Source organism: Marmota monax, unplaced genomic scaffold, assembly GCF_021218885.2.
Source record: "Marmota monax isolate L192 unplaced genomic scaffold, Marmota_monax_Labrador192_F-V1.1 WCK01_AAM20220418_F8-fsc00009, whole genome shotgun sequence".
Classification (NCBI taxonomy): Eukaryota; Metazoa; Chordata; class Mammalia; order Rodentia; family Sciuridae; genus Marmota; species Marmota monax.
The window spans coordinates 2,319,964-2,464,142 of record NW_026694710.1 but is presented as its reverse complement, the minus strand read 5'-3'; the positions used below and the strand labels follow the sequence as shown (position 1 = coordinate 2,464,142).

Here is a 144,179-nt window from a genome sequence, read left to right as displayed (position 1 = left end):
CAGTCACTAGGGGTGGGTGACTACTTGGATGGGAGATCACCATAAGAATTTTATATCTCCTTAGGTATTTTTCCTCCACTTGCTCAAACACAGAGGAGCTCACTTCTCTGCCTGAACATTCATTATAAATATTCCTTTGCTGTGATGTGAACTTCATGGAATTCTGAATATTTGCTCTTTTACTGGGAACTTTTAAAGGATTCAGTCTTGCTTCTTCTGTTTGACCAAAAATAAGCATGTAAATAAATAAATAAATAAATAAATAAAACAAATAAAAAACCTGTACAGGAATTCTATGTTATTGCCCATAGCTCTGCCTGGAATTGAGGCCTGGTCTCCTTTGCAAGAACTTACCAGCAGCAAAATTTTTTCCCTTACCATTTATTGCTTACTTTCTAATTTGTGTAAATAGGACAAATTTAATACAACTATTTAATTTAGACGGTCTGAAAGGAAGATAGGGAAAAAAAAAAAAAAAACAGCTGAGTTGCATGTGCCCCAGATATTTTACCTTTAATCTTTACTTAGAGAAAAATGTCATGGTATAGCAGCCATGATGAGTTGCAGATCATTAAGATTTGAGGATGGGTTGGTAGAAATGGAGAGAGGCTGACAAGGTTTAACAGATGACAGTGAATCTACCTTTTTATTTTAATCGTTCTTGTAGAAAGGCAGATTTTTTTTTACTAGATCATTCTTTATACGATTTTCTTCATCCCAAGTTGTCTCCTCAATGTGCTACCACAGTTCTTCCACTTGGTAAGAGGAATCATGACAACTTTGTACGGCAGCATTAACTGGAAAACTCTAACCTGACCCCTCTTTCTTGTGAACTCAACACAAATGAACTGATTGTAACAGGATATCAGTAGGAATTTCCCTGATACTGATGAAATAATCCAGAATTGTGACTTAAAACATTTCAGGTATAGTGCATTTTTTCCCGTTCATTCTGTCTGTGGTCTGAGGATGTGTCCTTGGAGGATTGATTAATTGATTGATTGCTTTTCTTTGCAGGAATAAAACAATATAGTACCGGATATTATTTTTTTATTGATTCCAAAAGTGAAAGTGAAACAAATTTATTACAGTGAGTCTTTAAGTGGCAGTAGATCCAAATTAGGTACACATTACAAATCAAAGCAAAAATATTGCATGTCAATCGAATTTATTGAAGGAGAACATCAAACATGTTAGGAAAATGAGATAAGTAAATCTATCATGAATTTATAGAAGTGCATTTCATTTATCACTTTTATAGTTTTTTTCCCTTTGTTTATATATTTATTTGATTATTATTATTATTATTTATTTTGTACTGGGAATTAAACCCAGAGGCAATTCACCCCTGGGCCATATCCCTAGCCATTTTTATTTTTTATTTTTAATTTGTGACAGGGTCTCACTAAATGACTGAGGGCCTCCCTAAATTGCTGAAGCTGGCTTTGAACTTGTGATCCTCCTGATTCAGCCTCGTAAGCCAGAGGGATTATAGGCATGTGCCACCACACCCAGCATTTTTCTAGTATTTTCTTGTTAGTCTCAAAGATATTCCAAAGTATCATATACAAACATACTCACCAAGGCTTCATTTACCTGAACTTGAATTCTTTCATGAAAGCAAATATTTTCAGTATTCCAGTCGGAGTCCTAGGTACTGGGGAACAAGATGAAGAGGGACTAGGTTTTGTCATGCTCTACAGAAGTAGAAAGACTGGTCAGGAAGAGAGATATTTAAACAAATAATTGCTGTCAAGTATAATGACTATGATAATTACAAGGTATAATGGTCGTCAACAGAAAGACTATTTTAGTCTTAGCTCAAGAAACTAAAAAAAAATGCATTACAAGGGAGATGCTTCAGTTGTATCTTGAAAGGCAAGGTAGTTATTATTAATCAAAAAGAAACCCCAATGTTCTGGAAGCAGAGAGTTGAACTAAGGAGTCTATGATCATCTTAGTGGCTGTCTGAGGAATGTAAACAAAGATAGCCCAGTGAGTGGATGCTTATGAAGCTGCTTACCTTTCTGCAGTATAGCATTTCATTAGCCATTCCAAAGAGTGTTTCAATTGCAATTTATAAAATAATAAATGGAAACACACACACACACACACACAGACTGACATTATTACCTTTGATGAGAAATGAATGACATTGACCTCCTACTTGCAGTTGAGAGAAACTGGTTCTGAAATAATTTTGTGGTTAATCTTAACTTTCTTTATCATTCAAAATAAGATTTTGAATGAGCCCTTTTTAAGATTTGGGTTCAAACATTACAAAAATCATGAAATGTCCATGTTTTATATTTTCAAATTAGGATGGGGAAGAAACATGTTGTATTCTTCTCTCTACAATACTGACAATAGTTACAATAGTAGTTTCATTAAGTTTGCATGGATAACCCTATTCTCTATGGTCTATCCTAAGACATGTCCTCTTCAGATTAAGAAAAAAAAATTACTCATATCCTTTGTACATTGCTGCTTTTGATACATGTGAATGTGCATCTGCAGGTGCCAAAGTGTAACTGTGTCACCATTATCTTAGCTGGAAACATTAGGCAGCCCAGCCAATTATGTTGAGTGCACTTACATAAAAATAAATGAGATTTCTGTTCCATTTTAGAGTGATTATCCTCTTGTGGCAATTATCCAAAAATATTTTCTTCAAGGAAAAATAAATGTAACCATATAATTTTGCTGAAAAAGGCTCAGGTTTGCGAATAATAAGGGAAATCAACTAACTGACATGTTACAACATTTGCTTGCATCTCTTAGAGAAGTTATGGCATTTAATTTGCAAAACTGCTTGCCATTCTTATCTGGTGAATTGAATGCTAGCTCCTTGAATCCATAACTTCTTTTTCTGCTGTTTAATTCATAGTTTCCAGTATACGCTACATTCATAGGTATTTAATTTATGAATATATTTAATAAATACTGAAACTAATCATTCCTAACTAAAATTATAAAATCTAGTCTTAGCAACTACAATTTGGCCCTCTGGGATTCCTGTACTCAAAATATGAATGGACAACCCTAGCTTACCTCTTTGGTTGGATGGCACAGACAGCTAGATACTCCTAACAGCTGCAATGTACATGAATATGCTACTCTGAAATAGTGCCATAAACAAAGGGTTCCTCTGAATGTTACAGAAGTACCCACCTTAGAAAATGAGAAAGAGCTTGAGTTCAGACAAAAGAAGACTAAAAACAATTCTGAATCAGATGAATAGGATAGAAGTAGAACATTCTGTCAGGTAAGCTGGTCACTTACTGGAATGAGTGAAACTACTGGTAACACATAAGACAATAATCACACTGTATTTTTGTAAAATAAGTAAAAAGTCACTTACAATTAGAAAAAGTCATATGATTAAAAATACATTTAAAAAATAGACTTTGTGTTTGAAAAATGAACAGCAACCATTCAAAATAATCTTTGGTTTCAATCAGGCCTCAGTCAATTTCTGTGGATCTTCTGTAAGTTATTTTGTATATCTTAACTTCCATTGAAAACAGTGATAATAATAATTGTCCTATAAAGATTAAATGAGATAAAGTATGCAATGCACTTCATAAGAGTGCCTATAAAATACTCAATAGATAGTAATATTTTTCCAAGTATTGTTAGTAGTCTTGAATTTCCATTTGAGTTTAAAGTTACTTTTATACAAATTATGTACTTCAGAAAGGAAATTTAAGCTTTCAAATAGCCCTATATGTAATCCAAAGGTAATCTTTTTTCCCTCAAATTAAAATAATATGTATAACAGAAACTTCTAGAATGTAGTGTCTAGTTGTAGGAACAGCTCAGGAAGTTTTCTTTGCTGTCCTTCCATTTACTTTGAGTCAGTACTCCCTCAACTTGTATAAGATCTCTGTAGTGTTAACATAATTAGTATTCAAGGTACCACCGATGTGTTATAATTCTTGTATAATTGTTTATTTTATTGCTTTAGAAACTGGGGTGAATATATTTTTTAAGATTGAGATTTGGGGACTGGGGTGTAAGTTAGTGGTAGCGCATTTGCTGAGCACATGTGAGGTCTTCATTTTAACATTAAGATTGAGAAACTGTGTCCCTTGAGATAAGTGTCCCTTGTTTCTGTACCTTTCTCTCAAAAATTCATCTTCCTTACATCACTTCCTTGATTCCTAATATCCAATTTTACTATAAACTTTCTTTCTGCTTATCAGGTATAGTCCTAATTGTGGTGAAGTTTCCTTTTTCTCCCCATAAAGACAGCATGAATTGAATTTTTTTTTTTTTTGTAATTTTTATTTGTGACTAAGTGGGAATTAAGTGAACAACTGATTCTTCTTCTATTAAGGTTTACTCATGATTGGATGATGTTCTTCTCCCCAGTTAGACCATTACAGGTAATTTCTTAATTCAAACAGATAATATGAGCCAGGGTCCAGTCAGGAGACAGAAACCACTCCAGTTATATTAACTAAAAGTTAAAATCAATAAGTATTGGAGAACTAAAAGAGGAGAAGTGATATGCTATGGCATTTCACAGGAAGTAGTTGCAAGAAATAGGCTGAAGAAAGACAGAGAAGGGTTTTGAATGATGCAAGAAGGACCCTGAAGAACAGGGATCCAGGGCTCTCTGAGAATGGGTACTGCTCAGCAGGTGTTCTAATATCAAGTACTCAAACTTCAGGTGCTCAAATGAGAGGCCTGGGTCTTGTGATCCTGGTAGACCTCTGAGGAGGGGAACCTGGTTGGCTGTTAGGAGCTGATAGAGGATGAGATAAAGCTGACTTTAAAAGCACTGGGAGAATGCAAACTGAAATTAACTGCTGTTACTGCAGAGAAATACCCTACCAAGCTGAAGAACCACAGCTGGGGTGATGCTCTGGGAAAACAGAACAACAAAAAGGACCAAGTCCCTTCTCCTTCTTCAAGACTTCCCATTTTTTACTATTTCTCTGCTTCAAAGAACCTAATAGCCGGTAAAGAAAAAAACATGAAGTTTGCAGAACCCCAATCCTGCATTACAAAATAAAATATAAAAGGGTGAGTTTAAAAACAAAACACAGTAAAATAGGAGATTCTGAAACATTTAAGGGTACCTGAGCATTTTATTATTATTTTTTCAGTCTGCAGTATAGATGTTTTCCTATATCAGCAATGCTAAACTTTATTAACATCTAAAATAAAGCAATAGTTAAATAGAAATTACTTTGGTTTGAGTATTTCATTTTCTCTTAATAAATAAAGATCACTCCAAATACTTATTGAAAGTGTATTCAGAAGTTGTTCAAGAGTTTTGTTTAGATGCTACTTTCTGCTACAAAATTTAGAATGTTCAAATTATAAAAATTCATGAAGAAATAGCATTTTACAAGATTGTCATTTCATCACCTTTCCAAAATATATTAATGAATGTTATATTTTTCAAATATGCAAGAAATTTGCATATGCTTCTACATTTATCTTGTAATGTTATGATTGTATATTTATTTTTGCAAAATGAAGGTTCTTAGAATGGGAGTTAAATGCACAGAAATTTAATATGCAGTTCATAACTGACAAAAAAGTAAAAATAAATTGAAAATTTGAGACTATCTTTGTGATAGTACCAGAATCTAAATAAGTTTGATTCTAGAACACTTTTAAAGAAATATTACAAAACTTTAATCTTACTTGGAAAACTATGAGTATATTATGTTTTAGGCAGTGCACCTAAAATCATTTAGAATTTATATCTCTCCATCTGCTGTATCTTAAAATTGACTTAATGCACCTTACAGTGTTTTATTGCACTTCACAGTAATCCTCCCCTCATCTCAGATATATACCAGTTTCTTAACATTTTAAATAGAATGTATTTTTTTTCCCTTAAGAATGAACATTTCTCATTACCCACTGCAATCTCTCAGATCACTGAGAAAAGGAATAGATTTACTAAACTTCTGGAGCGGGTATCCAAACAAACCTGAGAACTTATTTTTAAAAGTCATGATAAAGAGTTTTAAATAGAAGTGGTACAGAATGACTGTGTTATCATCTAAATTCAGCTAGACCCCACACAGGTGCCAGAAGAGCACAAGAGATTAATAACTAGTAGACCAGTATATTTTATTCATAGTCATAGTCACTAAACTTCCAGAATCTAAAATTCAGAGAGTGTAAATCTCTAAAGACGTGATAAATGCAAAAGGTGGCAAAAATAGGCTGGAGTTCTAGAATGATGTCTTGACATTCACACATGCCACTGTGTCATCCATTAGCCATTCATCAACTTCCCTTTAGAGAGTAAAGATTCCTTTTCACCCCATCATGATTTATATATGTTAAATAAATAATGTTCCTTCCTGCTTTTCAGGATGATCCTCTTCTTCCTCTTTGAAATGAGGAGTTTAAGAATGGCATGCCAGGATTGACACACAGCTTATAATGAGATAAAATTGTTCCCTCCTAAACAAAGAATTTGGGGCCAAGATTTAACTGAAAATTACAAGAGTGTCAAAATGTTGCTATGTTCATGCAGGATCTCCTCCTCCTCCTCCTCCTCCTCCTTCCTTCTCCTTCTCCTTCTCCTTCTCCTTCTCCTTCTCCTTCTTCTTTGTACTGGGGATGGAACCTAGGAACTCTTAAACACTGAGTCACATCCCTATCTTTTTTTATTTTTTATTTTGAGACAGGGTTTCACTAGCTTGCTTACAGCCTCACTAAATTGCTGAGGCTCTCTTTGAGCTCACAATCCTCCTGCCTCAGCCTCCCAAGTCAATGGGATTACAGGCATTGTTCACAGTGCCTGTCTCTAAGCCAGGATCTTACATTTATAATCACAAGGATCTCAAAACAATAGTTGTCTAAAAGACTTTGGCATATTATCTGTTGCCCCAGCAGCCACAACCAGGACTCAGCCTGGATAGAATAATGTCCTACTTTTGACAAGAGTCCAATTGCACTACTTTTTCTTTGCTGCAGAATCTACCATCAAGTGATCAAGTGATTCTATCTGCTCATCCTACTTTAAGACCTTTAGGGTCTTAAAATGTACTTGAACCTGACTTTTTTTTTTTTTCAAAATAGAAAGTGGACTCAGGGGAACAGATAAAACAGTGATCAAGAAACAAAATAATCCTTTATCATAACAGGGTTTAGGCACTACCTGAAAGCCAGTGACTATGATTCACACCAAAATTGCAACATAGTTCATTATAGGTATTAATCTACCATGTTGAAATTTTATCACAGACCACTTTGAGATGAATGTGAGAACTGGGAAAGTCAATTTAAGTTCATGAAATCTACAGTTCACTGTTCTGTCAATTTGTTTTCTTCTGTTAGTCAGTAAACTACCTGCCAGTTTAAGCAACATGTTCTTTGTCAGAAAATTTGGTGAACTTCAGCTCGGTTTCATGTACCTCCAACTGTCCCTAGGGTAGCCATGTTCTTGTTGCTATGTGTTACAGCTTAAATATGAGGTATTCCCCAAAACCTCATGTGAGAGACAATGCAAGAAAGTTTATAAGTAAAATGATTGGAATAAAGAGCCGTAATTCAATCAAAACTCAATCAGTGAATTGATCCCCTGATAGGGATTAACTGGGTGCTAACTCTAGGCATGTACTTCCACAGGTGTGGATAGAAGAGGTGGGTAATTGGGGGTGAACCTATTTTATCTCTTTGTTATAAATACCATTTGTAGTTTGGTAACTACAAAATATTATGTCCCCATTTCTGGCTTTCCCCCACAAATCATAACATATGCAATTGTCAATATGATGTAAATAGTTGGGCAGCTAACAAAACCCTCAAAATTAAAATGGGCAATGGAAACCTGCTGATCGTCTTCTCCAGATCTATTCTCCATTTTTTTAATTTAATATAGTGAATGAATATAATTTAACTATTTGTCCAATGCAATAATATAATTTACTACTTTTGTTCTTCTTTTGTATCCAATTTATTAGAATAACAACTTCAAAATAATGAATAGTAGGAAGTGTTGGGAGTGATATTGGCTAAATTGCATTATTCTACCGTCTATTGTGTGCATGGATGGATATGTAAGAGCAAATCCCACCAGTATGTATAAATATAAATCACCAAAAAAAAATGTGGGTGTAAAAATTTCCACCACCTCAGCATCACCACAGTGGGAAAGAAAAAAAATCAATTCAATCATATATCTTCAGTTATAGTATAAAAGAAAAATTGTACCCAGCCCCTTAACAAGGCAAGGAAGACTTTTTCAAGACTTCAGGAATAAGGCTGCACTACTTATAATTCACATTATTCTAAAAAGGGTCAACATTTTGAGGCTATCTGTATTAGCTAATTGTCTTTTATCAGAGCTCGATTTCTGTCCTCTCACAGAGAGAGAGAGAGGGGGGTCCTATCTTTCTTGATGATTATATTTCAAAGTGATGGCTCCCAGCTCCTTTAGAAAGACTTTTTTGGGTTATAGATGATTTGCATCTCAATGGGGCATAAAAAGAATTATAATGGCAAGTTTTCTAAAGCAAATTCTCTAAGAAAATGGAAGTCAATGCTGGCTGTTAGGATGAAGCCTGTTTCAAGTTTATTCAAGCTCATAGGAAGTTAAGAATGTTGTTGCCAATAGTATAAGTGTTCTACACAAGGTGAAATCACCCTTTTTCAGGACTAATGACATGTCTTGTAAACGCTCTTGTTTCTTCTTCTTTCACCCTCCTTTTTACTATGGGCATTTGAGTCAGTTTTGCACTGCTGTGACCAAAAGACCTGACAAGAACAATTAGAGGAAGAAAAGTTTATTTGGCTTAGAGTTTCAGAGGTCTCAGTCTATAGACAGCCATCTCCACTGCTCTGGGCCTGAGATCATGGTAGAAAGTTGTGGCAAAGAAAAGAAGCTCACGATATGGTACAAAATATAAAATCCAAAGGCACACACCAAGTGACCCACCTCCCTCAGGAACAGCCTACTGCCCAGTTAACTTAGTTAATGTACCAGTGGATTAATGTAGTGATTAGGTTAAGGCTCCCATAACTCAATCATTTCACTTCTGTACTTTCCTGCATTGTCTAACACATGAGCTTTTGGTGGATACCTCAGATCTAAAGCATAAGAGTAGATAAAATAAAAAAATATTTTTCTATGTAGAGTGTATCTTAAAGAACAGAATAGAATATTTACAATGAATATTTACTCCTCCTAAATGGTGGCCAAACTAATTTCATAAACATATAAATTATATTAATCCTGTGGTTAAAATCTTCACAATGCTTCTCATGTCTTTTAGGGTAAAATTCAAATTCATTATGGATATTTACTAAGAACTCCGAGGTATGTTTCTTTGTGTTTCTTAGTCATCCATTATACGTACAAATTTCTTTTTTCAGACATGCCAAACTATTCTCATGGTTGGCCTTTAAATTAGTCCTTACTATGGTGTATTCATATATGTTTACAGGAAAGTTATGTTAGATTCATTCCACTCTGTATACCATAGCGAGTCTCCATATCATGCACTTTTGCAACACTGGGATCCTAATTAGAATAAGACATACTTCATGTTTTATAAATATGTTAAAATATACTCTACTGAATGGAAAACTAAAAAAGAACAAATAATATTAAAAAAATAAAATAAATTAGTTTTTAGCTTGACTTGTAGTGCTCTTTTTTCTTTAATCAGAAATGGGGTGCTACCCCCCTAGAATAGAACTGAAACAAAAATGCCTTGCCTTGTAGTGCTCTTTATACTTCTACCAATTAATTTATTCTCTCTCCTCTCCATATAGGTCTTTCTATTCTGCTATGATATCTTCCAGGTATCTTTCCCATTGTTCTGGTACAAAGCATTTGGTTTTATTTTGACCCTCTAATCTTTTTAGTCATTGTGGCTTTCTAAGTTAAACTTTTAGAAACACTTTGTTGTTGTTGTTGTTTCTTTGTTTTTGTTTTATTTTGTTTCTGGACAGATTGCAAATTTTTCAAATATTTTTCAAATATTCTACTAATTTTTGTTCCTAATTCTCTCTGTAACTGGTTAAAAGCATATAGTTCTACTCATGCTGCAACCTGAGTATCTTGCTGCCTGGAAATTTCTTTTGCCAGATAAACTAGTTTATTATTTTTCAGGTAAGTCTCCCACAAAGTCTTTGATAACAGACAAAAGGCATTCAAATTCTTTGCCATGGTGTAGCAAGGATAACCTTTAGTCCAATTTCATATATACTCTATATTTTTCTGGAACCTCATTAGCATAAACTTTACTTTCTGTATGTCTGTTAGCATTCTTATATTGTGAGACCTCACCATAATCTCCTATTAAGCCCCATTTCACAGTATTCAAGGCTTTCCCTATAAACTTTATTGAGGTCCTCCCATAAACCAATTACAATATCTATTCCCCATCATCAGATATACTCATAGCAACAATTCTAATTGTTGGTACCAATCTTTTATGTTAGTCAGCTTTCTGCTACTCTTACAAATCCTTGAGTTGAGATAATATATTTTGGTTCACAGTTTTGGAAGTTTCAACCTCTGATCAATTGGTGCCATTGTTTCCAAGCCTGGGTTAAGAGGGTAGCACATAATGTCAGGGAACATGTGGTGGAGCAAAACCACTTATCTTACAGCCAGAGAGCAAAAGAGAAAACAGACAGTCACCAGGGTCAGATCAGGCTGTTTGCTGCATGAAAGCTGCTTCTCGGGAGAGAAGAGGTGGTGGGGAAGAGATCCAGTTTAACACATTGAGCTAGCGGATGGGAAAAGTAGCCAGACTGTTATTCTCATGACCACTTCTCAGAGATCAGGTACACAATGGAGTTTTAATGAGGAGGAAAGGGGTTACAAGGTAATGGAAAATAGGACTGTGTGCTGAGTTGCTCTTGTGGGCTTGATAAGCGTCTTGTCATTCAGAGGATATTTTCCTTTCTCTTCGGCAAGACCTCCACTTTTTGGCTTATTTCATATTTGCAAGTCCAGTCTCTTCCCTGACCCTGAGAATTTTTAGAAATGGTCTCTACTGTGTGTTGAATTGTGACTTTCCTCCCACAAAGAAAACCAAACAAAAGATATGTAGAAGTCGACACCTTTGGTACTGGTGTAATGCATCTGTATTAGTCAATTTCATGTTACAGTAACAAAATACATGAGTTGATTAACTTAAAAAAAAGAAAAGTATATTTTGGCTCATAGTTCTGAAGTTTCTAGTAGAAGATCAAGTGTACTTTTGCCTTGAGTCTATAATGAAAGTGCCAAGGAACATGTGACAGAGGAAACTGCTCACTTCATAAATCAGGAAACTGACAAAAAGAGAGAAGGAGAGAAACCATAGAATCCCACACACCCTTTCAAGGACACACCACTATTACTTAAGGATTTCCCATAAGGTTCCAGCTTCAAATGTTCTACCACCTCCCTCTAGTGGAACCTGGAGGACCAGTGTTTTAGCACATGTAACTTTGGGGTCACTGATCTAAGACATAGCCAGAGTCTTATTCAAAAATAGAGTGTTTGCAGAAGTAATTAAGATGAAAGATTACACTGTAGTAAGGAGAGAACTCACTATAACTCTAATGGTTTCTTTATAAAAAGAGGAAGGAAGTCACAAAGACAGATACACACAGAGGAAGACAACAAGGTGGAGAAACAGAAGATGTAAGAAAAATAGTCAGTAATGGCACCTGAAAAGATTGGAGTTATATAGTTGTAAGCAAGTAACGACAAGGACCAGAAACTAAGAGAAAGCCAGGGAATAGAACCTTTTACAACTTTTCAGAAGGATCCAACCTTGCCAACATCTCAATTTTGGACTTTTTCACAAAAACTAGGAGAGAAAAATATTTCTATTGTTTTTAAACCATCCAATTTTTATGCTTTGGTAAAGTTTTGGGAATAGCCCTTGGGAACTAATAGAATCCCCATCATTTCCTGTGCCCTACTTCTAAAATTTACAGATGTGATATAATCCCTGTGATTGTATTATGTTATATGCTAAAATTGACCTTTGAAAGAGGAGATTTCTAAAAGGGCCTAATCTACTAACAGGAAAAATTAAAAGCAGAATTTCCTCTGGCTGATGGCAGAAGAAGAAGACAGGGAAGGCAGAGATTCAAAGAAGATAAATGGATTGGCAGACTATTGCTGCCTTAAGGAGGAAAGAGGCCAAGCACTAAGAAACTGAAGGGAATCTATAAGCCAAACATTGCTCCTGACTGGCCAGAAAAACAAGGCTACAGACCTACTGTTAGAGGAACTGGGTTCTAAGAACTACCTAAAAGAGCTCAGGAGAGATTCTTCCCTTGAGCCTGCAGGGGAGATTTTAGCCTGGTGACACTGTGGGCAGAAAACATATCTGAGCCTGCCCAGACTTCTGTCTTAAAGGAAATGTGAAATAGAAAGTGAGACTTGTTTTAAGCCTCCAAGTCTGGTAGTTTGTTACCCAGGAAGTAAAACCAATGTACCCTTCTCAGAGGTGTCAACAGCCACTGTTCTCTCCTCAGAAGTCCAGTCTCTGCTCAAGAAATTTCTTCCCCTAAGCTCGTGTGGTGACAACATTGTCCATGAAATGTTCATCTTCATGATCTTTAAACCTCCATGAGTCCCCCTTCCAACATTCTAAATTAAGAATATCCTACCGTATGAATATTTTTTTTTCTTCTTTCCCCAGGCTTGAGAGTAAAAGATCTACATGAAAATATGTGCTTCATATTACTCAATGTCATCTTTCTAATTTTATATTTACTACCAACCAATGTCTGTTCAATCAATTCCTTTTATTAAACTCTTTATGGTAAAATAAGATAGTTTCTGGGTGCCAGCATGAATCCTAATTAACCATGACTGGCCTAGTTCATGCCCTTAGGGAAAAAAAATAACCCCTAATGAAATGACACCATAACTCTCTTCCATGGTATCTATGCATTACCTGTAAAACTTATTCTCTGTTGAATATGATTTTGCACCTGGTTGATTAGGTTTGTCATCTCTGCTTTCTTACAATAATGAAGACTATCTACAAAGCTTAATGTTGTTTCTTTGAATGCCGTTGATGTGTCTACATGTTTTCACTAATGGTGGTGGGAAAAAGGTGATAATTATGTTTTAAAAATCTCAAAAAAGGAACTTGTGAGACACTTTCTCCCTGAGGAGTGGAGAGCTGGGGCTTCTGGGCCAACTGAGTTCCAATACTGAGGCTCCCCCAGCAATACCCCTAGTCCAAGATAACCAGGATAGAGCTCTGGAAACCACTCCAACCCCATGGAGCTAGGAAGGCTCTTTCTTTCAGCAGCACCAAAATAACTGATTAAAGAGCTTTTAGAAAATGGATGCTGAGCTGCATGCAGAGACTGCAGGAACCCAGTGTACAATGCTGGGGGCCCACAGCCAGATCTGGAATCCAGAACTCGTGCCTCAATCTGGGCTAATAACTTTACACCAGGGACTTGCTGATGACTGCAGAATTGTCCTATGCACAAAGGCTGGATCAGGTGCGACACCATGGTGAAGAAGAGTGGATTGGTGGTATCATATGCTCTTCATCCTCTGCTGTAGCTGGAGCTTCCAGCATCTAAAGCTGCAGCGCTGGCGTAAGTAACCTTCACCTGGACACCACTGAAGCCAGAGCTCTGGAGCCTCAGGAGCAGGGTGATGCCTACGCAGAAGGAGGAGGAGTTAAAGAATAAAGTCACTGGTCTCAAACAGTCCTGGAAAGCGCATTTTATTAAGGTAAGACAATCTGGTTCTGTCTGAGGTTGCTTTGGCTTTCTTTCAAAAGTGACTGAGTTACTTAAAAGACCATTTTTTGTTTAATTATGAAATTGTTATTCAAAATGACGTGAATATGAAAAAGTGGGTCATTTAAATTAAGATGCTACTTCTCAGTTCTCAATAAAAAGCAGTATGTCAGTTTAAAAATAAATAAATAAATAAATAATCTTAAAAAAAGTTATGGTAGGTCAGATTCAGGTTCCTTAACAATTAGTCCTGTTTTTTATTTGTTTGTTTTAAATAAAAAATTTAAAAAAAAAAAAACATTTAAATTCCATGCCAGGCCAATAAATGAAGCCAAAAGTGAACCCTGAATTACTCAATCTTAGTATTACTAAAGTATGTTCTAAACTTCATTCAAGACATACTCTAGTAAAGTTTAACATTGAAAAAATAATGTGTAGTATACTCACTTGGGTATTCAAAATGCACACTTTAGTATATATTTGTTAAGAGAAAAGCTGAGACCAGATCCATTGCCCAAAGTTTAGTTGAGCAAGAAAATGCAACTTGGCAACATTGCAGAAGGAAAACAATTCCTAATATGCCACCCCCCTACATGTACAAGTTATATTTACATTCAGGAAAAAGGAAGTGACATTCAGAAACAATTTGTTTGGCTGCAATTAGCATTGCCTTTTATGGATGTGGCCTGATAAATTGACAGTTTGTGATTGGCTGAAGCTTGACTGTTGGGGTTGGTTAAGACATAGTTGCTTGGTACAAATATATATATATATATATATATATATATATATATATATATATATTTTTTTTTTTTTTTCCTAATTGGACCTTTCTAAAAATACTGAGCCCTGAGAGCTTATTATTCTAAGTGCCATTCCTTTGTCTTGTGAGTTGCAATTCTTATCACTCACTCTGAAGATTGTATTTTTATTCTCTTTGTAGGCTTTTAAGAACAAAAATTTAATTGTGGTGAAGTTCAATTTTATCAATTTTTACTTTGGCAGATCTTCCTTGTGATGTTAAGTCTAAGAATTTTGTACCTCATTCTTGATAACAACAATTTTCTTCTGTTTTTAAATAAAAGTTTTATAGTTTTATGTCTTACAAAAAAAAGACATGGTTGCTTGGTTACAAGAGTATACGTGAGTTAATATAGTTTATACATCAAGGTAGCTAACAATTCCCTGTGTACTAAGACAACTTTGGGCCAAATTTTATCACACAAACTTTATTTGGCTGAGTTAGACCAACATTATTTCAGTTTAACATAATTAAAATATGAGAAGACTAGTATTATAAATTTTAGAATTTAAAAGCTTTTTGTATCTCTCAATAAATTATTCAAAAAATATGATTCCCTTTCCAAATAAAGCCTTGGATGTTGGAGCAGAACACTGTTATAAATAATAATCAATAGGTACAAATGAATAATAATAATAACAACATCCCAAAACGTTGTATGTGTACAAATAACATTATTGGGAAGAACATGGTGTATAATAGAATATGGAAACAATTGCTTAAAAGAGAATGCTATCCAACAAAATTCAATTTGATATTTTCCCCTAAACTTCAAACTTATAAGCTTGAAAACTATAAAATCCTGATTCCTTTTTGGGTTGCATAGACAAAGCCTTAACGGACTCTTACATAATCATCACCAAGTAATTATATTCCAGCTGGATGTTTAGTGACTTTCCTTTGACCACAAATTAGTCTGCACAAAATGACAGAAGCCATTTTGTATAACACCTTTTATTATTGCCAGTCACTGGAATGTAGATGAGAAAAAAATGAGTATATTTTGAATAAGAAAACCTACCCATCCACAAACATCAAAATAATTATTTTAAACACTTTTTTTCTAATGCCCCTTTCCTTTTCTCTATATATTACACGTTCATTAAATGCTGTTCTCCACTGTTTGCTTTCTCTAAATGAAGTGGAGTTTATATATGAAGTATTAATAATTAAATTGTAGTTCCAGGCTGCGAATTTTCATACTGAGGCCTTTTCCTGCCTTAAAAGGCATGAGGCCAATTTTAGTACTTCATAAGGCAATTGAAAATAAAACAAGCAACTTTTCAAAGAGCCGCAAAATCTCCACTCAGCTTTTCAAAACCTAATCATTTATGAATGAGCCCTGTTTTTCTTGTAGAGAAAAGACATTAAACTACCATTCCTTTCATAATTATGCACTCATGTAGTAAAAAAAGTCTTCCAATAACTATTTAAATATGACATCACTAAAGAGAAAAAATGAGAGTAAGATTTATTTCTAAATATTTTCTAAAATTAAAAAAAAAGGTAACCAATGAGAAGGATGTGGATAAAAGCATATACCAAGTTCAAGCAACAAAGAAATTGAATAAGTAAATGCAAATTTTTAAGTTATAGCACAGAATATAGAGTGAGAAATTTTACATTAATCATCTTATAACATGATGGGATAATATAAAATTCATTTTCTGCTTTCTGTCTTAATTAAAATAGATTATTGAAGAAAATAGTAGAAATGAAGTGCATTGATAATATAAAAATACCACGAATTAAGTGTACTAGTAAAATGCACACAGAAGGCATTTTTAAAATCATATATACGTGGTATAGTTTGGATATGAGAGGAGCCCCAATGTCTCCTGGGTTAATGCAGGGCTATTCAGCAGTGAAATGTCTGGATTACAATAGCTGTAACCTCATCAGTCCATGCTAGTTTTACTGTAAGCAGGTGAGGATTTGCTGGAGGAATTGGGTCTCTGGGGACCTGCCCTGGAAGGGCTTGACTTCCCTGAAGCCCTTTTCTCTTCCACTCTCTTCTCTGCTTCCAGACACCTCCATGAGTTGTGAAGCTTTGTGCCAGTGGGCCTTTTTGACATGATGTGGTGCCCCTTCTTGGGCCCAGAGCAAGTAAGTAGGCTGTCTCTGTCTGTGGACAGAGACCTCTGAAACCGTACATAGTTAACCAATAGGAAGAGAAATGGATTTTATCAATAATTACATTATATAAGAGACTACGAGTCTCAAATAAATTTTTCCTCTTCTATATTGTTCTTATTAGGTATTTTGGTCATAGCAATGAAATAATATATAACGTCAGTTTTCATATTTTATACTAAGAATCGAGTAAGAATGAAGTGTTATTGAACACAAGGCAAATTTTTGTAATTGTATTGTATCTCTTGTAGACATATAGCAGTTAAAAATTATGAAAAGTAAATGCAATATGGAACTGAAAGTCTGTTAAAGAATTCTTTTGCTTTAAATGATAGACCAAAGTTCAATGTTATCTTCTCTGTTCTAAAAATCACAAGGTAAAGACTATCCTCTCACTATGCCAAATATTTTTGTAATACTGCAGAATGCTAAATTGAGGCTTACGAATACACATGAGTCTTTTACAAATGTACATTAAATACTTTACCTCTGCATTTATTATTGGTATCTCTTCATTTTTACTCATAAGTTATTATTTTTCAAACTCAATTTTCTCATTTTAATAGAATATGCTGAACAAAACTATATGCCACCTTCATCTTTTCACATTGAAGTTTCCTTTAAACATATTTTTATAGAGAAGTCTGCATACAACTCTGTCTCTCATAATCTGTATATTTTCATTTCTTTCCTTTAATTGTTTATATTTGTTCTTTAATTCTTTGATGCTATGATTGTTCTATTCTCACTGTCTTTTGTACCTCAAACCCCTTCAATTTCCCTGTGAATATGTTGATTCTGGAAGTTATATAATGAGGCAACTTTAATTTGTGCTTATTTCACTGAATTAGTCAAAGAACATAAACAAAAGAATACTGTGATTCCATGCTCTCGAATTAGAAAGAGAGCTATTCTTTTCTGCAACATTTTGGATCCCCTGATGTTCAGAGAGTAAGAACTTAAGACAATAAAGGACTTAATGGCAATAGTCAAAGAGGGATGTGATTAAAACATTTAATGGAATCATTTCATGATTTTATTCATTGTCACACTGCTGCATCTTACAGAGATCATTGGAGTATATAAAGGCATGAAAAATAAAAAAAAAATACATGGTTCAGTATTTTTTTAGTTGCACCTAATTTTAATTTTGTAAAATATGACCACATCATTGTTATTGTGTAGCATACATACTATATATACCCTGTTTCCAAAAACCATTTTAGTGATTGATCATTTTTCCTACTTGTGCTTCCCCAATGACCCTGTTATAAGTACATAGTTAACCAATAGAAAAAGAAATGGATTCTATTAATAATTACATTATATAAGAGAAAACAAACAAAAATGGCTCATAAAAAACCCATTGAAATGAATGAACAGGTCATTCAAGTAAACTATGAAAAGACTTATATAGCCCTATGTTAATTCTGTACAGCAGAATTTCAAGTAAAACACATTTTAAAAGTCCTATTGGGACACTGTTGAGCTTTTAATATTCATCTTTATTCATTTTATTCTAAATGTGTACATGGTGTTTTCTCCGTCAGAGATTGGGTTCTTATTATACTTCACAATACATAAGGGTGCCAGCACCCCTCCCTGAGTACTTATCCTTAATATGATGCCAAGCAAGCTAATGGAAACATTTCTTACAGGAGTATTTAGATACTCAGAGGCAAGGGAGGTGGAAAATTAGTTTTTCCCCTGCTATAAAAAGAAAAAGGCACCTATATCCCCTGTTCCTGAAAGGGTCTCCTTCAAGAGTCTTGCCAGGAACCAGAAACTCCCCCTATGCCTTCATTCTTCTGATCTGCTGGTGTTTTAATTTCTGGGCTTCATTCCTTTTGGTATACAAATTCCTGGAGAAATAATATCCCAATCCCCCAGGCACCTTGCAACCTAATCTAGTGACCAAGTTTAGGCTGTGACAATTTGACTCTCCAGGGGAAATTGAAAAGAAAGAAAGTTTTATTATCCTTTGGATTAAGAGACATTAATTAGATAAATTGTTAAGACATAATTCTCATGATATGTGAAATGATTGTAAGACATTAGAGAACAAGCTTTCTCTATCTTTATGAGGTACCTGTTTCAGTGGATTAGGAGTCACTGTTTTTAATAGGAAATATGAGAAAAGAAGTTGTATTTTGTGAAATGATTAATCCCATTCAATGCAAAAGCTATGGTCATATTCCTGTGACAAACACTACAGCAATTTTCAGGAGCATAAACCACAATGTTTGCCTGCAAGGTGTCTGGAATTTCAGTGTCCTTGAAGCCAAAGGCGGGTGAAGGAGTTGAAGTATAAGCCTGAATATACATACTTTAGCACAAATGCATTTATAGAACTGCATTTTGAGTGTTAATAGAAAAAAAGAGGTAATATGAATTTGTAACCTGAAAGTTTGGATATGAATCTCCAAACTGCTAAATTCAGAATGGCAAAATTTTCAACAGGAATACATTCAAGACAAAGAAAATTACATAGATAAATGAATCATGTAAGAATTTGTAGTGTGGGATAATATATATTATCTGAGGTGAGCCAGATTTATGTCTAATTTACCAGCTGTTTTTAATTTATTCATTCAACAAATATATATCTTTAATATTTATCATGTTAAAGGGAAAATTGTAGATAATTGACAGAAGTAAGCATAAAATTACAATTTAATGAATTTAGTTAATAAATTTCTGTATATATTGTACGAATACATATTGTGAAGTGAATTAAAGTAGGATAAATTAATGGAGACTCTGAGGTTTTATGTGCCATCGAATGATTAGAAGACTTCACAGCTAGGGTGACATTAATCATTTGATAAAAATCTTGAATGAAATGAATCCGTTATACCAGTAACAAGGAAAAGTGTTAATAGTGTATACAGTTACCATCTATACTAACAAGCTATTTTCCTAAAAATAGTGGGAAAGACCAGCTTTTAAGAATGATATACATGGGCTGGGGATGTGGCTCAAGTGGTAGTGCACTTTCTTGGCATGCGTAGGGTGCTGGATTCGATCCTCAGCACCACATAAAAAATAAAATAAACATGTGTGTCCACCGAAAACTAAAAAATAAATATTAAAAAAATTCTCTCTCTCTCTCTAAAGAAAAAAGAATGATATATACTCTGATGAATGTATACTTAATACTGGTAATAATAATCTCTTTTTAAAGCAGAATCAAAAAATTATAATTTGTATATTTTGAAGTTTACCCATTAAAACACATACATTCACGCTTTTTAAAAGTTTCACAGTTGTACTTTTATCTCAACAACTGAGCTGTCATTGCCCCAAAGAAATCCTGCGTTCCTTACCAACATCGTCCAACCACACTCTTGACTCCTCACATTCATCTGCTCCAGGCAATTGCTAGTCTATTGATCTGCTGTTAGAAAGCTGTCAATTCTGGACATTTAATTTAGAGACTTGTGTCACAAAAGGACTCATTTGTACTTGTTATACAGTGTTTATCAGGTTCATCATATTGTAGCATCTAATAGTATTTTATTTTTCTGTTATTACTGAATAATATTCCATTGTATGAATATACTATACTTTATCCATTAATCAGTTGATAGCTATTTGGGTTATTTCAACCTTTGTACTATTTTATATAATGTTTCTATAGACATTCATCTAGTTCTGGTGTGAACATATGTCCTTGTTACTCATTTATGAACCTCAGAATGGAATCAGTGAATCATGTGGTAACTTTATGTGTAACTTTTTGAGGAATTACACAATTATTTTCCAAAATATCTATACGATTTTTATTATAACCATCTTAGTGGGTATGGAGTATTTCCTCATGGCTTTGATTTTTGTATGCCTGTTGAAGAATGATGTTAAACATAATTTTTATGTATTTATTGACTAGTTATTGATCTTCCTTTGAGAAATGGCTATTTAGATACTTGATAATTTTTAAATTTTTATTTAATTTTTATTTTTTGCAGTAAAATCATTTATCATGAAATTTGCCCTTTTTAACAAAAAATTTAAGTGTATGATACATTACTGTTGACTCTGTGTACAATGTTTTAAAGCAGATTTCTAGAACTGATGTTGCTCAATTAAAAATTTATGACCACAGATAGAGTAGTTTTTCATTTGCCCCTCCCAGAAATCCCTGGCAATATTTAATCCACTACTAGCCATTATGAATTTGATTACTTTAGATACTTCATCTAAGTGGAATCATATAATATTTGTCTTTCTGTGACTGGCCCATTTCACTTAGCATGCTATCTTCAGTGTCCATCCATGTTGTCATATATTACAACCTTCCTTTCTTTTTTTTTTTTTTTTTTTTTTTTTTTTTTTTTTTTTTCCCCTTTAGGTGCTTTATTCACTCAAATTACTCAATACAGTTTCACACTTTAGGTTCTTTTATTTAACATTTATTTTTTAGGTGTAGATGGACAAAACACCATGCCTTTATTTTTATGTGGTGCTGAGGATCTAACCCATGCTGGGTGAGCACTATACCGCTGAGCCACAATCCCAGCCCTCTATATGTTCTTAAGCAAGAAAATGGCAGTCCTTAATGCTAGGCACTGCAATAGACATAATCAATTCACAGCAAAGAATTCTAGATTAATTTTAAGCATTGCAAACGCACTTAATCATGACAGGCTAATGACAGACATTCCCTCTGCATGCTAATTCTTCTCAAGCCTCCTTGCTGAGCCAATCCCCCTCCCAAACACCCTTTATCTTGTAGGGGAACCAAAGAGTGCTTCTCACTCCCTGTTCTCACTGGTAGGTTTTAGGAGTCTCTGCTGTGTCTCTAACAATTAACTTCCATCTGTCTCTTTTCTTTTTAGTACTTATAAGGTTCTTGGTTAGCACCTGGATGGCCATCTTAAATGACAGCTGCCATTTTAAGGAAAACATTTCACTTTCCTGACCAAGGGTGTTTCTGAGAAAGGCTCACCACCATTCAAATTAAAGAATGCATTTCATTGTGTTCATATGGGCTCTGGTTCTCCTCACAGTTAGATAATTTTCTTCAAATTAAAACTTCCCCCTGGAGTCACATCAATATTGGATTTACTTATTCATTTATTTGTTCACATACATCTGTGGTTCTGGGGATGGAACCCAGGCCCTTCCACATGCTAGGCAAGTGCTTTACCATTGAGCTATGTCCCAAGGACCTCAGTTAATTTTTATGAAGTTCACTCATTTCTGTAGGAAAGCATGGGTTCTGGGTCCCTAGATTGTACAGGTGAAATTGGCCAGTGTTCCAGTAGGGGATCTAGACTCTTTTGATGCAGATGCACAAAGGAATGTGCACCTTTCAGTAGCACTCCAGAGAGTGGAACCCAGTCCCCTTCTGACCCGGCCACCCTTACACACAGTCCTGTTTGTCATGACATCCTACAGTTGTGGGCTGTCTCACAGCACAAATGTACCTAGAGTCAAAAGAAGAGTAATTCAAAGAGCAATCTGGGTACTTTATCCCTAGGGCTGTGTGGGGACACATGCAACTCTCAGTCCTTATACAATTCAAGGAGTCTGGACACACCAGAATAACTTCAAAAATAACTTTTTGGTCATGAAAACCCTTAAAACAACCAGTGATGACACATCTCATATTGCAGATCTTCCTTGCCTTTATTTGATCCCAGAACCCAGCAGCAGAGCAGAATGAATGCTGTTCAGAACTCCCCACTTCACCTGCCACACACGCAAGTTAGGTGTAGAGCCAGAAGAGAGGAAGTGTCATAAAGAGGTGTGAGGCACACAGATCACTGTGTGGCGGACAGATGGGCTGGCTGTGTAGGACCTGGACTCGGCTACCTGTTCCAAGAGTGAGCTGCAGTCTGCTTACACATGGAACTGGGTTCTAGTTCACTGTGTATGGAGAAGCCTTCAAGCCCAAATTAGATCACGTACACAGGCAGCTTTAGGATAACTTTAAAAAAGTTTGGGTGGACCTCCTTCTCCACCTTGGATGGGAAGCTAAGGCTAAGGTCACTGCATAATTCCACCAAACTTAGTCCTCAGCAGGAGTTGTCATTTAGGGGATCTTGGCTAAGGACCAGGCAGCACAGGCAGGGCCACCCATTTGCCCACAGCCACCTCATCCTTACTCATCCTCTCATCATCTTCTGAATGAAAACCTTGTGTCCCCGGGTAGGGAGAGCTGGGAAGTGTTAGGGGAAGATCTGTCAGTTATGAGCACCCTTCTCCCCCACCAGAAGGTGGTAATTTATTCAGTTATTTTAGACACATTCAGAAGTGTTATCTACCTATATAATTCTACTATTTTGATGAAAGCTAATTTGGATGGTTTCATTGGCCATGACTACATTATTTCAGGAAAGACTTGGTAGCAGGATGACAGGCAAGGTTTTGTGAGGCCCAGAGACCCTATTTTATTCTCATTGCATCCAAAGACCAAGATGCCAAGTTTCTAGGTCTATGTGGAGACCCACAAGGATGGGTGTACCTTGAGTGTCTGGGTGGCACTGAGGTCACCTAAGAAGGGCTTTTTGAAATTTTACTGTCCACTTAGGATGCTCCAGGGCTCCTGTGTTCCCCTACATGGATTATGCCACAGTGTAGCCACAGATAATGACCTGATTTCAGTTTGATGCTTTGAGTTTCTGGGAATGAACCTCATTGATCACCAAGTACTTGGTGGTATTTCTTCATCAGCCCCTGGAGAATTCCAGTGTCAAAATCAGAAAACTGGGTAAAACCATCATGGAAGATGTCAGAGGACTAATCTTGAGATTCCATTCATTTCATACTATTTATTTATGGAATATCCATGAAACAAAATAGTTTCTTCATGTGTGCATGAAGCCTAAATCCCATTCTAAAAATCCAGGCCCCTTGTTATGACTCTATACAGACACATATGGCTCTAAACAGAAGGTCCAATCTTCAGGGGCTTCCTTCCAATGTAGCCCCAGCATCTGATTCCTTTCCCCATCCACACTTCAGACAGTATCTGAAATGATGGGCTCTGAGTTTCCTTCATGATCCCTCTACATCCTGGTTATACATCCAATTGCGTAAAGGGCATATTTTTATACACACCCAACTAGGCAGCTGTTGGACAGAAACAGTGAATGAGGCCCTGGTTGTAGATGAACATGTGGCCACATTGAGGACAGGGCACAGTATCGAAAATAAGGACCTTTGGCTGCCTAAGGTCCTTCAATAGTGCTGTGAGCTCAGCACAGAGTTGGGAACATCTCTCTCGGTGGATGGCACCCTGGGCATCGTAGCTCTCCAGAGGGGCAGGGTATATCTCTATGCTCAACCGGCTCAGCCCGGCAGTGTGACAGAGCAGGTCCCTGAGGACCGACATGGAGATGCGATTCCGGAAAAAGCACAAGGTCCTGAGCTGAGAGCAATGGCTCAGGGCAGGCAGGATGGCTTGGAGCTGGGAGTCCGCAATCTCACAGGCGTCCAAGTCCAACCTGTTCAGGGTGGGGGCAACAGTCTCCAGCAGAATTTTGAGTGGCTTCGGACTGAAATTGGTCAATTTGATGTATCTCAGATCCAGGTGCCTTAGCTGGCTGGTGTTTGGGCATCGGGAGAGATAATTCCAGTCAGAATCTGTGAGCGGGCAGTTGGTTATAGAGAGGGTCTCCAGGGGGGTCTTCAGGTTCCTCAGCACCTGTTCCAGGTGGCCCCCAAGGAGGAGGACAGCATCCACACAGAACTTCCGCAGGCAGTCCATCCTGAGGAACTGCGAGGTGAGCTGGGAGAGCAGCCACTCCTGCTTCTCTGGGGAGGTGTGGGCAGGCATGCGGACCTGGGAGACAAGCAGCTTCCTCAGGTTCCTCATCTGGCCCAAGAAAGGAGCAAAATGTTTCTGAATCTGCACAGGTGAGGCCGGACAGGGTGGTGCTCAGGGCAGTGAGGGACTTACTGGATCTGTCCAGGTGTGCAGGGTTCTTGGAGCCTCAGCAGGACAGGCTGGTTCTCCTTGGGCTCCAGGACTCTTGTACAGACTTCCTTTCTTTTCAAAGGATGACTATTATAACATTGTATGTATAAATCACATTTTCTTTATTCATCTTTCAATAGACATTTAGTTTTTTGCACATCTTGACTATTGTGAATACTACTATAGTGAACACAGGAGTGCCATTTCTTCAAGATCCTTTTCTTCAAGATCTCATTTCTTTTGGATAAATACCTAGAATCAGGACTTTTAGATCATATGGTAATTTATATTTAAATTTTGAATATAAACAATAAAAATCATACTGTTTTTGATAGTAAACAAACTATCTTGCTTCTCACAAGCAGTGTGCAACTGTTTCAATATACAAGTATCTCCACATCCTCATTAACACTAGTTGCATTTTGTTTTGTTTCATTTTTAATAACAGTCATTCTGACAAGTGTGGTTTTGATTTGCATTTCCTTAATAATTATTGATACAGATTATATTTTCATAGATGTTTTGGCTATTTCTATGTCTTCTTAGGAAATATGTCTATTCAGTCTCTTTCCTCATTTTATGAATCAAACATTTTTTTTTTTTCATTTGCTGGTTTACTTTTGCAATTAATTTGTAAGAGTTTGTGTACACTTTGGACATTAATCCCTTCTTGGATACATGTTTGCAGATATTTCCTCCCAGTGTGCAGGTAGCCTTTTCAGTGTGTTGATTGTTCCCTCAGCTATGCCAAGCCTTTCAGTTGGACTAGTCCACATATTTATCTTTGTTTTTGGTTCCCTTGCTTTTGGCATAATATTCATGAAATCATTGCCAAGACCAATTGTGGGAGGCCACCCCTGAGCTATTTGAGAGTTTTCACTGGGCCTTGGAGCCAAAGAGATTTTGGTTTGGCATTGCAAGCTATTTTGTGGCTCCTCCCACTTAATGGATTGCATAATACATGTGATCTCTTGTCTTTGCTCAGCTAGGAAGACTGATCCACTAGCTCTGGCATGGGCATAACCTACTGGTAACTGGATAGCCTACTTCCTACCATACTGGCTAAGACAATTCTGCAGAAAACCTTTGAAGTTCCCCCAGATAAATAAGCAAACATGGGCTCTCAAGCTCTCTTTCAAGCGTGGAATCTCTACCCGTAAAGGTGAAAGAGCTCTCCTTGCCCCCACTCTTTAAAACTATTTTCTGTGTAGTGTGATTTTTTGCTGTATTTCTCAGCCAGGCCACTCCACACAGGAGAAAACAGCTTCTGTGGCAGAGGACCAGAAAGTTTTCCCTTATAAAAACTTTAAGGAGTTTTATCATCTGTATCTTATATTTAAGTTTTAATACATTTTGCTTTGATCTTGGGGTTTGATATTGGAGTCCAATTCATTTTTTTCCAAGTGAATATACAATTTTCCAAAATCATTCATTGATGATATTCTTCCCATTGTGTACACTTGCTTTCTTGTCAAAGATCAGTCGACTATATATGTATCATTTACTGTTGGTCCTTTATGTTTCATTGGTCCATATGTTTAGCATTGTGCAAGTATTTACTGTTTGATAACAGTTTGCTTGTTTGTTTGTTTTGATAATGGAGATGGATGCCACAGCTCTTTACCACTGAGTCTTATCCCAGCACCACCCTCCTTACTTTTATTTATTTATTTATTCATTGGTACCAGAGATTGAACTCAGGGGTACTCCACCACTGAGCCACATCTCCAGTCCTATTTTGTATTTTATTTAGAGACAGGGTCTCAGTTGAGTTGCTTAATGCCTCCCATTGCTAGAGCTGGCTTTGAACTGGAGATCCTCCTTTCTTAGCCTCCCTAGCTGCTGGGATTACAGGTGTACATCATCGTGCCTGCCCCCCCCTTGCTTTTTAATATTTTGATGTGGGGTCTCATTAAGTTTCTTAGGCCTCCATAATTGCTGAGGCTTGTCTCAAATTTGTAATCCTCCTGATCAGCTTCCTGAATCACTGGTATTATAGGCATGTACCTCTGCCTGGGTGTTTACTTTAGTTTGCAATATACTTGAAATTAGGAATTATGACACCTCCAGCTTTTATTTTGATACAGTAGGAATTATGACACCTCCAGCTCTTGACCTAGCTATTTGTGTTCTTATTTGGCTCCATGTGAACTTTAGATTTTTTTAAAAAAAATCTATGCAAAAATATAGCAATTTTGATAAGAACTGCATTAAATCTATGCATTACTTTGAATGTTATGGGTATTTTATCAAAATTAACACTTCTAATCCATGAACATAGATATCTTTCTATTACCCTGTGCCTTGTATAATTTCTTTCATCAATATTTTATAGTTTTTAGCATATAAAACTCTTTATCACTTTTTTCAGTGCATGATCTCATGTTTATTACTAGATACTTCATAATCTTTGTTACAGTAACAAATTGAATTGATTTCTTCATTTACAAATTAGATACTTCATTAGAGGGTATAGAAACACAATTGAATTTTGTATTTGATCTTTTATATGGGAACTCTGTTGGATTTGTTTACTGATTCTAACAGTTTGAATTAAAGGGCATTAAATTATTTGGAAATATTATGTGCTAAAGATTTTTATCGGTGAATATTCAGGTTGGTTTTAATTGTATTCCAAAGGAAAACTACTTCAATGAATACTAAGATATCATTTTATACATGGGCAAGTACATATGTGGAGTGTGTATGTGTGTGTGTGTGTGTGTGTATGGGAAAATTTCCAAAAGTTGTATTAGTGGGTCAGAAGGAATGTGCATTACTATAAGAATGAAAAAAAAAATTGGATCAGTAAAAGTACAGCATTCCACCACAAAACAAAACAAAAATAAAAATAAGGTCTTTCTTTTATTTATATCCCTTGTTATATTTTTTCCTCAACAAATTTATTACTAATATAATTTTTTCTACAAATGTTTGAATGTGATTCTGATTGAATTTTATATACAAAATATTTGTCTAAAATACCAATTCCAAACTTTTATTAATTTTATAAACATTCATGGCATCTATATTTTTGGACAAATGTATTTTTTGAATTCATTTAAGAGGTAAGGGAGGGGGACCTAGTGGTGCATGCCTGTAACTTCAGCAGCTCAGGAGGCTAAGACAGGAAGATCCCGAGTTCAGAGTATCCCCAGAAAAAGCAAGGCGCTAAGCAATTCAAGGAAAGCCTGTCTCTAAATAAAATACAAAATAGAGCTCAGTGGTTGAGTGCACCTGAGCTCAATCCCAAGTACCTACCCCACCCTCCCCCTGTCCCAAAAATGTTAAGGGGCAGGGCACTGTGGTACATGTCTGTAATCCTAGAAATTCAGGAGGTCGAGGCAGGAAGATCATAAGTTTGAGTCCAGTCTTAACAAATTAGTGAGACCATGTATCAAAATAAAATAAAAAAGATTGAAGATTTGGCTTAATGGTAAGTAATCTGGGTTCAATCCCTAGTACCAACCATGAAAAAAAAAAGATGTAAAGATTCTGAACTTTGCAAATTTCTTTAGAAAACCTGTTCATGTGTATTTAATCTAGCAATTCTCAAAATTGTTTGACGATTACTATCATCTTTTTGAAGTACTGTTCCTTGGGACACATGTGCTAATATACCAGATAATGAGATTTGTTGGAATATTCTATAATGTTCATTTTAAACCCATTGTGTCTCAGGCACTGGGAAACAAATATGCAAATGAGTTTTGTCCTTGAGGCTTTACAATCTTTTTGAATTCAAGGGCAAACATTTTCTCACAGACTGATAAAGATGAGAACTCAATCAAAAGCAGAATAATCTGAAGGAATCTCCGAGTTATTAAATATCTGTGTGTTATTTATTGATTTTAGATTCATGGATTTTTTTCTCCAATTGTCTTTTATCCAAATTTATTATTTTTTGGAGAAACATGGGAAAAAATTAGTATCTTTAACAATAAAAACAGATCACTATCACTTTATTATTACACAAGCAGAATCACAGTAATAAAACTGAATAGTGTTGTTTTATGACAGCTTGCAGAGGAGGCACGCCATAGTATACAAGGAGAGGAAGAATATTCTCATTTGGGATTTTAATTTCCTAAAATGTTAAATTGACTTGGACAGTGGCCACAGAATATTCCTAAGGAGAATTTAAAAATGCATTTCATAATATTGGTGGGGGGATTGGCAAATAAAACAGGTGAAACATCATTACCAGTATAAAAATGTGAAACAGGACATTTTTGGAAATAAGAATCATGAGTTTTAATAAGTACAAATATTAATGAAAGAAGTGATGATATTATAACACACCCCCCCCCCAGTTTACCCATTCTCAACTGAGAAGGGTTTTGTATCTGTACCCAGCACATCAATACTCCATGGCTCATTTAAGCACTGGGAAAGGAGAGGATGAAGCTGTCTCAAAGAAATAGAGAACAGGAGAGAGGATAATTTAAGGTGGGGATAGGCTTGTTTTTGAAGAATATAGTAAAAAGATTCTGAAATGAAAAAAATCACCAGTAAATACTTCATGGTTTTGCAGTTAGGTTACAGAAAAAAAAAAAAAAAAAAAAAAACAGGATAAGTTACCACAAGTTTCTAGTGTATGATTACATGGATTGTGTGCCTTTTTATTATTTTCACAAATTTCAGTATAAGAAGAAATGGACTTCCCTTGGGAAAAAAAAAGAGGAATTAAGTTTTCACTGAAGACAGAATCAACTGATAATAGGTATTAAAACCTGATATACATTGCAGGAACATTGTAAATAAGTGTGGCACAGACTACATAGTATAGCCAAGTTAGAGAAAGAAAAAATGTTTTGGATTGGAGCAAGCAAGGGTCACCCTTTATGGGCCATTGAATACGACTTGAATTGTATAATAAAAAAGTTATCCAAAAGTGTCACTGAAACCAAAGTAACTATGGAATAAAAGGAGACACAAGTAAATATTTATAATTTGTACTAATATTTATTTATCTTTTTTAAAATTTCAATAATTTTGAACAATGTTTATGCCAGGCACTGTTTCAATGTTTTATAGAGTAATTTATCTAATCTCACAACAGTGCTATGAAGTTAGACTCTAATATTGTCATCACGTACTAAATGAGAAATCTTAAGCACTGAGCCATGGAATTTGAATATTATGTCATATGACTTTTTTTTTTTTGGTGCTATGGATTGAACCCAGGGCCTTGTGCTTGTGTGGCAAGCACTCTACCAACTGAGCTATATTCCCAGCCCCCCATGTCATATGATTTAATTTGAATACGTCATATGTCATGGAAGATTGAATACGTCAGCATCTAGATCACTGAGGTGGATTATACATAGCGATGTTTTGACTTGAGAAACCAAAACCTAACAATTTCACACTGTGCTTTCTTTTCTAAGTCACTCATACCCATACCTACAGACCAAATTAGACATACCATCTCCAGAATGCAGGATTTCCTTCACGGGTGATTTTCACTGTAATAACAGTGCATTCCAATAAATATGTTTATTTTGAATACTGAAAAATACAGTGGTTTTTTTCCTTCTTTTTCTAAAGGATCACTCATGAATGGTCTTGTGGGTTGAAAAGCAGATGACACTGAACTAAAACTACTATGTTTATGTCAAAAGTAGTAAGAAAGATTATAAATTTGTATTTTTGGTTTTCCTTAAGTTCTTTTCCTTGTTTTACCTATTTTAAAAATATGGACCCCTTTTTTCATGGTCATTTATATTTTAGTCTGTCATTAAACCCCAAACAAATATTTAAACCCTTGGAATTCTGTTAATAATTGAACTCTATGCTAAAAAAAAAAAAAAAAACCAAAAAACAGTAACATTAGAATTGACATTGTGCCTCATATTGTAAATGAATGCATAGAGTGAGACAGCATTTATTGATTATTTGCTACTAGAACACTTTATATTTGGCCTCAGTAGTAACTCCCTTGATTGCATATCTTGACATGGTTATCTGATTTTTGCTTTCAAGTGCTACAGTTAGTTTTTTACTGCAAGTCTAATAGAAGAAAATAGTGCTTCCAAGAAACCATTTGGATCATTATTTTTTTCCTTGTCCTGAATTCACATTTAAAAATTCTATTTAATAGGAAAATGTTGCTCCTAATATAAACCACCACAGCCTTGTAAACTAAAAGCCTAGTGGTAAATTTAAAGAACAAACGCCAGCAATCATGCATATGTATGTAGCTCTCTGATTTGCTCTCCACCAACAGAAAATATTTTTCTTATTTAGCTCTTCCATTTGGAGTCACATCTTTGTCACATGGAGTACATGATCTTTGAAAAGTGAAACACTATCTTAACTTTTCATCCTAGCTTGATTGCAAAACTCTCTTGTGGAAAATTAGGTAGTCGAGAGAGTTCATTGACTTGTGCAGATAAAGAGGCATCCTAATAGTCTGAAGAGTTAATATGTTCCCTTGAACACCCTCTGCCGCAGTCTGGCTGGGCACAATCAGGAGCCACTTGTCAAAAGAAACTAACTTTATTTTTAGAACCACACACGACAAACAAAATAGTCTCTCAGGAAAAACCCTCAGAGCCTCAACTGCCACCACCGGCTTTCCCCAAGCCTCTCTCTCCCACACAAGCTTCTCTCCACCTCCCACAATCCTCCTGCTCTTGAGGCCGATTGGCTGGGTCACGTGGGCGGAGCCAAAAAAGTCCCCCAATGAGCAGCTCCGTGGTCTGAAAGGGCAGGGAAACAGTCCAATGAGCATCACCGCAGAGGAGCCAATCAGCTAGATGTTGCTGGGGCCGAGGAGCCAATCAGCTAGATGTTGCTGGGGCCGCTGTGAGCCAATCATCAGCCAGCAGCTGGAAGTTTGCTGGCAGCTGGAAGTTTGCTGGGGCCCCTTTGGCTGTGGCTCTCAACATCTCCCCCTCTCTGTTTAAACAACAAGCATGTGGCTTAGGGACCGTGCCTGTTAGGCAGTCCAATTCAACATATGGTCCTTACCCGTCATCAGATGAACTGACCTCTAGGCGTCAGCCTCCTGTCTTAGGTTGGTACCACTGCAATTGGATCATACCCGTCACTGACTACCGGTCCAGCATACAGCCATACTTGTGGATAGGCCTTTGCACCTGTGGGGGGGTGAGGTTCTTTGCCTCACCTCTGTTGGCCCCCAAATTTTAGACCATCACTAGTAGAGGAGGATGCAAAATGCCATGACATTAAGCCAATTGAGGGCTCCTGAATTGTACCACCGGTGACACCATCAGCAAAAATACTCCAGCACTACCACAATTCGCTGTACCAACAGATAGTTCACAATGCATACAGGTGAGCTCACAATGTGTCCAGGCAAGTTCTGCAAGCAGTTCAGTGATGGCTATTGTAGAAGCTGTAGATTGGTTTTATCTTTCACTTCACCAGCACTGGGATGAAGGTAGGAATTCTGGCAATAATGGCTAAAGAAAAAATTATGTAACATTCCAGAAGGCACTAAAAGAAAACAATTTTCTTAACAATTTACATTGTCTTCACCGGCACTGGGATGAAGATAGGAATTCTGGCAATAATGGCTAAAGAAAAAATTATGTAACATTACAGAAGGCACTAAAAGAAAACAATTTTCTTAACAATTTACATTATCTTTAAGAGAATTATTAAATATAATGAAAAGGAAAGGTGAAAGTAACCAAACAGATCTGTTAACCTTCTTTTTTGTTTACATATTAAAACAATCCTCAACAGTTGTTTACCCAATTTAAATTAAACCATATAAATCACGTGAAAAAAAAATTTGGATCCATTTTATCATGAGCGCTCATCATATATGATATATGGACATACGTACATTCAAACATATAACACAAAACACAAGTGTGCACACATAATATAATACATACAACACATAACATTATAGTAAAGGCCTTATAACTTTTTACAGGTGAAATCTCCATTGCAATGCTTAAAAACTCTATAGTCAAAAAATAGAACTGATCAGCAAAACATTAACCTAGGTCTGTATGAGCTCAAAAAACAAAATAGAACTTCATGATATGGCAAAGGGCAATAATAAAATAGATATTGAAAAAAGCATCCTGGTTCTGTTGCAGATGTAAGAATAGCCAAACTGGAGTTTTGGATATCAGTTGTTATGGATTTGAGCCAAATCATCTTCTTTTTGGTCTGTAGAAATCGCTTTAGTTAATCTTTCTGGAATCCAAATCGGCTGCTGTTCTCCCTGTGGAAACACATAAACAGACCCCCGACTCCAGACAATCACTGGGTCAGGACCTTGGTTAATCTCTCTGGAATCCAAATCGGCTGCTGTTCTCCCTGTGGAAACACACAAACAGACCCCCGACTCCAGACAATTACTGGGTCAGGACCTTTCCATTGTCCTGTTAGAATATCCTTCCAAAGTACCTTGGGCTTATGTACATTTTTTGGACACATATGCCTTTCCGCAGCACTAAGTCCTGATGAATCCAAATTTAAAAAGTTTAGAGTAAAAAGGGTTATTTTAAGTTTATCTTTGGGGAATATATACCCCTTCCCAATTCCTTCTTTTTGCTTTAATAAGTACATTTTAATAGTTTGATGAGCTCTTTCAACTATGCCTTGTCCCTGTGGATTGTATGGGATTCCTGTTATATGAGTAATGCCAAATGTTGAGCAAAATTGTTTAAAAGAGGTAGAAGTATAACCAGGGGCATTATCTGTTTTTAACTGTTTTGGAACACCCACAGTGGCAAAATTTTGTAAGCAATGAGCTATAACATCTTTAGTTTTTTCTCCGGCATGAAGGGAGCCCATCAAAAATCCAGAAGAAGTATCAACTGTAACATGCAAATATTTTAATTTTCCAAATTCTGGCAAGTGTGTGACGTCCATCTGCCAAATATGGTTAGGTATCAATCCTCTAGGATTGACTCCAAGATTAACTTGTGGTAAAAAGGTCACACAATTTTGACATTGTTTTATTATTTGTCTAGCTTGTTCCTTAGTTATTTTAAAACGCTTTTGTAAAGTATTAGCATTGACATGGAACTTTTTATGAAAATTTATAGCTTCTTCTAGTGTAGAGAAAATATGTATGTCATGTGTAGTTTTATCTGCTAAATCATTGCCCAAACTAAGGGCTCCAGGCAATCCTGTATGTGCCCTGATATGTCCTATAAAGAATGGATCTTTTCTGTCCCAGATTAGACTTTGTATAGTGGAAAGCAAAGAGAAAACAGTAGAAGAAGGGGAAATCCTACCAGCATCTTCAAGAGATACTATAGCATTAACTACATACTGACTATCAGAAAATAAATTAAATACAGAATCTTTAAACATCACAAAAGCTTGTAAAACTGCATTAAGCTCTACCTTTTGAGCTGATTGTTTGGGTACTAAAAATGTAAAAGTTTGATCAGGGGTAACGACTGCTGCTGTACCATTATTTGACCCATCAGTGAATATATTTGGAGCATTCATGATAGGTGTTTTTCTTGTCATTTTTGGAAAAATTACAGGATGCAATGACCAAAAAGACAATAAAGGATTAGATGGTAAGTGGTTATCAAATGAAACATTAGATTTGCACATGATTATTGCCCAAGTATTTAACTCATTAGCTAACTCATCAATTTGATTCATAGTATATGGAGTAATAATTTTATTGGGAGAAATTCCAAACACTCCCTTTGCTGCTTTTATTCCTTTGAGTATTAATTGTCCTACAGCCTCAGGATACCTAGTAAGAATAGTGTTAGGAGAATAAGATAAATGTATCCATAATAATGGACCTTCTTGCCAAAATACTCCTGTAGGAATATTTTTTGTTGGTAGTACAATAAATAATAAAGGCAAACTTATATCAATTCTATCCAAATGCATATTTTCCATATATGTTTCAATGATTTTTAATGCCTTTCTTGCTTCAGGCGTTAACATTCGGGGTGAATTTGGATCTGATGGACCTTTTAGGATATCAAATAAAGGTCCCAACTCTCCTGTTGGTATACCTAAATAAGGCCTTATCCAATTTATGTCTCCTAATAACTTTTGAAAGTCATTAAGTGATTTGAGTTGATCTACTCGTATTTGAATTTTTGGTGGACGGACCATGGTTGAGGATAATAGAACTCCTAAATAATTAATTGGAAAATTTAATTGTACTTTATCTATTGCTATCTCTAGATTATAATTTTTTAATAAGTTTGTAAGTGTGGCATAACATTCTAGCAATGTGTTTTTATCTTTGTGTGCTAATAATACATCATCCATATAGTGAAATATTTGTAGTTCAGGATTTTGATTTCTAAGTGGCTGGATTACTTTGTTAACATAAATTTGACACATAGTTGGGCTGTTAGCCATCCCTTGAGGGAGTACTTTCCATTCATATCTCTGATCAGGACCTTCATGATTCAGTGCAGGGATAGTAAATGCAAAACGTGGACTATCCTCAGGATGAATTGGAATTGAAAAAAAACAATCTTTAATATCTATAACTAAAACATACCAGGTTTTTGGCAAAGCAGACAACTGAGGAATCCCTGACTGAGCAGGTCCCATAATAACCATCTCATTATTAATGGCTCTTAAATCTTGCAGTAATCTCCATTTACCAGATTTCTTTTTGATGACAAAAATGGGAGTATTATGGGGAGATACAGAAGGTTGTATATGTCCTTCTGCTAATTGTTGTTTGACCAGGTCATGGGCTGCTTGTATCTTTTCTTTAGTCAGGGGCCACTGAGGAACCCATACTGGTCTTTCTGATTTCCAAGTAATTTTTATTGTCTCAGTGGCCCTTTCTGAAAATCCAACCCATGTCTGTCTCTCCCTTGATCTATTTGTATTGGTGCTGCTATACCTTGTTCTTGTTTTTCTAATCTTTTTCCTTTCCTAAAACCTTGTCTAGTCATAATAGTGGGTGCATTTTGGTTGATGTTATTTGTTAATGTCAAACCTAATTGATCTAGGACATCTCGTCCCCATAAATTTATGGGAAGATGATCCAATACATATGGCTGTATAGTTCCTTCACATCCTTCAGGATCCTTCCAATCTAATACCATTGCACTTCTATGGGGATTAGTCGCCACTCCTAGGCCTCGAAGCGTTTGAGTGGCTTGTTGTAATGGCCAATGTTTTGGCCATTCTTGACGAGAGATGATGCTAAGGTCTGCACCTGTATCCAGTAGCCCATTAAATTCATGTCCTTGAATATTTAGTTTTAGCATGGGGCGAGAATCTAAATTTAAAGAAAGCATAGCCCAATCTACACCTGTGGAGCCTAATCCCTTGGAACCTCTTTCTACAGTACGACTGGAAAATTTATCATGTAGGCTGGGTATTATTAGTAACTGTGCTATTCTATCTCCTGGTGAAATTACTGATATACCCTTTGGAGAACTGGCTATAATTTTTATTTCACCTTCATAATCGGGATCAATTACCCCAGGACTTATCATAAGTCCTTTTAATGTAGATGCACTATGTCCCAATAATAAGCCTACTGTTCCTTTGGGAAGAGGTCCTTTCACCCCTGTGGGAATGATTTGAACTCCCATCTCTGGAGTTAGTACTGCTCTGGCGGAGGCGCAGATGTCCAACCCTGCGCTCCCTCTGGTTTGTCTGATGAGGGATCTGATGGACAATGTGTCCTGGGCACTACCCTGATGGGGTTGCTGGGTTCCTCCAGTGCTCCGTATATTTGTGGTTTTGGGCCCCGGAGCATTGGGCCCCCCTGTCCGTTTTTTGGCAATGGAGCCCGATGCCTTTCTCCACGATATCGTGGATAAACACCTGGTCCTTGTTCGTTTTTTGATAATGGAGTACCCTCTATGGTGGTTTGAGAACGGCATTCATTAGCCCAATGTCTCCCTCTACGGCATCGTGGGCAAATACCTGGTATTCTACTCCTTTGATACCTAGTTTTGTTAAACCCTCCTCCAATGGGGCAATTCCTTTTAAAGTGTCCTGTTTGTTCACAATTGTAGCATGTTCTTGGCCTGGCATCTAAAGCCTGTTTTACTGCAGCTGCCACAATTTGCCCTTGTTCATTAATGTCTCTGGCATCTAAAGCCTGTTTGACTGCAGCTGCCACGACTTGCTCTTGTTCATTAATGTCTCTACATAATTTAATATATGTGTTTAAATCTTCATGTTTCCATGGTCTAATGATATCTCTGCACCAACGATTCGCTTGCTCATAAGCCAGGTGTTTTAGTAATGGCATTGCTTGTTCTGTATTCCCAAAAACTCTGGTAGCTGTTTGAATAAGCCTATCTACAAATTCAGCATAAGGTTCATTAGCTCCTTGTATTACCTTAGATAATTGACCTTGTAAACCTCCATGTCCTTGTAAAGTCTTCCATGCCTTAATTGCCTCTGCAGCAATTTGTGCGTATACGCCAGGATCATATGCAATTTGTTGCTGCTGATCCTCATAAGGTCCCTTTCCTAACAACATATCTAGATTTCTCTGAGGATAACCAGCTGCTGCATTTCGCCTAGCCGTCTCCTTGCAAAATTCCTCATTGGCAACCTTCCATAACAGGTATTGTCCTCCATTTAGCACAGCTTTACACATATTAGCCCAATCTGCTGGCGTCATGTTCAAGTTGTTAATGGATTCGACCAAGCTTACAGTGAAGGGTGCTTGAGGACCATAGGTTGTTACAGCCTCTTTTAGCTGCTTCACTGTTTTGAAATTTAAAACTTGGTAAAATCGCTGCCCTCCTGCCTCAAATACAGGGCATGTTAATATTTGAGACCTTGTCTCAGGATCCCAACTATCAACTGCGGGGGTTGGGGGCCTCCCAGCATATGGAGGTGGTGCTGTTGGTTGGACACTTACGCCCTCTGGTGATAGAAAGGTGTTAGTAGCAGTCTCCTGTAGAGGTGGTGCTGTTGGTTGGACACTTACACCCTCTGGTGATAGAAAGGTGTTAGTAGCAGTCTCCTGTTGTAACTTTCCCCCTGATGGCTTTTTCTGTTTTACACTTTCTTTCTCTGTCTGACTAGCTTGAGAGGCCTTCTCTTTTACTTGAATCTTTTCCTCTGTCTGACTAACTTGAGAGACCTTCTCTTTTACTTGAATCATTATGTCTTCTCCTTCCTCTACCACTGTCTGAACTGAAGGCTTTGGACTAAGCAAACAAGATACGAATGTCCACAATGGCAATGTGCCAACTGGCAGAGTCCCTGGGCTTTTCTTTTCTATTCTTTTTAAATCTTCACCATGATGGTTCCATTGTGATATATTCAACAACTCCTCCTTAAAAAGCCATGGGCTACATTTTTGTATTGTATCAACGTATGCCCTGACTGCTCTTGATTTTACTGGGATGCCTCCTTCCTCTAACAATTTACTTAACACTCTTTCAGTTTGTTTTTTACTAATTTCTGATCCCGTATTTCTACTATAATACAACCCAACAAGATAACGCCTAACAAAACTGAAACTGAGTGAAACAAAATTGGAACAACACAAAATCATTATAATAGCCTCCTGAAATGTCCATCCGTCCTTTCTCCCTATCTGTTCCTCAGATGTGAGCGGTTTTTCTTCCATCTTACACATCTCCAGGGACAGGCAACTTAAAACAAAAGTGAAACAAAATAACAAAAGAAGAATCTTAAAATGGCTACCCATCCTCTCGCCCTGCCCTCAGGGGCGAGCAGTTCACTTACCCTCAGTCGCTCCCCGTGCGAGCCACCAAATGCCGCAGTCTGGCTGGGCACAATCAGGAGCCACTTGTCAAAAGAAACTAACTTTATTTTTAGAACCACACAGGACAAACAAAATAGTCTCTCAGGAAAAACCCTCAGAGCCTCAACTGCCACCACCGGCTTTCCCCAAGCCTCTCTCTCCCACACAAGCTTCTCTCCACCTCCCACAATCCTCCTGCTCTTGAGGCCGATTGGCTGGGTCACGTGGGCGGAGCCAAAAAAGTCCCCCAATGAGCAGCTCCGTGGTCTGAAAGGGCAGGGAAACAGTCCAATGAGCATCACCGCAGAGGAGCCAATCAGCTAGATGTTGCTGGGGCCGAGGAGCCAATCAGCTAGATGTTGCTGGGGCCGCTGTGAGCCAATCATCAGCCAGCAGCTGGAAGTTTGCTGGCAGCTGGAAGTTTGCTGGGGCCCCTTTGGCTGTGGCTCTCAACAACCCTCCTGCTGTCAATTGGCTTTAGGATGCCCTACTGACCCAAAACAGCCATGTACAAATGTACCTTTTAATACCTAATGAAGGAAATAGTAATTTTAACCACTGAAGAAAATTGAAAGCACATTCTACCCCATTGTCTAAGCCATCTTTGGGGTCAAACTTGTCAATTTTGAAATCTGCATTAAATCCCTAGAAAAATGTACAAAGCAATGCCCTAGTAATCTGTAGGGGTCAATGATCAAGTCTCAGTATAGTTGAGAAACTTCTATAACAGTAAAGAATTAGATAGAGACTTTTACTTAAAGATGAAATTGGACAAGAGAAGGAAATAGCTGCATCAGAGACATTAGGTAATTCAGGAGAAATAACAGCAAAAATGGTCCTATTTCTTTCAACATTGTGTTCAAAGCTGAAGTTCCTTAAAATATTAAAATCTGTTGTCTGAAGACTTTTAAATTCTGACCTGGAATAATTTGACACTGTGGGGAAAAGAACAAGTTTTCCTACTCTGGAATATGTAGAAATGAAACCAGCATCTCTATTTATGCTACAGCTTATTAAAGATGCAAATTAAAAATATCAAAAAGCATGGAGATTTGCTTAACCTTTTGCCAAGTGTAAATCTTTAATCTGATCTTAATATGAACTTCATTGATTTTTCTTTAAGTTTAATGATACACTGAACTTGAGAGATGGTAACACTACCTTTAGTGGTCAAGTGTTACATTTACAATTGATAGAAAAAGATTAATTTGAAATCCTGTCAGGAAATCATATTATATTCCACAATATACATCTACTTTAGTGAAGAACTGACAAACTGCAGTGCCTCGAAGGAGAAATTCCACTGAATTAAAATCAAGATTAATGTATTTGGAAATAAATTTGCATTCAACTGTAAAACAATGCCATTATGCCAACTCTTCTTCTTCTTTTTTTTTTTTAATATTGCCACTCATTTCCAAAGTTTCTGTTACTAAATTATAAGGTTATATAATGCAAAATGGAATTGAGTACACTTAAAATACAGCAGAACATTCTATTTGTAAACAATAGCTCTCAATATTTTATTGCTGGGCTATTTTGGAACTTTTTTGTTTTGTTTTCATTTATAATAAACTTAAATTAACCATGGTACATTAAAAATTAAAAATTTACCATGTAGGAAAACAACCTACTGCTATAACCTTTAGAACATGATTTAATTTAGCAATTTCAGAAGTACTATTAATAAAAACAATACAATATCCAAATGACAAGAAAATAGGGCAGTCCTTCATACTTGCAAAAACCATTTCTTTCATCTTCTGTAAGAACTGGATTTATAAAATATTGTCATAATTATTTGAAATCATTTGCATTACCAGAAACAGTAGTTTGAGATTACTTTATCACATTCTAAACCACAGTCTGTCTCTGACAATATAAATTAGTCACTACTAAAAATAAGAAATGGTGATTAATTACCTTAGAGCATATCCACCAGAATTACCAGTCACTGGAACTAGATTTCTTACTGAAACATACTCTTACATCATGTAGGCACATAAGTTATCACTTTACCTATTCTAGATATCATCCATATAATCAGAAAATGAGTCAAATGTCTCTGGGGTAAATTTTGATTTTTCTAGTGGAGAAAGAGTAAAAATGAATAATTATTTCCATGAATATCTGCAGATATAAATGGTTAATTTTATCCATCTCTTGCAGTATCTCAAAGATGTTTGCTCAGGGTAGTTAATATTATAGTCAAATATAACTTCAATTTTTGAAATTCTCATTTGACTATATTCCCCAATTGTTCAAAATTGCTGTCCTTTTTTTTTAAATTCAAGAACTCAGTTCTTAAACTGAGAAATGTATAATATAATGGTTTGATTAATGTATTCACAAAACTAGGATAATATCCACTGATATCAAAGACTATTTTTTTAAAGATCATTCTTGAAATTTAAGTGGATTTTATATTATGAAAATTGAGCCATCTGTTTATTCATGATATTTGAAAAAACATTTCATATTTTCATCTTAATTGAATTCTGATTTTCAATTCCTACTGTATTCAATTTGTGAACATTATATTTCTCTGAGTTGTATAGTCGTTTACTGTTTGCCATTGTAAAAAATTTTGCCAATAATTGAATGCCACTGTCTGTAATCCCTTTGAGTAAGATTGAATAATTTTTGTAGGGAAGTCTATTCTATTTAAAAATATTTTTTCTCCTCTATAGGAAAATATATTAAAATACTCTAGTGGTTTTATTTTCATATTAATTTGTTTGTTTTTTTTTCACACAAGTAATAAAAATCTACATTTTTTCTTTTAATAATTAGTAACTCAGGTTAGTTCACTCAACAAATCAAAATTCTTTGAAATGACTTTTGACTATACTTATCATATAAAATCTTAACAAAGACCTTGGGACCTAAAATGGCCATTTTTATACCTTCCTACCTGTTAGGTTTTATCTTTAGCTCTAGAACTCATGACTACTATTTGTTTCCACTTGAATTATTTAATTCTCTCCAATATCCTTTCAACAATGATCTGTTAAATTAGTGCTTAAGGTAGCCTTGACTTTTTAAACACCCCCCTCAATACATATACATCACAACCACCATCACTATCTTTACTAAAAATCTGCTATTAGACACTTCCATAACATTATTAAGCTTCCCTGTGGTAAAGCAGAAAAAAAAATGTATTTTCCTTCAAACATGAAAATATATGCAACTCTATTTTTGTGTATTTAGTTACTTGATGTGTGTGTATCACAGTTTTCATAGATGTATCATGCATAGAGTATAATACAAATATATAATATCAATGAGACAGAAAGAAAGCACACTTAAAATCATGAGAACAAGGCAAAAGAATGAAAATGAACATTTCCTGACACCTTACTTCTACATTATTAAAGACTATTAATTGTGATTAATGATTACATTCACCCAGTAAACCATATCCATCTTTAAACAAAAAGCTATAAATCATACAAAAAGGCATTAAACACAGTTTGAAGACACTGAACAAACCTCAGAATTAGAGTCAGATATGGAAAACATATAGGAGTCCCATTGAACGAGGAAATTAAAAATACAATTATAATAAATATTCTAAGGGCTTTCCTGGAAAAAGAGACAAGATGAGAGAATGCCAGATAATCTAAACAGAAGGATAAAAATTTTATAAAAGAATCATGAGAAATGCTAGAGATCAAAAGCATTATAACAGAAATGAAGAATGCTTTTGATGGGCTCATTAGAAGACTGAATGTGGCTGAATAAAGAATCTTGAACCTGAGAATATAACAGTAGAAGTTTCTCAAACTAAAAAATAAAAGGAAAAAAAAATGAAACAGGATTTCCAAGAATTATGGAACAACTATAAAATGTCTACAATGACAAAATGTGGGCATAAAAGTTATCATCTTACTAGAAAGAGAAAAAAAGAGATCAGGGATAATAAAACTATCTTTGAAGGCATAAGTGAATGAAATATTTTTCAAATTTCTCTCAAACTGCTTATCACAAATCCAAGAAACCTAGAAGGCATTAAGCAGAATAAATTCAAAGAGAAAGAAACAGAAGAAAGAAAGTAGAACAAAAACAAAAACATAAAAATTCCTGCTCATGTAGGAATATCATATTACAATCAAGAATGAAAAAATTCTCAAAAGATTTCAGGGAAGAGAATTCCCTGTTCCATAATGGCACCAAAACAGAAGTTATATGGGCTTCTATGTAGAAAACGTGTAGTCAGGAAGAGAGAGGAATAGAGAAATTAAGAATATATATATATATATATATATATATATATATATATATATATATATATATATATATATATATATATATTACAGTAAAAGGAACTTTTTTCTACTTCTGAAGTGGTATAGATTTATTTAAAAGCAAATGTGGAGTGGTTTTAAGTGTATATTGTAACTAGAATACTCTCTAATTTTTTAAATCAAAAGTTTGTTTAATGAAAAAAAAACGTGTGAAATGATAGAAAATATTCAATTCCAAACACAAATGGCAGAAAAATATATTTAAAAAGTAAGAATAATGAATAGGGCAACAAATGAAAAACAGTAACAAAGATGATAAGTATAAATCCAATTATATCACAAATGACCTTAAATATCAGTGTTCTAAATATGCCAATTAAGCAGAGATTAGCAGAGTGATTCAAACAACAAGAGTCAAATATATGTTATCTACAATAAATGCACTTTAAATACAGAGACATACTGATTAAAATCAAAAGTTGGTAAGAAGTGTAACATTAACATTAATGAAAATTATATATATATATATATATATATATATATATATATATATATATATATATATATATATATTTCATAGAGAGCAAATTTCAGCACAAGGAAACTTATCAGAGGTAAAGAGGAGACTTCAGTAATTGTAAGAATCATAATAGTCCAAGAAAATATAAGCCTTAATGTGTATGTATCTAATAATAGAAGACAAAAAACTGATAGAACTGCATGAGAAAGTATGTGGATGCACCGTTTAAGTTGGTGTCTCTAATACAATTTTGTAAGAAAGGACAGATTCAGCAAACAGAAAATCAATATTCTTGAACTCAATGTCCCATCAATCAAGTGCCCATCATAGACATCTATAAATTACTTTATTCAATGATAGCAGATTTCATAATCATTTTATGCTCAAACAACACTTACCAAGATAAATCACATCATGGGATGTAAAGCATAAATTTACATATTGCAAATAATTATGTAATTCTCCGTTCAGATGGCAATGGAATGAAGTTGAAATCAGTAACAGGAAAATAACTGGAAAATGACAAAATAGTTGGAGATTAAGAATATACTTCCTGTAACACAAGAGTCAAATAACTCTCAAGTAAAATTTATAATATATTAAACTAATTGAAGACAAAAACAAAGTTTTTAAAATGTGTGGAAGGCAGCTAAAGCAGTGCTTAGAGTCATATTAATAGCATTAATGTATGTATATTAGAAAAGTAACATCTAAAATCAATTGATTAAGAAATGTTATTCATTTTTAAATCATCTCTTCCTGAAGATAGAAGCAGAAGTAATACTTCCTACTAACTTTTTAGGATACCAGAATCATTCTAATGCAAAAACAGACAAGGCCATTACAAGAAAATAAAACTACAGAGCAGTAATTATCATGAGTACACTTGCAATTTTTTTTCAACAAAAATTAGCATATCAAATTCAGTAATGTATAAAAAGAATTATACACCACAACTAAGTGAGATCCATCCAAGTTTATGACACTGGTTTATTTTCAAAAATTTAGTAATGTTTGGGGCTGGTATTATGGCTTAGTGGTAGAGTGCTCACCTCCCACATGCAAGACCCTGGGTTTGATCCTCAGCACCACATAAAAATAAATAAGTGAAATAAAGGTATTGTTTCCAACTACAATTAAAAAATAAATATTTTTTTAAAAATGAGTAATGTTGAACTTCATTGAAACCACCTGCGACAGGTGTGTAACCCCCTAGCCTTCCCTCTCCACACAGCAAGGAAACCTTAAGGGCCACCTCCCAGCTCTCCCGTGAGTGCAATAGCCAGACCAAGGGAATCAGGAGTGGCACGGGACCCGTGGCGCGGAACTCCCAGCTACTGCTCCCACCATTGCTGACAACTGAGGTCTCTTGCACCAGCTACCGGGGGCGTGGCTACCGGAGGGCAAGCAAAATTCGCTGATGGTTCTCAGCCCCAAGCTCTACAAACTTAGGGTCTGAGGGAAGGGCAAACAGGGAGAGTGTGCCCAGTCGTTCATGAAAACAGGGCTCCCGGGAGCAGCAGACCTGGCGTGTAGCCAGTATTGTAGTGAGCGTCACCGGTGAGCCGGGCCTGGCTTGAGGAAAAGTGGGGAAGTGACTAGACACAAGAGAAGGCCCTAGGCACTCAGGATTGGAGACCCGCCCAGTCTGGGAGGAGGAGCTGCTCCACAGTGATTGGTTCCCGCTTATTGAGAGGAGAAGCTTGGCCCGGTGGGCACAGCTCCACCTACTGGAAGAGAAGTTAATCAAACTCTAAGACTGCATTTATTAATTTTTTTTTAATTTGTGTTTTTTTTTTCATTTTCATTTTTTTGTTGTTGTTTTTTAATTTTTTTAAAAATTATTTTTATTTTTTTTAATTTTAATTTTTTTTATTATTTTTTAAATTTTTTTTCTTTTTTTATTTTGTATTTTTTCTTTTGTCTTTTCATTTCTTTTCAATTTTCTTATTCCCCCTTCCTTGAATTCTACCTGCTTACACTCATTCTCTTTAGTGACTTCTTCCCTTCCCTCCTAATACCTTTCCTCCCAAGCATCAAATAAATTTATAGGAGTAAACAGTAACTCAGCAGTCAAACAGAACAAGAAGTAACATGAGCAGCATGAAAAAGCAAGGAAGAAAAGGAGTACAAACAATGCAGGACAGCCTAAATATTCAGGAGGACCTAGAGACATCAGAAACATGGTCAAATAAAGAACTCAAGGAATATCTTAGACAGATGGAATGGAACCTTAAAGAGGATATGAGACAGCAAATTCAAACAGTGAAAGAACACATTGAAAATGAATTACATAAACAGATAAAAGAAGAAGTTAAGCATCTTTATCAGGAGATAGAGATTATAAAAAAATCAAACAATAATTCTAGAAATGAAGGAAACTATAAACCAAATTAAAAACTCAAATGAGAGTATCACTAACAGAGTGGAGCAAGTAGAAGCCAGAACATCAGATAATGAAGACAAAATATATCATCTTGAAAATAGTCTAGCCAACTCAGAAAGACTGGTAAAAAAATCACGTGAAAAACATCCAAGAGATATAGGATAACATAAAAAAAAAAACAAAGTTAAGAGTCATTGGGATAGAGGAAGGTATACAGATTCAAACAAAGGGAATGAGTAACCTGCTGAATGAAATAATTACAGAAAACTTTCCAGAAATAAAAAAGGAAACGGATATACAAATTGTAGATGCATACAGGACACCGAGCATACAAAATCACAGTAGACCAAGGCCAAGACACATTGTTATGAAGATATCCAATATACAGAACAAAGAGAAAATATTAAAAGCTACAAGAGAAAGGAGGCAGATTACATTCAGGGGTAAACCAATAAGGTTAACAACGGATTTTTCATCACAGATGTTGAAAGCGAGAAGATCCTGGAACAACGTATTTCAAACACTGAAAGACAATGGATGCCAACCAAGAATTCTGTATCCAGCAAAATTAAGCTTCAGGTATGACAACGAAATAAAAATCTTTCATGATAAACAAAAGTTAAAAGAATTTGCAGCCAGAAAACCAGCATTGCAAAGCATCTTGAGCAAAACACTACACGAGGAAGAAACAAAAAACAATAACCAAAACCATCAGTGGGAAGTGCCTCAGTAAAGACAGACGGTGGGGGGAAAGCTAATCATGGAGAAACAAACTAAATTAAAAAAAAAGATAAATAATCAAACATGGCTGGAAGTACAAACCATATATCAATAGTAACTCTAAACGTTAATGGCTTAAACTCTCCAATAAAGCGACATAGGCTGGTACCATGGATTAAAAAAACAAATCCAACAATATGCTGCCTCCAGGAGACACATCTGATTGGAAAAGACATACACAGGCTGAAGGTGAAAGGTTGGGAAAAAATATACCACGCACACGGTCCTCGTAAGCAAGCAGGAGTGGCCATTCTCATATCGAATGAAATCAACTTCAAGACTAAGTTAATCAAAAGCGATAAGGAAGGACATTATATACTGTTAAAAGGAACCATTTACCAACAAGACATAACAATTATCAATATTTATGCACCAAATAATGGTGCTGCGACATTCATAAAACAAATTCTCCTCAAGTTCAAGAATCAGTTAGACCACAACACAATAATTATGGATGACTTCAACACACGTCTCTCACCATTGGACAGATCCTACAAACAAAAGTTGAATAAAGAAACTATAGAACTCAATATCACAATCAATAACCTAGACTTAACTGACATATATAGAATATATCAACCATCATCAAATGGATATATTTTTTTCTCAGCAGCACATGGATCCTTCTCAAAAATAGACCATATATTATGCCATAGGGCAACCCTCAGTAAATATAAAGGGGTGGAGATAATACCATGCATTTTATCTGATCATAATGGAATGAAACTGGAAATCAATGATAAAAGAAGGAAGGAAAAATCCTACATCACATGGAAAATGAACAATATGTTACTGAATGATCAATGGGTTACAGAAGACATAAAGGAGGAAATCAAAAAATTCTTAGAGATAAATGAAAATACAGACACAACATATCGGAATCTATGGGACACAATGAAAGCAGTTTTAAGAGGGAAATTCATCGCCTGGAGGTCATTCCTCAAAAAAAGACAAAACCAACAAATAAATGAGCTCACATTTCATCTCAAAGCCCTAGAAAAGGAAGAGCAAAACAACAGAAAATGTAGCAGAAGGCTAGAAATAATTAAAATCAGAGCAGAAATCAATGAAATTGAAACAAAAGAAACTATTGAAAAAATTAACAAAACTAAAAGTTGGTTCTTCCAAAAAGTAAATAAGATCGACAGACCCTTAGCCATGCTAACGAAGAGAAGAAGAGAGAGAACTCAAATTACTAACATACGGGATGAAAAAGGCAATATCAAAACAGATGCTACAGAAATACAGAAGACAATTAGAAATTATTTTGAAAACCTATATTCCAATAAAATAGAAGATAGTGAAGACATCGATAAATTTCTTAAGTCATATGATTTTCCCAGACTGAGTCAGGAGGATACACACAATTTGAACAGACCAATATCAATGGATGAATTAGAAGAAGCAATCAAAAGACTACCAACCAAGAAAAGCCCAGGACCGGATGGGTATACAGCGGACTTTTACAAAACCTTTAAAGAAGAATTAATACCAATACTTTTCAAGTTATTTCAGTAAATAGAAAAAGAGGGAGCTCTTCCAAATTCATTCTATGAGGACAACATCACCCTGATTCCGAAACCAGACAAAGACACCTCAAAGAAAGAAAACTGTAGACCAATATCTCTAATGAACCTTGATGCAAAAATCTTCAATAAAATTCTGGCGAATTGGATACAAAAGCACATCAAAAAAATTGTGCACCATGATCAAGTAGGATTCGTCCCTGGGATGCAAGGATGGTTCAATATACAGAAATCAATAAATGTTATTCACCACATCAATAGACTTAAAGATAAGAACCATATGATCATCTCAATAGATGCAGAAAAAGCATTCGACAAAGTACAGCATCCCTTTATGTTCAAAACTCTAGAAAAACTAGGGATAACAGGAACTTACCTCAACATTGTAAAAGCAATCTATGCTAAGCCTCAGGCTAGCATCATTCTGAATGGAGAAAAACTGAAGGCATTCCCTCTAAAATCTGGAACAAGACAGGGATGCCCTCTCTCTCCACTTCTGTTCAACATAGTTCTCGAAACACTGGCCAGAGCAATTAGACAGACGAAAGAAATTAAAGGCATAAAAATAGGAAAAGGAGAACTTAAATTATCACTATTTGCAGATGATATGATTCTATACCTAGCAAACCCAAAAGGCTCTACAAAGAAACTATTAGAGCTAATAAATGAATTCAGCAAAGTGGCAGGATATAAAATCAACACGCATAAATCAAAGGCATTTCTGTATATCAGCGACAAAACTTCTGAAACGGAAATGAGGAAAAACACTCCATTCACAATATCCTCAAAAAAAAATAAAATACTTGGAAATCAACCTAACAAAAGAGGTGAAAGATTTATACAATGAAAACTACAGAACCCTAAAAAGAGAAGTAGAAGATCTTAGAAGATGGAAAAATATACCTGTTCATGGAAAGGCAGAACTATTATCATCAAAATGGCGATATTACCAAAAGTTCTCTATAGGTTTAATGCAATGCCAATCAAAATCCCAACAGCATTGCTTGTAGAAATAGAGAAAGCAATCATGAAATTCATATGGAAAAACAAAAGACCCAGTATAGCAAAAGCAATTCTAAGCAGGAAGTGTGAATCAGGCGGTATAGCGATACCAGATTTCAAACTATATTACAGAGCAATAGTAACAAAAACAGCATGGTACTGGCACCAAAACAGGCAGGTGGACCAATGGTACAGAATAGAGGACACAGAGATTAATCCACAAAGTTACAACTATCTTATATTTGATAAAGGGGCTAAAAGCATGCAATGGAGGAAGGATAGCATCTTCAACAAATGGTGTTGGGAAAACTGGAAATCCATATGCAACAAAATGAAACTGAATCCCCTCCTCTTGCCATGCACAAAAGTTAACTCAAAATGGATCAAGGAGCTTGATATCAAATCAGAGACTCTGCGTCTGATAGAAGAAAAAGTTGGCTCCGATCTACATATTGTGGGGTCGGGCTCCAAATTCATTAATAGGACACCCATAGCACAAGAGTTAGTAACAAAAATCAACAAATGGGACTTACTTAAACTAAAAAGTTTTTTCTCAGCAAGAGAAACAATAAGAGAGGTAAATAGGGAGCCTACATCATGGGAACAAATTTTTACCCCTCACACTTCATATAGAGCCCTAATATCCAGAGTATACAAAGAACTCAAAAAATTAGACAATAAGTTAACAAATAACCCAATCAACAAATGGGCCAAGGACCTGAACAGACACTTCTCAGAGGAGAACATACAATCAATCAACAAGTACATGAAAAAATGCTCACCATCTCTAGCAGTCAGAGAAATGCAAATCAAAACCACCCTAAGATACCATCTCACTCCAGTAAGATTGGCAGCCATTCTGAAGTCAAACAACAACAAGTGCTGGCGAGGATGTGGGGAAAAGGGTACTCTTGTACATTGCTGGTGGGACTGCAAATTGGTGCAGCCAATTTGGAAAGCAGTATGGAGATTCCTGGGAAAGCTGGGAATGGAACCACCATTTGACCCAGCTATTGCCCTTCTCGGGCTATTCCCTGAAGACCTTAAAAGAGCGTACTACAGGGATACTGCCACATCGATGTTCATAGCAGCACGATTCACAATAGCTAAACTGTGGAACCAACCCAGATGCCCTTCAATAGATGAATGGATAAAAAAAAAATGTGGCATTTATACACCATGGAGTATTACACAGCACTAAAAAATGACAAAATCATGGAATTTGCAGGGAAATGGATGGCTCTAGAGCAGATTATGCTAAGTTAAGCTAGCCAATCCTTAAAAAACAAATGCCAAATGTCTTCTTTGATATAATGAGAGCAGCTAAGAACAGAGCAGGGAGGAAGAGCAGGAGGAAAAGATTAACATTAAACAGAGACATGAGGTGGGAGGGAAAGGGAGAGAAAAGGGAAATTGCATGGAAATGGAAGGAGACCCTCATTGTTATACAAAATTACATATAAGAGGTTGTGAGGGGAATGGGAAAATAAACAAGGAGAGAAATGATTTACAGTAGATGGGGTAGAGAGAAAAGATGGGAGGGGAGGGGAGGGAAGGGGGTTAGTTGAGGATAGGAAAGGTAGCAGAATACAACAGTCACTAATATGGCATTATGTAAAAATGTGGATGTATAACTGATGTGATTCTGCAATCTGTATTTGGGGTAAAAATGGGAGTTCATAACCCCCTTGAATCTAATGTATGAAATATGATATGTCAAGAGCTTTGTAATGTTTTGAACAACCAATAAAAAAATCTTCCAAAAAAAATAAAAATAAAAAAATATAAAATGGAGCCAATGATAACAAAAAAATTGAGTAATGTTATCTACCACATCAATAACTAAAAAAGAAGAAAAAATCAAAAGATCATATCAATAGATACAGAAAATGTATTTTAAAAAACTATCACTCATTCATAATAAAAACTTGAAGCAAATTAGGAATAAATACAGCTTTCTCAATTTGATAAAGTCCATTCATAAAAAATTCTAAAGCTCATATCTATCTCATGGTAGAAAACTAAATCTTTATAAGATCAGGGAAAAGCCCAAGATGTTCCCTTTCAATGTACTTTCAATATTCTATTAGAAATCATAAATGATGTAGTAAGACATCAAAAAAAGCAAAACTATACATATTGAGAAGAAGAAATTAAATCGTCATAGTTCACAAATTATATGATGATCTATATGGAAATTCCCATGTAATCAACAAAAATAATAACAAAGAGTTGTGGAAATACTAAGTGAATATAGCATGGTTCAAGAAAACAGTGAGTATACAAAAGTCAAGCTTTTATTATTTTTTAATACCAGCAATGAACAAGTAGAATTTGAAATTTAGAAAATCACTTTTTATATTACTGTTCCTAAAAAAACATATTTAGGTATGAAGTTATAAATGTTTAAGATCTTTATAAGAAAAACTATAAAAACCTGGTGAAAGAAATCAAAAAATGGAAAAAAAAATGTAGAGGTTTGCCATGTGCATAGATAGAAAAACCCAGCATTGTCAATATTTTGGTTTTTCCCAACTTGAATTCAATTCCATTTCCAACAAACTGAAATTACAACCAAAATTTCACCAGTTTATTTTATGGATATCAACAAGCTGTTTCTAAAAATTGAATGGAGTGTCAAAGCACTCACAACAACCAATTAAGTACTGAAGGGGAAGAATAAAGTCAGAGTACTAACACTACTTAATGTAAAGACTTTCTACAAAGCTAGAGTAAACAAGACAGTGTTAATGTATCTATTAATATATAAGTTAATAGATCAGAATGTAGAGCCCGGACAGGCTTACATAGACAAAGTTATAGAAGCAAAGTTATTGAGCAAAGACTTTCTCTTCAACAAATGATGTTGAAAAAATGGAACAGCCACAAGCAAAAAATAAAATAAAATAAAATAAAACAAAATAGACACAGATCTTACACTGCTTTGGAAAATTAACTCAAAACAGACTATAGCCCTAAATGTAAATGCAAAACTATGGAACTTAAAGCAGATAAAATAGATCTTGGTCTAGGGAACTTTGGATATGGTGCTATTGTTTTTGATGTTATATTAAAGGCCTGACTCACAAAAGAAATAATTCTAAAAAAGGTAGCCTTGTTCAACCTGAATACCATTTAAATTTAAAAACAACAACAAAATACTTGTATATTGTTAAAGATACTCTAAGAGAATGAGAAGACAAGCCACAGATGAGGAGAAACTATTTATAGAAGACTCATCTGTTAGTGGACTACCAAGTAAAATATGCAAAGAACTCTTAAAACTCTGCAGTAAGAAATGAGCAACTCAAAAAATCGACAAAATTCCTGAACAGTCATCAGGGAAGACTTACTAATAGCAAAATAAGTAAATAAAGCTCTGATCAACATCATGCCATTGTAGATTTACATTTAAAATAATAATGAAATGACTTACCTGTTAAAATAGACCAAATCTAAAACATAGACCAAATCTAAAACACTTACATAACATTATTGCAAGCATGTGCCATATCTGGAGCTCAAATTCATTGTTGGTGGAAATGCAAATTAGTACAACCACTTTGGAAGGTATTTTGACCTTTTCTTATAGTATTAGCAAGCTGATACCATACAAACAGCAGTCACATTCATTTGTATTTAATCACGTGAGTTGCATGCTGCATGATCTTAACTGACATCCTAGAAGAGGCAGTATAAAGTTAACAGGTGGGTGGAATTATAGGAGAGGGAGGTATAAGCATAGAGGACATTGACAGCAGTGAAACCAGTCTCTATAATATACAATGGTGAATACAAACTTTTATAAGTTTGTCAAAACCATAGAATGTACAATACCAGGAATGAACCCAATTGTAAACTATGGAATATGAGCAAAGATGTTGGTTGATGTGGGTTCATTCAATGCAAATCAGTGTAAAAAAATGTGTCACTGAAATAAGAAATGTCAGTGGGAGATCATGGGTCATTCAGGTCTCTGATGTTTAGTTTGGGAGATGATGGGCGTGTGGGGGTTCTGGGGCAGAGGTTATATGGAGATTTTCTGTCTTTCGTCAAATTTGCTATGTCTAAAAATACAGTTCACTAATTTTAAAAAATGCATTGTAATTTTAATAAGAACAAAAACTATTTTCATAAGTACTTTGTTTAATAAGGAGCAATATGCTTCCTAATCAGCGAAATATACAAAAAAGCAAAGACTCAAAATAATATTTACTAATTCTCATACTGAAAAATAAAGATAGTCCAGGTGCTTAAACACAGTTAAGAAGTTGTTGAAATTAGATACACAAATAGAAATAAATTTTAAAAAATAGGTGACTTAGGGACTCTCTTGAACAACTGTTTATCCTGAAAATTTTTACTAAATCATTATAGACACAAAGGTAAAATGAAAAGAAGAACTAAGTGATTTGCAACTATCACTCAGGCCTTAAAATAATCAAGTCTTAAACCAACATCCTTAAAAACCTACTAAGTTGTTAGGGATGTGAGATATAATAGAAATATAATACTAAAAGTATCAGATAAATAGAGGGAAGATAGTTCACAGAATACAGGTTTTAAAGGAAATAAGACATGTGAAGCCTGTGTTGAAAGAAAGAGGATGAAAGAGAGAAAGCCTTAGAAAAAAGATGAAATAATGCCCTTAGACAATGATAAATGGAAGGGTAGATGGAGACAAGGCACAAAGAGAAAAACGAAAGAAGAAAAATTAGAGAACAGTTTTGTGAAAGGTCAATTTAACCTTCACATCAAAGTTTAACTCAATTTCCTGGATACATTTTGAGGTTAGTAATTTCTTATTAACTTAGTTTTCTCTGACTATAGCTCGAATCCAAATGTGATTCTTATGAGTGCAGAGAACAGAATGCTGTGTAACTGGCTCATAGGTTTTTGAAGGTTTATGGTCACACTCAGCCAGCAATCGCCACAGCAATCTCATCAAAGATGTGGGCCCATGCACGCCTAAGGTCTAGCAGGGAAGAAGATTAAAATCCTTCATATGCAATAAGGAAGCCTCTGGTTTATAAAACTTTCTCTTTGATTCACAGTTCAGTAGAACAGGAAAAACTTTCAGATTTTGTGATTTCCAAGAAGTTGTCCTGGACTAGAAATTCGAAGTTCAAAGCACGGCTCAGCTGCTTCATAAACACCACTTTGTTTGGGTTGCCTAGCTTCCATGAGCTTTGATGCACATCTGTGAAAAACAGCTGTCTCATATGATTTTGTAAGGATTTCAAAAGGATAAGTATAAAAGCACTTTACTGTTTTACTTAGGTTTATTACATCAGTCAAGTTATTTCTTTAGAAACTATCAACTATGATCATTCTACTTAGTATTAAACACATCGTGCCTAGGAAAGATAAAAATTAACATGCAACATACTTCACAGACTAGCATATTTAATTCTCAACCATTCATTGATGTGGGTTCTACTGCTCTCTAAGTTTATCAGAGGGTAACTGAGGACCTGGGCACAGGTGGCTGGAAATATGTCCAAGCTCAAACAACTAGTAATTGATGCTGTCAGGATTTCCCTGAGGCAGACCAAATTCATATTTATCTAAAATACCTTATATTATCCTTATACACCTCAGAGGAAAAATTGTTGTATTTATTCTTTTGAAATATTGGTCAGTCAGTCCCAAATTCTGTTCTCTAAAAATGTGGAGATTTCTGCTACAAATGATTACATAAGTGATATGGAGCTATGAAAAATTATATTAATATCTGCATCATCTGTCCAAAATGCCATCCATATGTGTATATATAAAATACTATATATAAGCAATTATCCCTTTGAAGTCTTTCCTTAGTAATCTTATTTTCATGGAAAACTACTTTTTAGTAATGAATAGATTTGGGAAGTCACATTCATGACTGTGCTGGAAATTTGTAAATCCACTAATATCAAAAATCATACAAATCTCTTTTTATTCCTTCAGCTGAAATCTTCGTTTTAAACAGCAGATAAATTTTAAAAGGAAAGTATATAGAAGCTTAGTAAACATGTATGCCTATATATATATCTGAATTTCTTCAGCAACTCTGTCAATAGCAGTAAATTGAGTGATTTTGGATGCTAGGCAGCACAGGAAAAGCAAAAGAATGAATCATTAATGTGGTATGATACCTACAAGAGTGGACACTGGAAACTGCAACTATGCATGCTCCCTGTATTCCAGTTCTGCTAGTGGCCTGCCTTGCCCTCACTGCTTTCTCATCCCCACCAGAAAATGAAAAGTTCAATGGAAACCGAAGTGTTTCAGAAAGATTCTAAAATAAACCTCAAATACTTGTTTAGAGAATTCAAGTGATTCAAGTAAGATGTGACAATGGATAAAAAAGTGTCTGTTCAAAGTGGCATCATTCCCCCTAAAAGAACTATTTGAAAGTGATTACTTTCATTTCAGGAAGCTACAATCTCAAATTTAAGTCCCGAATCTTGGTTTACTCGTTCATTTCCAGATGCAAGTTAATATGATACAAATAGAACACAATTAAGTTTTAAGATGAATCCTTTTGGTTGTGTTCATCATCATTTGGGAGTTCTGATAATATATGTAGTCACATATGCATACACACACACTATATATATATATATATATATATATATATATATATATATATATATATATATATATATATTTTATGTGAAGGGTTAAAGTTTCTATTTTCATAAGCTACCTAAAAAACATTCTTTCCATTTTCTCCTTATTCTGTATTTTAGCCCACAGTTTGGAGCTACTTTCTGGTCACAGTGCAAATCTATTTGGTAATTTATATAATTTGCCAAATCTGAACATATTACTTATATTTCTTCTGTGTTAACTCACTTAGGAAAACTACCTTAAAATACCGTAGCATAAAAAAAGCTATGCAATCTGCAGCAAATGCTCTATCGACTTTATAACTTGTGAAAGTGAAATGAACACAGAAATGGCAGTGACACACAAAAATGTGATGAAAAACTCATCATTGTGTTCAACTAATCATTTAGTATCAACAATATTTATGCACAATATAATTATTCTCACTGTCAAGCATTAAGCTTCATTCCATCTTTCTGTGTATCTCCCATGTGATCCTTTCATCCACTGCTCTGTAACTATTGGACAATGATTGAACACATGAAGTCAAAGCTCTATGGGAGTTATCAGTGGCTGTAGACTTCTAAGGTGATTCATAAATCATTCTGGAACAATAAAATACTTACACATAACAGAGGTAAATTTGACAATTTAATTGACACTATTTCCTAAAGGTAGTTTAAAAGAATCTCTACTTATAACAAATAAATTGCATATGGTCTAGAGGAAGTGAAATAAGATATTGTAGTATCTATCCATCTGACAATACTTCTAAATTGCAATTTTCCTGGACCATTCATTTTATTGACATATATGAACATATTTGAATTTTAAAATAAATAAAAAACTGAGGTATAATCACCATGTACTAGAATATGAAGATTTTTAGAATAAAATAGTTCAATGAATATTCCCCAATATGTGGCACCATCATAATCAATATAAAGAATGTGTCATCCTGAAATGTTTCTCCAGGTCTCTCTGTGGTAAAACCTTCACACTGTCAGACCAGGAAGCCATACGTCTGTTTTTGAATCACCATAGATCAGTTGTGCTTTTTCTAGAATTCCATGAAAGAGAGAATCATCCAGTTGGTACGCACCTAAGACTGGCATTTCTCCTTCAATATAATAAGTTTTCTGTTTTTTTAAAAAAATGTCAACTGCAAAACAACCTCTGAGAGTTCCTTTAGGAAGTATTCCTCAAGGAAGCATTGCTATTATAGGAAATGAAGACCTGCCAGTGGGACAAGATGTAAAGGTAAAAGATAATGGTACAGAGGACCCTAACCCTGTGTAGGACTGTAGTTATATGTGTGTATATGACTTTTTTTTAAATCTAAGAAAGTTAAAAAAACATTATATATATATATATATATATATATATATATATATATATATATATATATATATACAGATTTTAGAATAAAATATGTAGAAAAAATATTTTAGTGCAATGTTTGTTTTAAGCTGTGTTATTACAAAATAAGTTTAAAAGTAGGTAGCAGAAACTTTTTAACTCCATTACAATCTTAGGGGATTCCTTCCCATCCTACGTGCAGTTTGTCATTGATTGAAACACTATATAATGGTGCATGGTTGCATATTTTACAAATATACACTCCTATAATCCCAGTGACTTGGGAGGCTGATGCAGGAGGATAGCGAGTTCAAAGCCAGCCTCAGAAAAAGCAAGGTACTAAGAAATTCAGTAAGACCCTGTCTCTAAATAAAAATACAAATAGGGCTGGGGATGTGGCTTGGTGGTCAAGTGTCCCTGAGTTCAATCCCAGGTACTGCCCCCTAAGAAAAATAATGGGTTTATGGCCTTGGGATAAATTAATATATCTATAATATTTCATAATATAATTGCATGTTATTATATTCTTAAGGTTATAACATTATAATTCTACTTCATATAATAATAATTTATAATATAAATAAAAGATATTATAATTTATATTATTTACTATGTTTTATTTACACTTACCCATCTATATGTTTCCTTCTAAATAGAAAATATTTTTCCACCCTAAGGTCATAAAGCTCTTATACTAGAAAAATAAGTTTCATAGCTTCAACTCATATATTCTGTTTATATGTCTATTTTTGCTTCAGTAATATGCTATCTTGAACAATGCTGCAAACAATGTGAGTTCTCAAACTTTATTCTTTTTCAAACTGTTTTGCTTCATATAATAATTATGCATTTCCACATAAATTTTGTCACTATCCTCTCCTTTCCAATAATTTACCTTGAATTTTGATTGGAATTCAATTGTGTTGTAGATCCATCTTGGAAGAATTGTTGTGATAAATGACATTGAATTTTTGAAACAGAAGAATGGTATATATCTGAATTTACTTATCTTCTTTAGTACCTCTCTATATATCACTAAATTACCCTTGTGGCTTTTAGCATAAAATCTTGCACATATTTCCTTAACTATACTATTAGTATGACATGCTACTGTGGGATGGTTTTATTTGTCAAACTGACTGGACTAGGGCATCCAGTTATTCATCAAATACTAATATGGTATTTGTGTGTATTTCATTGATGTGATGAAGAATTAATTTTAATGCACATTTTCCTGGATAATGAAGGTAGACTTGACCTAATGATTTAAAGGCCTTAAAAACAGGACTGAGGTTTCTAATGACTGTGTCCTGCTGCATTCAGAAGCATAAACTCCTGCTCAATTTCTACTTACACCTTCTGAGCAATCAGGACTATAAATTTTGGATTTGATTATCCAACACCAATATCAATCCAGTGAGGCAATTCATTACAAAATAAAGTCTCTCTCTCTCTCTCTTTATTTATGTACACACACACACACGCACACAAACAGCACATATCTACCTAACTGACTGTTTCTCTGCTATTGCCTTGTTTGATGCATATGGTACATTCTATTTTAAACATCATTTTTCAAAAGACCTTCACTAGTTACAGTGATAAAATTGAATGTTTATATTGACTTTTTTTCCTACTACTTACTCAAGTTACTTATGAAATCAATGAGTTTCTTTTAAAATTTTGTTTAGGATTTAATATACACATTGTGTGTAGACAGTGATGTCCCCATCAAGTAAAGGTCATTTTAGTTGTACTTTTCTATTTCCAAATATTTTATACTTTTCTTTCCTGTATTTTGTAGTCTATGATCTTGACAGGAATCAGAAGATTAGCAGTGGGATCCTTCCATCAGGAGAAGAATTAGTGATATCCAGGGAACCATTCAGATAGCTGTTTTTTCCAGCCATTATTCTGTGTAAATTACTCCAGCTATTTCTCTTTAACCAGCAGATCATGTAGAGGACCATTTATGCTCAGTTGAACACAGGGTTTCCACTTTTCCCTTAACGATCCCTATTGTTTTCAACAATTTCCATTAATTAGAGTATGAGGCCTTTATTTTTTCTAATCTAATAGTTCATGCCTCTGTCATTGTCCCATCCTCATCAGGAAAGCTGTCAAATACTTCGAATGGTCTGAGATTTTATACAACTTCCAAGCTATCAAATTATATCTCAGTTTTATGAATGCAGGGAGTAAAAATAAGACCTCTGGGCCCCCCCCCAAAAAAAAAAAAAAAAAACCTTTATTATTCACAGCAATAGCAGTAACCAGGGAATTCGATTTTTCTTGTGGAGATTCCCTAAACTCTAATAGCTACAGAGAAACATGCAGAGGAATAGACGATATCTATATGTGCAGTGGGTTGCATTACAGGTGAGTGAATCTACATTACATAACTTGAATCTTTCATAACAAGAGGTAGCACATCTTCCCTTTACTCCAGAGGGAGAAACTATCTTTATTATAACTGGAGAGGAGGTAAACCTGCTTCTATTCCAGAAGGAGACACTATTTTCCAAGTTTGTTTGCTATACAAATATCCCTGAAAGTATAGTAAGAGAAAAGGTTGTCAGTTCAGCTTTAAGATATGCAAACATGTGCAAGATCCATGGAGAATTCTCTCAACATGAAACTGGATGAATGTTAACAATTCAAACTTTTCCCAACAGGATTAGGAATACTATAGTTTCCATATTAGTATTATACCTAAAAAATATCTAAAATCACACAATATTCACATTCATTCAAAAACACGTATTTGTGCTATATGCTAAACATTGCCACAGATGCGTTAGGTGGCAGTAATTATATAAGAGTGGTCCACTTTACCTTTTGAACATGACTCTTGCTGCTTATTTTGAAAGGGACAAGTTTTTCTTTTCTTCTTCTTCCACTCCCCTTGCCTAACCTGGAGCTAAGATTAAGATTACCTTCAGTTATATGTTCTGCACAGGAAGGAGATGTCAGCAGAATAACCAGGAAGTGACTACCTCCCTAACAAGTGAGATTCAACACACCCTCAGGATTCACCAGGGACACCTGTCAGGGTATACCTGGAATGTAGCCATTGAATAGCTTCTTTAAAAGCCCTGTTTTCCCTAATGGACAGAATCGCAGCCTCTGGGACAGGAATCCCTGTGTTTCTCCTTTGCAACTAAAACAATAAAACTTTTCTTTCCTTTTTCTCAAAACTGTGTCTTTCTTAATGGATTGGCATCAGGGACCAAGCTTTTGGTAACAGATATTTGATTAAAAAAAATAAACCATTCTGTTTTGTCTTTCTATTCAAACAAGAAATTTGAGTGTCTTAGAAATCCCCATGTATCTCAAACAAATATAAATCATTATATTGAAAAGAAACAGTTAATTTTTTCAGTTTGAAATCTAAAGCTAAACACTGCTACAGAAAACATCTGTAATTTCAAATAGCTACTTTTCATCACTAGCACTGATAGGCCTCAGGGTTTGATTCTTCCTAGTTCTTACTGATTCCACAAATGAAAAAGTTACTGTTACAAAAACTTTGTATGTGTTTAGGTTACACTGCTATACATTTGAAAGATGTATACCATTTTATAGTATAGAGATCATGGGGTGAAGACCCTCTTACATTAGAGAAACAGCTCAATTAATGAATTAATGTATTCAGACATAATTAAAAAAATTATCTCAGTAATTTATAAGTTCTTTCCTTTTCCTCGTCTCTCCTTCATTTACTGTTTTTTATCATTGTGTTTTGATTCATGGTTCTGAACTAAAATTTCAAGTTAACTTGACATTTATAAGAGTTTCACCTGACACTAAGAAACATTTATAACAGGAAATAATAATCTTATTGAATGTTCATATTTTCTAGAAAGATATGTGAGCAACACTATGACAAATCTATACATTAGCAACTAAACAAATATTGAATTAACATTTTTAATAATTTTGCATTTCAAATATTCAATAAGATAATGAATATCTAGGAATATCTAATTAAACTTTCCAAAAAGGGGAAATATTTTATTTAGTAATTTACTTAAAAGATAAAAAATAGTAGTTATGCTTAGATTTAGTGCCAACATAATTATTAAAATTTTACAATAAAATAATTCTGAAATCATGAAATAATTTTTAATATTTTAATTTTATCATTGACTTTAATTGTTCATTAATACATTCAAAATATTTGTATACTTTGGATAAAATTGTGTTTAAATGTTTATACAACACATTTTAGCTATTAAGTGAACATAATATGTATGGTATATTTATCATAGTCAAGCAATTCTGACATTGTTCAAAGGCAAAAATACAAGATTGTAATATTTTATAAGTTCCTTTTATATTTATTTAATTACTAATTCAAACACTAGTACTTTATCAGCAATATACTCAGAATCCACATAACACATGACATCTTGTATTTTTTTGTGGTAGGAAATAAAATAATCTTATTTGCATCTCAAATTATATGATGCCTCCATTTAAAACTATTGCAAAAATGTGAACAAGGCATGCATGGCCACTGTTCTCAGGGATTTATAGTCTACTGAAGAGAGACATGGGTACAGATATCTTTGTTCATTTGGTGCTGCTATAACAAAATACTTGAGACAGTAATTTCTAAAAAAAAAATGTGGTTTATGTTTACAGTTGATACTGGGGCTTTCTTGCCCATATCTGGTGAGGGCCTTCTTGCTTCAACATCCTGTGATAAAAAGCTCTAAGTTCCTTGCTTAGCATCTGGTTGCCATCTTAAGTGACAGCATTCATCTTAAGATAAAGTTTCACTTTCCCGCCCTTCTGAGAAAGGCTCATTACACTCTCATAACAATCCAACCCTTAACTGCCCACATTAGGACCCACCTGGATCTAATCCTTGAGCCTCTCCCATTAAAGTCTCAAACCCCAAGCCTGTGTTGCCACTCTCAATCTATGGAGAGATGGCCTTTATTTGTCATCTCTGACAAATAAGCTCTCCTGTTTATCTCTGCCTGGTCTTTGTCTTTCATTCTCCCTCACTGGTCTCCTGGTTCCTCGCTTTCCTTTCAAAAGCAAAAGTGCAAGAGTGTACAAGTGAGAAAGAAAGGGGATGAGTTCATCCTTTATAGAGATGCCATCCCTGTGTTGAGGAACCTACTCCTGTGATGATGTCAGACTTCCCATGACAGATACCTCTTAAATATCACACCTGTCAACTTTGTTGCATTGGGGATTCAGTGTTCAAAATATGAAATTTAGAGAATATATGAAAAGTCTAGCAATAGATAATTACAATTAAATTTGCTAGATACTAAATAAGAGTTTTATAAACAGAGCTTTATGAAAATAGCAGAGGTGGTAAATAAAATATCCTCATATGATTAGTGAAGGATAGGGAGAATAAGTCCAAGGGCATTTCCCCTATCTGCAGCTGTTGCCTCATCAGCCTTGTCCAGGGTAAAATTGAATATTTTGTCATTTAAAATCCCAGGCCTCAGCCAAAGGGAAGGAATGCAAAAGGAATTCACACCTGACTGGCACCTGAACCCCCACCCTAGTGAGTCTACTGACCACAAAATAATAAGAACCAGGAAATTTCCTATCCACACTCTTGCTGCACCCTAGTGGATGAGCGGACCCCAATACAATGAACTCCAGGAACTACCCTCATGTCCCACCCTAAAGGAAGCCTATATAACCCAGACCCTTGTTTCAGCCCACAGTATACAGAAAACATGATAATAAAATTTTAAATGCCATTTGCCATCCCAAATATGAGTATGCAGATGTTAAGACTGATCTGATTGACTTTCCTGCTGAATAAAGAAGAGCTTGTTGATCCAGGTCTGCTTCCTGCTTCCCATCTTTATTATTTGTGTGTCCTTTGTGCTTACAATTAGTAAATTATTTTTAAGAGTTAGGATATTTCACCTGGTAAATGGCTTATTTTAGAAGAGGGAGCAATACCTACTACTTATTAAGATTTCTTAAAAAGTCAAGTTTGGATAAGAAATTAATGTCATTATGTTTTGTCTAAAAGATAGAACATGGTAGAAGAGATATTTTAAGTTATTAAGATAAATATAATTTTTATCAATGTATTTTAACTATTTATAAATGAATATAACTCATGTTTATACCATTAAAGTTTATTTTCTTCCAAAGTTTTACTTTGTTTTCTAATAAATTAATTTGTTTCTGACAAATCATACTTTGGAAAAAAATAATAAATGAAGTAGAAGTAAATTTACTATTTTTAAATATTGGACATTTCTGGCTTCTTCCAGGATAGTGAGTTGTAAATGGCTACTAAATCATCAAAAAGTAACAAACTGAGTAGTAAGAAACATGCTTTCACATACTAATTAAGAAATAAGACTTAGATCTCCCAAAGGTGACTTCAGGGTGTCGGGTCCCTATACATATTACCTAGATGGATGCTGCAGTTTGGCATAGAGAACACTCAGTGGGTCAGGGTGGGTGATGTTGATGTGGTACTACTTCACATCACCTTCAGATAATCATCACACTTTACCTGAACTTCCAACAGCAAAAATGATTAAATAGCAAGATGATTAAATACCATGTCACGCATCCCCTATGAGGAGAAAGAGTAGATGAACAAATGTGTGGATTGCCTAGATGTCTTCAGGAATTCCCACTGGTTTTGTGCTTACTCTAATCTCTAAGGATTGATGGATTACACCTGAAGATATTGCCTGTAAGGGCCAAAGGTGGATCCTGAGTAATTATTGGTGGAGTGACAGCAAAAATCTGTCACATCTATGTGAAGATTCCAGCTCTTTAAATTCACCAGGGCAGACATACCAGCTTCTGGGCTTCAAAATATATCTATCTCCTCACACAGAACATTTTGTTTTCCCAAGGGCAATATGAGTTCACAATAACATAATGATATACCAGAAAAAAAATATCTCCTGAGGAAAGACAGCAGTCTGTACAATGCATTTCAAAAGAAGCAGATATAGTTAAACCAAAAGATCATAATTCAAATTGAGAAAATTATTCAATTTACCAGAAAACGTTATATTAACAAAATAAAATAAGATTGGTAAATACATAAAAAATCAAGAAGAAATTTTCTGTTTAAATCACACTGTATTTTAAATTGAGTATGTATATATGTAGCTGAATAAATAAATGGAAACATAAATGTATGAAAAATTTTAGAATGGATACAACTGAAAAATAAATTAGTGGGCTAAAAGATTCAATTAAGGAAATCTTCTAGAAAAATAGCAAAAAAGAGACAAGTGACAAAAATATAGAAAAAAATATATTGAGGAGAGATGTTATATGCCCAGATGATGCAACAAAGGAAAAAAGTTGAAAAATAAAATATCTGAGATATTAAGGAACACAAATTTCCAAGAATCAAGAAACATGAAATTTTTCAGATTAAAATAACTCAGATTACAGAAAATATGATAATAAAATTTTAAATGTCAGGAAAAATATAGGACCATTTTTAAACAAAAGTCAAATTTACCTCAGACAACTTAACAGCATCTGGAGGTATTGTAAAATAAGAAATTAGTATTTAAAATGTTTGAAGAAAGTATTTTGGCTATTAAATGTGAAATCTATCAAGCATATCAATTATATATAAATTCACAATAAAAGTAACATCGTGACTAATTAGCCTTGTCCAGGCAAAAACTGGCCCCAAACATTGTGAACATAAACAAAACAAACTGACATTCTGGGAAGCAAAGATGTTTTCATATTGTGTTAAAAGCTTATTGGTGTCTAAAAGTAACAACTGAAAAATAGTTAAAGCAAAAACAAATGACAATAAACAACATTGGAGGAGAGACTATCTACAAAACAGGGGAGAAAAATACCAAAACTACTATGAGAGACTGTTAATATATTTTTCTTGTTCTCTTCATACTTTTGTTTTATGATGTACAGATTTTGTGTGTTTTATTACTTATTGGAAAGTATCAAATACATTATTGACTTTTTGGTATTAATGACACAATTGTTTTTAGTTTATTCTTATTGGTTTCCATTAGAAAGACCAAAAAAAGAATAAAAAAGAAAAAGAAAGAAAACAAATGAAACCAATGATGTTCTTTCTGTTTTTAGACAAGCCAACAGAGAGAACTCCTCCTGGAGTATGTTCATGTGTTGCTATTCTCCCTTTTCCTTCAATTGTTTTTAAACTGCACATCATCTTCACAAGCTCCTCATCAAACTGGCCAGCTACTCCCACGGGGACCTGTCTAACTATGGAGGTGGACCCTGAATACATATAAAAAAACTTCGTGCCAAAAGTTCCTCTGGCCACTTAACAATGGATTCACTTAAATACACACACACACACACACACACATACACACATATATATTTTCCCTTTACTCTAAATGTACTTATCTAGTAGATGGCATTCTGACATGCTTTCCACAGTCCTTGTAATATTTCTGAGACTCTAAAAATTAATAAGCTTCCAAAAACAGGTTGCAAAATTTTGCCTTAATAATATTATCAGTTCCAATTTCATAGCATGTATTAAGGACAATTTCTTTATATATTCAGTGTATCTTCCTAAATGACTAGCACTAATTATTTATTTGCTTGTTGTACGTCATTCTGGAAATATCCAGTCCTTAATGAATGGGAAGTCAGTTTAAAAGTCTTCATGATAAAGTCACTCTTCAAATACAGGTCTAGCTTTTAATCATCTAATGAGAAAATATGAGCCCTAAGGTATTTAAAAATAAGGTTAAGGGGGATTTACACATATCATAAAGAAACAGCAGAAAAGGAAAATCAAGCAAGGAAAACAAAGAAATGGAAAGGAAATGCAAGAGAAAGGCAAGTGACTATCAGTATTCAGCAAGATTGTCCATCTATGAAGTGACACAGCAGCAATATAATGAGTCCACAGAATCTAAAAACACTCTAAATTGCCCCACAAACTACTCCAGCCTCAGAAGAGCAATAGTTTTTCAAGTGGTTCATCTGGCAGCCATCTTCCTAGGTTATTGCTTTTATATTCTTAATAACCCGTAATTCCTTCTGAGTAGTATCTCATAAATGCACTGTGTAAATATTTAATTGGGTGTTTCACGGTTGTTATTCTACATAGTCTATTAGCATTCATTGATTATATAAAAGTCCATTTTACTTTCCTTTCTCACATGAACCCTTGTACTTTGCTATTTAGTTTAGGTAACACCTTGATATTTATTTATTCTCAGCAGACATAACTCTGAATAAATGCTGTAACAATTTTAAAACATCCCCACTTTGTCTTACCTTGAAGAAATTAATTTACATATGATCACTGACTTCATGAGCATTGGATTTCCTTGGTTTGAAATTAAGTCATTGGCTATCTTTATGATCTACCATGACATATAATAAATTACATACATGTGATGTGTGTGTGTGTGTGTGCACAATATGATAAAGCATAATTTACATCAGGTACTGCTTTGGGTATCTGAAATAAACATATGAAAAATTAGACAATTATCTTATCCTCATGAGTTAATTAGTAATCCAGTGGAAGAAACCGTTTATAATGAAGAAATGAATGTATAAACAGGGTACAGTGATGGAAATTAAAATGGAGTGTTTGCATTAGAAAAGTGGATCAAGAAAGATATTTAAGAAGAGATAATACTTGAGAAGAAAGCTGTAAATAGAAGTCTCTAATTTGTACAACATGAGGAGGAGGATGTATGTCATGAGTCTGCAGGCAACACAGCCTGGGGACAGGAATCTGGACTTGATTATATGGCTCAGCTAGTGAAGAGGGCAACAAGAATACAATTAGAATGAAGTACATAATTATCCTATGATAAGAAGTCATAAAATAGGAAACTTAATTATGCTAAAGGACCCCTAGAATGAGATATCCATTAAAGTCAAGACTCTGGAAAGCAAGTGTCTGTTACCATAGGGAAAAGAGGATACCAGGAACTTTAGGAATATAGGTCAGAGTGGTCCCTTGTAAAAGATAAAATCCTTGCAAATACTGTGAACTGAGTCCTTGAGACACTCAATATCTGCACTACAGATATTGAAACAGACTTTGCTTTTAAAGATACAAGCCTGAATAATCAGGACCCAAATAAGCGATACGTGGCTATCATCAATTGCACTCACAGTCTTGGGGTAAGTTTAAGGTACCAGGACCTATTCTGCAAAAGAGTGAGAAAAAATAGGCATCTTAAAATCAAAAACAAGTCTTTGAGGAAATGCAAGAAGATACAATATAGCCACACAATCCAACGAATTCTAAGAGACAATTATTACCTAGTTGATCAGGCTGTTTCTCCCTTTCTAGAAAATCTTTCAGAAACCTGTTCTTAGGAATTGACCCAAGAATCTTTGGATTGGATTGGGATATGACATTGACCCCAGTAATTTGCACAAGTTCCACAGATAATTGTAATTAGCACCTAGGGTTGAGATACTGACTCAGAAAGGATTTTTTGTTTTGTTTTGTTTCTGTTTTTGTTGTTCATTAATTAGCAAATTGGAACATCTGGGGATGATTTTAATACCTTCTCACTTGGTAGAATGAAACTTACTACACTTATGGAACGAAGTAACTTAAGTTGAAATGCCAAATATTCCTTGATATTAGTAAATCAAAAGAATACAAACAGCTTGAGAAAGGAGAATACTGAAATGACTTTAACAGATATGGTAAGTCCAACCATTAGTCAAATATATTACCTTTTCCAAGTCATTGCAGTTCCCCCTTATTAAATGAATTTATAAATTATTTTTATCATAGGAATATATGACAATTAAACACAGTGATATCATTAAAGAACTAAGAAAATTACCTTATACATATTTCAGTAGATATGTAAATCTATTAATAATAACTACGATCATGCTGATAACGATAACAAAGATAACCACGAGGAGAAAACTGGAAAATCCTTTTTCAAGCCCTAAGAAATACATTGGGGAGTGGTGAATGCATGACACCAATATTGAGAAGCATCATAGGTCAATGATTTCAATAAATATGAGAGAAAATCCTAACATTTTAGAAGGAAAGCAAAAACACTCACCTGAAGAAGGTTGGAACAATAATCATAATAAGAAGTAGAGGCAGTTAGCATAATAAATTAAAATTACAGTCCACATTTTTTATTTAATTTCTTATGACATCAGTTAGATTAAAATAAATACCCTACAATGTCCCACTTATTTATTTATTTATTTTTAAAGAAGGTGTGAGGTTGAGACCAGTCTTTGAGACACTATGGCAGAGAATCATGACTGCACATTTCCTACATCCAATGACAGTCTGTTCATAGATAAAGAATGATTTTGATGATGATGACTTATGGTTATTTACCAGTTTCCTTGTGATCGTGGAAACAAATCCCTGATCTTGAATACTGACAGTAATTTCTGTGTAACTAAATACTGATACTTGCTATTGGTTTCAATGAAAGATGACAGCAATTGGGCCCAAAGGCATACCAATCACCCTTCCTTCAAAAATTTTTGAATAGGTATTTGGAACAGTTATTCCACTAATACAAATTTTTTTCTAATGGCTTTCTGATTCCATTAAAAAGTTTTGCTTGGAAAATAAAAAGGTAAGAGGAAGATTCTGGATTTATTAATACAAAAACTTTTGGGAGGTAAATAAAAGTCATCTTCAGCAATGAATACAGAGGATGAGGATATTTATGTATATGAATGATTACTTAATGTGTCCCTAAAAAGAGAGATGCAAATCAACCTTCTATCACAGCAATCTGAAGATGTTATCAGAGTGAATACAGTGAGAGCTGGGGACTTAACTAGCTGAGAGATACACACTTCCTCAACCAAACTTGTTTTTACCTTTAAAGTTACCTGATATTCCAGCAACAGTGACCAAACAGAGCAGGCAACACAAAACCATATTCCTCAGCATGGCTGTGGCAGATTGATCACTTTGGATATTTTCTATTATGAAGAGGCTTTTCTACTCTATCACTTTGTCATATGTTAGATACTTTTTATATTATTATGGTATTTCATACAACAGAACTACTTGTAAAGAAAGTAACTGCAATTCCTGGAAGGTAACATCTAAATCCTTGTAATGTCCTGCTGACAACAGTGTCTGTGTTTATTTGGGGATCTTGGAACATACTTTAATTGTCTAATGGTATAACTTATAGTAGTAGTTTTAGAACATGTAGCATCAGCTTAATCTTTGGCAGGGCTGGAAAGTGAAGTAAGTCCAGTGAAGTAAGTGAAGTTCAACATGTCCCTGTGGACAAAAATCTCAGTTGTCATCTGCACACCAATCTTAGCTTCTCTAGTTAGCAATCCTCTGCATTTGTTATCACAGTTAGCAGAAATTTAGCAAAGTCTGCAAATCCTCCAACAAAGGACAATTCCCTGTGATGACCTTTCCTAGACTGTTCCATGTGTTTCTTATTGGCTGATTTTAATCTGTACATTTTTTTGCAGTCAGAATCCATAACAATGTTAATTTTAATAGTGTCTTCAGTGAGCTTTGTGAGCGCTTCTAACAAATTACTGAATCTAAGGACCACATTGGGGAATTCTACACTTGTCATTGGTGTCAGGAGTGAAGGCAGTCATTGAAATCTTCCCAAGCTTTGTGACTGTTTTCTGCATTGTTTTGGACAAGTTTAGTGTCATTTGTATTTTATTCTTTGTTTGTCACATGTCTTTTCTCTTTGATTATTTTAGTTAACTTGTTGTTGACTTTTTTTAACTTTTCTCTCTCATTGGTTGCAAGCAGTATGATGATGTATTTTTCTTTTTTTTCTATCTCTTCTTTGGTTCGTTAACTTTTTGATATATGGGTTTATGGTTTCAATAAAGAGATTTTTTCAGCCATTTTCTGATATTTCTTTAAAAATTATTTTTTTCTAACTATATTTCATATTGGATAGTTTTTATTGCTATTTATTCACATTCACTTCACTTCTCATACTCAATGTCTAATCTGCTATTAATAATATCCTGTTTATTTTTCATCTCATTTATTAAAGATTTTTCTCTAGAAATTTCACTTTGTTCTTTTTTGACATGTTCCCTGTACCTACTTTATATAATTACCCTTTTCTAATTTCTAGCTTCCTGAATATATATGATACAGCTACAGAACTATTTCAATATTTTTCACTAATTCAATAATTTCTTTCATATTTGAATTAATTTTTTTTGTACCAGGATTTTAACCCAGGGTCACTTAACCACTAAGCCACACTCCAAGTCCTTTTTATTTTTAATTTTGAGACAAGGTCTCACAGTTCCTTAGGGCTAAGTTGCTGAGGCTAGCTTTGAACTTGCGATGCTCCTGTTTCCACCTCCCAAGCCACTGGGATTATAGGGTTTGGCACCATGTCCAGGCCTGAAATATGTTAATTATTATTATTTTTTAAATTATCATTACAAGTTGCAATCTCTGCTTTTTTGCATAACTAGAAATCTTTGGGTTCATGAAGGTATTATAATTTACCTTGTTGAGTATTGGATATTTTACATTCTGGTAAATATACCTGAGTTTTAATTCTGGATGATTCTGTGCTACTATCATTATGGTTCTTATTTTTAAGAACTCCAATGGCCCATGTATAGTGTTCAACGTAGAACAATTATATACTTTTGAGTCAAAATCATTTTGAATCATCAAGGGATGTCCTATGGATTATGAAGATTCCTACAATGGCTGATGAAAGAGAAACTTGTCAAAGTCTTGTATAATTCAAGGAAGAGTATTGCTGAACAGTGTCCTCCTACAGACTTATGACACTATGCAGATGTCTAGAACTTTCTCTCTTTGGCATTTTCTTTTGAGTATTGCTTTACTCTCTTAATCCAAGTAGCCTCACCAAAATTAAGATGGCTTTGCTCAAGGAGACTATTCATAGGTATTTTTTTAGGCAGTGAGCTTGATAAATCACAGTGTTTACATCATCTTATTCACATTACTTATAGTCTATTGTTTTTTGTTGCCTAAAGTCCAGAGTATTGAGATGTGACTTTAATGCATTTTTACAGTTTTATAATTATTTCTGTGGGAGGGTAAATCCAGCTCCCATTATTCCATTTTGACCACAAGTATAATTTTATATATAATTTTTACATATAATTTTATACAAATATAAATTAATAGGTTAAGCAAGTCACCTAAGATCAAAGGGCTAGGAAGAGACTTTGAGAGTTTCAAATCCACACTAAAACTTGTGTATAAATTTTTCATGGAGAGGAAGGAAGATGGCGGCGAGGGGAGTGCATTGCCCCCGTGTGCTGCTTCACTGTGTGTGAGTATGACAAGTCAGGACGGCTAAAGGATATCTTGTTAGGAATTTCCAGCAATAGTGGGGTGCTCCGGAACCTGGAGGAAGGATTTCCATCGCACGAGGATCGGCTACGGGGACTCAAACGCGAGAGGTTTGTCGCACGGAGGGTAACACTGCTTATTCAGCAAATCGCCCCGCGGCTAGAGTCTGCAGCGCGCGCTGGGAAACGAGGAGATAGCGACGCAGGGATACAGCGCTGCAGTTTCTGCCAGCCGTGCAAGCACCGTACTCAGGGCTGAATTCTGGGTTTGAGACGGGGAAGGAAGCGGTCCATCTCGGTTCTCCACACCGGTCAGACCACAGAGGAGGCCAGCAGCCACCATGTTGGAAAGCTGACGTCACCATCCCTGTTTTCGACTGACCGCAGCTCATTCAGCCATAGAACAGGTAATTTCAGGCTGCCATTCGCCTGCGGCTTGCAGACAGATTGCTAGGGTTCAGTGCCTGGGTGCTTCTTAGAACCTGATCCTATCGGAGCGAACACCGAGTGCGGGGCGGCCGAGTTCCGGCTCCCGGAACCGTCCCGGAACCGCCCTGGCCCAGGGCTGCGGAGCCTGCGGAGGCTGCTTCTTGGACCCTGCTCCTATCAGAGCATACACCAAGCACTAAGCGGCCGAATTCCGGCTCCCGGAACTGAGCCCGCGGGGACTGCTTCTTGGAGCCTACACTTATAGGAGCTTACACCGAGCATGGAGCGGCCGAGTTCCGGCTCCCGGAACTTCCCTGGCCCGGGGCTAGGAGCCCGCAGAAACTGCTTCTCGGTCCGGGTCCTGCTGAGGGCCGGTCAGGACTCACCCGTTGCTTTGGTTGCCCGGCAAGGGGAACGAAATGCTGCCATTCGCATAGGATACCAACATGGCAGAGATCTGATGTCATCAGAAAGCGGCGGAGGAGAGAACTTCATCAATACCAGCGGCGACATAAACAGTTGGTCTCCTGGTAGGGGGGGTGAGGCACAGACACCCGAGTCTCCTCAATTTGTCGTCGAGTCAGAGGGGAGGAGCTGGGCCGCCAACAGCGCCCGGAGCAGGCCCAGCGGCTCGCCAGCGTGGTGACCGCGTGACCCCAATTGCAGAGGGGGCGGAGCGGAGCCGCCACCCGCACCCGCAAGGTGGGCAGACCCGCGACCCAGTGGTACATGGGCGTGGTAGGAGGGGCAGGGCAGAGCCGCCCTTCGCGCTTGCAAGGTAAACAGACCTGTGACAGCCTGGCAGGTCAGGCCCAGTGGCCTGCCAGTGTGGTACACACGTCACCCCAACTGGAGTAGGGGCAGAGCAGATCCTTCTCCCACGCCCGGATCAGGCCTTGCCGGTGTGGTGGTCACGTGACCCCAATTGGAGTGGGGGCGGAGCGGAACCGCCACCCGTGCCCGCAGGGTGAGCAGACCCGTGACCAACCTGCAGATCAGGCCCAGGGGTCTGCAGGCGTGGTAGGAGGGGCAGGGCAGATCCGCTGCCCGCGCGTCCAAGGTAGGCAGACCTGCAACAGACCGGCGGATCAGGCCCAGGAGCCTGCCGGCATGGTACACACACCACCCTAATTGGAGTAGGGGCAGATCAGAGTCGCCGCCCGTGCCAGGAACAGGCCCAGCGTCCTGCAGGCGGGGTAGTCACGACACCCCAATTGGAGTAGGGGCAGAGCAGAGCCTTCACCCGTGCCCGAAAAGTGGGCAGATCTGCGACCGACCAGCTGGACAGGCCCAGTGGCCTGCCGGTACGACAGACACGTCACCCCATTTGGAGTAGGGGCAGAGTAGAGCCGCCGCCTGCGCCTGCAGGGTAGGCACACCTGCAACCGACCGGCGGATCAGGCCCGGTGGCCTGCCGGCATGGTACACTCGTCACCCCAATTGGAGTAGGGGCAGAACAGAGCCGCCGCCAGCGCCCAGAACAGGCCCAGTGACCTGCCGGCATGGTAGCCACGACACCCAATTGGAATAAGGAGAGAGCAGAGCCGCTGCCCGCGCCTGCAGGAAAGATACGCAAGCAGTATGAAAAGACAAGGAAAGAAAGGACCACAAGCAATGCAGGTCAACACAACTTTAGAAGAGGTAACAGCTGCAGCAGATGGAATGTCAGATAAAGAGTTCAGGATATACATGCTTCAGATGATCTGGAGTATCAAGGAAGACATTAAACAGCAAAATCAGACAATGAAAGATCACTTCGACAATGAATTATGCAAACAAATCCGGGAAGCAAAGGATCAACTATACAGGGAGATAGAGGTTATAAAAAACAAACAAACAGAAATCCTAGAAATGCAGGAAGCAATAAACCAACTTAAAAACTCAATGGAGAATACTACCAGCAGAGTAGAACACTTAGAAGATAGAACATCAGACAATGAAGACAAAGTATTTCAACTGGAAAAGAACATAGACAGCTCAGCAAGACTGTTAAGAAACCATGAGCAGAACATCCAAGAAATATGGGATAACATTAAGAGACCAAACTTAAGAGTCATTGGGATACAGGAAGGTACAGAGCTCCAAACCAAAGGAATGAGCAGTCTATTCAATGAAATAATACAAGAAAACTTCCCAGACTTGAAGAATGAGACAGAATCCCAAATCCTAGAAGCCTACAGGACGCCGAATGTGCAAAATCATAAGAGATCCACACCTAGACACATTATAATGAAGATGCCCAACATACAGAATAAGGAGAGAATTTTAAAAGCTACAAGAGAAAGGAAGCAGATTACATTTAGGGGTAAGCCAATCAGGATAACAGCTGATCTTTCAACACAAACTCTGAAAGCTAGAAGATCCTGGAATAACATATTTCAAACACTGAAAGAAAATGGGTTCCAACCAAGAATTGTGTATCCAGCGAAATTAAGCTTCAGGATGGAAGATGAAATTAAAACCTTCCACGATAAACAAAAGTTTAAAGAATTCGCAGCTAGAAAACCATCTCTGCAAAACATCCTCGCCAAAGCATTACAGGAAGAGGAAATGGAAAATAACAATGAAAACTAACAGTGGGAGGTAGGACAGTAAAGGGGGGGAAAATAATCAAAGAGGAAAACAAACCATGTTTAGTAACATAAATAAACAAATATGGCTGGAAGAACAACCCATATCTCAATAATAACCCTAAATGTTAATGGCTTAAACTCACCAATCAAGAGACACAGGCTAGTAGAATGGATCACAAAACAAGACCCAACAATATGCTGCCTACAGGAGACGCATTTGATAGGAAAAGACATACATAGGCTGAATGTGAAAGGTTGGGAAAAATCATATCACTCATATGGACTTCGGAAACAAGCAGGAGTATCCATACTCATATCAAATAAAATAGATTTCAAACCAAAGTTAATCAAAAGGGATAAAGAGGGACACTACATACTGCTTAAGGGAACCATATACCAACAAGACATAACAATCATAAATATTTATGCCCCAAACAATGGTGCAGCTATGTTTGTCAAACAAACTCTTCTCAAGTTCAAGAGTCTAATAGACCACCATACCATAATCATGGGAGACTTCAACACACCTCTCTCGCCACTGGACAGATCTTCCAAACAAAAGTTGAATAAGGAAACTATAGAACTCAATAACACTATTAATAACCTAGACCTAATTGACATATATAGAGTATACCACCCAACATCAAGCAGTTACACTTTTTTCTCAGCAGCACATGGATCCTTCTTAAAAATAGATCATATATTATGTCACAGGGCAACTCTTAGACAATATAAAGGAGTAGAGATAATACCATGCATCTTATCTGATCATAATGGAATGAAACTGAAAATCAATGATAAAAGAAGGAAGGAAAAAGCATACATCACTTGGAGAATGAACAATAGGTTACTGAATGATCAATGGGTTATAGAAGACATCAAGGAGGAAATTAAAAAATTCTTAGAGATAAATGAAAACACAGACACAACATATAGGAATCTATGGGACACATTGAAAGAAGTTCTAAGAGGAAAATTCATTGCTTGGAGTTCATTCCTTAAAAAAAGAAAAAACCAATAAATAAATGATCTCATACTTCATCTCAAAATCCTTGGAAAAGAAGAGCAAAACAACAGCAAAAGAAGTAGAAGGCAAGAAATAATTAAAATCAGAGCTGAAATTAATGAAATCGAAACAAAAGAAACAATTGAAAAAATTGACAAAACTAAAAGTTGGTTCTTTGAAAAAATAAACAAAATTGACAGACCCTTAGCGATGCTAGCGAAGAGAAGAAGAGAGAGAACTCAAATTACTAGCATACGGGATGAAAAAGGCAATATCACAACAGACACTTCAGAAATACAGAAGATAATCAAAAACTATTTTGAATCCTTATACTCCAATAAATTAGAAGATAGTGAAGGCATAGTTAAATTTCTTAATTCATATGATCTGCCCAGATTGAGTCAGGAGGATATAGAAAACCTAAACAGACCAATATCAATTGAGGAAATAGAAGAAACCATCAAAAGACTACCAACTAAGAAAAGCTCAGGACCGGATGGGTATACAGCAGAATTTTACAAAACCTTTAAAGAAGAACTAATACCAATACTTTTCAAGCTACTTCAGGAAATAAAAAGGAGGGAGAACTTCCAAATTCATTCTATGAGGCCAACGTCACCCTGATACCTAAACCAGACAAAGACACTTCAAAGAAAGAAAACTACAGACCAATATCTCTAATGAACCTAGATGCAAAAATCATCAATAAAATTCTGGCGAATCGGATACAAAAACATATCAAAAAAATTGTACACCATGATTAAGTAGGATTCATCCCTGGGATGCAAGGCTGGTTCAATATACGGAAATCAATAAATGTTATTCACCACATCAATAGACTTAAAAATAAGAACCATATGATCATCTCGATAGATGCGGAAAAAGCATTCGACAAAGTACAGCATCCCTTTATGTTCAAAACTCTAGAAAAACTAGGGATAACAGGAACATACCTCAATATTGTAAAAGCAATCTATGCTAAGCCTCAGGCTAGCATCATTCTGAATGGAGAAAAACTGAAGGCATTCCCTCTAAAATCTGGAACAAGACAGGGATGCCCTCTCTCTCCACTTCTGTTCAACATAGTTCTCGAAACACTGGCCAGAGCAATTAGACAGACGAAAGAAATTAAAGGCATAAAAATAGGAAAAGAAGAACTTAAATTATCACTATTTGCAGATGATATGATTCTATACCTAGCAAACCCAAAAGGCTCTACAAAGAAACTATTAGAGCTAATAAATGAATTCAGCAAAGTGGCAGGATATAAAATCAACACGCATAAATCAAAGGCATTCCTGTATATCAGTGACAAATCCTCTGAAATGGAAATGAGGACAACCACTCCATTCACAATATCTTCAAAAAAAATAAAATACTTGGGAATCAACCTAACAAAAGAGGTGAAAGACTTATACAATGAAAACTACAGAACCCTAAAGAGAGAAATAGAAGAAGATCTTAGAAGATGGAAAAATATACCCTGTTCATGGATAGGCAGAACTAACATCATCAAAATGGCGATATTACCAAAAGTTCTCTATAGGTTTAATGCAATGCCAATCAAAATCCCAACGGCATTTCTTGTAGAAATAGAGAAAGCAATCATGAAATTCATATGGAAAAATAAAAGACCCAGAATAGCAAAAACAATGCTAAGCAGGAAGTGTGAATCAGGTGGTATAGCGATACCAGACTTCAAACTATACTACAGAACAATAGTAACAAAAACAGCATGGTACTGGTACGAAAACAGGCAGGTGGACCAATGGTACAGAATAGAGGACACAGAAACCAATCCACAAAACTACAACTATCTTATATTTGATAAAGGGGCTAAAAGCATGCAATGGAGGAAGGATAGCATCTTCAACAAATGGTGCTGGGAAAACTGGAAATCCATATGCAACAAAATGAAACTGAATCCCTTTCTCTCGCCATGCACAAAAGTTAATTCAAAATGGATCAAGGAGCTTGATGTCAAATCAGAGACACGCCGTCTGATAGAAGAAAAAGTTGGCTACAATCTACAGTCGGTGGGGTCGGGCTCCAAATTCCTCAATAGGACACCCATAGCACAAAAGTTAATAACTAGAATCAACAAATGGGACTTACTCAAACTAAAAAGTTTTTTCTCAGCAAGAGAAACAATAAGAGAGGTAAATAGGGAGCCTACACCCTGGGAACAAATCTTTACTCCTCACACTTCAGATAGAGCCCTAATATCCAGAGTATACAAAGAACTCAAAAAATTAGACAATAAGAGAACAAACAACCCAATCAACAAATGGGCCAAGGACCTGAACAGACACTTCTCAGAGGAGGACATACAGTCAATCAACAAGTACATGAAAAAATGCTCAACATCTCTAGCTGTCAGAGAAATGCAAATCAAAACCACCCTAAGATACCATCTCACTCCAGTAAGATTGGCAGCCATTATGAAGTCAAACAACAACAAGTGCTGGCGAGGATGTGGGGAAAAGGGTACACTTGTACATTGCTGGTGGGACTGCAGATTGGTGCAGCCAATTTGGAAAGCAGTATGGAGATTTCTTGGAAAGCTGGGAATGGAGCCACCATTTGACCCAGCTATTCCCCTTCTTGGTCTATTCCCTAAAGACCTAAAAAGAGCATGCTACAGGGACACTGCTACATCGATGTTCATAGCAGCACAGTTCACAATAGCAAGACTGTGGAACCAACCTAGATGCCCTTCAATAGACGAATGGATAAAAAAAATGTGGCATTTATACACAATGGAGTATTACTCTGCATTAAAAAATGACAAAATCATAGAATTTACAGGGAAATGGATAGCATTAGAGCAGATTATGCTAAGTGAAGCTAGCCAATCCCTAAAAAACAAATGTCAAATGTCTTCTTTGATATAAGGAGAGTAACTAAGATCAGAGTAGGGACGAAGAGCAGGAGAAGAAGTTTAACATTTAACAGGGATGAGAGGTGGGAGGGAAAGGGAGAGAGAAGGGAAATTGCATGGTAATGGAAGGAGACCCTCAGGGTTATACAGTGGAGGGGGTAGAGAGAGAGGAGGGGAGGGGAGGTGAGAGGTGGGGAGGGGGGAGGGTGGAGGATGGGAAAGGCAGTGGAGCACAACAGACACTAGTATGGCAATATGTAAATCAATGGATGTGTAACTGATGTGATTCTGCATTCTGTGTATGGGGTGAAGGTGGGAGTTCATAACCCACTTGAATCAAAGTGTGGAATATGATATGTCAAGAAATTTGTAATGTTTTGAACAACCCACAATAAAAAATTAAAAATAAAAAAAATAAAAAAAATTTTTCATGTTTCATTTCATAAACATCACTAAAACCAATTACTGACACATATCATGGTGTTCTTTCCCCTAGATTACATCATATTCACCCTCTGAAATTATGTTAATAGTATATTGATGCAGTTTTCACATAAAGATGACACTTGCTGAAATTTTCTTAATATTTATGGTGAGGACGAATGCTCTTTCAGCGCTCAAAAATCATTAATACAATTTTTATAATCACTAAATATAACAAAATTCTTACTGAAAGTATAAACTAATACACTGAATTTTTCTATTAAATGCTTGCTAATTTTTCAGTCTGACAGAAAAATTCTAGTAGCCAGGCTAGCAAGCAAATATTTGGCAAGCAGTGCATGTCTCATAATGAAACTGATAATGATACTTCTTTTACACAGCTGTAATTGAATAAATCTAATTGTCTCTTCTGCTTAATGTTAATGCTAGGTTTCAAATGGTTGTATGGACAGGAGAGCAACATTAGAGGAATTACTCTAGTGTTGTTTTCCTTCCTATACAGTGGTTGGAATTCAGGCAATAAAGTTAAATGGAAAAGGCTCTATACTTGATTTTCAATTATAGCAAAAGCAGGGAGTCACAATTATTCCTTTCATTACCACAATGCTCTTCATTGCTGCCTGAGCAATACCTCCTCCGTAGTTTTGTTTGGAGTTCCCGTGACTCAAAGTAAAGAGCACTCAAAAATCAAAGGTTAAAAGTAAATGACCAAGTTTCATAGAGGTGAGAGGTAAAAATGTAAAAATTTACATTAAAAAGAAATGGTCTCCCATCCAAGTACTAACCAGGCCCGACCAAAAAAAAAAAACCAAAAGAAATGGTGATGAAAATATAGTAATTATGAGATTGACTTCCCGAAGATTCCATAGAGAAAGGGAAAGCTTGGAAAGATTTAAACATTGGTTCAAATTTTAATTTGGATAATATTGCAGTTTATCTGTTTAAAATTTAATATTCTTCAAATAATATTTGTGAATTTCAATTATAATATTTTCATAAACATCTTCATTTTTTACATTGTGACATTTGCAAATGTTTCTCAGGAGATTAAATCCAACAGTACTGAATTAGCTATTACTAGGCTTTTTCTCCAGTTCATTATTTCTCTGTCCAGTGTCACACATCTAATTATACAGAATTGTTTTTCATGTTAGTTATATGATACATTAGCTTCTTTCTTTTGATAGATAATTATTCTAAATACTACGTTACTGAGCATTTCTCTTATAAGTTTGAACTGCTGAAACTGAAAAACATATACTGGACAGTTTAAACAACAAACATTTATTTCTCACAGTCCTAGAGGCTTCCATTAGCTCACCAGTGAGGACTCTTTTCCGGATACAAATAGCAGTCTTCTCCTTGTATCCTCACATAAGAGAGACAAAGCGTTCTTTTTAAATTTATCACCTTTTTAGTATATTAATCAATTCACAAAAGGTTGCACCTAATGCCCTTATGTTTCTCAAAGTCTCCATCTTCAAATATCAATACATTGGGAATTTAGGTTTCAATGTAGGAATTTTGTGGCGTAACAAATATTCAATCAATAGTAGTAGATTTTGCTGGTGAAAAATTTAAGGAGGCTGCTAATAAAAAACTTATTTTTTAAATAGCCACTGAGAAACAGAAATTTTAAAATAAAATTATATTAAAGTTCAATCTTTACTACTGAATATTGCTTTCCAAAGAAATCTGATGAATAGGTATTTGGTCCATTAGTTTATTAAAGTGGCCCGAACAGAGCAGAGAAATAAAAACAGAAATCATACACATTTTCTTGTATACACATGGACCCATGTAAACACCTTGTGCATACATATATGGATAGGTGTGCATTTTACTCATACTTTCTAAATGAAAATCCCTCACTTAAAAACACTGAAGACTTAATACTTTATTTTTCTACAAAAAAATTACAGAGTTTAGAAATTTTTAGAAGATTCCTGTGGAAAGGTATTCATTTGACTCTCAAGAAAAAAAGAGTGTATATTTAAGACAGCAAAACTTTTGGCATAATTTTGAAAGAGAGACAACAATGATCACATCTGCATTATATGTTTCTCAGCAAAGATATATGTGCATTTCTACAACTTTTTTATACATACTTGCTAAGAATTATTATTATTTCCATTTAAAATATTGTGGACTTCACCCTAGACTACTTATGAATGTAATTGTTTGTCATGAGTTGGAAGTGAAAATGGACACAAAATTTATGCTTTTTATACCATTAAAATGCTCATCAGTCCAAGGAGATTATCTATTAAAACAATTTTGTATAGTTTTATTATTTACATTGTTAACAATTTTTTTCAAAGAATTTATCAATTGTTACAAGTTTTAGTGAGAAGCTCAGAGAGAGTTTGTATGTTAAACTTCATTTCTAGTTTTATTTCACTTTCATTTTGTGTATAAGCAAGTCTTTGTTTACATGAGAATAATCACATCAGATAATTGGCTATTTCTAATCACTTCTTTGAAAAAATATCAAATCTTTCATAGGTATTTTTTATTTCTAAATATTAATCTTTAATATAAATTTTCAATATTCTATATTAATAATTATTTAGTATTATGTCATTTGATATTATACTTAAAATAGGAAAGTAACTCATCTTAAGATGTGGAAATTTTTATGAAACATTTCTGTTTTATTCTAATACTGGATTGACATCTGTTATTATTCAAATTATACATAACATGATTCTTACTTGAATGCTTACCTGAATGTAATTTGGCAAGTTGTTTTATTAAAGATGACTATATTTTTCTTTCTACTTGCTCTGTTGCAATGTGACCTTGAAACTCACCCAACAAGAGATGTTATATATTTTGGCACAATTATAAAAGCTTGATCTTTTGATGATAATCATCATCCTAACAAATGTGAAGTAATATCATATTGTAATTTCTTATTTATATTTCTCTAATGAATGATGATGATTAGAATCTTTTTACATTTCTGTTGGCAATTTGTTTGACTTCTTTGGAATAATGTCTATTTCAGTCTTTTGGCCATTTTTTAATTGGGTCACTTGGTTTTTTTTGCCATTGAGCTCATTATATCGCTTAGATATTAACTCTTTATTTGGCAGGTGGTTTTCAAATATTTCATTCCATCTTTGAGTTGCAAATAATATATGTAGATCAGTAAATGTATCAAATCACATTAACTAATGAAGGATTATCCCAATAAATGTACAAAATACATTCATCATCCTCTCAGAATACAAGTCTCGGAACTTTAGGTATAAATGTACCTCAACCTAATAAGGGCCTTGTATCACAAAGTAACAAGAAACATCATACCCACATATTGATGAAAAACTGAAAACTTTTCCTCTGAAATCAGGAACAACAAAAGCACATCCACTCTCACTATTTCTATTCAACATAGTACTATAAGCTTGGCCAAAATAATTAGGTAAGAAAAATAAATATTTCAATCAGAAATGAAGAAGTAAAATTGTCTCTGTAGATAACATGATATTACATATAAAAAATCCTAAGAACTCCACTAAAAAATCTGTTTGAATTAATAAACAAATAAAGTAACATTTCAGACTACAAAAGCCAAATTAAAAACAATTGTTTCTTTATAATACCAAGGAATTTAAAAATGAAAGAAATTTAGAAAACCACCTACAGCATCAAGAATCAAATATTTATGAATCAATTTAACCAAGAAAGCATAAAATATTACATTAAAACATATAAAATAATAATGAAATAAATTAAAGATACATGTAAAAATATATTATGCACTCAGGAGTTAAATATAAAATGTAATTTTGTAAAAATATCATATTACCCAAAGCAATATACAAATTAAATGTAATTCCTACAAATATTTTAATGTCATTTTTCAAAGAATTAAAGAAAACACAATATTAAAATTCACATGAAATCCCAAAAGACTCCAAATATCTGAAATGGATCTTAAGATAAGAAAAAAATAAAGCTGGAGGTACTACCTGTCTTTGTTTCAAATTATATTACAAAGTTATAGTAATCAAAATAGATGATCTTCCATAAAAACAGCCATGTAGACCAATGGAACAGAACACAGGGCTTAGAAATAAACCCACACATTCATAGTCAACTAATCTTCAGTAAAGATCCAAGATTACAGAATAGGAACAGGACTGAGCTTTCAAAAGATAGTGTTGAGAGACCTAAATATATAAATGCCAAATGATTACAATGGAACCTCATGTTAATGTCACACACAAATATCAACTTAAAATGGATTAAATATTTAAAAGGGTGACACAAAATTGTAAAACTCCTACAAGAATTCACACAGAAAAAGCTCCTTGACTTTGGTCTTGGCAAAGTTTTTTGCATATGCTACCAAAGCACAAGTGACAAAAGCAAAAAGAAGTCAGTAGATTTTTATGGAATTGAAAAATCTGTGCATAATAAATAAGTGAATCTGAATAAGGAATAAATGTTGTATTAGATTAAATAAGAATATATTGAGACTATAGGAATTATTAAACCTATGTTATAAGCAGTGGCACAATGCAGAATTACATAATCATTCAATAACTGTAAAAATATTTAAAATAAGTAGTCATAATAAATTTTGAAAGTAAAACTTATTAAAATATTTGATGATAAAATTCTAGAAAATTGTTCTATAATTGAGAGCAGAAGCATTAGTTATCAATAGCTACATAAAATGCTTACCCAAATTACCACAATCAGTACATAGGAACTCTCACTTCTCTGGAAAGGATCTCTCATAATGTTGTAGTTAAATTGTCAGCTGGAATAACAAATATAAAAGAGGCTGGAGTGCTTCCAAAATGGCAGGTTTTTCCTGGTTGTTGATAGGACTCAGTTTGGTCCTTTATGGGATTTCTCAGGGTTGCTTGAGTGGCCTCCCTATGTGATATCAGATCCCCCCGATGTGCACTTTAAAGAATGAGAATATGGATGAACAGCTTCAATGAATTTTATATCATAACCTCATCAGAAATAAAGTATTATTTTTGCCATTTCTATTCATTTAGATCCACTAAACCCAACCCACATTAAAGCTAAAAAAAAATAGTGAGCATTGTTTTCAAAGAGATGTAATAAAGAATTTTTGTACATATTTAAGATTACCACAATAAGTAACCCAATTTGATTTCATTATCACTTTCACATATTAATTAAAGTGCACTGAACATAGTTTGACATGATAAATTTAAAAAATAAAAAAGAACTGATCTTAAAATGATTGTTGAGTTTCTGTAGGGTTTTTGTTTTTCTATATAGTTTTATTTAGATGTAATTCCAAAATTCAATATTTTTCCAATATAATATTAATTTATTAACTTAAATATAAGTATTTTCATAAGAAAACCTACCAAATGTTTGCATGTAATTGGAAATTGGACTAGCAAATTGATTTATTTTTATTTAATTAATACAGGTTATTATCTAAATAAAGAGTAATTGATTTTAATTAACCTTAAAAGTTAACCTTAAAAGATTTTGATACACATTATTTAACAAATTTAACTGAAATATTATTAAAGAAGTCAAACTATTAAATATTTAAACTTTGTGATAAATTTGCTAGGATATGACTCACTCTTCATAAACTGGCTTAAGAGGTATCTAAGTCTGTGTTGTATTGCTATAAGAAAATATGAGAGTCTGGCTACTTTATACAATTAAGTGGTTTATTTGGATGATGATTTTTTTAAATCTTTTTTTTAACCATTATTTTATTTTTATGTAGTTCTGGGGATCGAACCAGAACCTCACACATGCTAGGCAAGTGCTGTACCACTGAGACAACCCCGGCCCTGGATGATGATTCTTATGGCTAGAGTGTACATGTTACCAGTGTACTGGTGAGGGGCTTAGGTGTGTTAAAACATGGTGTATGATATAGAACTGGAGCAGGAATTTGTTGCACATAGAAGAGGCTAAGTGCATGAGGTGACCTTATTTAGTATTACCTACTATCTTGAGTACTAATTTAATCAGTGGGGCCAACATCAATTCCAATGTGACTACTCCCAGGACCTAATTACAATATACTGAACTTTTAAAAATATTTTGATTCTGAGATTGTAAAATAATCTCAAGTTCAATATTCTTATACAAAAAAGACAAGAAAACCAATTTTCTTTTGGGTTTTCAAAGCCTCTACATTGAATGTTCCAGTGTTTAATATGATCATCCATTCCACCAACTTATATTGTAGAGATGATTATGTTGGAGATGGAAATGAATTGAGAAAATGTACCTCTCATGAATTATTAGTGATTACTCCATTTTTTTTTCTAATGCTAAACAGAAGAACATTTCCATAAGATCTATTATTGAGCATTTATTTCACTTCATGAAAGTTATACCTTGGTGAACTCAAGACCAGCCACCTTAGGTTTTCAGGCAAGAAACAGTTGCCTCTGGAGGAAACTCATACTTTGCATTTCTGTGATTGTCTCCCTACCTTATTTACATCCACATGCCTCCCTCCAACCTGTGGAAAAAAACAACAGCAATTTTACTTACTAGAACAATTAGTCCACCATTGTCTTCAATGTAAATGAAGTATTGATGTTAAATAACATCCTTTAACCATCACCATGACCATAACTGGCATCTATATTGTTCTTGAAAAGCACATCTCAATATTTCTTCAGCATCATAGCAATTGGTCTTATGATTTATTTTAACAGGAACCAGGATCAAGGCTTCTAGCATAAATTTATGCAAGTCCTATTTTCAACTTTCAGATTTTCTTCAGTTCAGTTCCTTATAGATAGTACTGTCAGGCTAGAGTAACCCAAAATGGAAGCTCATTGTCACCCTTATTATTTTTCCATCCATGAAGCATACATCTACACTATCGTCCCAAAAATTTAAGTATCATCTCTATACTTTGTTTTTTTTTAAAGTTTCTATCCTGGAATAATGAATGCAGGAAGATGATATACTTTTTAGTGAGGGATAAGCATATTGTTATTTCAGAATATTCTAACTTCTTAAACTATGTTTGTGATTTTCTTATAGTTATAATGCTTTCAGTATGGAGATGGTTGTTGAAATGGTTGTAGAAGCAAAGAAATTAACACTTACTGAATATATTTCTATTATTGTTTACATCATTTTCTATTTCCTATGTTACTCTAAATTTATTTCTTCATATGTGTTCTCATGATATCAAATTAATATATACTAATGAATGAACTAAAAAATTTAAATCCCTTATATTTGAAGTCCATTAATTCTAATAATCTTGCTAAAATGCTAATGTTTTGAATATTACTTGCTAATTGAGGTATTGAAATTTTGGGGGATAGTGAAGAAATCTAAAAAACTTAGTATTACTCTCTTTTTTTAATCACTTTTTATCATTTGTGTTTGAAGAGATTATTCTCTTAACTCTTCAAAATATTTTAAATACCACAAATGAAAATATCCATCCTTCTATATCTTACAATATAAATAACTTTAGCAAAATTTAAAGCACGGTCTTTCCCTACTGATGAATCAATTTTGATTACTTCTGATTAGATCATCTTTTTAAGCTATTTTTTCAAAAAGCTTAGAAAATAGTTTTTAGTTTTTCCCCATGACTAATGAAAGTTTAACCTATCTATAATTACTTGCTGCTGTATATGTCCCATTTTCTAAATAATTGGGTCATGTTTACTTGAAATTATACACTGGAGTATTTCTAAAAATAACCAAAGAAAATGTATTAATTTATTTCTCATTTTTACAAAGTCTTGGGTCTGTGAGTTGGATATATAATCATTAAATTTTAATAAATGTAAACTTTAGCTAACTTTGTATATCTATCCCTTAAGTCATATCCTCTCCTTTAAAGAATACATCCTTCAGGTAAACTAATCTGGGTCAAGGTCATATACCTGTTTACATTATATCTCAAACAGTAACACAAATGTCCCATTAAAGGTATGGTTATTTTTCATAATAAGTGCTTTTCATTTCATTGTTCAATAAAAGATAAATTTAAAAACAATAGATCTAAGTATCTCCTTAGATTGTCAAAACCACGTATTTCTAAGAGTGGTTATCATTTTTGTATTTTCCTTCTAAAAGTTTTCATTAGAATACTACATATATTAAGCCCACCAGTCTGAAATATACATTGTAAATACACTGTAATTATCTTTTTTGCCCAATTTATGACATAGACTAAAGTGCATATATTTAATTACTGACAGCTTTTAAGCCCCACCTCTGGCTCTGCCCTTCCCAGCCCCTCATTTGGTCAAATTGAAAAGAGAGGTGTTTTTTTGTTTTGTTTTGTTTTTGTTTTTAAATTTTAAATGTCCTTCAACTTCTCATATGGTGGAAGGCTTGGTCACCAATAGAGCAATAGTCAAAGGTGAGGATTTGGGGAAGTAATTGGATCACGTGGGCTCTAACATCACCAATGGATCGATCCATTGATAGAGTAATAATTTAGTTGGACTATTCAGAGGTGCTGGAAAGTATAGGAGGTAGATAGCTGAAGAAAATGAGTTACTGGGGATATATTTTTGACATCTATATCTTGACCATGGACCTGACACACAGACAGACTCTCTCTCTCTCTCTCTCTCTCTCTCTCTCTCTCTCTCTCTCTCTCTTTCCTGGCATGGGCTGACAGCTTTCCTTTGCTATGCTCTCCTGCTATGATGTTCTGCCTCACCTCATTTTCAAAGCAATGAAGCCAACTGACCATGAATTAAAACATTTAAAACCATAAGACAGTGTAAATCTTGTTGTCCTCTAAATTGTTTTCCTCAGGTATTTGTCACATTGACAGAAAGTAAACATGCCGGTGTTCTCTCTCCTTTAGTGATGAAGGAAGTTCAACCCATGTGAAGCTTAGTCTGGAGCAGGGAACCTTCTGACAGAGCCTCTTCCTCATAATTAATTGCTCCACAAATCTCTTTGAAGCTGCTACAACTAGTTTGATAAGCTGCTGGCTCTTCATAAGTAGCCTCATGCTAGATTAATAATCATTTTAATTAATATTCTTGATACCAATGTGGTGGCAGTGTAATTCTTAATACCTAGGTTAAATTTTGTGTGAGGCTGGATCCTTCCTTCTCTGGGGCAACAGCAATACATGCAGCAAGTAAAATGATGGATTTATCACACATACTTACCTTTCACAGGTTAAGGAAAATTATTAGACTTCTTCATAGGAATCACCAACACAAATTTCTATTGGGACACTGAGAATTAGTAAATTTGTGAGGTAGATTAGAACAAACCTGATCATTTATGAAAAAAAAAATATATATCTCCAGCAAATTTCCAACATCTATATAGAGAGTTTAATCATATACATTATTTATTTGTACTAGAGGTCTTTGCCATTTTAGTAACACAAGAGAAAAACTTAATTTGTATGTGTATTGAAAAGGAAGAAATAAAACCTCAGTTGATTACAGTTAATGTGATTGTTTATGTAAAAAAATTCCTGAAGATTCTATAAATAAGCTTTAGGTCTTATAAGTTAGTTCAGGAATCACAGGTTAGAATTACAATGTACATGTTGGGAAACTTACATGCTTAGATTCAATATATATTACATGAAGTTACATTATTCAAGAGAATGACCTAAGTCTGGATATATAATTTAATTGAACAAAAAAGAGATATCATTACATAAACACAAACAGATGTGATCAATTGAATGTTGACAAAAATGTAAGATATTTAATAGTGAAAGCACAGCTATTTCAAGAAATTCTACTGAAATAACAACATCAATTTAGATCCTTACCTTAAAATACATGTAAATTAACATACAATGGATCATATAAATGATTATAAGAAGTAAAACTATAGATTCTTGATTAAAAAAACTTTAGTGAAAAATTAAATTAAAAAATAAAAAGCACAAACCATAACACAATGATTGATTAAATCAAATGGCCTTATTGAAAATTAGAAATTTTGTCCTTTAAGTTATTTTATGAGAAAACACAAAGTTTTAGAGAATGTTTACGAAGAATATATAATCAATTTTTAGAAAATGTTTGCAAAGAATATATCTGACAAGTGACATATTTGTAATAAGTGAAAACTACTTATATCTCAATAATAAAATAAATGACAAACAAATTTGCAAATATAAAGGGAAATCTTTTATCACAGACACAAAACTTCACAATATTTTTTATAGCTTTGTGAATTCTGAGCATCAAGGAAAATGTTGAACTTTCTATTATAAAAAGCAGCCATTCTCACTGTCCCATGATACAGTTAGAAGCAGAACTCCACTTATAAATTGTTATTATTTCCTTACTGCTGTCCTATCTTCTTTTGTTTCTTCGACCTACCTATTCCAGTCCTTGTAGGGAGCCATCTTTTGCTATCCATGATACCAGAACATCTGAACTTTGAAATGACAGGTTAGTTAATTGAATTGCTTTAAGTAATGTGCAAAGTAGTTAGATTGGGCTTGAAATTATTTGACTACATGTTCCTTGTCAATACACACAATAAAACACACAAACACACCAGTACAAACACACACACACACACACACAGATGTATGGTTAAGATTAAGTGACTGAAATATAAGGAATATTCAGTCTTAAAAGAATTTATGTATAGTTTTGTGTGTTTGTAAAAGAGTAATCCCAAATTAATTTATCTAACAGGAAAGTGGAAAATAGTGAAAAGTAGAACTAAAGTAAAGAATGTATACAGATACAATTCTGTGAATTCACTACTTGTTTTTCATTGGTATTATCTACAAATCCAGTCTACTCATGCCCTATTTTAATTAGTTCACGGTATTTCATAACACATAGCATGTAGCTATCCTTTGATAAATTATCTATGTTAACAGTAAAATTATAAAACATATAGATTTTTTTTTACATTTTGGGCATATTTTAGATATATTTCCTGCACATACAGAAATTTTTTAGTAAAAAATAAAATTTTTAAATACATGTCATTGATTTTTTATCTTAATTGCTATGGCACTTAGTCATATTTCATACCATGGTTAGAAAATTACATAAAACTCTTATGTAAGTTAAAACCAGAATGATATAATACATAGATGCCAATAACAACTTTGGTATTGAAACTAACTAGATCTTGGTGTGTTCCAATTCAAAAATGAGAAATTTTGTAATCAGTCACAAGAAAAGGGGTCATGTCTGTATTGAAGAAATCCACACTTCATATTCTAAAATATCCTGAGCTAAGTAGGAGTTGCAGAATTAGCACAGGTGGACTTCTCACTTTAAAAATTTCTCCTTTTAGCTCAACCATACTATCAGTGCTCACTATCAGTTGTTAATACAACAATTTCTTTTCATCTCCAGCAACAACAACAATAAAAATCCTTTCTGTGTGTTTGCCTGTTGCATGCTCCAAAGAATGCATGTTGCTTATGTGACCAGGTGTGCACAACAGGGAGACATTAAGATGAAGCCATCAGAATGATAACAATCAGGCCTTGATGAGTTCTTGTTATTTTAAGACCCACCTGCTCCAAGTCAGCAGGATTTCTGAGGAAAATCAGAAATGCTTGGATATATCCCAAGGCGCATAAAAGATTGAATTCAGTTCTGTCTAGCTGATGTTTGGAAATTTACAGCAGTGCTGACTGGGCAAAATGTCTTTCTTGCAAAATTCCAGAAGACACAGTGCTGTTTTTGTCAGAGAAAATTACATAGCAGGTCCTTGTTAAAAATGCATTTACCTCCTTCCTGTCCACACCTTTTCTTTATCCCTCTTGAGTTGGAGTGCTGGACATTAACAAAGTGGAAATGTGGTGGAAAGTTTTTCTGTTATTTATAGTAAGAGGCACAACTTCAGGGTTAATTGATAATTTAAAAAGTGCTAGTATTTTTACCCCAGACCACAGAGATCAAACAAGGGAACAGAGGCTGGTGGGATAACTCAATACTGGAGTGCATTCTCAGCATGTGCAAGAGTCTGCTTTAAGTTCAAAACATGAAATACAACAGAAAAAATGAAGAACAGTGCATATATAAAATTATGTGTATATTCTTATGCTAAACTTAGAAATTGGCTTAGAAGCTAATACAATAAATTATTTTTAAGTAGTTCTTCATACTCTTCATTTTCATCTCATTTTATCCAAATAACATTATTCAGTTTTATAATCAGCAAAAGGCAATAAAGGTTTATTTGTATTTGGGGGAATGTTTTGCATTAGATAATATGGAATCTAGAGCCAGATCCCCACATTTATTTGGGAAATTTAAATATCATAATCCACTAACTATTGTAATATATTAAAAATTAAATATTTCCTGCAGTATCCCATAGTCTGGATTACAATTTATATTGGAAAAAATGGTAAAAATAGAATAGTTACATCAATGTGGCAAACATGATATAGGGTTTTACTCTAAACCCTGCACAGGAATATATATGTACATATCAACTATTATTTGAAGCAATGTTATAATGTCATTTTAGAAAATATATGTAATTCAAAATGTAACAATAAATTAGGAAATGTCATCATATAGAGCAAACAAAATGGTTGAGGAAGATGATGTAAAGTTCAAAAGTGAGGCTTGAATAATAAAACACATGCCTTTAGTTCTTTTGTGTTTATTTATTTATAAAATGAAAGTACATACTAACATTTCTAACAAAGATTAACAAGACAAAGAAGTGCAATAAATTTCATACCATAAAATGGCTATAAAATTAGAAAAACAATAATAGAAATAGCACAAACCAATTGGACTCTGCCTGAGGGCCCAGCTGTGCCCCTGTCTTACTCTCTGTAAGGAAGTTTCACTTTGGCACATGAACATCAGATCAACTATGTAGTATCATGAATATTATTTAAAAATATACTTATTACAAGTACAAAATGAATTCCTGAAATGACATTTCTTAAGCTACTTTAATAGTTACTGAGAAAATCCAGCATACAATTTAGTTTCAGCAGCTTTCTTGGCCAAGGTTGGTGAAGAGATTAGAAAGCACAGATTTACGGTGTTTTGTTGTTATTATTGTTTTTAATCTTTAAAAGAGAAATAATAATAGTATTGACTTATTAGAATCGTTCTGAGAGTTAAATGAGGTAATAAGCTTAGCTCAGAATCTGGCATAATAAACAGCAAATAAATATTGATTATTATAATATATAAAATGAAAAATTGCTTCTTCTAAAGAGGTCATTCAGAGACCCACCCACACAGGCCTGCATGGGACCCAGGCTCACAGTAGGCCCCAGTCCATCCCTGCACTGACCACTGACAGACACCTGCCGGAGCCCAGCCTCTGGCACTGGACCACCTATTCCAACCAGCAGACAACCTCCAGAGAGGTCTGGCCAGACCTGCCCACACAGGCCTGCTAGTGACTCAGGCACACAGTAGGCCCAGGTCTATCCTGCCACCATCAGACATCCGCCAGAGCCCAGGTCCAGCATGGAACCGCCCCTTTCAACCAGCAGACTACCATGGGAGCTCAGGTCCTCACCAACTTGTGCTTTAATATTCTGCCCTCACCAACTTGCATGGGACACAGGTCCAGGATCCACCTTGCAAGAAAGGAAGACACATAGACAACATGAAAAAACAAGGGAGGAAAGTGCCTCAAACAAATCAGGACACTATAATAACAGAACCCACGGACAGTGAAGTTGATGAAATGTCAAAGGAGTCCAGAATATTCACAATTAAAGTAATCTGTGAATTAAAGAATGACTTAAATGAGCAAATACAGGCAAAAATTGATCACTCCAACAAGGAGATAAGAGAGCAAACACAGGTAGCAAAAGATTACTTAAATAAAGAGATAGAGATTCTGAAAAACAAACAAACAAACAGACAGAAATCCCTGAAATGAAGGATACAGTAAACCAAATAAAAATCTCAATAGAAAGCATAACCAACAGACTAGATCACTTGGAAGAAATAACATCAGATAATAAAGACAAAGCATACAATCTGGAAATTGAAGTTGCTCACACAGTGAATATGGTAAGAAACCATGAACAGAACATCCAAGAATTATGGGACAGCATCAAAAGACCAAATCTCAGAGTTATTGGGATAGAGGAAGGCACAGAGTTTCAAATCAAAGGAATGCACAATCTCTTCAATGAGATAATATCAGAAAATTTCCCAAGCATGAAGAATGAATTGGAAAACCAAATATAAGAGGCTTACAGGACATCAAATGTACAAAACTACAACAGATATATACCAAAGCACATTATAATAAAAATGCCTACCATACAGAATAAAGCTAGAATCTTAAAAGCTGCAAGAGAGAGGAATCAGATCACATATAAGGGGAGACCAATTAGTATCTCAGCAGATTTTTCAACGGAGACCCTCAAAGCCAGGAGATCATGGAACAACATATATCAAGCTCTGGGAAAAAAAAAAGGAATTTTATATCTAGCAAAATTAAGCTTTAGATTTTATGACAAAATAAAAATGATAAACAAAAGTTAAAAGAATTTACACCTAGAAAGCCTGCATTACAAAACATCCTCAGCAAAATATTCCATGAAAAGGAAATAAAAAACAAGGATGAAAATCAGCAGAGGGAGATATTACACTAAAAGAAAACATAATAAGAGGAGAAACCAAGTCATGTTAAATACCAAAAATAAACAAAAATGGCTGCAAATACAAATCATGTATGAATAATAACCCAGAATGTTAATGCCTAAACTCAACAATCAAAAGACATACAGTAGTATATTGGATAAAAACCCAAAAAACAAAAAAGAAAGAAAAAGACCCCAAAATATCCTGCCTCCAAACAACTCATTTCATAGGAAAAGACATCCATACAATGAAGGTGAAGAGTTGGGAGAAACCATACCACTCACATTAACTGAGGAAGAAAATAGGGGTTTCCAACCGTACATCAAAGAAAGCAGACTTCAAGCTAAAGTTAATCAAAAGGTATAAAGAAGGACACTACATGCTGCTCAAGGCAACCATACACCAACATGTCTTGCCAATTATAAATACATATGCCCCAAATATTTTTGAGCATCTATGTTCATAAAAAAAAGAAAAAGAAAGAAAGAAAAAAGAAAAAAAAAAAGAAACTCTTCTCAAGTTCAAGAGTCAAATAGATCACAACACAATAATTTTGGGTAACTTTAACACAACTCTTTTACCACTGGGTAGATCTTCCCCCCAAAAAAGATGAACAGTGAAACTATAGAACTTAAAAATATAATCAATAACTTAGACTTAACTGACATATATAGAATATGTCATCCTTCCAAAAGCAAGTACACTTTCTTCTCAGCAGCACATGTGTCATTCTCTAAAATAGATCATATATTAGGTCACAAAGCAACTCTTAGCAAATATTAAAAAAAACAAGAGATACTACCCTTTATTCTATCAAATCATAATGGACTGAAATTAGAAATCAATGATAAAATAAGAAATAAAAGTGACATCAATATCTGAAGACTAAATAATGTGCTACTGAATGAATGAAGGGTTGCAGAAGACATCAAGGAGGAGATTAAAAATTTTTTAGAGGTGAATGAGAACATAGATACAACATATCAAAATCTCTGGGACACTATGAAGGCAGTTCTAAGAGGAAAGTTCATTGCATGGAGTTCATTCATTAAAAGAAGAAAAAGTCAACAAATAAACAACTTAACATTACATTTCAAAGCCCTAGAAAAGGAAGAACAAATCTACACCAAAAGCAGTAGAAGAAAAAAAATAATTAAAAATCACAGCTGAAATCAATGAAATAGAAACAAAGGAAACAATTGAAAAATTTGACAGAACAAAGAGTTGGTTTTTGTGAAAAAAATAAATAAAATTGACAGACCCTTAGTCATGCTAATGAAGAGAAAAGAGAGAAAACACAAATTACTAACATAGGTGATAAAAAAAGACATATCACAACAGATACTACATAAATACAGAATATAATTAGAAATTATTTTGAAAACATGTACTCCAATAAAATAGAAAATATCAAAGGCATTGACAAATTTCTAGAGTCATATGATTTGCCCAAATTCAATCAGGATGATAAACACAATTTAAACAGATCAACTTCAAGTGACAAAATAGAAGACAACATTAGAAGCCTATCAACCAAAGAAAGCCCAGGACCAGATGAATGCACAGCCAAGTACTATAAGACCTTTAAAGAATAACTAATACCAATACTCTTCAATATATTTCAGGAAATAGAAAAAGAGGCAGCACTTTGAAACTCATTCTATGAGGCCTATATCACCCTGATCCCCAAACCAGGCAAAGACACATCAAAGAAAGAAAACTTCAGACCAATATCTCTAAAAAACATAGATGAAAAAATTCTCAATAAAATTCTGGCAAATTGAATACAAAAACATATCAAAAAGATTGTGCACCACAATCAAATGGGTTGCATCCCAGAGACGTAAGGGTGATTCAACAAACAGAAATCAACAAATGTAATTCATCACATCAATAGGCTCAAAAATAAGAATCATATGATTATCTCAATAGATGCAGAAAAAAAGCATTTGACAAAATACATCAATGCTTCTGTAAAAACACTAGAAAAATTAGGCATAACAGGAATATCTCAACATCATAAAGGTTATCTATGCCAAGCCCCAGACCAACATCATTCTAAATGGAGAAAAATTGAAAGCATTCCCTCTGAAAACTGGAACAAGACAGGGATGCCCTCTTTCAACACTTCTATTTGACATAGTTCTTGAAACACTGGTCAGAGCAATTAGACAGACAAAAGAAATTAAAGGGATACATATAGGAAAAGAAGAACTCAAATTGACACTATTAGCTTATGATGTAATTCTATACCTGGAAGACCCTAAAAGTTCCACCAGAAAACTTCATAGAACTAGTAAATGAATTCAGCAAAGTAGCAGGATATAAAATCAACAGCCATAAATCAAAGGCATTTCTGCATATCAATGACAAATCCTCAGAAAGAAAAATGAGGAAAACTACCCAATTCACAATAACCTCAAAAAAAATTAAATAAAAAAAAAATTCTTGAGAATCTACTTAACAAAAGATGTGAAAGATCTATACAATGAAAACTATAGAACCCTAAATAAAGAAATAAAAAAGACCTTAGAAGATGGAAAGATTTACATTGCTCTTGGATAGGAAGAATAAATATTATCAAAATACTACCAAAAACATGGTACAGATTTAATGCAATTCTAATCAAAAACCCAACAGCATTCCTCCTAGAAATAGAACAAAGAAGTCATGAAATTCATCTGGAAAAATAAGAGACACAGAATAGCTAAAGCAATCCTTAGCAGGAAGAGTGAGGCAGGTGGGATCACAATATCAGAAGTTAAACTATAACACAGAGCAACAATAACAAAAACGGCATGATATTGGCTCCAAAACAGACTGGTAAACGAACCGTTCAGGATAGAGGACACAGAGACTAACCCATAAAATTACAATTATCTTATATTAGACAAAGGTGCCAAAAACATGCATTGAAGAAAAGATAGCCTCTTTAACAAATGGTGCTGGGGAAATGGGAAGTCCATACGCAACAAAATGAGATTAAACCCGCATCTCTCACCATGTACAAAATTCAACTCAAAATGGATCAGAGACCTAGGAATAAAACATGAAACCCTACATCTAATAGAAGAAAAAGTAGATCCTAATCTCCATCAAGTGGAATTAGGCCCCAACTTTCTTAATAAGACTCCTATAGCACAAGTATTAAAATCAAGAATTAATAAATGGGATGGATTCAAACTAAAAAGTTTTTTCTCAGGAAAAGAAACAATCTGTAAGGTGAATAGAGAGCCTACATCTTGGGAGAAAATCTTTACCCCTTACACATCAGGTAGAGCACTAATCTCTAGGGTATATAAAGAATTCAAAAAGCTAAACACCAACAAATACAATAAAATAAAGTAACCCAATCAATAAATGGGCCAACGACCTGAACAGACACTTCTCAGAAGAGGATATACAATCAATCAATAAATACATGAAAAAAATGTTCATTATCACTAGAAATTTGAGAAATGCAAATCAAAACTACTCTAAGATTTCATCTCACTCCAGTCAGAATGGCAGCTATTATGAATACAACAACATATAATTGTTGGTGAGGATGTGGGGGAAAAAGGTACACTCATATATTGCTGGTGGGACTGCAAATTGGTGAAGTCACTATCGAAAGCAGTATGGAGATTCTTTGGAAAATTAGGAATGGAACCACCGTTTGACCCAGCTATCCTTCTCCTCCATCTACAACCAATGGACTTAAAAACAGCATTCTACAAGGGACACAGCCACATCAATGTTTATAGCAGCACAATTCACAATAGCTATATTGTGGAACCAACTTAGATGCCCTTCAGTAGATTAATGGATAAAAAAATGTAGCATTTATACACACCGGAATATTACTCAGCAATAAAAGAGAATAAAATCACAGTATTTGCAGGTAAATGGATGGAGTTGGAGGAAATGATGCTAAGTGAAATTAGCCAATTCCAAAGAACCAAATGCCATATGGTTTCTATGATATAAGGTGTCTGAGTCATAGTTGGGTAGGGAAAGGGAACATAGGAGGAAGAGACACACTCTAGATAGGGTAGAGGGGTGGGAGTGGAAGGGAGGGGTCATGGGGTTAGAAATTATGGTGGAATGATGGACATTATTATTCAAAGTACATGTATGAAGATACAAATTGGTGTGAATATACTTTGTTTACAACCAGAGATAGGAAAAAATATGCTCCATATGTGTAATATAAATTGTAATGCATATTGCTATCATATATACATTTTAAAAAATTAATTAAAAAAAGATGTCACACAAAAATATTTCTTTCAATGTTTCTTTCAGTTTGTCTTGTTTGGCACAGAGTTAAAGAAGATGCTTGTAAAATGAGTACACTAAGTGAGGAATTCTGTCTAGTCATTATTATAAGGTCCTGGGCTTAACAATGTAGCTAAACTGCAGTAAGAATTAAATCTGCTTATGAAAAATAATAAGAAGTCCACTAGACCATGATGCTGATGAGAAAGCCCCCTGCCTTCAGATCCACTAAGGAATTACGATAAGGCAATACGTATTTCAAGAACTTGTGTGAGAAAGAAGTTAGTAAAACATTTGACTGAATTCCTGTAACTGTGTTTGTTAAAAAAACAAAACAAAACAAAACAAAACAAAAAAAAAACGAACAAAAAACAAACAAAAAAATGGTCATATTATTTAATCTAGAAAAATTTGAACAAACAATATTCAAACTATACAATTATACATATACATTATTTATCATATGCCCATATTTAATCTATAATACTTTCTAATTCCTACCCTAAAATCCTATGAATTCTGAAATTGATCTTGACAAAATAACACTCTTCAGATGTTAATGAACATTTAAAAGAGAAACTAAACAAAAACAACTAAGGAGATGTGCATAATGGTAGGAAGCACTAAAGGGTAGTATACAATATACAAAGCAAGGTACTCAGATTCTAGAGAATACAAAAGAACAATGTGCTGTAATAGAGACAAGACAAATAAGCTAAGCTAATTTCCATCTCTTTTAGAAATTCCCAGTTATAATTTGTAGGATTAAATAAATATATTATGAAACTTCATAAAGGATTTCATTTAATTGTTGCAACCAAAGCCAATAATCAACAATTCATTCATGAATAAAGCTGCATTTCATTCCTTAATGAAATTAAGAAAATCACATTTATATTTTATAACATGATATTAGTGTAAATAATTTTAACAAAAATAATTAAGAAAACAAACATGTGTCCTCTCTATTTTGCTGGACATATTGCACAAAATAAAAGTTAATTAAATGAATAAACAAATCTATTTTATATTTGTTGGCAAAAAAGTTATTCACTTGTAGATAGAACTCCCATTTGAAGACATTCTAAGGCCAAATAATGGTTCTATAAGAAACAAGGGTTCTTGCTGTTTTATGTAATCACTACACAATTTTCTACTGTTGGTTCCAAGAATAAATACTAATGCACAAAAATGATAAAAAAATAAAAGCAGAAAGTTTGTATGATGTTACAAATCATTCATTCTCAGATATAATTCTGTCAAAGATGAATATTAGTAGTTTACAAATATTAAATTTTTTGATGACAGTTGTATAACAAAAACATTTAATGAGAATACAAAATGAACATACAGTAATATGTCTACACACAACTCCCACACATTTGCTGCAGATATACAATGTGCTGTGGAATATTACAGAATTAATATAAAGAGATTAATTATCATCCTTTGTCTCGCTTTCTTAAGGAATTGAAAAATCCAAACACTGTAAAAAGTATTAAAAATATCTAATATTTTCAGAGGTTCTATTGTGTGCTAAGCACCATTCTGTAAGGTATGTATATTTGATATCATTTTAATTATCATTTAATTGACAGGCATTGATTGCTTCCCGGTACCAAATCCATCTTGCCACCTGTCTCGTAAATACAGTTTTTTGGACTACTATTTTTCTCGTTAATTTGTACTGTCTATGAAAGCTTTAATGCTATGATGGCAGAATTTCATAGGTGCAACTGATGCTATATGTGATTAGCAAATGCTAAAATATTTTCTGACCCTTTACAAATAAGTTTGACAGCCACTGGTAGAGGAAATAGGACTCTGATTTTTTTCATGGTAAAAAAAATATTAGAATGAGAAACACAAACTGATAAATCCTGGAGTAAAGGGTTTCAATTCTGGGTTAAAGTTGGATTAATTTCAGCTGATTATGTTTATTATATTATTCAAAAAATAAATTAAGAAAATCAACAACACAAAAATTGGATGGTATAGATTTGTACAAATGAACTGTTTTTAATGCATAGATATCTTGTGGCTTTACTAGACTGTAAAAAGTCTGCATAATCATATGCTTAGTTGATATAGAAATAGAATCCAGCCTCAAGCTTTACAATATATTCTGTTCTGCTTTTCAGACAGACCATTTTTTTTAATTCTCTGTATCTCATTCCTTTGTTCTTTATTTCTTCCTTCCTGTTAAAATAGGAGGAATGTCCCTTCTTTACTCTAAATCAATTCATTCACTCTACTTTGGATTCCATATCTCCTGGCACTTGATGATATTTTCTCTTTTAATAATCTCTCTCTTCACTGACAAATTTTTGAAAAAAAATTGCCAGTAATTACTGTGTCTATTTTTTGACTTCCTATTTACTTCATCACTCCTTGTGGTCTGAAATCTGTCTAGACCAATCTACAAGAAAAGTTGTAGTCAAGGAAAGTAAGGTTGTCCTTGTGCTAAGATCACTACACACATTCCAAACTTTATCATATCTGACTTTATATGTTACAATATCTTATGCTCCTCTAACACTGAAATTGTCCATTCTCTTTGTTTCTGTTAGGTTACACTCTCCTTGCTTCTTCCAACTTTCCTGGATGCTTCTCTTATTCTTTGCTGAGAGTACACAATTCTCTACTAATGCTACTAAGATTAGTGTTCTCAATATTCATCAATAATTCTTTTTATTTGCTTGTGTTTGGTACCAGGGATTAAACTAAGGGGCACTTGACCACTGAGCATCATTTCCATGCCTATTTTGTATTTTATTTAGAGACAGAGTCTCACTGAGTTGCTTGATCCTCCTGCTTCAGCCTCCTAAACCACTGGAATTACAAGACTGTGCTACTGTACCCAGAATGTTTTTTTTTTTTTTTTTAATTTTTAGCTAGTTTATTGATTATGATGTCCTTAGTATCTATAAGACTAACAACTATATGTGCTAAGCCATATTTTCTTCTAAATTCCAGAATTACATCTCTAACTGCATTTTCTATGTCCTCACTTACTATCTTTCAAGTGTCTCAAAATTAACCTGTCCCAGTCTAATGCCACTATGGCCTCTGTTTGGTGTATCTTGTCTTTCATGTGTGGTGTTCTCTATCATGGAAAACTGGCATGTCCTCTCCCTAGACTCAAGAAATATAGAAATCTCAAAAACACATCAGAGATATATAAAATTACAATATCAAGCTCTTCATTAAAATGAAAAATAATAGATGCATAGATATGTATATGAAAATAGTTTTATTAGAGAGGCCCAAGAGTGCTAATAGAGAAGATCAGTATCTAAGAGAAAAGGAAGCAATAACTACCTTTTACATCTAGCCATATTGCTTGAGAAAGTCAATTCAAAGATTTCTCGATTTGATTTTCTTATTTTTTTATTTTTACAGACTGATAGCATTGTGATAATAATTTGTATAAAATAGATATATATCTTCTGCTAAATTGTCCAATGTAAAGTAGGCACTCAGATATTGAAGTTGATTATTCTATCAGTATTTCTACATGATGGGAATATACATATGATTAAAATGGTAAAATCCTTTTACTCTAGAACTTGCATCATTTGAGTGAATAAAAATAAATGAATGTTCATTACAATTTTAAGTAGAGATAATATACAATAAGGCTGGAAAGTGAGCTCTGAGAGGACTTTGTTATTGAGGTTGAAAACTTCTCTTCAGGGCTGATTTTGAGCTGAGATCTAAATGAAACCAGGTAGGCAGTCACATGAAGGCCTGGGGTAGAGGGTATTCCAGCAGTGTGGCAGTCAGGCAAAGGCCCTCTGATAGGAGGGACAGTGCAGCACCTGTGGCTGCAGGATAATGAATAATGGGGAAGGATAGGAAAGGGAACTCCATGAACATTTTCACATTCCTGCATATTCAGGGTTTTCTCAGCAAAGAACACTGTGGGTTAAAGGACAATTGAACAGTAACCCCAACTAGAGAAGCATCTGATGAAGAATAAAATCTTCTCTCTCCTTAGAGTCACTAGTTTACTTTCTTTGGTAGTGAACTATAGACCTTTCTCCTTTCCACAGATAAGATTCATGTATTTTGCAGAGTGAAGTACCTCTTTCTCTCTCTGCAGAGGTCATGAGACGCATGTTATATAAAGTCTCCAGTTTCATAACGTTGGAAATTCTTTCTGGCAGTGCAAGCCACCATCTGCATCTGCAAGCAACATAAGAACCCTGGGTAATGGGTCCCCAGGGAGATGCGGCTAAGATGCTCTCAACGATCTTTTGATCCAGAAACCGTGCTTCTCCTTCCAAAATAAATTAGTAAAAATTTGAAAAGAGAACCATATCTTTTTGTAGTTAGCTAAGAAATTGATTTTTATTTCATGAGACATAATAGTGGTTACTTTGACCAAGGTGTGGATATTTTTATGAAATATTAGCATAAAGGATGTATTTTGACCATAAAGGTAACGGGAAACCATCAAGACTATTAACATGACATGCTTAAATTAGAGTTTAGGCATTCTTGTTCACCTAGAGTGTATTTAACACACAGTTGCCAGGGAATGTTCTTTAATGCCATAATTTAAATCATAACACTTTTTTTTTTCTGAAAATCTTTGAGTGGTTTCCTTTCTTTCTCTTACTTCTCAACATGCCCTACAATCTTTCACATGAATGAACTTCCCCACAAATATTATTCTGATCCCATTTCCCATTGTGTTACCTTCCAGCCATAATAACCTCCTTACTTTTCTTCTGACTAAAGAAGCATATTCCTGCCTCAGCACCCATTCATATGGGACTCTGTATGGAAAGTTCTGAACTCACACATCCTCATGAGTTATACCCTCACAGCATAGAGGGGGGCTCAAGTGTTACCTTAGGAAACATTTTCTTACCACTGTCAAAATCACACACCACATAGTCAACAATATCCATCCATTTCTCTCTTAATATCTTTTTAGCATAATGCATATTAGAACTAGCCATGTTATATATGTTTATATGTTTCTTTGTTTTTTTTTTTACTTGTTTGTTGTTCATTATAATTTAAATGAAGGGTCATAGAGATTTATTTTTTTTCATTGCTGAATTACCAAGATCTAAGACACTACCTAGACTGAAGTAGGCTTTCATTAAATAAAGAAAGAATAAATAAATGCATGAGTCAAATTGTTGGATTTGGGTTGTAGCAAAGATAAAATGAAGACATACCTAAGATGTGTCAATCTGCTGGTTGTATGTATATAATACCATTTGTAGCTTTATGGAAGATGACAGCAAGAACAGATTTGAGGGGCAACTGACAATCTTTTTAAATGTTAAAATGTAAGAATAATACAGAATATTTAAGACAAATTTAGATTACAAATGTAAATTATTGGGAATTACACTGGCTCTGATAACATACATATCTGAGTTCTGAATTTAATAAGTCCTCATGGAAATTTGATATCCTTTTTCACCTGGATGTTCTGGTTTTCATATTTGGGCTTTTACTAACATCTTTCTTTCCAGTTTAAACTCAATATAATGAATATTTGGATCTTGTGCCAGCTTTCATTTTAGTTCCTTTCTGAGAAAAATTTCTTCTGAGTTGATCTGTTGCTTTCTTCACAAGTAAACTCCCAGGACACAGCTACCATCATTACAAAATGTTCTGCTATAATCTTTACACATATACCATTGTTCTCTGCTTGTTTATAAAATGAGATCAACGATAGTCTGAGTTACTTTTTAGATACACAATGATATTTAAAGTAAAATAAAATATTATAATTTAAGATGAACTGATCTACAAAAACACAGTCTAATTAGAATTAATTTAGATAATCACAGTGGTTTATGCTGCCAACAAGGGCTCAAATTTGTGCCAACATTGACTGAAGCTGTTGTCTGACAATAGCTTTATGGGTATTAAATGGAATGCATAACAACACTGAGTTCAAAGGAGTCCTGCTGCTTCCTCCTTCAAATACAACATGTTACCATTTTTTGTAACTTTTTTTTTTGCATCCACTCATCTTCTTTTCTAGCTTGATACAGAGTTGACTCAAAGTCCTTGATTTTTTTTCTTAGTTGCCTCTTCTATAACACTTTACCAAATGTCTTGCTGAGATTCAGGTAAAAGGCTCCCACTGCCTTTGCCTCGTTTACTTCCTTACTGCAAACACTAGTTCAAACCTCACACATCCATTATCTCCACCCCCCGCCCCAATAATATTGGCAAATGGTGCAGTTGATGCTCTTCTTTTAAAAGCTTGCATGGGTATTTATTGTAATTTGACCATTTTCCATTATACAACATCAATTTCCAGAAGTTGTTGTTGTTGTTGTTTTGATTTCTTTTTTTTTTTCAGTTGATTGAACACAAACCCTTGTTTTGTTTTGTTTTTTTCTTTTTTCTAGTCACATTCAAAAAAGGATGAATAAAGTATTCAGAATTTTATAGCCTTTTTGGCTTTTCCTCTCATATCACTGCACAGAGTACTTGCCATTCTCTTGCTCTTTTTGAAGCTCTTTCCTATATAGGCTACTTTAATAACATTTCATACTGACACACTTCCAATTTCTCTCTCTCTCCCTTTCCTTACTTTTTTATCCCTTCCTTCAATGGTTATTTTTAAAGGGGCACGCTTCAGACTCTCCATACACAATCTATTCTTTTTCTCTCCTATATATGTTCTCTGGGTACTCTCATTTATTCCTGTCTCAGCCATATTCTCTCATTTGAAATTAATGTCTACATGTTTGCTGGACATTGTTATCTTGTCTTTCCATAGGAAAGTTAATTCAACATTTGTATAATCGCTTGCATTTTTTTACTCATAGTACTCTTTTCTTCCTCATTTACTTCCTTTCTACTTAATGTGAATATGTTCTACATGGACACCCATTTAAAAAAAAAAAAAAAACTAAGAGTCATAGCAACCATTCTGACTCCTTTTGCCAAGTGCAATTCATCATAATTTCCTGAGTTTTATATTGCAAAAGTTTCTAAGCTCTTATTTCTTTTTGAGATTCTCATTTTATTGTGTTAGGATATATCTAGACATTCCTATCTTCTTATGATAATGGACTTTCCCAAAAGCCACCTGCACAAGGCAGCTGGACTAATCCATTTCATATCAACTGCTTAAATATGTCAATTGCTCTCAATCCTGTGAAATTTAACTTCAAATCTTTAGCTTTGGGAATGAAGTTCTATGATTTTTAACTATTATTCTTTGGATGTGGTTTGAATGTGTATCTCAAGAATTCATGTGTTGGAAACTTGGTCCTCAGTGCAGCAATGTTGAGGTAATGGAAATTCATGATTCTAGGAGAAGGTCCTTAAGTCATCGGGAATATTGTTTTCAGAAGGGATTAATATTGTTCTTACAGGACTTTACAGTTAGTTCTCAAAGAGAATTGCTACAAAAAGAATAAACCTGAGCCTCATCTGATCTGTTTTCTTGTTTGGCCATGTGATCTTTTCTTCTGTGTCTGCTTCTACTCTATGAGTTTGAAGCCTATGGAACCCTCACCAGAGAAAAGGAAAGACTAGCACCATGCTCTTGGACCTGAAACTGTCTTTATGGGTTACCCATCCCCAAGCATTTCATTAGAGTTAGTAAATAAATAAATAAATAAGCTAACATGATGGTTTGCCTATGGCTATATAAACATCTAATTTCTGGTTTTTTAATTGCAGTTATATTTTGCTCATGTATTTGAAAGTGAAAGTCTCATTTCTTATAAATTATTTTTTTTATCTGAACCACACTTAATCATATTAAAATATCATATTGAGATTTTTCTTTTGTCCTGGGACCTGTCTCCTATTCTGTACTTTTACAATGAATGCTATGAGACATGAGTGAACTCTGAGTACAACTTCACCCACTGGTCACCTTATGCTGAAAATAAATATAGAAAGAATTATTATCACCAGCCCATTGAGTAACACTTTAAAGTCTTTTACCTTTTTAAGTAGCTAGTTCCTACCACTAATGTTGCCTCACAGGACGGATTACGTAGAATTTGCAGAAGGAAGATCATTTCTAGGGGATTTTTCTGTCTTTATCTTCCTTGATCTTTAAAACATTTCAACATCTCATCATTTTTTCCCCTTTGTTATTCTTTTAACCTCCATTTCCTGGATTTCTCCTATAAATCTGAAACTTGTTAATAGTTTATGTTTTTCTTCAAAGCTATATGTCCTCTAACAGTGTTTGAATTGCTTAAAAGATATTTAGAAAACTTATGTTTTCTTTTAACACTTTACCTTCTTAGATAACTAGATTTAGTTCTATGCTTTCATTTGGTGTCCATGATAAAAGTTTCCAAACTGTTTTGTTTCTTTTTGAAACAAAAATAGCATATCCTATTGCCAGATAGCAGTTTCATTTAGTCTAATTAACATGTGAAACTCAACATGTGCAAGTTTGTACTTTGTATACTCTCTCCAAAATGTGCCTCATTTTACTAGTCAATATTTCAGTGATAAAACTTTCCCCTCATCCAGCTGCTAAGTACAGAAACCTAGGGCACAGCCATAATAACCTTTGTTCTATTGACAGCAACCCCCAATGAATCAATTAACAAAACAGATTGATTCTTCCTCCCAAACACTTCTTAAATCTAATCTAATTTTTTTTTCACTTCCCTTAGAGCAGGCCACCTTCACTTTATGAGGCAACAGGCTCATAATGAGGTATTCTATATCCATAAAGCCTGTCCTTCAATTCATCCTGACTACAAGGACCTCTTTTTAAATAAAAGAATAATGTACCACAAAGATGTCCATATCCAAAACAGTGAAAAAAAAATCATGAATGTACTTTCATGACAAAGACAAAGTTACTTATCAGTCATTCTTACAGTGGAATGATTAGTCTGGATTATAGGGGTTTTTAAATGTGGAAAAGATGATTAGAAGGAGAATCAAGGCAGAATCAAGATCATTCTTCTTAAGAACAAGACTGACTACTTCCAGCTTTGAAAGTGGGAAAAAGGGGTCATGAGCTAAAGCAAAGCAAGGAAAGCCAAGGTGGCCTCCAAGACCTAGAAATGACAGGAAAGTAGAGTTTGACAGAGCCTTCCGGAGGAATACAGCTCTGATGACAATTATTTTAGTCTGGTGACTTCTGTGCTGACTTCTGATACACAAAATCATAAAATATAGTTGTCTTCTTCTAAGTCATTAAATCAATGGTGTTTTGTCAAACCACAGTAGAAAACTAATACCCTATGTAAGAAAGAAAGAAACCCTGCAATATTTCTTTGTGTGAGCACATTTTATCTTAGATAACTCATATTATTTATCCTCTTCTTGGAGATTAACCATCATTTGCTAAACAAAACCTTCTCTGGCCTACAGTACATTCATGTATTCTACCTATTTCTTCATCTAAAACCTTATCTAGCCAATAGAACTGCAATCCATTTAAATAAAATGACTTATCATGCAGTTATTTGTACAGTTTCTGCTTCGTAAATTTGACTTTGAATCTAGCCGTGCAAATGTCACATCTGTGTACTCCACTTTTTGTATCCAGAAACAGCTAAGTATATTGTACTGACCAGACATCATGATATAGTTTTTAAGTGGGTGAATAGAGGATGGAATGAATGCATTTATTGAATGCCTTCTATGTAATATCAATGTAAAACTTTTAATATACACAATTTCCTTGACTTCTTATTCATTTCAATGATGCGAGTATAACCTCTATTTCACAGGCAGGAAAATTGAAGCCTGATATATGCACAAATTTCTCTAAAGGCAACATGATTGGTAATGGCATAGATAAAAGGCAAAATCAGATCCTGGGTATTTACTAGCTCTGTGAATATCAATTAGATCTTTTGAGAGATGCTACTATGGTCATAAGCAAGCATCACGCCTATACCACTGCTGAAGTCCTGCTGATAACTTAAAGGCATTTAGAAATACTAAAGAAAACTACAAAAATATAGTTTCTTGGTCTATTATTTTAGATGTAGTACCTAGCATAAAGCAAAGCATAATGAATACATTTTGAATAAAAGTGTATCAATGAATTAAAAATGAATGAGCAAAAACTTTAGTTGCTTATCTGATTTTAATTGAGGTCCAAAGAATATTTTCTATAGAAAAATGTTTTAAAAAAAGAGAAAATCTTTAAAGATGTTATAAATTGGATACAATTTGAGGATTCATGTGCTGGTAGTTGAAACATAGTATATCAATGTTAAGTCAATGGAAACTTTAGGAGGTTCCTTAGAAATTGAATTGGTATTTAGCCCTTGGAAGGGATTAATCTAGTTCTTCTGGGAATCTAGTAGTTCTCACATGAGCTTGTAATGAAAAGAGGAAGTCTCTCCCTAAATCCTTCTAGCTTCCAGTCTTATCATGAGACCTTTCTCTCTCACATACATTCCCACAAGATAACATCCACCACACTATGAAATAACCAGAAGGCCTTAAAAGAGCCAGTAGAAGCCTGTACTCTGCTCTTACATCCCTGGAACTGTGAGCTAAGCAAGTCTCTTTTTTTCATAAAGTATCTGACCACAGATATTTTGTTGTAGCTATAGGACATGAAGTTAACATAATGATACATTTTTCAGTTGTAACTTTTTTCTGAAATTAGCTCTTGTATCTTCCCTCCTCTTCTCTACTATTTGACGTGAGTAGAAAAAACAAACTCATGTGGGGAAGCCACATTCCCATCATTGTCCTACAGGATAGCAAAAGGGAGCTTAGCAGAGTCAGGAGTTTCTCTAAGTTTTAAGTGTCTTTACACGTGTTTAACTTTGTAAGAGAAATAAAAATAAATGAAAAAGGGAGCAAAATAATTGTCAAAAAGAATGATGAAGAAAAATTTTAAAAGGATAGTGGAAAACAAAAGGATTTGGTTCAAAGCAAATAATCTTGGTATTAGATTAGAAGTTTCATTTTCCTTAAGCCTCAATTTTCTTGAAATATAGTAAACAATCTCATCATTATTGTTCTAGTCTTTATTCAGCTATAGCAATGGATGCAATCCATCATGATTTCCCAATTTAGCTAAATCTGTCTGTGACATGTCTAGTAACTTGAAGTCATCTAAAAGCTCTACCTAAACAAATAAAAATAAATTAAAAAGTGATAAAATAATATTAAAAGAAACACAAAAGGATTACAAAAATAAATAAATAAAAGCTGTACCTATTTGAAGACAATTCTAGACCTCAGTAAGTTCTTTAAAGAGTTAATCAAAATGTCCACGTGTAGCTGGCATGCTATTTTTGCTAATTTCCCCCAAATTCTTTTTTTTAAAGTTGTTTCTCTTTATTTGAGCAAAATTAGTATACTTATGTTATACTATTTTTTTTTTTACAAAAACTTATTGACAAGCAAGTAGGGTGATCTTTCTTGAGTCATTGTTCTTAGTTTTTTGTTTTGTTTTGTTTTTTTATCAGATTCAATTTTATGAGACAATTGCCACTGGAATTACCAATATATTCCTTGAAGGAATACTTAGATTCAGAAATAAGCCATAAATTTTATGTATCATGTTCAAAAAGTGTAAAGAGATTATATATGTATGGTAACTAGCCATTATCACAAACAATAGATAATATTTAAATTTTCCCTATCCCTTCTATCACATAGAATTTTTATTATCTCTTGAGGCACTGCCGAGCTCAGTGCTTCTTATTGAGAGCATCTACCCATGAAATGTTTGTTGTTGGTCTACGATAAGAGAATGGGATTGTGAAAGATTGGGCCCCTACATACACTGTTCAGTTCAGGGGCTATCTTTTTATATAAGACTTTCTTGATGAAGGATGCATTGTGTTGATATATATCCTTATTTAGCATTAATAATTCATTTAACATCTTAAGTTCTTCCACATTTTTCTTTTTTTTTATTAGCTACACATGATATTACAATGATCTTGGCAATTCATACATTTGAATCATTGGGGTATAATTTCTCATTTTTCTGATTGTACAGATTGTAGAATCACACTGGTCATAGAGTCACCTATATACATAAAAAATTCTTAATAGGACATGTTGTGACAATGTATCCTAGAGAGTAAAAACATGAGCTTATGGTTAGAAAGAAAGTAAAAATAAACCCCATTTCTAAAACATATTAGCTTGTTTTCTACATCTATTCCATGAGCCTAATAAAAGGAACTTTAGTACAGAGTTTTTTGAGGAGTATGAGTTCCACTTGTGAAAAACTCTGTAAATACCTGCCACTTTAAGAGTGAAATGCATTTCATGTGAATAATTATTATACAACAATTTCAAGCTTATGTTCTTATTACAAAATGTGAAACTGTGAAAAAAAAATCTCATCAAGAAAACAAAATCCTTAATGGTTTGTTTACTGGTCATATATTCAATGTTCTTTAAAGATCTTTAAGTCTTACTGCTCTAAACAAGGACTATTAAGTTGATATAGATCCTCAGTGTTTCGGACATAAAGTTGTGATTTCTTTCAAATATAGGGACTTTAACTCTCAGTCTCAATCTATAATCTGCATTAGTCAATTCTTGAAGAAATAACCCTCATGATCTTCTTGCATCTAAAAAGTATTACATCTTAACATTGTTGAATAGAGTATTTGGTGCTGGGGGCGGCACGGGGGACACATTTGAACTATAGAGCATTTTAAACTGCATTTCTGATGAGTAAGGAACTGGAGTGAAGATAGTCCCTATAGTGAATACTTGCTTTCCTTTCTATAATGCAAAGTTTAGATATTTAAGTCTTTTTAATTGTTTTAGTCTATTCTCTTTTCTCTTCCATAACTGAATCATCCTTCTATAAATAATTACCTAATATAAAATACATAGCAGTAAGTGGTAATGCTATTCCCTAGCATGAGAGGTTGATATTTCAAATGATCCATTTCAATTTCAGAGTCATTCCATATTTTTTTTGGTTGCTTATTTATTTGTTACAAAGATTATTGAGCTCTTACTATTCCAGGCACTGTTATTATGTTTGTTGCAGTTATAATTCTTGATTAGAAACACAGAATCTCTGTGACTTGTTTTTTGATTTATGAGTTTTATTAAATTAAATGTCTTTGCTTTTTCTCAACAAAGATAAGGGTATTCATGTTTCAGCAGTTATAGTAAAATAAGTAATAGTAATTATTGTGATAATGTTGAGCACGATGGTTTAAATAATCAGTTCTTAGTACCAGTTTAATATTTTCTACATCTATATCAACATATTCCTGAGACAATTTACCTAAAATCCTCTATCATTTTGGAAAATAAAAATATCAAGAATGATAACACACACAAAATCTTTTGCCACCAACTGATATATAAACTTTATTTGATTTATTGTAAAGTATATGTTTAAATGCTATCTCAAACAAAAATCTTTTCATTTATTTATTATTTTTGAAAGCTAGACATTTGTTTCTCACTTACAAAGAAGCAGAATTTTAAAAATTGGCTTGGACCACAAAAATCTATTTCTAGTATCTTTGTTTCCCTTCCATAAATCATTGTTCAGAACAGTGAGCCAATTTACTATTAGTTTCATTGATCCTTTCCACTGATCTTACAGGACTGTAAAGAATTTTGTCAAAGGCTTTCCAAACATCTAAGTTTAAATCCTCTTTAACTCCCTTTCCACATTTGTCTACCTGGAGTGAAGTCCCTGAAGAATTTCACAAAAGTAGTGAGTGATTCCTTTTATTCTCTAAATGTGTGTTGTCTGTTCTTAATCAAGCTGAGCTTTTCAAAGTGGCCTTCATTTGATCTCTAAAAATAGTTTCTGAAAGTGTCCAACATAACAGGAGTTAAAGGGAACTCTGTGAAATTTCTAAGTGTGTTTCCAAGACTGCCCTTCAGTTAATATTTTGTTTTGGTCATAAATCTAAAGTGATATTTTCTTAATAGAAAATAAATATAAAATATTACAGTGACAAAAGCTGCATGACTTTTTAAATTAAAATTTAAATACATTGGTAAGGATGTTTTTCACTTCTTGTTAGCTGGGTATTGTATTGTGCCATTTTTATTTTGCCATCAGGCAACAACTTTTTGAACTCTGATGGACATTACTAAAGGAAAAAGTAGGAAAGATCAATGTCAGATTTATCTTGAAAATGCTAAAATGCTACCATTGTTTCATGTTAAATCTCTGTACAAATTTACTTAGTATTGAATGTATAGATACAGAAATCCTTTTATTTAGTTTTAATATATCTGATGAAAATGTAAGACTCTTATCTCCTTCTTGGCTCAGGATAAAGGTGTGGCCATACAAGAATAACTCACATGATCCATCCTCAGTTTTCTCCATAGAAGCAGGCAGACAGCCTAAGAAACTTTAGAAAATGATGCAGGATAAAGATAATATCATAATGGATTCCTAATTTAAAATCATTGTTTCATCCTGTCCCTGTGTGCTATAATGGACTTAGAAGTTCTTCACAAATGTGAGAAGACAAGCATTTTCAGTACTTTTCAGCACAGGGATTAATCTCATTGCACAAGGGGTTCCCACACCCCTTCTTACCCAAAGCTGCCCAAACCTATTCAACATTTTTCATGAACATGAGACTACAAATATAAATTATATTGGTGGATGATCTTATATTTTAAGGTGTATCTCTGATGGTGACTAATGGTGTACCAAACTTTACACATTACCAATGAGCAAGAAATTTAAAAACTCAGAATAGCTTTTGAGCCACTTAGTTCTCTTTCAAAGAAAAGTTAGCGTTTTGAGTTATAGGTACCTCTCTTCAAAGAACCACCAACAATTAAAAAGGTCTCCCTGACACAATAAGGTTGGATATTTTCAGCTTGAAAAATGTTAAAATAATTGTTTTAATCAAGAATTCGCTCTACTCCACAAACACAAAAAAATCCTTTTTGTTTTTTTTGGTATCCTGTCAAAAAGGATACAAAAGAAAAAGATTTTATTAAATCAAAGTTAATAGCTTTTGAGGGATTTTTTTAAACTTAGTATTCATAGGGCCACTGAAGTTTCAAAGACAGTTGGATGAACCCAAATCTTGCTGAATTGTTTATAAAATCATGTGCATGTAAGATTCTGTTGTATCCTTAGGTAAATAATTTGCAATTTGCATTATTTGATACGAAATTTACATTTCATATCAAAAACTCACACATACCATAATTAACAATTTCTGTTATACATTATTAAAATGTTTAACAGTATTTATTATAACAACCTGAATGAAAAGTAAAACAAATGGTGCTACAAGTTCAATTTATGTGAAAACGTATGTGTGTGTGTTTGTATACACATATATATATATTTACCTAAAAATGCATGTTGTTGCACTCATATTTTGAATTGTATTTTTTATTCCTTTCTGGTACTGATCATTTGTGAAACCTAATTTAAGTCTGTGCACATCCATTGATTTTCTCAGTTTTCCACTGTAAATTTTCTCCACATAGTAGCTTTCTACCTATTGCTGAAGAATTCTAGGCATCCTGTGAACTAGGTTAACTGTGTGATCTTATTCTTTCACATAACGACTGGCAAGTTTATCTACTGAACTGTAAGCCTGTTTAATTAATTTTTTTTATCATTTTGACCTGCTAATATTTTACTGGGTAAAAGTTACTTGCAGAACATATTGCCATATCAATAAACAGAGTGAAATGTGTTCTTCATTGCTTAGAATGCTACATATTTTTTTCAGAATAAGCAAGTCTATGGGGAATGACATGAACAAAGTTGACCAAAAGTGTCAAAATTATTCCATACTGTCTACTAAAGCTGGAAAGAGGGAATTCACATGAATGAGAGTGATCACATGAATTTTAACACTGAGGGCAACATGTTCAATGAGTTAGACTGTCATGGTGTGCCTACCAACTACCTGTTTTTATATATTATAGATGCAACAAGTAACTATTGCTAAATATTTGAAGAAGTTTGACTTTGCTTTTCTGTTATGAGATTTTTTCGTATATATATATGGAATTAGATAACAGATGTTATCCATCCTTTGAATACTGACTAACTATAGGACAATTCAGTCATCACCATAGCTCAAATTGTGAGAAAATTTTGCTTCCCTCTCGGTCCAAATATCACTCTCTGTAATTTCTACTCATTGATTCTATTCTGTTAATGCTTACTTCCATAAGCCTAAACAGGATCAATTCCTTTAGATTATGAATAGTTGACTTGATTTTCTCACAGATCCGATTACCCTTCCCATCAGCATACAAGTTTATAATTGCTTTGAAGTATAAGTCCCAAAGTTGAATATAATGTGTGATATATGCATATGAATAGACATGTGTATACACGTATAGATAAGCATATGTATGTAAAAATAGATAATACACACATATATATATATATATATATATATAATATTATTGCAACTTTAAGTTAACATTATTTTAAAAGAATTCTTGTTCATTCACTATGTAAATACATTCAGAACATCTGATTAATTTTTAACTACTAAGTACAACACTAGGTTTTTCCCTTAGACCAAACTTAAATATGTCATTTCATTATTTCCTACTCTTTGCTTGCACATATTTATCTATACTCTGTCTCTCATGGTCATTCTAATAAATCTTAATCTATGGTGGTATCTAAATTAATTAATAAGTAGGAAATGAAAACTATCTTAAAATATTTTAATAAGAAATAAGCATAATAACATTTGAAATTGGCAAATCTTTTATATAAATTATTCATTTTTTACAACAAATCTTATAAAATATATAATTTCATGATTCCAACTTAAAATACAGGAGATAACAGTTACATACTTTGTATCTCAAAAATATGAAAGAATGAATTTGGAATGATAAAATGAGAAAGTAGATATATTCAAACTCACTAAAACATTACACTATATAAAAATGTGTGTAAACATCACATAGTGCCTCATTTATATGAACACTTTTATGTTTTATGTATCAATTAAAACAGTAAATTTTATTTAAATAAAAAATAATCAAAAAGATAAAGAAGAATAAAAAGTATCACAAATGACTGCCAGGAAGTCAATTTATTATATGACAATACATTGTATAATCTAGAGGAATAGATAAATTAATCAAAATATACAATCTCTAAATTGAATCAAGAAGAAATAGAAAGCTTGAATATTATTAAAATGTCATATAATGAAAAATAATATTCATATTCAATGAATTCCCTATGTAAGGTCAATGACATCCTTCAAAAATAGAAAAAAAAATCTGAAATTTATATTGAACTACAAAAATCCCTAAATAACAAAGTAACATTTTGAAAAGGAAAACAAAATTGTAACCCTCATGCTTCCAGATTTCATATTATATTATAAAGATATAGTAATCAAAAGAATTGGTAATGGAAAAAATTATAATCTCAAATACCAATGGAACACAATAGACATCTCAGAAGAAAACCATGACTCTACAACCAAATAATTTTTGAAAAAGTGCCAAGAAACACAGTGTAAAAAGGATCATTAGTAAATGGTTCTAGAAAAACAAGATATCCACATTGAAAATGAAACTAAAAACTAGATGTAAGTCTTGCTAACTGCAAGTCTCCTTGAAGAAAACTGGGGGAAAAATCTCTTTGTTTTCTTGAAAATGCTATTTTTTAAAATATAATATCAAATCTCAGGCAACAAAAGCAAAACTAAATAAATGTGGCTACATAAAACTATAAAGCTTTTTCAAAATAAAAGAAATAGTAAAAGGAATGACAGCTTACAAATTGGAGAAAATATTTACAAAGGATAAATTTGATAAGTGATAATACTTAAAGTGTATATGATTCAATAATTAAACAATAACCTTATTTTTTAAAAAAGGTCAAAGAACTAAAATAGACATTCTTCCAAAGAAAGCATACAATGACCGACCAGTATAGGAAAAGGGGCAACAGTACCCATCTTCAGAGAAATATAAATCTAATAAATATAAAGGAAATTATATATATGAGTAATGGAATGTTGTTCATCCAGAAACAGGACTAAATTTTGTCACTTTCAACAAGATGGATGAACCTGGAAAACATATTGTTAAGTGAAATAAGACAGTCATACGAAGACAAGTACTATATGACTGACTCATGTGAAATATACAAGAGCTGACCTTGTAGAGGCTGAGAGTAGCAGAGTGGTTACCAGATGTTGAGAAGGGTGTAGGAATGTGAAGTTAAGGGAGAGTTGGTCAATGGATATGATGTTACAGTTAGAAAAAATAACTTCTCGTATAGGGTGACTATGGTTAATGATAATAAATTGTATATTTCAAAATAACCAAAAGAGATTTTTGAATTCTCCTACCACAAAGAAACAATAAATATTTTTGGTAATGGCTACACCAATGACTCTAATTAAATCATTATACAATGTATTCACATATCAAAACATATTGTATCACAAACATAATTATGTGGCATTGAAAAACTTAAATGAAAATTTCTTTGATGTAACCTCCAAAAATGAGTATATAAAGAAGAACCTGGATTCCAAGTATTAGAATAAAAGGAAAATCTTCTAACAGAATTGTAATACCAATAAAATTTCATTTTATTAAAATTTTATAAAAATTTTGTTAAAAGTGATCGAGAAGTTAATAGATATGGTTTTTTTTTTTGGGGGGGGAGGGGTTGATGCTGGGGACTGAACCCAAGTGTACTTTTCCATTAAATTACATATTCTGTCATTTTTTATTTTATTGTGAGACAGGATTTGTTAAGTTGCTGAGTCTGGCCCTGAACCTATAATCTTCTTGCCTCATCTTCCAAAGTCACTGGGATTATAGGCATTTGCCACCAATGCCTGGAATATATGGCTTTCTAAATGAGGTAATAATAAATTTCTAAAATTTGATATCAGCAATTATTGCACAATTATGTATTAAAAGAAAAAAAGGAAAAACCTTTTACTCATGTGTTTTTTTTTTAGTTTCATTAAAAAAACTGAAGTTTTATAAAAGTTGTAGCTTAGTAAGACTATTTAAAAAAGGCTGAATTTTACATAAATTATATCTCACTAAGTTTGTCAAAAGTGTTAAAAAATAAATAGAAACAGAGAGAATTCACTGGCAACAGTTCTTTCTTAAAAGAAATTCTTCAAGAATCTCCTCAGGCAGAAGTAAAATGATATTGTCTCAACATTTTTAGTCACAAAAAGGAAATAAGATTGTCTGAAAATGAACCAAAAAAGGTAATATAAATTATTTTTCATAATTAATTGAAAAGATATTTGTGTAAAATAATAATAACAACAAAGTAATATTTAAAGCAGAGCCATATATGAAATAATATCAGCCATGTCAACCAGAATGGGAGGAAGTATTTGGAAATGCAAGCTTACAAGGTGTCAGTACTACATGTAAAGTAAGATAGAATCACTTTATATTTATTAGGGGCTGGGGTTTGGCTCAGCAGTAGAACACTCACCTAGCAGGTGCAGGGCACTGGGTTCGATCCTCAGCACCATATAAAAATAAAAAAAAGGTATTGTGTCCAACTAAAACTAAAAACAAAATATTTAAAAAAAAATGTTTATTATAACCCTCAAGGAAACCACTAAATAAGTGTGGAGAAAGATTTGATAATAATAATAAGGGTTTGGGGATGTAGCTCTGTGGTAAAGCATTTCCTTTGTAAGGGAAGAGCCCTGAGTTCAGTACTTGCACTACAAAATAACATCACCACCACCACCATCAATAATAATAACAATAATATTAAATTATACAAAACGTTCAAATAAAAGTAGGGAATACAGAAAAATAAAACACACACAAAAAAAATTTGTGAAAATTATTTTGATGAAGTAACAGTTGCATTGTATGTGATTATTGGTAAGCCATAAAATATCCCAATAAGGAGAAATATTTAAAATAGGAATATAATAATTGAATAATTAGAAGAGTTGTTCCACAGCCCATTATTGCAGGCTTCATTTAGCAGAAGAAGCTTTAACCCTTTACTGTGACTAAAGTCCCAGTTATTAATTTCCTTCAATACCTCTTATGATAACTTTTGAAAGTAATGATGTAATGTTTACTTTTAAGTATTAGTTATAAATCATTTAAATTTCATATTTAGGTACCATTAAGAAGCTATTTCAATATAAAAACAACGGATTAAACTTCACTGTTGTATAATGATTGCATAACATATTATTTTTAGTTATACTAGATGTAACCAATTTACTTTTGAAATTTCATCAGTTCTGACTATTGAAAATAATTTTCTAATCCCAATGGGGGGAAAACACATTCATCCTATGATCTGAATTATTATTGTCATAATATGATTACTGGTTTATTTACAACCAGTAGTCATATTATGGTTTAATTATAAGCCAGTAGTCATATTATTTTTGTTCTGTGTCAACAACCAATATACTTTCTTGAACTACAAAACTGGCTCTGAATCTGTGTTTTAGTATTTGAACATGAAGACAGAAAAATGAGACTATGTTTATAAATATTATGTAAATAATAAAGTACAAATTAAATATTTTTATCGATAAAGAAATAGAACAGTAAAATATTTATATTTAAGGCATTTGAATAAATATGTATGTTTTCTAGATTGATGTTTTCCCTAAAAGGGAATGTCTTTTATCTAATGAGGGATTATTTTGTAAAATACCATGCATTTTAACTCTGCTATTTCATGATTTACAGATTTTGAAAAAGTAAAAATACAAAACATTTGTGTATAAGTATCTTCCTGTGCAAAGTACAAATAAAGTTAATGAAAACATTCTACACCTTTGATATGTGAATGACCCATATATTTTATAATTATTTGAATCTGAAGAGCTCTAAAAAGAAAATTGTATATCAAAATATATTGCCTCAACTGACAACAGAAAACTGCTCATAATAACTTCAGAGTCAGACTACCAATGAAATATGAAACTATATACTATACATCTTTTTATCAGATAACTTTTACAGAGTCAAAATAGATTAATTTTAACCAATGTCAATAAATCTTATTCTATAAATATTTCTGCTTTGCTTCACGGACTGTTATAAAACTGCACATTTTCATCTTGAAATTTTAGCTCTCTAATTGTAAAATTTATTTCCCATTTAATAACTTTATAGCAAATGGGAGGCACTATAATGTAAATTATAAGTTAGATGTAACTAACATAATATTTAGACGAAAACACACAAAAAAGAAACAAAGGTAAAGTTGACTAATAATAAACTCATTAATACCAAACTGACCCAATAGGAATTTCTATTTTTGAAAGTCACTGTTTTATATATCTATCTATCTATCTATCTATCTATCTATCTATATATATATCCCAAAACATCATGGGTCCATATCAGTTAACCCAAGTGCACACCAGAGAGGATTAGCATCATTTATGTATAAAATCAGGGCAGCTAAACTTCACAATTTTAGAAGTAACTGAATTATAGATGCCAATTTTCTGGATTAACATTATCTGCAATTTTTTTCTCAATTTTCAAAGGAAAGTTCATTACAAACTGTTTATTTAAGAAATGGGTTTCTTCTAAGAAGAAACTTCATTTCTGTCTCATTAAAAATGCTTTTTGAAAATGATTATCAGTAGGAAATGCCTAAAAATACTCCCCCTCCCAAATCACTACATATAACAAAATCATATACACACACATTTCCAGACAAAGTCCAAGTCAAGAGATGCCAATAAACAAGAAATTTATTTGGTCTGAACATTCTCTAGATATGAATCTTCATGTGTCTGTCTGCTGTTCATCATTTCCAAGCACAAATATTATTCTAAATCACCTCAAATCAGTTAACAAATCATGTAAACTTTTATCATATGATATTTCTAATATCTTCCTCTGGGATTTTCATTATTGTACATACAAACTGAAATTTTATATAATTATTATAGAATAAATCAATTTGTAATAAATTACAAATTTATAACTAACATTTCCTTACTCAGGCTCCTTACCATCATATCTGTTCTTCATTTATGATTTGAGTTTTTCCACATGAAGTAAGGATAAGCTTTCTCAATATTTTGTCACATTCTTTTCCTATAGAACTAATTACATGTTTGAATATATGGAACTAATCTATTTCTTATAGGAGAATAAACATCTAATTTACTAATATCTTAATTTTTACTTAGAAAATGAGAAACTGAGTTGAAAATGATTGGTGTATTTTATCCTTTAAAAATATGTAGATGATTTCAAGTAAATGTAAAATTAATGTTTGAAATTTCAAAAGGAAAGGTTGTATTGGTTGTTTCAAAGATTTTTTGATTTGACTAAATTGCTAATCATACAATTTCAATTTGTATTGAATGTTGTCTGCAAAAGGTTTGCTGTTTTAAGCAGTTTCAGTCTCACTGAGATTGTGAGATGTGGCTGGCAACTATTATTGCCTGTCTTATTTTTTTCCTCATATTTATATAGAACTGTAATTAAAAAGTACACCATTAGTAAAAATTTCTAAAAGGTTTCATCCCATTGCTTACATCAAAAGAAAAATGTGTTTCTATTTGCAATGATGACACACATATATACTCAGGTAAAATGTACACATTATTTTATTAATTGAGTGGAGAATACTTTTGCTAGACGTATCTATGTTAGTAATAGCTTACTTCTGGAAACTAGCTCTAAAGCAGCAGAAAATATTCCTTTGGAGGATCTGGCAGTCTTTGAGGATTTTAAAGAAGAGATGTTTCTAGATATTTAGCATTAGCAAATCAAGCTGAAGAAAATGCCTTTATAATGTCAAAAGAGCAAACTCATAAAACCACTTTCTATTGTGAGTCTCTTTTATCCTTTTTGCTGTGATCATTACATTGAGGCCCTAAACTATAACTGATTGGAGATGGGATAAATGCTCTCCTGGGTTCAGTGAGAAGATAATTTCCCCTCTGGGACTGAAAGAGTTACCCTTAGAGGAGCACTGCCTAATGTTTTTGTTGTTCTTTTTCTATTCTTATCCTATTTTATCAGATCTTTCTTTTGTCTGTTTGTTTTATGTTAACACTTCCTAAGAAGTTTCATTTGGACAAAATTTCTTGTTAGAATCTCCTCCTGGGGATCCTGACTTACATATCTGGAGAGACAGATAAAGATCATGGATAGGTACATAGGAGGGAAGGTAGGTAGACAAATGACAGGAAGATAAAGATTCTACTCTAAGAAGTTTCATGACTCATTTTTTTCAGCAGCTATCATAAATATATTTCATAGAAAGATCAAATATTGTGTTGAGGAATAGATATATATTGGGTAGTATTGTGGTGGGTAAAGTATATGCAGGCCCATGTTACTTTGTTTTTACTTTATGCTTCTCTTTTCAACCAAAAATATATTTAGGAACTAAGTAGAACTAATTCCTTATTATAAATAATACTTGATTCATGTGAAGTGTAAATTTCTTAATTATTTTAAATAAAAATATAATAAAATAGTATGTTTTTTAAATAGCTCTATATTAGAGTATCGCATAGTCATAACTGATTTGTTACATAAATGTCTTAAAAGAGAAAACAATTTTTAAAATCAAATATTAAAATTTAGAAAGAATATCCAACATCTCTTAAGGGAAAAAAATAAAGATTAAGAAATTAATACAACATAGAACATAAAGAAATTAATAAATAAACATTACAGATCTCTTTGGGAAACACTTCCAGTTATGACCAGTATTTTATTTCTTCATTATTATTTAAACAAAATAATTATTTTTAGCTTATTATCACTGGTATTAGAGATGGCACTTTCTGACCTGTTCTGGACAATAGGATAAGGTAACTTCTAGGAAATGTCTTTAATGGTAATACAAATCTTCTCCTGATTTTGGGGAAGTGGTTATTATAATTAAGCTAATTTTGCCCATGATGGTGTGATTATGTACATGGAGCCCATCTTTTGTGATGGTGTAATTGCCATCACCAAGCTAGGTGTGCTCAACAAAAAATGCTGGTTTTGTGAGAAAGCAGTTTATTTTTCTCTCCTTGGGCCACTGTTACTTCATGTTTCTTACATATGGAATCAAAGAACCAAAATATGTAAAGAAAATTAAAAAGAGAAGCAGGCGAACTTAGAAATTGGGTAAGAAAATGAAATATTATTAACATATATCAAAATTGTATCCTCAGAAAAAAATCAATAATATACGAATACACTCAAATATTTCTACAAAGACTAGTATTTGTTATAAAAAAGAAAAGTCGATAAAACAAACATAAATTTAAGTTAATCAGTAATGATGATGGTAATGATAATAGTGATAACTGAGAATCAGTATAAATATATCTGAAATTAAATGTATGTTTCTGTTAAAAATATGAATTGTTTCAAATGTTCCATGGCAGTAAATGATGAAAATTAAACAAACTAGTTTACAAAGTAAAATTTTAAAAGAACCTTGATAAGTGTGACAATCATCATTCTCCTTAATATTTTTATTGTGTGAATTTTCCTAGGCAGACTGAATGTGAGATCCTTACCTATGGAAAGGTGTTTCCTTTGGTTCTTTACAAACCACTTAAAGGAATAATGTCATTATACTTGACCTATTTACAAAGTTAGTTCTCTTTCTCCTATATCAGTTAACTTTGAGGATTTACTTGTTCATTTTATTTGTGGACTAAGGCATTTGTTCCTGTCAATATAGGTAGAAACCATAAACATCTTAAAGCACTGCTCTCTCTTATTTTCTTGCTCTTACACTTTACATAGGTTAATTTCACTCTACTCATTAGTTAATAGCAATGCCAATTTTCTATCTATATAATATATTTAACTTATTGTTTTTGTTTGATGGAAATGATGTTTTGGGGTATGACACCAAAAGCACAGGAAACAAAGGGAAAATAGACAAATGAGATTTTATCAAATTAAGAAGATTCTGCATTGAAAAAAATGAGCAAAAAAATGGGAAGACAAGCTACAGAATGGGAGGAAGAATTTGCCAAGCATACTTCCAATAAGGGGTTGATATTACAAAAATCTATAAGATATTCACACAATTTAAGAGCACAAAAGCAAATATCCTGATTAAAACATGCCAAAGGACTAGAACATTTCTCCAAAGAAGATACACAAATGGCCAATGTAGATATAAAAAGGAGCTCAGCATCACTAATCATGAGAGAAATGTAAAATCAAAACCATAATGTGACATCACCATACCCAGTTAAGATGTATGTCATCAAAAAGTCAAAAAGATAACATATGTTGGTAAGGATGTGAAGAACAAGGAACCTTTTCAATGTTCGTAGAAATGTAAAATGTATAACCATATGGGGAAGAGTATGGCGGCTCTTCAAAAAATTAAAAATAGAACTACCTTATGATCCAGTAATCACACTTCTGGCTATATATCTGAAGGAAATACAATCAGTATATTGCAGAAATGTCTGACTCCCATCTTCATTATAGCATTTATCACCATGTCAAAATATGGAAGCAACCTGTATGTCCATCAATATATGAATGAATGAGGAAAACAGGACAGACATACGTGCAGTATGAAATATTTTTCAGCATTAAAAAAAAAGTCAGTCCCGCCATATGGGATAGTATGGTTGAACCTGGAAGACATAATGCTAAGTGAAATAAGACAGACTGAGAAAAGCAAATACTGCATAATCTCACTAGATGTAAAATCTAAAATAGTCATATTTAATGAAGCAGAGAGTAGAGTGGTGATTGCCTCAGTTTTGGGAAGTGAGGTGGAGAAAGAAATCAGGCAATGTTGACCGAGTTTTAGTCAACAAGATAAATTAAATTCTGGAAATCTAATGTGCAGCAATATAACAATAATTCACAATATTCTATCACATACTGGAAATTTGTTGAGGCTAAATCAAATTTTTTGCACCTTAAACAATGGTAACTAAGTGATGTTATAGATATCTTAATTAGCTTAATTGTGCTGATTTTAGGTATATAATTATATAAAATTACATAACAAATATGTAGTTTTTGTCAGCTATGACTCAATAATATGAAATATAAAAGAAATAGAATACATAAACATAAAAATAAAACTGTAATTCGGCAAATGCAGTAGAAGATACTAAGGTACAAGTTTGTAGAAACTGACAAATCTGTATTATTTCCCAGAAAGGAGAAGAAAAATAATCCAGGAAAACTATATAAGTAATATATACTTTGTAGGAGTAAGGGCTGTTCATAAAAATTGCAGTGTGATATATAGGGAATAGAGCTTTTAAAGTATTTTATCACCTTTGAAGAACTAGGGTTTTCACAGATGTTAAATGTTCATCATATTATTTTACATACTTAATCTCTAAAAGTTTCAATAAGCACATGCCATTGATTATCAAAATTAAATTTTCAATGTGGCCTGTTAAACAGATATGAATATTTGACTAACCACAGATAGAAAATCGGGATTATAAGACTTAAAATTCCTTACTGAAGGACATAAAACTAGTAATTTCATGGAACAAGTAGTCAAAAATTAGGGCTCTCTTTACTACTTTTGAAGTAGTAATTCAGAACATACAATCCAAAGATTAAAGCCAAATCATTCACAAACTTCATCATGGGTAAATAATATTATCTATTCTAATTGTTGGCAAGGTATAACACTGTATTGGTTCACCAATTAATATATTCCAGTGTGTTAAACACTGAATTTAGAATTGTTGATTTAAATTGGTGACAAATTTTTATTTCCTATTTTTTCAGAAATAATTTAGATGATATTAATTATTCACATATGATATTGCTATCAAAGGCACATGAATATATTTGGCTATAAGTAGTACACATTTTTAAAATATGTATATGCTGTAAGTGATAAACGTGTTTATGGCCTAGATGTTGGTAATAGTTCCACAGGTATATACTTACCCACAAACTCATTGAGATTTATGCATGAGATATATACTCCTTTTGAATGTCATTTTAACCTCGATAAAATAGTTTTTAAAATTCTGGAAAGTGATAACAATTATAAATGAAGATTTTTAAGCCTTTCTATAGTTTGGATCTTTAATGTTCCCCAAAGGCCCTTGTGTTAAAGGCTTGATCACCAGCCTGTAACACTATTGGGAAGAGATAAAACCTTTAAGAACTGGTACCTAGTGGAAGAAATGTGAGGCATACAAGGGCATGTCCTTGAAGGAGATATTGGTACCCTGACACTTTCTTTTCTTTCACTTCTTAGCTGCCATGAATAAGCAGTGTCCACCATGTGCTGTCACAGGGCAAGCAACCATTGATTGAATCTTTTGAAACTCTGGCCCCAAATAAACTTTTTGCTTTCTTAAGTTGATTGTCTTAAGGTGTTTTGTCACAGGAGCAGAAAGTTGACTAACACAAAACTTAAACATCTGGGGTATAAAAATGTATTTAAACAAGTAAACTAGAGATTCATATTCAATGAAAACAAGGAAAAATTCCTGATTATCAAGTCAAAACTGACCAATATTGTGATGGTTAATTTTAAGTGTCAATTGAGTCTGTTAAGAGATACCAGGGTAGCTAGCCAAACAACATTTTGGGTGTGTCTGTAGGTGTTTCTGGAAAGTGTTAATATTTGAATTAGACTGAGAAAGAACACTACACTTAACAATCATGAGATCCTCACCTAAGCCTTGGAGGGTCACAATACAGCAAATGGATAAAGAAAGGGCAAATTTTCTCTCTCCTCTTGAGTTGGTACGTTAATTTTTTTCCTGACCTTGGACATCAGGATTTTCTTGTTCTTGAGCCTTCAACTTGAGATTTAGTTATATCATCAGTGCCCTTGATTCTCAAGCTTCAGACCCAGACTGAATCATACCACTGGCTTTGCTGATTCTCTAGTCAATAGATGACATCTTATTGGATTTCTGGGTGTCCATAATTTCATGAGCCAATTTCCATAAGAAGTTTCTTTTTGTATATTTGTGTTTCTGTGTGTGCATATAAATATATATGTATGTATATATTACATATGTGTATATATGTATACATATGTATTATATATGCCTATATAATGTGTGTGTGTGTATATATATATATATATATATATATATATATATATATATATATAAAATGACCAATATATATGTATGTACACACACATACACATATTCATTCTTTTGGTCATACTTCTTCAGAGAACCCTGACTAATGCAAACTTGTATATTCTGCTACGATTCTATGATCAGCCAGCAATTTCTCTCAAGATTTCTAAGGAAATTTTGAGCAGTATCTCTTTTCACATTTACTTATTAGAGAAACCTTGCCTCAAAAATGAAGTTCATAATCTGTTCTAAAGCTGATGAAGAAACCCTAATTATCGAGGACAACTTTTTGGCTTTTATACACAGTGGCTTCCTTCTCTAGTCCCATACTTATTTCCATCACTTTAATGGTTTGTTCCTCTATAATTTTTCTGCATTAGTTTCTAGAAAACCTAAAACATTCTACCTTTGATGTGTTGCTGTTTGTTTGATTGTTTGTTTGTTTTGTAGTAATTGTTGTTGTTGGTGTGTGTTTGTGTGTGTGTATGTGTGTTTTCATGTTTTATCTGTTGTTTTTTATTCCCAAGAGACAGCAGGATAGGAATTGGAATCTAGGTGTTCATTTCAGTTCTTGGAAATTTTGGTTGATCTGCCATTTTTCAATACATTATTGAACTGCTTTCTTTTAATATTATATAGGAATATGTCATATGTGATATATTGCCTTGCTGCATTTAATAATTTTCCTAAAATATATTTTTATTATTCAAACTCAGTGCAACACATTCTGTTATTTTTCTGCAAATATCTGCACTGCATTGATTGCTTTGTGAAAGGAGTATAATTCCCATCCCTGCTAATGTTTGGTGAACATATTTCTCTTACTAATGGGATGTAATAACATACCTAATGTCCAAACAGAGACTTTATAAATGCTTGGAGGGTTACTCTGTACATTAGAGTCATAAGACCTATGACCCACAAAGACCACTGCAAATGATCTGAAATCTGTGACCAAGGAATGAAGATTTACTTTTATAAGAAAATTTATAAATTTGAAACTTGTTTTCAATACTTTACCATTGTGGAATAATTTAAGCAATCCTGGGTTTGATATTCAGCAACTCTTATTATTGCTGTGTAAATATTAGGTAATTTATTGAAAAGCTCTTTGAAAAGAAATCACTTTGGCAAGTAACAATTCATGTTTTAATGCTCTAATTACACTTTTTGAAAAATTCAGCTAGGAGGATATCAGATATAAAATATGAGGGTTAGGTTTTCCACTCATCAATGCCTGTCTTTGCTTCCTGCTTAATGGAACAGTTAGCTTTGTCTTCTGTATACACAGAGAATTCATTATCTCAATGCTTTTATCTCTTCAGGCATTGTCCTTCTTTCAGACACTAGTATGAGGCCAGGCATTCTCAAACACTTCATTTACCACTTCTTTTCCAGGGTTGTTTCTTTAAAAATCCCATTCTTATTTCCTACAGTTTCCTGCTCCACTGTTTCCATTTATTCTCCGGAAGTCAACTCTTACTAACAATGACAATGACTCTGAAAGCAGCAGCTTATCAGGGATGCCTTCCTCTCTGTTCTTAGAAAGATACCTAATGTCTATAATGCTCATTTTAAAATCATTTTTTCTTTATTGTTTAGCTTGCTGTCCTTAGAGGTAAGGGATTATGCCATATTTGACTATCTATCTCATTGTATGTGGTCATTAATTTTTTTCCCCTGCTCTTTTTACAATCTTCAATATTTTTTTAATTCTAGCCAGATTTCCATTTGTATGACATTGAAGCTAAAAATATATTTCATGTGCTTGATTATATGCTGTTTGGTATTTATTTATTTACTTCTCAAAAGTATTTCTAACAGGGGCTGGGGTTGTGGCTCAGTGGTAGAGTGCTTGCCTAGCATGTTTGAGGCACTGGGTTTGATCCCCAGCAGCTCATAAAATAAACAAGTAAAATAAATTCACTGTGTCCATCTACAAATAATATATATGTATATGTATACATATATTTACAATGTATTTCTGAGTGCTCTGCAAAACAGATTTTAGTGTCAACCTTTTTAACTGAAAAGTGTCCAGATGTTTAAAAAAAATGTTAGATAATAACTTTGGGATAAACCATCAAAACAATATTTTTCACATTTATATATATATATATATATATATATATATATATATATATATATATATATATATATATATAAAACATATTATATATACATATATATGAACTATTTTTAACAAAAACATAAAAACATTAAAATAAAATACTGGGCTAAAAGAATTTTTTAAAGGAAGGATAGAATTATATGGAGAAACAAACTAATTTCATTTATAGATTATTTGTTAGATTTTACAAATACCTTAAAATCATGGAAAAAAGGGATAAGATATGGGTCTAAATATAAAATAAAAGTAAGTAAAACAAAATATAATTAGAAAGTTGCTGTTTTCCTAACCATAAATTCTAGCAAGTTTTTGTACTATTAGTAATACAAAATTAAAAACCATGTTAACAATTCTTAACAGAAATTTTCAGAGAATTATAGCCTCACTTGGTCAGTTATTCATAAACGCAAAGAGGAGATATAAAATTTAGCCATTCTCTTACTTTTATAACTTGTCAGTTACTAAATAGACCAGTGTCTATGCTTTATTCATATTTTTGTTCACCTGAGAAATAAAGTAAAATGTAATGCTTTGACCTTTTTTGCCGGGAGCTAAGCAATTGTGACTTAGATATAACATTTTATATGATAATATTGTTATATAATATCATATTTTTATATATACTGCATGTTTTAAAAACCTTCTCAAATGCAGAATTAAATTATTCTCCTTATGAGTGTTTCTAATATATTCACATTGTATTTCTGAGTGTTCTGCAGAACAGATTTTAGTGTCAACCTTTTTAATTGAAAAGTGTCTAGATGCTTTAAAAATCAGTTAGATAATAACCTTGGGATAAGCCAATCAAAATAATATTTTTCACATTTATGAATGTTACTTTTAAATCCAAACTTTCCATAGATTTTGACAGAAATTCTTACTAGCTTAATTTCAAATTCTTTAATCATTTTAGTCAATACTTAGGTAATTAATGTAAGTACTACAAAATATTTAAAATGTTACCATTTGAAAACATAGCTTTTATAAAATCAACAAAATGAATGCTTACTATATCAAACTGATATAAAAGAAATTGTAAATCAAGAGTTGGACAATAGACAATGCAAAATTGTGAATCGTTTGTCAGCAAGTGTCTTTGGGTGTATATGTATACACACATTTTTTTCTAATATATATTTCTAACATATTTCTAATATATACTATATATATTAGAAATAAAAATATTTCTAATATTTGTTATGATGTATGTCCAATTCATGCTTACCTTCATGAAGATTTTGTTGATGAATATTATCAGTAAATTATTACTCCTTTTGAACTGGATAGAATTGCTTTTTTCTCTGTTTCTCAGAAAGTAAGACAAAATATGCTGCAAAATGAAAATGAAGAGATTAAGCATAGTTTAAATTATCATATTGTCACATTAAGGAAAAAATATTTACTAGTTCAGTATGTTCTAGAATACTCTTTGATTAGACTAAGTGTTTGCCTTTTGGAGTTTGAGTCTAATTATTTTTAATAAAACTATTATTTGATTTATGTTGCTTTTAAGTTACCTTCTAAGATTGGACAGGTCTGCTACACAGATGTAGAAAGATAAGTACTAAGTGACTAGTACACAGTACAGAGAATGAAAAGCACAGCATATTTTCAGGATCCTATTTATTGTTTAAGTATCATGTCTGAGTACAGCACCTAATTAATGAGTAAACCACATGGTAATAGTGAGAGGATAGAAAAAAATCAGGTATCTAGAATTCAAGGAGAGGGTGGTTGAAAATGTGAGGATTAAAGAAACTCATCAGTATTACAAGGTTATGTTGACTAGTTAAAATTCCTTCAAATGTATATGAAAAGACAACAGAATAGTTGCACTACCCCATTGGAAGGTTAGAAAGCAAAACTATCAAACTTGGGAGAAGAGTGTTTTTTTCTTCAAGTTTATCTACCAAATCCCCAATGTCTGTCGTATGAGAAACATAAATTAGCAAAATCTAGATGTTGATATAATTCCTTCCGAACTCCATTTGTATACCAAATTGTGCTTCATCACTTATCTAATTTATCATTTTGTTCAGTCAATGCAGAAGTATTGTGTCTGATAAAAATGTGTGTGAAATGTAAGCCCAATATGAATTCTCTTATAAAGAGTTTACAGTGAGGAAGGAAAATTATCCAGCAAGATGGTTCATTCATTATAAGGCGTTACAGAAGTCAGAAAGGGTAGAATTTTCATGAAAGGGTATTTACTTCCATGAAAGTCAGTTATAAATGAAATTTTAAATTCTATACTTGTGCATTCTGTCTTCCTTAGAAAACTAAGACAATAGGGTTTATAATTTAAGAATGTGATACAGGTATAGACTGCAAGTCCATAGGACATGAATGGGTCTATAGGGCATGCGTGGGTCTGCTGAAGTGACTAATACAAAGGGGCATCATTTAAGCAGGAAAAAGTTATCATTAGTAGTTATCCTTATATCTCTTGGACTTTTTAAAAGTATAAGACAAATTATAAGAAAAAGAATTCAAGGATAAAATGAATTGATAATATGGTGAAAATTCACAGAAAAATATAATGCTAAAAAATTGCAACCAAGATTCTTAAATTCTTAGCAAATACACATATTTCAATAAATTTAAATAAGTAAAATTCGGTGAATAAAGCTTTCGCATCTATTATAAGAGAACGAAGATGTGTTCAATAAGAACTGATGATGTAGACCTGCAGAGATCCACAAATGCAAAGTCTCCATTATGTGAAGTGAGAATTAAGAGCTAATAAAACAGAACGATTCAGCTTGCACCTCTGGGCACTTTTTAACTTGTAAGAAAATGAATACCAATCTGTTTCTAGGCATGCACAGCTGTTCTCTCCTATGCATTCCAAAGCATTTCCATTAAAAAGGTTCCATTTTAACTATATTTTCAAAAATATAATGAATACTCCAGAGTTATTAGAAGTTGGAGAACTGAATTAATATTAGTATCGATAAGGTAAACAATTATTTCAGATTATTTGCAATCATCTTTTGTCTGATGATTTCTTATACTTACCAAGTAAAAGGAAAGAAGTTGCAAGTCATACAAAGAGGAGCCTTTGCCCTTCTAGAGAAACACATTTGGTCATGATATTTAGTGTAGACTTGGTGAGTAATGCCACTGTTTCAATGTGCCCACAAAGCAAGGTGTGTATTACTAAAACCATAAGATAGAATAGTAATCAGATCAAGATTTGTTCCACTTAAAGAAACATACATCATTACAATTGCAACTGCCCAGCAGCTCGGGAAGCTCAGGCAGGAGGATCACAAGTTCAAAGCCAGCCTAGGCCTCAGCAAAAAGTGAGGCACTAAGCAACTCAGTGATATCCTGTCTCTAAATAAAATACAAATATAGGGCTGGGGATGTGGGTCAGTCGGCAAGTTCTATCCCTGTTACCAAAAAATTGCAACTGAATTCCAATTATATTTAAAAGATTTGAATTTCATTCTGAATTACATCTCTGTATAGGTGATATATAGTGTTTAAAACAACCTAATAACAACAATGACAAAAAAAAATATCTTCAGATAAATATATAATACAGTTTAACTGACCTAATGATTTATGAATTAGGCAGCCCTCAGAACCCGACCAGGCTAAAAGGACTCCAGGTTTATGATATGTTTGGACAGCATTTATGGACCAAAAAAGGGAAATGAGGCTCAGAAAATGGATGGAAGGTACAGAGAGTCCAATTTGTTCTAATTCAAAAATTATTTTATTTAAACACAGTTTGAACATTGGGTGAAATTTGACTGACTGATTCTGGGTAGCTGTGACTGGCTGAGTCTTAGCTCTGGTTACAAGATCATATTCTTAATTCAGGTTTTCAGTTAGTGTGCTAAGTTAGATTATAATTTATCATATAAAGTCCCTATGCAATGTCTCCTCAGGCCAAATTTACTTAAATAATGATAGAATAGATAATACAGATACATAGATTAATTATCATCTCTCTCTCTCTCTCTCTCTCTCTCTCTCTATATATATATATATATATATGTGTGTGTGTGTGTGTGTGTGTGTGTGTGTGTGTGTGTATGAAACAGAGAGATAGGTTGATGTAGATATATTTATCTGTGGGTACAATACTAGAGATCAAGTGGGTAAAATTATTTTAATTTGAAATTTATTTATTAGATTTATCTCAAGTAAGCCAATGTTTGAAATATTAACAGTGACAGTACAAATTTTTAAGAGAATATACTTGGCAAATCATGAAGCCTTAAAAGTCCTTTACCCCCTTTTCACTGAAGCAAGCTGATACTAGAACTGCTACTCGTTATTGCTTGCATTTTGTATTGATTTGTCTTATATTTATGCTTTACATTAAACTCATGGACAAGTAAAGTTTGAATTCCTTCTCTTATTTAGAGACAACTTGGAAGTCAATTCTTTAAGAATCAAGCAATGTTTTGCTCTCCACCACAAAAATTCACCACTACCCACCATTTAAGAAAAATGTTTATTCACTGTTGACCTGGTTTGATGAAGATATAATCTAACAGCCTCACTATACCCCATAAGAAACTAATGAAAATGAAAGCCTAATAGTGCAGGTCTGAATATTTGTATGATTCAATTTTATATCATTTGGCATATGTTTTCCTTGGTCTATTCAATCCTTAATTAGTTGTCAGAATTAGAGTTGCTTTAATAAAAGTTCATTTAATTTTACTATAACTATATTTCATGATTCAAAAGACAAAAATATAATTGATTAAAAAGCCAGAAAATGGACCCAACAGAAAAGGTCAAAATGAGTTGAAATGAAGTAATTTAAATTTAAAGTAAAGATGACTTCAGAGAAAGCTGAAAAGCCCAGAGTACATAGGAATTATCTTAAAGTTTAGAACTGACATTCTTCAACACTAATTACCAGCTGAAAATTAACTTTAGTTGTCAGAGAGATTGAGTTAAATTAAATATGATTGTGTTGTTACTACCAAAAAGAGGAATAAAGCAGAGTGGATCATACAGTCTTACTTGTATTTGGCTATTGTTTGAGTGACTAACCTTGAGCCCAAGTAGATAAATGAAATCAGAACTTGAGGGCTTGAAGGGATTACTGAAATTGTCAATGAAGAAGAGCTTTTAATTCAAGATATCATCTTTGAGAGTAAGAGTAATCATTTCCTCTATGTTGACTTAAATGTCTATTAACATAAAATATGAGCACATTGTATTATATGTATGGGCCTAAGAATTTTATGGATAAGGCCATATACATTCTGAACATTCTTTACATTAACTGAATAGGTCATCAATAAACAAATACTCCTTTTTGAACAGCACACGATTTGATCCCTAAACCTCTGGCCCATGCAATTCTTCTTATTGCACAACTTAGATAACATTATTAAAGTTAGGGTGGGTTTTATAAAAGTCTCATCTTGGGACTTCTCTTGCTGTGTTTTCACAATTCTGTAACTTTTCTTTTTGTTCTGCTTCATCTTGTCTCACATAGTACTCATACAGTTTTGCCCTGAGGTTTTGCATTCTCATTTCAATACTTCCATTATTCTTTCAAATGGTGCTGAAACTATATGCCATCAAATTCTAATATTCTATTATAAATACAGTGTTATTTAGGGTTTTACTATCATGCATATATTCTGAAATATTATGTATGCTTGCTTCACTTGTTAAAAGGAATATTTATATGCTACTTCAGCTCTCTAACTCCAAATTGGATATGAGTTTTCTCTCCAAAAAAATTTAAAAATAACTCAGTAGCTCTCACATCCCATATGACATAGATTAGTTCCTAGCAAAGCCAAAAAGAAATCACAATATTAGAGGAAAATACTGATAAAATACAGAAGACTAAAGGAATTAGAGTAGAGCAGATAATAACAATAATATGTATTTAGTGGCTTATTTGTGTTAAGCACAAAATTAAGATACTTTGTCAGTATCACTTCATTTTTTATCATAATAAACAAATGAATTTATCACTAATTATATCCATGTTTACATGTAAAGTAACTGAGTATAAACTCCTTTCTAAAGACTGAACATCTATGTATTAGTAAAGTCAGTTGCTGGGGCTGGGGCTCAGTGGTAGTACACTTGCCTAGCATGTGTGAGGCCCTGAGTTCGATTCTCAGCACCACATATAAATAAATAAAATAAAGGTCCATCAACAACTAAAAATAAATAAATAAAGTCAGGTTGCTAATTTAGTAATATGCCAGAAGTCCATATTAACACACTGATATTTCATATTTAGTCTTGACCATTTTTCAGTAACTGATTAGCAATGTTTCTGTCTGAAATACTACATATAAAAATAGCTACCATTTATTTATCTCTTCATATACATTTAAATATATGCTAAGAACTTTATGTCTACTATATTAGGTTAGATAAACTGAGCGCTACTTCAAATACATAAGTATAAATTCTTTGTTCACTGAGTGATCAGGTTGTGAGGTCAACATTAAATATGCCACCAAAATGGAGTCTTGTGCATAACTTTAGATCACTGAGAAGAGGCAACATGTACACCAGGATCCAGTAATATGTTTACTTACAGCAAGAGGAGGGAGTGTGCCCAGGTTCCAGCTCCAGTCAATGACTGCACCCCCATGATCCATAGGTCCTGCCAGGAGCTCATTGAACCCAATGGCCAATCTCCCCACTTCCTGCTGCATGTAGTAGGACTTTAGCTCTTCCCCTGAGAGGTCTAAAATGCAGAAATTATTTTGGGTCATACTCCAAAGCTTTGATCCTGGTATGTATTTAAAATAAAGGCGTATATATCAAGCCCAGATCACAGGAAGATATTCCTTCACCAAGAGATATGTCGAGGAAGAACCGGGACCACTTAAATATTTAGTCTTGACAATATTTAGTCAATAGTACAGGGGAGAGTGCTATGTGAATGCCTTTTCCAACATATAACATAAAGGTTGAGTATTCCTAATCCCAAACTCCAAAACCCAAATTCTCTAAAATCTAATATTTTGAGGGCTATTGTGGTGCCACAAGTGGAAAATTCCATATCTGACTTCATGTGATAAGACTAGTCAAAAGATAGCATGCTGAAATTATGGTATATAATTACCTTTAAGCTATGTATATAAAGTAATATGAAATACAATTAAATTTTGTTTTCAGATTTGGGATCTATCACTAAGATATCTCATGTCTATGCAAATATTTCAAAATCAGAAAAAGAAATTGAAAAAACTCTGAAAAGACAATTTTATTTTAGATAGAAGATACTCAACCTGCAAAATGGTTTATTATTTTCTAAAATCAAATCATATATATCAGATCACTTACCTACTTTTATGGGGAATTGTGAATCTATGTATTCAGAGGTGTATTGGTGACGAACTTTATCAGAAAAATTTATACATGCTGAGTATAATCTTTTATGTGTTTCACATTACTATTCCATATATAAATCACTCTTGTCCATGATCTGTGGTTCTTTAAAGAAAGCTGTAATCTGGTATACACAGTCTCATATTTTATTTATACTAGTCCTTTTATAGGGTCTGAGTATAACAGAAACATAATCAACTTGTGTACCTATATCCAGTAGTGTAAAAACTTCTGAAAATCTGATCATTCTTAACAGTTAAACAGTAATGAAAAAAAAAAAAACTGTCAAATTCAGACTTTTCAGGACTCCAGAAATTAACCATAGGCTTGAATGTACTCAATTAGTGTTATTTCAACAAAAAGAATTAAATAAATAAAAAGCAAAATCGTAGCTATATTATGTATTCTCTATGAATTGTTTCTATTTCAAGGAAACCTTCAAGTCTTATTTGCTTTGTACCTACATCATTTACTGGTGTATGCCACATAACCCATGATGCAAATATTTCTGGAATAATGAAGGCCCCTCCAAGATTCTTTCCAAAAGACATCTTCAAGTTCTACAAGTTTGTGATGATGGTTTTAGTATCCGTAGCATTCACTAAACCCTTGTGGAAGATCCACAGAGAGAGAAGAACTCATTGGGTTGTACCTCTTTGTCATAGGCCTCCTTCTATGGCTTTTTTACATTGCCCTATAATTGATCCACTTCTATTCTCGCCTTTGCTATCAGCAACCTACTTCCAAAATCAATCTGTCCATGTCATTGCCTTTCTTTCAAAAACAAACAAATAATGTCTTTTTTAGTGAGACTTTTTATCAATTTGTGCTCTATGAAAGACGACCATAGACTGGGTGGCTTCAACAGCAGAAATTTATTTCTCACAGTTCTGAAGACTGAAAAGTCCAATATCAGTGCTAGCAGATTCAGTATCTGGCGAGAGAGCCCAAATCCTAGGTTGACCTTGGGAGTCTTCTCAATATGTTCATATGTGACAGAGAGCAGAGCACATCCTTCTCTTGTGTCTTTTTATACGGAAACTAATCCCATTTATGAAGACTCCACTCTTATGCCCTAAATACCAACTAAAGGCTATATGTACTAATAGTATCACCTTGGGAATTAGATTTCAACATATGAATTTTTGTTGCAAAAACATTTAGTCCTTGACAGTATTTTTGTTTTTCTTTGCCAAAGATGGAAAGACTATGGTGGCACAGAAACCTCCAATATTCAATACTCCATGACCCTATTAAAGAGAAATCTGTCAATATTAAGCTGACTCATTTATGCTATGCATGGGAATCTGTTTTAAGAATAAACATTTATGGAAAATACAACAAAAAAAAAGAATCAGTGACTGAAATGTGTAATAGTCAAATTTCATTCAGATACTTTAGCAGTCAAATTGGGAGTTTTACAGTGGTATATTACACATTATATATATATATATATTATATTATATAATATTATATATATATTATATATATATTATATATATAATATAATATATATATTATATATATATTATATATATAATATAATATATATATATTATATATAATATATATATATATATATATATATATATATATATATATATACATATATGTCTCTATTACTTTTCAGGAAAAGACTTATATTCTCTATATTCTCTCTTATTCTACTTGGGGCTTATCTAAAAGTACTTACAGAAGGTTTTATAATAAAAGCTTAGGATATTTGAAGAAAAATATGATAGAATAACTAGAATTATCAGATTCACAGTGGATCTAAGAGATAGCCATATTTTGCATTACTGAATTACTGAAGATTTAGTATTAATTTCCTCTGGGAATATTATTCATTACGTTTTTTGTTTGCTATGGAGGTAAATATCTTTTCCTCTTTTTTGCCTAGTTTGTTTGTGGTGTTTAGTGCCATAAACTAAATTTCACATCATGATTCCACGAAAACTATCTGAGTATTTATGTTAACCCTTCTAATTTTCTTTAGTGTCTCTATAAATATCTTTATTTTAAACTATGTCTTCCTCTGTTAAGGAAGATATCTTTCACTTCTTCTATGCTTCTTTCCCTTTTATTCTCCTCTTAAAATATAATACCTACCATTTTAGTTGATTCTATTTCAAAAACAGTTCACTTTGAAAAGCGTTCCATTAGTAATAAGTTTTAATATCATCATCCATATGTTCTGTCTGAAGAGACATATATGTAGTAGTTCTACAATTTACTTAAGTAAAGACACTAGAGCTTTATGACTTCATCTCACAAGGTTTTTCAAAGTACAAAGGTAAGCAACATTACTACATGTACTGCCTCACTAATGTTCATTGTTTCCAGCAAAATTTTTTAATTTCTATGCAACTCATCAAATTAAAATATTAAAAATCAACACCTTCAAAAATTTTGAAATTTTTTAAATCATGAGAAGCAATTAAAACAAACGCATGCCATGATTTTAACTTTCAGGCCTTTGTAGAGGTTGTTATATCTCAATATGCTCCCACTTTTGTCTTTGCTTGGTAAAATCACTTTTGTATGTCACACTGGGTCAACAATGTTCTCTGGCCCAGAGGTGTTCCCTAAACTATACACTCATTAATTAATTCTGAATGCTAACTTTGTTGTAATTGCTACATGGTGCCATGTTTTATTTTTTTCTGAAAACCTGTCAATAATTTTGATGTACTACTTATTACTTCATGAACTAGCCTGGACTGATGATAGTACATTATCCAGTGGCTACCATAATTGATTCAGAGTTTGTACACATCCAACCAAAGTTCAATTTAACTTCTCTCTTTCCCCATCTTATGCTAAGCAGTAGAACATCCTAGTTTTTAATAAAAGAAAAACTGATTTGAATGTAGAGAAAAACTAATGTGAGGGAAAAAAAAAACACTCATAGAGACTTAAAGACCTTTATTTTAAGTATTCCTACAATGTACCCTGTTCTTCATAATTATGCAAACACATTAATCCCCAGTTAGACTGAAGGAATTTTGAAGTGGGTAAATTTGATTTGCAACTGAGATTCCTGAAGAGTATACATACCTATGTTAAGATAAAAATTTATATTTATTAGTGGCAAAATGTAGTTCAGCCAATTAACAGTTGATTAAAAGCACCTTAACTACATTTTCTGTATGATGATATTGCAAGGCACTAAAGCAGAAGGTGTTCTGTTTAGGGCTTCTTTGAATATTGAGTAGGAGACAAAAATTATTCAACTCCTTATGAGATAAAGATGCTACAAAGAGAAATATATACGTTAGTATTTAATAACTAAGAGTTTAAGTTCATAGAGCCTAAAAATATAAAAGAACACTATCCTGTTCCTCTGATGTACTTCCTCTCTTTGTAATTATGCACAAAATAGAGTAATCCCATTAAAAACCAAAATGCCAACAAAGAATATATTAAAGTTGTTGGTGGTTTTAAATTTTTAATTAAAATATCCTTGTTATTGCTGTAGTGAGAGGGGCATTTTCAATTTCTTATATAATAATAGGAGATGGGGAATTACAAATGGTGAAAAATCAATTATGTTTGGCTTTACCATATGGAAAGCTAAGTATTTTAGAATGAGTTTTTTTCTGGCATATGCACCTTGTGCTTTACAAGACATCAAGAGACTCTGCATTATAGTGAAATAAACAAGAAAAAGGAGAGAGAGGAACTTCATTTTATCTTCCCCTAGTATCTAACCAAAGAGAATTCTTCTCAGGTGGGTTGGTATTTTCTCCTAGATCTGTTAACCAAGAACATACAGTCATAAAATAAAGACCTATCACTAAAGGCAAATTTTAATGTAACTTTAGATTGAATGTTTTTCTCTTTTTTAAAGCTTAATTGCAATCTTGCAATAATCATACTGTTAGCATGAGAACTGACGCCCTAAGGAGACAGCAAAACAGAAACATATTGTGTATTCATGTTAGGAGGAGGAAACCAGGGAAACAGACCCACAGAAGCACATCCACAAGGTTGCACACACAAGCTGACTCAGACAATTTGTTTAGAGCTTTTAATAGATCTTCCACAGCATGGTTGTCTGAGTAACAGAGCACAACAGAACTGTGCAAGTAACAGGAGTGAAGAATAGTAGTAAATAAGTTTCAATTAAAATAAAATCTCAATGCCATGAATTCAGCAAGCGCACGCACACACACACACACACACACACACACACACACACACTCAGACAATATTTGTTTTTGTAGTGCTAGAGATTGAACCCAGGGCCTTATGCATGCAACACACACTCTTGTCACTGACCTTCATCCAGAGAGCCAAACCTGTCTTTCTTTTAAAGTTGTCACATCCTTTTGTTCGTCAGTCTAGCTCTAAATCTGTTGTTGTTGTGATCTGCCTTTCACTAAATCTGAGGGTGTTTTCATTTGTAACATGGTTGGGAGGGAGGAGGTTCACTTGAGAAATTATCTGAAACAATTGGCCTGGTGTTTTCCATGTGCCACTAAGAGAGGGGAAGTTTCTGATAACCCTTTATCTTCTATGCCCTGTTATCTGTTTTGCTTACATAAATCCAGGCTTCAATAAGTAATGGAGAAGGCATGCAAGTAATTTCTCCATTTCACATCTCTCCAGGAATTGTATTTAAAGTAGATAATTTTTTATACAGATTCCCTCTACATATCAGTAACATTTTGATGTGCTATGCCAAAGACTTGGGATTGGGATACTCGCAACTTTTGTTGATGTTTGGGACATTGCAATCAGCTGAGATTTACAAAAGGAAAAACTGAACGGTGCAGAAACTAATATATTTAGACATTTCTAGCACAATGTTTTTCTTATTCACATGTGAAAGATGACTGTTTTCAAAGACACATTCTAACTGCCAAACATATTAAGACAAACTTGATGAAATGCCAGAGTTTGCAAACAGGTAAAGACTTGACAATTCAGACTCTGAAATTGAGATGAAATTATTATAACTCTCGAATCAACCATAAGGTTTCTAAGAGCTTTAAGTTTCAGGCTCTGATGCCTTTTAGTCTTGACGGAGTTCTCTGAAACAACCTGAATCCACACATGTCAAAGATGAAATATATATATGCAGGATTCTGCAGTTTATACACATTTAACCAAGTTGTTCAAAGTTACATCTTTAACTACATCAAAATTTAATTTTATATTTTTCTTTTGATCAAAATTAACACAACCATATATCTTACTTTCATCACCTACTTTCCTGAACATCTATTAAAAGTGTTCACAAATAATGATTTCTCCAATTTTTCTAGCAAACAGAAAACAAACAACAAAAACCAGGTTCTGAGCATTTTTACAAACAATTTACATCATCTTGAGCATACTTCTACAGAAAAGTTTCAAAAGGACACTTTCTCCAGGGAAATGAAAATGCTAGTTCAATCTCTTATAAAGAGTACTTTGGCAGGAAAAAAATGACTGTTGTGCTACTCATGAGGCAATGGAATCCACATGAGAAGGCTATTAATGGGATACTAGGTTAATTGACATGACAAGCATATAATCAACTTGAAAGAGCTTATCTTTTTCTGACATGGTTTGGTGGTTGGCTGAGTTCTTTCAGTTCTTTGTTCTAATGTGGCTATAAATCAATTGAATTGTAGGATACAGGGAATGGTGGGTTGCATTTTGTTGGCTTGTAATGATAATCATAAAAGGCATTGGAATTCTAAGCTAGTCCTCCTCATGTTATATGAGCTGAAACAAGTCTCAATATTAAAATATTCTGAGGTATTACACACCCCTCCCATTTTATCTAGTCCGTTAAAAACTCTACATTTCTTATAATGATTACAACATTGAAAGATATTGCAAAATAAAAAGGAAAACTTAAAAATAGTATCATTAATAGTTGTCTTGAGAGATTTTCTGTTGTTATTAAAAAAAAAATACCTGAGACTTGGTCATTTGTAAAGAAAAGAGGTTTGTTTTCATTTACGGTTCTTGAGGCTGGAAAATATGAGTCCAGTGTTGATAAAGGACCTCATGTTGCTTCAACTGCAACTGAAAATAGAAGGGTAAGATGTTAAAGAGAAAGGTGAAAGAAAATAAGGGTCTGCCTTGATTTATAAAAACAATTGCACATAAGAATAGACCTGCTCCTATGAGAAAGTCATTAATCCCTCATGATAATTTGTTCACCTGTTAAAGGCCTCGCCTCCCAACAATGTCACAATAGCATCAAATTTCATCATGGGTTTCAGAGAAGACAAACCAAGTTCAGACTACGGAAATACTAATCTCAACCACAGGCATTATTCTGGATTAAATAAAGAAAAATGTTATAATATTTAGATAAATTTTATGTAATTTTGAATCAAGTTCTGAAAGAAACAATGGCAGGGTGTCCTTATTTTTGTTTACAAAATTGAGACCCTAACTCAACGTTGAAATAGAGTAATAAACAAAAATTTTGTGTTACAGAATTCAGAAACCATAGAGATGCAAGAAAATAGGATTTTTTAAAAAATACCCCAAACTTCTACACCTATACATATTAGCAGAATAAAACAAGAATTTTGGGCTTGTTTCACTGTTACAAATTGTATTTTACCTTTTCAAAACAAATCTGTTTCTGACCATCTTGCATTCACAGGTTGCTTTTGTCGCCTGGTGGAAGTTGTCTGTCTGAAAAATGATTCATGCAAAAAAATCCACAGAAATAGATCTTTAATAAATATGTCAATTTTAATATGAGAATCAGATTGGTAATGTATATCCTATCTTTCTTGAAATGTACATCCTAAATTCTGAGATTTAATGATTATTTTACTACAAATAATGAGGAAAAATTGTGTTAATAAAAAAGTTAATTTTTACACAATTTAAAAATTTTTTTCTTGATCTCTCTGGATAAATTTAAATACCTTTATTGATACATTAGTGGTTAGAATTTCATTTGGTTGTAAGTAACAAAATTCTCTTTAGTGTTCTAATGTTTTATTTTATTTTTTCTTTTTGCATAAAAGCATTTCTGAGGTGGAGATGTTCTCTCTTTGCGTTCTTCTGTTTGCCTTTTGCTATCAAGGTATTCAAATATCTACTGTAACTTGCTGGCATTGTAGATGCATTTCTGGAAGGAATAAAGAAGAAATGCCAAACATATCTTCAAGTGCATTAATACCTTTTTTGTGTGTTTTTTGTTATTTTTTTTAAATTGAGGTAAAATTTAGATGACATAAAACTCACTATTTTACAGTTTATAATTTAGTAGCATTATTACAGTTCACAATGTTGGGAGATAATTATCTATCAAATTTCAAAACGTTTTCATCACCACAATAGAGTGCCCCATACCACCAAGCAGTCACTTTGTACCTACTCCTTGGCAAGCGCTATTTTTTCACCTCTTTCTGTGGATTCACTTAATCTGGTTATGTCATATATATGGAATCATCCATACATGGTGGTGCTTTGTCTCTGGTTTCTTTTCCTTAACAAGCTTTCAAGATTGATCCACATTTACTATGGTCTGTAACCTTAATGTCACCCCAAAGTTCATGTGTTGGAGGCTTGGTTCCTAGCCTATGTTGCTGGGAGGTGGTGAAACATTCAAAAGAGGATCCGATTATAAGATACTGAAAAAACAAGCTTATGGAGGGCATGTCCTTCAAGGTGATATAGAGACCCAAGGTCTTTCCCTGGGCTTCTTTGCTTCCCGCAGTGATTGGCCTTTTCCACATATCTGCTGCCTTCTCACATTTCCAAAGTAACATGGACAGACAACCATGAACTGAAACTCCTGAAATCCTAAGGCCAAATTAATCTTTCCTCTGCTCCAGCTAATTATGTCAGTTATGTTGCCCAAATGATGGAGTATTGACTAACACAACAGATAGCATGTATCACTTACCTCATTTATTTTTATGGCTAACTAATGTTGAATTGTACAGTTACACCATATTTTGTTTTTCCATTCATTATTTGGTAGAGATTTCGGCTGTTTTCATCTATTGCTAATGAAAAAATGTTTTGCTATGAATTTTCTTGTACTAGTGTTTGAAAACATTATTATTATTATTATTATTATTATTATTATTATTTAATTTGGGAGTATTCTTGTTGTAGAAGAATTATTGAACTATGTTTTATCTTTTTGAGAAACTGTTAAACTGTTCAAAAAACTACTGATATTTTATATGTCAACCAGCAATAGACACAGGTTTTATTTCCTTCATATTTTTGCCAATACTTGTTTTTGTTTTTTGGATCAGTGTTAATCTCAATGTAGTTTTTAAATCCATTATACTTTTAACAAATAACATTGAGCATCTTTTCCTATGTTTGTTAGACACTTCATTTCTTTGGAGAAATACTGATTCGGGCCTGTTTTCCATTTCTCGATTGTATTTTCTTCCTTTTTATTAACTGAGTTATTTCCATGTTCTGGATACTAGAAACCTTTCAAGAAAAAGGTTTGCAAATGTCTTCCATTCTATACTTACTTTTTTTTTTTAAAGCCCTACTCCCCGACATTTAACTTTAAAAACTATTTTAAATGTATTTTATTATAAGGGAAATACAAATGGCTGATAAATACCAAAAACATTCAAAAGCAGCTTAATTTAAAAAGCACAAAGAGATTCTGGCTTGAAATGCCAAAACCTCAAATGTTTTTATAGTTGCTGAGCTAAATAATGTGATTCTTGAGTTTACAGATTTAAACTGTCACTGAAAGGTTAAAGTGTCTACTGTTTTATGAAATTAAACTTAACACTGCCTCAGAAATCCCGGTACTGAAATGGTAACATGGAAGTAAAGAGATCAGTATGAAACAGTGGTGAGTCACAATGATTAAAAAAAAAAAAAAAGGTTGGTTTGCAGAAAGGCATAAGAAGAAAAGGTTATTGGAATAGTTACTCAGCAGCACATTTACTCTCTCAAAAATAGTCTCATATGGGTTGGATTTTTAATATCAGATTATATAATTTTGGTCTCTGGTCAAAATTTTGTACCTTATAATACTTAGAGCCAGGCTTAACGTTATGTGGCTTTGTCTATTACAGATACTTGGAAATGCCACCAAATATGTTGTTCTCTAAAGAGTAACTTTCTCTTATTGATTGAAAATTACAGTTCTTATAAACAAAACCCATATATAAATAGATATATATAAATTAATTTTATTGCAGAAGTTTGAAATTTATAGCATTTGAATCTGTATTGGACAAAAAAGCACTATGCTTTTCAAATGATTTGAAAGTCACATTTTTTTGCCTCTTTATTTTGATGATGGTTTGATTTTTTTTTTTTTAGTAAAAAAAAAAAAAAACTAAACTTGTGCAATGGTAGCATGGAAATTATCTGAGGTATCGTTGTATGATTGTGCTTTAGCCAGGGTGGACATAGCTTAATAAAAACTAAAGATTAAAGTACAAAAAAGTATAAGTCCATGCTGTCTACTTCTAAGAGAACTTTTGTTCTTCATAACTAGGTAACATTATGTTGCTGATTCATAAGGGGTTTAAATTAATTCTGTGGGTTAGAGCACCAGAGTTATTAGTGTCCATTTTCATTTAAGATCTTTATTCTCTTACTTTTTTTTTACTTCCTTGATAATGTCCTTTGATATGCAAAAGTTCTTAATGTATGAAGTTCAATTTATTTTTTTTTATTTTGTTCCTCTTGTATTTTATGAAGTATCT

General features: G+C 33.6%; 1 protein-coding gene across 1 annotated transcript; it reads right to left on the bottom strand.

The window, feature by feature from the left end:
- Window positions 1-23,702: 23,702 nt before the first annotated feature.
- LOC124078820 (PRAME family member 12-like) lies at window positions 23,703-24,455 on the bottom strand. Its single transcript, XM_046423914.1, has one exon. It carries the CDS (start codon window positions 24,453-24,455, stop codon window positions 23,703-23,705), a length of 753 nt encoding a protein of 250 aa, XP_046279870.1.
- Between the last annotated feature and the right edge of the window lie 119,724 nt (window positions 24,456-144,179).

What these genes read in the sequence shown, in the direction of transcription:
- LOC124078820 (XM_046423914.1), bottom strand. Translation starts at nt 24,455, where the DNA reads ATGAGGAACCTGAGGAAGCTGCTTGTCTCCCAGGTCCGCATGCCTGCC.